At 42.5% G+C, this 144,179-nt stretch overlaps 1 protein-coding gene and 1 pseudogene across 5 annotated transcripts; both read right to left on the bottom strand.

Annotated features, from left to right (window-relative positions):
- Positions 1 to 54,768: 54,768 nt before the first annotated feature.
- LOC147427408 (cysteine-rich receptor-like protein kinase 29) lies at positions 54,769 to 135,517 on the bottom strand. 5 transcript variants are annotated; one of them, XR_015185937.1, is made up of 8 exons: positions 134,679 to 135,517; positions 104,589 to 104,696; positions 104,351 to 104,502; positions 101,601 to 101,811; positions 101,277 to 101,514; positions 101,069 to 101,198; positions 99,333 to 99,459; positions 56,533 to 56,650 (listed from the first exon to the last, which is right to left on the bottom strand). XR_015185937.1 is itself a non-coding variant. In XM_086496384.1 (7 exons), exons 1-7 carry the CDS (start codon positions 135,490 to 135,492, stop codon positions 55,076 to 55,078), a joined length of 1,737 nt encoding a protein of 578 aa, XP_086352510.1. In that variant the 5' UTR covers positions 135,493 to 135,517; the 3' UTR covers positions 54,769 to 55,075. The 5 variants fall into 5 exon arrangements, 4 of the variants coding, with proteins under 4 accessions (XP_086352510.1, XP_086352511.1, XP_086352509.1 ...); XM_086496384.1 differs by lacking the exons at positions 56,533 to 56,650; positions 99,333 to 99,459 and adding an exon at positions 54,769 to 55,159; XM_086496385.1 differs by lacking the exons at positions 56,533 to 56,650; positions 99,333 to 99,459 and adding an exon at positions 55,246 to 55,266.
- A 2,082-nt stretch (positions 135,518 to 137,599) lies between these two features.
- LOC147427407 (E3 ubiquitin-protein ligase UPL1 pseudogene) lies at positions 137,600 to 138,813 on the bottom strand (annotated as a pseudogene).
- Positions 138,814 to 144,179: the final 5,366 nt, after the last annotated feature.

Genomic DNA, 144,179 nt, shown 5'->3' with positions numbered 1-144,179 from the left:
ACATACCGTGACTGTCTTCTCCGCAGTTGTAGCAATGATACTCCCTGTTTTGTCGTCCTGCTCTTCCAGGGTCTTGATCTCTTTCTTGACTCCTCCCTTGTTGTATTAAGTGGACAAACAAATTCTGCAGTTGGTCAGTAGTATGGGCCAACATATCTTGTTGGTCATCTCTTACCCCAAGAGCCGGTGGTGGTGGTGGAATGGTGGTTGTCGTAGTTGTTGGTCGACGTGATGTTCCTGATTCTGTTGACTCGGTTTCTTTGGCTTTCATTCGCAGCTTCTTGTCTTTAAGGCGAGCAGTCTCAACGGCTAACTTGTACGTAGCCGGGAATCTACCTTTCACCTTCTCCTTGAGAAGCGGCCATAAGCCATGCGTGAACCGATCTTTTTTTAGGAAATCGGGTGCAGCTTCCCCCCTAGCCAGTGACTCAACCCACCGTTCCCACAAATCCACAAATTTGGACTCATAGGTGGCATATTCTAAAAGACCCTCCTGCTTCAAGTCTCTCAACTTGTCCCACAACTATTCTGAAGTGGTACCTCCCCCAAAGCGCCTCTTAAAAGCGGTTTTTAAGGGTTCCCAGTCATCCTTGGTTGCTTGTGGAAGTGCATTGTACCATGATCTAGCTTCTAGCTTCATGAGATGCTTAAAGATTCTAACCCGAGATTCATCCGTATCTTTGTTGCTCACTACACATGCTACTTCAAAGTCATCTAGGAAGTCTGTTACCAAATCCTCCCCCTTCTTTCCTTTAAATGTTGGAAATGCTACACTTGCCATGATTACTGAGAGAGAGCTAGAAAGACACACTGCTTAACTTGCAAAAGTTTTTTTCTTCTTTACAAGGAGGCGTGTATACCCTCTTATACTAGGACATAGATTAAAACTTCAAACAGTACATTGCCTTGTACCAAAGGTAAGACAAATGGTTGATCTGATTCCAGAACGTCCAAAAACCGCTCCCCACCCGGCATGGTGTCAATGACGTGCTGGTATTGAGCCTTCAAATCCAGTATTACCTTGATTGAGCGTACACGTGTTGGTATGTGTGATCTGTCTTGAGGTAGGTTGTACTGATTCATGTGAAGCTTAGAGGTTCTTAGTCACTGTCCAAGCTTGTGGGAGAGGGTGGTGTTCTTTCCTGAAACAAACTCAGTAGATCCCTAGTTTCTCTAGTGAGAGTGTGAGCCAATGCTTCCGTTATCTGTGCTGCAGCATCAGGTGCGACTTGAAAACTGACTGTGATAATTACTTCGGTGACTTGAGTTACCCGATTCTCAAAGTAGAATAGTGTTGATTCTCTATTGTATAGAGCTCCTTTCATTTTGTTGTTGTGGGTTGGTTGTAGGTTGCGGACATGGTTTCGACCTTCTCCTTCTTCTTCTTGGCACTTGGCCTATGTATATCCACTGGGTTTGGCGTGTTGGTTGCCTCTCCCACTGCAAATCGATTACCGTTACGCCTGGCACTAGAGCTTCGATGGAGATGCGGAGTTCGTCTAGTTGTGCTTGGAGCTCTTCTTCTTCTGTCGTCCAATTAGCAAATCCTGCTAGCCATTCATCCATTCACAATAGTTTAAGGGTTTCAGTCTTGTAAACTGAAGGGTTTCATGAAAATATCCTCCGTGGGGGCACCAAATGACGGGAGCAAAGCGAACCTCGAACCCCGACGGCCTCTAAAACATCGGGGACCGAATGGCGCGCCTCGAGCCTGTCATGGTAAAGCAAACAGGGGGCACCACCTAGCTTCAGCGGCTAGGACGTAAACAACACACCACCATAACAAAGTTTTCATCCAAGAGAGATGGATGCTTGGGAGTAATGATGAAAAGAAAAGGGAATGAGATCAAGTGAGAGAGAGAGAGAGAGAGAGAGAGAGAGAGAGAGAGTGAGGGAGGGGGTATAGCGGCTTAGTACTTAGGCATCACAAAAGGATGGCGAATCCGCACACCCTTCACATATACACAAGATCACTCCAAAACACAAGACTAGGTGGCGATTCCACACCCCTCACATGGGCAAAACATTGCAAGAAAACATACTCACAAAACCTCAAGCTTTATTTAGAGAATTAGGCGATGAAATGGGGAGCATAGGGTACCGGAATGAGAAGGGAGAGAGTGTCAGAGCACATGGCGGATAGGTGGGAGTTGATGGGGAAGAATCGCACGAGGATTATGGCCATCATCCTTCATTTAGTTTCCCTTCATCTTCCATAGCCAAGGGTGTAGAGGTCATGCTCAAAACAAGCATGGTGACTGCGGTGATGGTGATGGTGATGGTGTGGGTGTGTGTGTGTGCACTAGGCACACACAGTGCATAGTGTGTTCTTTGGTGATGTTGTGTGTCCTTAGTGTGATGGTGACCCCTCTTTATATAGGGGAGGAGGGGGGAGAAATTCTAGAATTTAGAAATGAAGAAATCATTATCTACATAGGCCATGTGACTGTGGGCCCCACTTGTCTGGCTGTGTGTATATGTGCCAGAACAGCAGTCTCATGAGAGAGAGACTAAGAGAGAGAGATGGGTTGATGAAAAAAAGTGAGAGGTGACATTGAGAATAAGTTAATCACAAGAGGGGAGAGAGAGGAGTGTGTTCAGAGGTGAATTTGTGTGCAGATGTGTGTGAACACAGGAAAAATCAGGTAACCACCGGGTGGGGATGGGTCTGTGGGCACCTTTTTTAGTGAAACTGAGTGTGTGTGAGTGTGGGGGAGGTTATTTAGCTACAAGACAAGAGACATGGCGCCCTTTAGAGAGAGGGGGGGGTATTTGGGTCATGGGATATGATAGGAGAGAGAAAGGGGGGTGGGGTATACTATTTTGGAAGATAGGGTAAGTTGCATGTGAGTTAGGGTGCATTATTGGTGAGAGGTGGGGTAGCTTGAGGGGAGAGAGAAAGGAGAAAGGACAAGGGGAAGAAAGAGGGGGTTGACCTTTTGAGTGGAGGAGAGGAAAAGGGACACACGACGGGGCAACAGTGAAGAAAAAGGAGGCAAGGTGGGGATGGGCTGCCCCGCAGGCATGAGGTGGCCTATTTTACCTTTCTCATATATTTACATAATCATACTTTATTTTTTTCTTACTTTTTCCAATGTCTTTTATCACTCCCTCCCTAAGAGGGGGTTTTCATGGGGTGGGGACGAGAGAAGAGGGGTATGGGAGCTTGGCTTGTGAAAAGCCCCCATCAGAGCATCAAAATGAAGGAATCTAAAAAAACTTAAAGAAGTAATATTTTTCCTCGTATTGAGGACTACAATTCCTACATACAAAACTTTTTCAAATTTTGACCTTAGCATCCTCAAAACTAGCTCCCAACAGGTGTCCCGGGTCAAAATTTGAAACTTCACGAAAACGATTAGAATAAAGTCCTAGACTGTGGAAAATGGTGAAATGAATGATAAATAATATATAACATTACTATACTCTTTATTATGTACAATATATGTATAATCACAATATATGTATATAATATATACTCTATATACTATATAGTTTATTTACTATATACTTTTTATTGTAAGTATAACATTATATACTATATAACGTACTGTAGTGCTACTGGACTGGACTGGACTGGATTGGTATTGGACTGAACTTATCCTCGACAAGACTGGACTAGTACTGGACTGAACTTATCCTGGATTGGGATTGGTACTGGACTGGATTATGTTGGACTGGACTTATCCTGTACTGGTACTAGTACTAGTAATGGATTAGAACTGGAGCTAGTACTGGTATTGTACTAGACTAGACTTGACTGATACTGGACTCGACTAGTACTGGATTGGACTGATGAATTAAATTTTGAACAGTTTTCAATGAACGCAGCAATAACTTTTTGCAGCTGCATGCTTTTACACTTTCTTTGTACCTTATGCACATTCTCTTCCTTCTCTTTTCGTTAATTTTTTTACCTCAAGTATTATTCCTCCCTGTCTGTCTCAAACATGACAGCTACAACTACAGCAATGCTTTCATGGACGATTAATGGTGCTCATATGGATTATAGAGTGTCATTAAGAAATGGAGAGCTTCTACTTAGTGAATATTTTCTTCAAAGCCTATTGCCTCCTTCTATTCAGTTTGAAGGCTTGCAAGCAGTCGTTCAGATAGGGAGTTCTGAGTCTAAGGTCAATGTGTTGCCTAGATGGGATCATGAAGATCAAAAGCATTACCTTCTTTACCATTCTCTGTCCTCAGCTTACCACATTCTTAAATCAGATGGCTATGTTTATGTGGCTGACAGTTTAGAAACAAATGAAGAAGTAGGTGATTCTTCTATGTTCGCTACACCATGTAACAAAAGCTCGACTCCATCACATTTAAATGTTGATATTGATGAAGGTACAGACACAGTTTTTTGGGGGACAGTGGAACTAACCAGGTCACCAGGACCCTTTCAAGACACACAAGATGGGGTGGAGCATACAATGCAGGAGTATTCAAGGATATATCCATCATTTCATGGATGAAAGACAAAGGTAAATCATGCAGGTTGTCTAAACTTTTAGAGATTTGTGGAACTCCCAAAAAGGTTGACGAGCTCCCAAATTTTTATAATGGCAATGTTTGTTTCGAGCTTCCTCCAATTCACAACAATAAAAGGATGCTTGGTATGGAGCAGAAGTACAACGGTCACCTTTGGTCTCGCCCAGACCAACATGGCCATAGATTGCACTGTGCGTTTGAGTTATTGTCTTGGAAGCCTTCAATGTTGTAGAGTGACATGCCCTTTTTACCTTAGTGAAAGGAAATACAATGATGCCTTCTTTCATGGACATCTGGACAGAAAAAGAATATGAGCGGGATGGAAACACACACAATGCCTCTATAATGACCCGATACACACACACTATGGGGCACCACTCGGCTTACACAACCCACCTGGCCGAGACAGGGAACACACCGATGGAGTGAGAGGAGAGAGACTACCCATTTACCCACTCCACACAGAGAGATACACACACACACACACACCCAAAAAACTCACATCAAAAGAGAAAAATTTCTGATGTGTAGATACAATTGAGCTTGGGCCAACACCAATGGGGCAAATAGCTCACACAATATGGGTAAAATATGCCAGATACAATCACAAATTGGAGCAGAGGTTTCGCTCATAGGAGAAACTTACACAGCCAAAACAACAAAAAAACGATGAGAAATTTGGCAAAATGGACAGTGCCAGCGCGTCCAAAACGGTCCAAAATCCCAGTCTACAATGTCAAAGTGCTCAAATCCGACCTCGGATGAGCAGTTTATGGCGAAAACAGGCTCCAAAAACAGTAGAAACTCAGTTGTGGCTGTTCCTCATCTTCTCTCCACGTTTTTTCTGGTCTTCTCTCAGGTTTTTCAGTTCCGACACATAGCTTTATTACTTGGTCACCCTTGGCCTTTTAGTTGACCTCGAACGGACCCCGAACAGGCCAAAAATTGGCCTCGCAGTGCATAGTTGTCACCCTGCTGCATCCATCCGCACACCTGGCACTCAACTTTTTCCAATAATGTATCCCGCAACCACGTGAAGTGGCCCCCAAATACAGTTCTCATGATGACCTTTTTGCATAATTATCACAAGGAAACACTCACATTGTGTCCGTACTTATCCACGTGCAAGTCTTGACCCCATTCGACCTCTTGACGCCACTAGATGCCATCTGATGCACGTGCTTACCTCATGTCGTCGGCCTGCGGATAGCTTCCTCGAGAAGTTTTACATGCTACCAACCTCATTATTATAGAAAAAACACACTGGTACTGGTGATAGTGAAAATCGATGCACTATGTACATGTTGTCCTACTTGTACACATGTGGGCCCCACGTAACCACCTGGCTCTGGAAAATGGGCAATCCTTTATTCGATGCACCATGCATGGGTATGTACATATGTGCAATCCCTTGCTCCAAAAAACTCCTAACAACGGCTTCTATGCCAAATGTATGTTCTTACCATCAAACAATGTGTTGGCATTTGAAGAAGCTTTCTACACTGGATTCTTCACCTGGTAAACGAAGATATTTGCACCGGTGATGAGCAATTTCACATCCAGATTTGTAGGCTACTCAACGGTGGAGCTGAAGAATAAAGTGACCATGCAATTTGTGCAAGTGCCAAACAAAGAAAGAAAAATCAGATACCAGAAGGCACTAGATGAGCTTAAAGACCACCTCGCCAGCCGTCAACGCGAAGACTATTTCAGCCCATAAAGCTGTGTCAAGGGACGACACAGGCAAGGAGGGGGGGAATGTTAGCATCAAGCTAACACGGACACCATTTTTTGGAGTTCTCTTTGTGATAAATCGAATAAATTGGAAATATTGTATCTCCTATTTTCTCGGATAAACTCTGTAATTAATGAGCCGGAGCTACAAGCTTCCAGATTGTATCAACCAATCATTATCCAGATTTGGTAGAACTCCAAATTATTAATTTTGACCACCCAAAAACCTTGGCCAATTTTTGTAAGTTTTTTATAAGTTTTGGATAAGAAATACACAGCGTGAGCTAACGATGCTCACTCCTCTCCTTCTCGCGCTTCCTACTCCCTCCCCGGTTGTCACATTGCGATTGTGTTTATTGCATTGCAATCGCAGGTAAGAGGTCTACGCTTTGACGTAAGCAGTTCATAGTATTTCGTAGCTTTTGGTGTCGCTGACCCACGGTCTAATTTCATCATAACTAGGAATTTACATTTTTAAATAAAAAACTAAGCATAGGCGGGGTAATGGGGCATCATTGCTAAGCATTTAGATGCATTCTGGGCCGAAAACGACTAGGTCAAAAATCCACTGTTGTTAATAATCACGATTTTGGAACTTGACCTAAAGTGTGGTTGAGACCATAAGCATGTGAGCTTAGGTTTTATACACTTTTCGTAGAAGTTTCATTACATTTGGATGTCATTTGATGCTGTAACGGATGTGATTTGTTTGTCGATGAGTGATTGGCTTTTGGTGATTTCAGTCACTTGAGTGTAGCTTGAGTTCATACTTGATTTTTGGCATGTAATAGGTGTGTACACATGATAGGTGAGGTGAGGTGACAATTTTCAAGCAAAACTGATACAAAAGTAAATAATCATGATTATTTACAACAGTGACAAATTCTTTGCAAAATTCACAAATTTTGACCTAGACATATTCCATACACCTAATACAAGTCCTAAATTGAATTTGGTCAAGTTTGGTCATGCCGGTGTCACTTTGTGCTTTGTCGACTCTCAAATCACCGTTTTTTGTACTCGTAGGTGATGGAAGAAGAATAATAGACTTAACCTTGTCTGGATCAGCCTCAATGACATTTTTTGACACCATATGGTCCAATAACTTCACCCTTGGCTGTACTAGATGACATTTTTTTGGATTTAGTTGTCCTCCACATTTATCATATCGATCCAATACCATCTGCAGCTTCTCATGGTGTTCAGCCCTACTGCTGTAGACACGGAAGTCATCCATAAAAGCTTTAACACAACTACCAATGAATGGTGCTAATACCCAATTTTCTCTCTCTTGATAGAAAAGATGGTCCATTTGATAACCCAAATGGAAATACCATGTAGCAATAACAACCCCATGGCGTAATGAAAGTTGTCTTTGTTCGGTCTTTAAGAGCAATCTTCAATTGAAAATATCCTGAAAAACCATCAGACACACTGTACCTCTCATAACCTCCACTGAATCCAAGATCTGATCGATGAATCGAAGAGGGTATGGGTTCTTCTTAGTGGCTACGTTTAAGGGTTTTAAATCTACACAAATCCTCCACTTCCCATCCTTCTTTGGACTAACTACTACCGGACTCACCCATTCTGGGGTTTCCACTAGGACTATGAAACCTGCCTTCAATAACTTGTCCACCTCTTCCCGCAAGGCTTCCATTTTCTCTTGACCCATCCTTCTTAGCCTTTTCCACACTGGCTTGGCACCTTCTTTCAGCTCTATATGCATCTCTTCTCCTTTGAACCCTCTAATCTCTTCATATGAAGTAATGAACAAATCAGGAAAACTAGCCAGCATGTGCAAATATATCTCCTTCTCCATAGCTGAGAGATCTCCACTGATCATTTGTGTCATCAATTCTTGTTTCTTTCACAATTCAACCTTGGTTTGCATCATCCCTTCAATCACTTCATAAGGCCCTTCACTTTCATCTTCGACCTCATTTGCAAATGAGACTAACCCAGACTCATGGATTTCTTTGTCCATCAAAAGAAAAGCAACATCAACATCCTCATCACTACTGGTAGTAATATCACTGTCCTCGTCAGACATTGTGGAATATTCTTCGTCACTAGATTCATCCTCATCTTCATAAAGTTCCTCCAATCGTTTCCTTGTGTCCATATTATATAGCTTCTTGGCACCTGTCTTTCCATAGAGGCTAATTGTACCACGTCTCCAATCTTGAAAAGCTCCCACTGCACGTAACCATGGTCTACCCAGTATAATAGGATATGCTCCCAACCCCATTGGCATCACATGAAAATCAACCACTACCTTTGCATCATACGCCTCACTTCTAAGCTCTTTACAACACCCAAACATTTTACTTTTTGATGGTTTGCCAATCTGATCCGAAAGCCTGACACACCAGTCACTGTAAGACCCATCTTTTCAACACATGAGTGTGTTATGACATATATTTGGGCTCCACCATTCACATAACCTTGTCCTAGATTTTTTCTTTTGCGCCACACATCTACTATTGGACAAATCTCTGGTAGCTCATCCATTGCCAACACCTTTACTGAACCTCTCTCTAGCTCTTTCTCCATTGGGTTAACCATCCTCTTCTACTGTCATTTTAGATTAGGCACCATCTGTATAAGCTTCCCAAAAGTAACATCTGTCTTCCTGTTTGTCAGATCCTCCTTCAAGTCATAGCTTAATTGCCCATCCCCTAGTGGAAAATCTGAAACATGAAACTTGCGATGAGCCCTCCTTTTCCTCTTGGCCTTGACATCCTCGCCTTCATGGCTCTTTCCATTCTTCTTACTAGGAGCTGGGGCACTTCTTCCTTCCTTGTCCACTATGGTCCTCTTCCCAATAGGCATCACTAATGTATCCTCTAGCTTTGATTCCTTCTCCAAGGTGACCACACTTATCACTTTTGTCTTTCCCTTTTCCTCTTGGGTTAATCCATTGGTTCCTTCTTCTCCCTTAATTTCAATGCCATAATCATTTGACCTAGTTAGCACCTGTCTTGGCAATGGATACATGTCTCCCCCCATCCTTGGTGGCTTATCACATTGCAGGCTGATATGTCCCAACTCTCCACAATTATAACAGGTGGACGTCTGCCTCCAAAATCTACCATTGCTTTGTCCAACTCCATCATGGTGTTTTGTGTGTGGTCATGCTGGTAGGTAGCAATGCTCCAGAGAGCAGTCATGGCTTGAGAAGTGATGCTATTTAGTAGGCCTCGTGATTTTATCACTTGTTTTATTGGCAAATGAGACTCCTCTTTCCATCTCTCTACATGTTTGACTTTTCATACCTTTAAACAACTTTTCATCTTTCATCTCATCCACACACTTGACCTTAGCCACATACTTAAGTCCATTCAATTTTTGTACCAAATCTCACATTTCTTACTAAGGTTTCTAATCTTTTGTAATCCACTTTCAAAACAAGCTTGAATAAGATGAATTGAGAGCACCCACTACCTAGTCCCTATCACAAATTATCGTCCTGCTGCATAACTTTTAAGGCACCACAAATAGCTTTAGGTGAGTGTCAAAACTCTTAGGAGTATGTTGTGGACCATTGGATTAAAAATAATTGATTAGTGCCATGTAGTAAAGTTAATGATGTTTAACTTGAGGTGCATTGAGTACTAGGTAGTAATCCAAAACATTATCTCCCATGGGGTCTGAAATGGACCTTGGGAGGTGAAATGAAGGTGGGCAAGAAATCACACATATCTGGAGGCAAATGGACGGTCCATAGATAATCGTTAGTGTTAACCTCTTCTCGTACATCTTGGGTTTGAACCCGTGAACCCCCTTCTCCCCCTCTTGGATGCCCTAAGCATGCACCCATGTAGGTTTCCTTTCCCTCCTTGCAACTTCCCTTATCCATAAAGTGATCGACTCTAGGAAAAAGTAAATTTGGACCAAAAAAAGTGAACTTTGACCCATCTTACGGATCAACAGCATTGTGGTAGTCGTGCATGACTTGAGAGCCATAGATCCACCACTTGGGGTTCATTCAAGACCCCCTGGTAAATAGTATCATTTACCATCGAGGGGGGACATGGAAGAATTGCTAATGCTAAAGTCTTTTTTCATTTTTCTAGTTTGAGGGGAAGCAACTAGAAGGTAGCACTTGCTTTCATTATTATATATAGGCCATTGTGAGTTTCTCCTTTGTCTTTTGTTAACAAAGCAATTAAGAAACTTTACAGGCTAAAACTCCACATCAAAACATACCCTACACTTTATTGAAGTGCACCTCATTCCCAAGGGGTCTACCTCAAAATTTGTAAGTGTAGCACGTTTTTTTAAATTCCAAAGACTTATAGAATTACATGTACAAGTTCAGTTTAAAAATGAAAATTTGAAAAACATTATAGTTTTATGAAGAAGAAAGGGTCATTTTATTCATGGTGAAGTATGTGCATAGAGGAATTTTGTAAATATCTCTTGAATGCACATCCTATAGGTATCAGTACAAGTTGAACCCCCTCAAACCTCATTTTGCATTCAAGGAGCTTTTGCTTGCTACAGACAGGGGTGCGGAGGGCCTGCAAAATATAGAAAAGAACATGCTATAAGCCATAAACAATATATCTCCATATATGATGAACCATACCTACAAAAAATAAAAAATAGTGAACAATCTGAGAGAGATAAGAGGAAGAAAGAGAGGGTAGAAAAGAGCATGTGCAAGTGCACCTTCTAGAGCGGAGTGCTACACAGGCACGAAGAGAGGAGAGATGGGAGAAGAGAAGATGAACATAGACATTGGGTGCAATCCCCCCCCCCCCCCCCCCCCCCCCCCCCCCGTGCAAGAGTGAGCATATTCCTCTTGTACGTATTAATTTATAGATTTTGTGAATGCTCAAAATGAAACAAACTATCCACTCGGACATAATAATGACCATAGCTTGTAAAGAGCACTTAGATAATGAAATGTCCATAAATGTGCTATCCTTTTGCATAGTGCATAGTTCACTTATGCTTTTGCCATGTATCAATTGCAATAAATAAATATTTATCAATTTCCATTACATACCTCTCCATTAGGAAGCAATTGTCCTTAGTTGCTAAGTTAATGATCTACAAATCATACTTGTCAAAAAGAATGGTTGAAATTATGTGTTTGAAATATCATGGATTAATATAAAAACTCATAAATTAAACAAACTATATTTTGTTATGCCTATTGTCATCAACATACTACATATTCTAGTGTCCCATACCTATTGTCATCAACATACTACATATTCTAGTGTCCCATACCACAAGAATAAATAGTATATGTCATATCCTAATGTATCAGGATATCATTGATCACACTCATCATTCAATAAACAAATTCTAATAAATTTCAAGTCCACTTTCATAAATGATGTTGGTAGAAAATCAGCATAGACCAAATCCAAATCCAAATCCAAATCTAAGCCCATATCCAAATAACTTCCACTATATACCCAGGTTAACAAAATCATACTAGTGGCAATGGTGGCCAGCCATTACAACATAATTTTGTGATCGGTGTTTCTTAAATTGGAGATTGACACCAATGGGACATGCTGCCTAAATCAGCAAATATGTACTTGTGCTATCTAAACTGGAACATCTACACTTAACATTGCTTAAAGTAGTGAATTTTTTGTTTATTGGTATGCTATCTAAATTGATGAATCTGCATAGTTAATTGGTGTTTCCTAAATTGGAAAATCTACACCAAAATGAGCATTTACATGCTGCCTAAATGGGTGAGTCTATGTGCATGTGACTAGGCAAGGCATAAAAGCCCAAAACATTAACTACCTGTTTTGACACAGATTGGTGTAGGTGCGTGCATACAAAGTGTTGTTGATCATCCCAAATCACATGAGCTCGTGTGAGTAGCTCTATAGCTTAATGATTAATGATTAATCATGTAAAGAGTAATTTTAGTCAGTGCAAGTACAAGCCATGGTGCTAGAGATGGTTGATTTCACAGCTCATAAGAAAATGCAAGTAAAATTGTCGTGTCTTCTAAAAATGTATGGTAGTATTCTACGTTGTTGCAAAATTTCTTGAGTGTATCCTCTTAGATATATCTGTGAAGAAAGTAACTTATTACAAGAAATTAAAGAAAGTGAGCATTTATCAAGCTAGTATATTAAACTAGGGGATTTTCGTATAAGATCTAACTCAACAGTGATAATTTAAATGTTCTTGTTAGCTGTATATTATTAGAATGCATCGAGAAATTACATACTTGGAGGTTCTCTGAAGAAATAGATAGCAGTCAAATTGATAATCAAGTCATCTAAGTTTAGTATGCATACCTCTCCGGTTCTCTTTTAATACGTTCAATAAATGCATTTATGAGTTTTACAAGACCCTGTACGAGAGAGCCAATATGTTGAACAACTTCAGTACTGTAAATTACATATTAGTATGGATATTTGACTTATATAACTAGCAAAGAAGATATCCAAAAATGTGATATCATGTTGTTAGTGTATTATGACTTGAGTTTTCTAAACGAACTTACAAACATAAGTGAAATTAAAACAAGGAGAAAACTTACCTGACGGCTTTTTGTAATTCATTAGATTCTAAACAAGTTAGATAAAATGCAGATATTCATCAAAAATATCTTGTAAAGTTAAGTCAATTGTATTGAGCATTTTGTAAACAAAATAAAGATATTAATGTTAACCATTGTTTTAAAATGTCATTATCACCTCAAAAGAATATATCAATGAGTCATTTCAACAAGACAAAAGGAAGAAAAGTGGAAGAAAATATGTAAGTGCCACAAATCGTAAAGCGTATAGAGTACCTGGTTGATGTACTACATGTACCCAACATTATAAAGAACTTAGTTTCTGTTGGGAAAACGGTTGAGCAGGGTTTGCAGGTCAAGTTTAACTCCAATGGTCTCTTTGTCAAAGAGTATAAAAAGAATGAGAGGCTAGTTGTGCAAGGAAAGAACGTGGGCAGAATGTTTACTTTGGATGTAAATGTGCCCGAGGTGAATGTTGCCATGTTTGCACGAGGTGCGGGTGTTGTTCCAAACATTGAGATTTGGCACAAGCAAATTGGTCAAGTAAATTTGCAAAGGTTGAAGATAATGCAAACTAAAGAGATGGTTACAAGTTCACCTACATCTAGAGTTGCTAAAATGCAGAAAGTTTGGGAAGCTTGTCAATTTGGAAAGCAAGAAATCGCATCCTTTCCTCACGAGATAAGCATGTAAGCATAAATGCATTGCATTTAGTGCATGTAGATATATGGAGACCGGTGAAGACTCCATCGATGGGTGGATATAGATACTATGTGAAAAGTAAGGTGTTTATGGACTTTCAGATGTTCAAAGTTATGGTTGAAAAACAAATTGGGAAACATGTAAAGTATCTTAGGTCAGATAGAGGGGGAGAATACTTCTCCAATGAATTCAATGCTTTTCTAAAAAATCGTGGAATTCAGAGGAAATTTTCATGCAGGTATACTCTGCAACAAAATGGTGTTGCTGAGCAGAAGAATAGGCACATTGCAGAAGTTACTAGAGCATCAATGAATGAGAACAACATGCGTGATTGTTATTGGGTTAATGATATTGCTACAGGTGTGTACATTATGAAGAAGACCCTTACTGGTAAAGTACATAATATGACATTTGAAAAAAAGTTCAGTGAAGAAAAACCGGATGTGTCAGATTTTAGAGTGTTCGGATATATTGCTTATGTGCATGTTCTAGATGAGCTAAGAAGTAAGCTTGATCCAAAAACAGAAAAATCTATGTTCATTGGCTATTCCCTTGAGCAGAAAGGGTACAAGTGTTACAATCCTATCGCAGGTAAAGTGAGGGTGAGCAAGGATGTTGTTTTTTATGAATTGGCAAGTTGGTATGTTGATGTAAAAGATGATTTGGGGACTGATGTAAGAGAAAATGAGGCTGCAAAAAAATACAAGTGCAGGAAAAATTTGATGATGTCCCTAAGTTGCCAAATTTGAGCGCTAGTCATGATGATGATGATAGTAGTGGATCTTAGCAGAGTTTGGATGAGGAGTTTGGCATACCCTCTGTGAAAACTTCGGTGCAAGAAGGACGCAAGCAAGGGACAACTCACCTAGAAGTGATCATGGACCAAGTCAGAAAGAGTAGGAAATTCTATGCAGAGATTGACTTATGGCAGTTACGTGGCTCTTCATTGTGTATATATGGTGAAGATTATAGAGAAGATAGAACCCACATGTTTTGAGGATGTTTTCAAAGATGAAAAATGGAGGAAAGCTATGAATGAAGAGATAGATGCACTTGATGCAAATAGAACATGGGAATTGGTATTGTTACCAAAAGGTAAAAGACGATTGGATGTAAGTGGGTTTACAAAATAAAACATAATGCCGATGGTAGTGTGATCAGGTACAAGGTAATGCTTGTAGCCAAAGGTTATGCACAGACTTATGGGATTGATTATGAGGAGACATTCGGCCCTGTATAGCCAAGATGGCTACCATTCGTGTGTTTATTGTAGTGGCTGCCACGTTAAAATGGGTGTTGAAGAAAATGGATGTAAAGAATGCATTTATGAATGGAAAGTTATGTATATGGAGTAGCCACAAGGTTATGCAAATATGAGGCTATGTGACCTTGTATGCAGGTTAAAGAAAGTGTTGTATGGGCTAAAGCAAGCACCTAGAGCTTGGTATGAGAGGATTGTGGCATTCCTCATTTCATTGGGCTTTGAGATGTCTGATGTAGATCATTCGTTGTATGTGTGAAAGAATGAGGTAGGAATTGTGGTGATATGCATATATGTGGATAACTTAATTGTTGGAGGTGATAATGTAGCTGAAGTAGAGGGTGTATATGCTCTATTTATGTAGGAATTTTAGATGAAAGACTTGGGAGACTTGCGGTATTTTTTGGGTATTAAAATTATTTGCATACTAAGAGGGTGTATGGCTGTCACAAAGACAATATGATTTGGATATGTTGAAAAGGTATGGTATGGCTGATTGTAAGCCAATTGCAATGCCCTCAAATTTGAAGTTGGGAAATGATGCAAGTCGTCAAGTGCTTGAGAATGCTGCCATGTACGGGAAGATTGTGGCAGCTTGATCTACTTGATTATCTCACATCGAGACTTAAGCTACAAAATTGGATTGGTGAGTCAGTTTATACAATCTCCTAAGAAACCACATTTGGATGCGGTGAGGTGCACCTTTTGCTATGTGAGTGCTACTTTGGATTATGCACTCTTTTATAGGGTTGATGTGGAGTTGAAGCTCTATGGCTACACAAATGCAGATTGGGCTTGTAGTACATACGTTCGTAGGTCTACCAGCGGCTTCATGTTTTCATTGTTCACCAGGATACCATGCTAGGTTTGATTCTTGTTGAAATAGTTATCGACCTACATGGTAGGGTTCTATTTGGCACATGTTGTCGCATGGGACACAACATGGTCTACGAACTCAAGGAGTTCTGTTTAGCCAGTGTGGAGCGTGGATAATGAGGGTCTCTCTCACGCACATCGCATGTGTGTTTACAGTTACCTCCACACCCAAGTACATATTGTACTTGCAGGATGTTTAGACATCCTTACATGAGACATATTCCATATGTGGAGAATATGAGTCTCTCGGATTGACACTAGCGCCGCTACGTCAATTATGTGTCGCAACGATGTCTTTTGGTGCTAATCAAATCCGTTTTCTAGAACACTTTTTGCACATCGTATGTCGGGTACTTAGAATGACTTGTTAAGGTTACAAGTGTTACTCAACTACATTAACGGATGGTTGTTTAGGTATAAAGCAAGGCTATGTGTTGTTTATGAAACAGTTTCATTGTTTGTAACTAGAAGTGATTAATGTTTCACCTTCTATTATGGCTCAAACATTTTAGCATGGCTTGCAAATGATTGTAGTAGAAAGTATTTAATTTCTTTTCTGAACTATTTACATTCCTTTTCAATGTGTGCTCGGAGCATCGCATTCGCCATCAGTATTGGCAAGGATGATCATGGATACAGGTTTGGATTTGGTTTTGCTAAATGCATGCACACTAGGTGTTATGGGTCCTAGTGTTTAGCAAAGGCTGATTTGGAACAACGTGCATATTCATCACATTAGTTGCTTATGAAGCATTTTGCACTCTATGTGCAGTATCTCTATGAGATTACTTTTGATGTCTACCAATCACCAATAGAGATCATGGCTCTGTTTGGGTGCTTGTGGATCTTTCACGTTAACCAAGATGGTTCTTCAGGACATTGTTGACTCCTCCGCAATGTGGTACGATATTGTGACTCCCATTTACTAGTCATATGTGAAGATTGTTTGTAAACCGTGGGGACACACACCTCAATACTGTCAGTTATCCAAGGGGATAGGCAGATTACAAAGTGTAATCTGGTGCTAAAGGATATGCAAAGTGCGTACATTAGCACCAAGAAATCCAATTAGTAAGCATTTATTGCTCTACTTGGAGTTTGCTTACCATAAGTTAAAGCATGTTTACAACTAGGTTTAGTCTCTTCATGTTGAGGGCGAGCTTTTTGAAATGGGGCCTCTAAACCCAAACCAATGGGCCTACCCTCACAAAATATTCGTAAAGAGGTACACACGCTACTTGGGGCACCACCTTATTTTGGGAGTGGAGAAGGAAACCAATCAAAATAACATTTGCACCCACCCACTCAAGAAACACACTTTGAGAACCCTTACTCTATGTACACTTTGGACACTTGACACCATCAACGATTATGCAACCCAATGCCGTGCATCAAATGTAAATATGCAATTTGTGGAATAGCATTCACCTTCTCCCCATAAGAATACCCATGATACATCCAAACTCCTCTTCTCTCAAGGACTCATCAAAAAATCATGCACACAAGACCTGCCTCTCAAAAAACACACAAGAGAATCACCTACATCGAACTAACACACTTTGCATAGAGAGATCATCTCCATCTATGCAATGCCGTGACAAATAAAACCACCATGAGAGGTAGCCACATGCATATGTAATGAAGCAAAAGAGAGTTGGAGTGAGAATTTTCTTTAGACCAATTGAATAAGTGTGGAGAAACAAACCAATGGTAGATTGAGAATAGAACACTTACTTGATTTCTCGCACACCTTTTAAGGGGAGGACAGACGCTGGCTAACCATCACGAATTGCGACACTTGAAAGTTTTGAAGATGATTTAATGATCATTAACATAACCATGAGAGAGATCATGATGTATTTACAAGTTATTGAGGGGCTACAAATGATTTATTGGGTTGATGGAGTAAGAGATTGTAGAACAGAAAGAGTGGAGGATAGAGTTGCACTTCCTCCAAAGAGGAGGGTTAGGAGGGAGGATGTGAAAGAGGGAGAGTTGGGGTTTTCTCTACTATTGATCAAGAAACAACATGAAGTTGAAAATATAGGTGTGTGTCCTTGAGTCTCTCCAAGGGGGGGCTATTTATAGTTGTGTAGGAGTGGGATTATGCTACACTTAATTAGGGTAGTTGATTAGCCCTAATTAAGTGTCCTTTGACCACTCATTGAATATTGGACATAAAAGGGACTATTTATTCACCAAAAATATCATTTTAGACCGTGAAGGCTCCATCGGGGTGCATAATGTAGGTGGACCCCACCATGAGGCCCTACGGGTGGCTCTTGCGGGGTATCTCAACTTGTCTGTCTTGGCATTTAGAAAGCATCTTTAGGTTGGTCCCATCACATGCAAGTGACCTTGAACACTCATTGCTCTTCTAGAAGATGAGTAGGGGAAAAATAAGATCTCACCCTCTTGATTTACTTGATTTACAGTTTCCTTTTGCTGCGAATCTGACAGATTTACACTATTTTGACCATAACGTTTTACCTGTAGCTCGGAATGACATGCTTCAAAAGGCAAATTTGACCTTCTCAACATGTTTGATATGAATTTGGACTATTATTCACGCCCATGCACCAATGAATTCGGTTTGGAAGGTCCACACTAAGCTAGGGAACCTTTTGCTTCCAAGTCTTCTTGGATGGGCCCTTTGCTTGTATGCATCCAAGGGGAATCATGCTTTTTCAAAAGGCTATGATGCTTAAACAAATAGAGGAGGGCCCAATATTATTTGCTTGTGAAAAGAATATACAATTGGAGTCTTTTTGAAAGGAGAAAAACTATATGTATATTCTTAAGAGATATTGGGCCACCTATGTAGGGGGCATAGAAGACTTGTAGAGATGGACCATAAACTTTGGTAAAGACAAGTGGAGAGCTGATTTTCATGGTAATTTATCTATATGGGATGGAAGATGGATATATTATTTTTCTACTACTAATTCACAAGAGGTAAAAAGTTTGGGGGTAGATAGTTGGTTATTGTATGCTTACTTTTATTTACAAAGCAAAAAAGAAAAAGGTGGTAATATAAATATATGACTAAGGTGAAATTTTTGGGAAGAGTACAATGTATGTGTCGCCACAAAGGTTAAACGAAGAGGGGGGATTTACTCTAGATAACTTAATAGCATAGAAAAATATATACACATATGAGGAAGAGGACGTTGAGTAGGCTGAAAAATGCTGCAAAAAGATGGTTACCATTTTATGCCACTCATATTCGCCCTCCCCCAAGCCTAGAGATATTCATATCTTTAGGAGGACGGTGTTGCTTCTTTTTCTTTCTTTTTTTTCTCTTTTTTTTTTCATTTTTCCTTTTCTACTTTTTTTTTTCAATAGGAGGAGTATCATGCACTCTTTTACTACATTAGACCTGCTTTTCATTACTTCAATCCCATAAATCGTTGATGGGAGGGTTGCCTTGGGTATGTTCAGATTCCAAGGTTGGTTCTTCTTTGCACATCAAAGCTTTAAAAATAGGTGGAGCATTTGCCAAGCCGAAGGGAGCCATGCCAATTTGGAGCTTAGACGATGTAGGCAGATGACTTCCTATCAACGGATTGATACGTTGAAAGTAGGGCTTTAATCTCCATCCATTGACTCTGGTCTTGTGGAGTTTTCCTGATAAATCTGCTAATCTGTAACTACCATTCCCAAACTTTGTTTTTATCATGAAAGGTCCCTCCCATATTTGCAAAAAAAATTGTCAAGTCGAGTATCAAGTCGGTTATCATAGCGAAGAACCAACATACCTTCCTTCAATCCTTTCCCCTTGAGCTTCTTGTTGATTTTGTCCCTTTGGCTTGTCGCTTTGGTGATATAGTGATCAATGGACTCTTCTCTATCTAGCTCAAGTCATTGGAGATCTAAGATCCTTTCATGTAGAACCTCTTTTGGTTTTTTTTCCACTCTTGCAAGAACGCGCAAGCTTGAGAGCTCTACCTCAATGGGGAGAAGTGCCTCCTGTCCATAAACTAGATGAAAAGGGGTGAATTGGGTAGATACCTTGAAAGATGTCCTATACGCCCAAAGAGCAGCCGTCAAATGGCGATCCCAATCATTAGGCCAGTCCACAACCTGCTTAGAAATGATCTTACATATCATTCCATTTACTTTTTCCACCAATCCATTGCATTGAGGATTGTAGGGTGTGGAATGCAGGTGTTTCACTTTTAACCTTCTCAAGAGATCATTCAGAAGGTCGGCCCTAAAACCCGGGCCTCGATCTGATAAGATTTCTAGGGGTGTTCCAAACCTACTACAAATATGATCAAAAATAAACTTTGATACCTCTTCAGCTATGATTCGGGTTGTGCTTGTTGCTTCTGCCCATCGTGTCATGTAGTCAACACCCATGATGATGAAAACCTTCCCTGTAGAAGTACGAGGTATGGGACCTATTGCATCCACACCCCACTTTTCAAAAGGGCCATAAGATATTATTGGGACTCGAGGCTCATATGTTAGTCGTCTATCCCCAGCAATTTGGCATGGCTTACATGCCTTACACCAATATTGGACATCACGATGTAAGCTCGGCCAAATAAACCCTGCTTGTAAAATCTTCCTACTTGTAATATCTTGAGAAAAGTGACCACCACAAACATCATCATGACATGAAATAAGATTTTTCTCTATCTCTTGCACACCTGGTACTCTCCTCAAGACCAAATCTTTCCCTTTGTGATATAAATCATCCCCAATCAACTGGTAAGGTGTGGCCTTCTTAACTAGTCTATGTCTTTGCACCTTGTCTAAGTGTTTGGGACACTCACCTACTTGTAGAAAGAAGATAATGTCTTTTAGCTCCTCATGACCTTGATATTTGGGTTCATATAGTTTCACACCTCCTACCGCCATTTGAAGCTTTTCATTTGCGAGTAAGTCTGCTTCCTTGTTATGAGTTCTCACAATGTGTTGTACCTGTGTTGCTTTAAAACCCTTCATCAAAGCTCTTACACTACTAAGCCACTCAAATAATGTATGATTCTTGCACCTCCAAGTCCCTTGGATTTGCCTGACCACTAGCAAAGAATCACCTTTTATAATAAGTCTTTGTATGCCTAATTCTTTGCATTCTTCTAACCCAAGGGTTAGAGCAGCATACTCAGCCTCATTGTTACAGTGAACATTGTTTTGAGTGATACCTTTTCTAACCATTACCTCCTTTTGTGGGTTCAAAATGATGATCCCCCCTGCTGCTTTTTCTTGTTGGTGTTGATAATCTCCGTCAAAGCATAAAGTATGGGCATTATCAATCTCCTTCACTTTGAACTGTTTTGAGCCTTCCTCTCTTTGTAGTCGTGATCCTTCCCTTTCTCTCACTTTCTAGGTGAGAATGTCTGCAAGTCCTACTCTTGTGCTATCTTCTACAAGGAAAGTGTATTCAAATTCTTGAAGTTCAAGCACCCACTTTGCTATTCTAGATGAGAGGCTCATGTGTGGTACTACATATGGTAGATTGTGCTCTAAGGTGAGAAAAACAAATGGCACAAGGAGAAGATACGATCAAAACTTCCTTGCCGCAAACAAGATTGCAAAGACCACTTTCTCCATTTCAGTGTATCCCTTCTCGGCCAGAGTCGTCACCTTGCTTGCAAAATAGATCGGCCTCATGTATGATGTTTTAGGATCTTTTTGCATCAAAACAACACCAATTGCTTCGAAACCTACACTTGGAGTGACATAGTAGGTCTCCTTTGGATCTGGTGGCATTAGGATTGGGAGAGAGCTAAGAATGCCCTTCACTTCCTTAAAACATTTTGCATGTTCCCTCCCCCATTCAAATGTAGATTGGCTTGCCAACCTATGCAAAGGGGCGATGGCTTCTTCTAGGAGATGGATGATGCGAGACATGTACCTCACTTTGTGGTTGAAGGTCATTAGCTCCTTAGTTGTTGTTGGTGGAGATAATGACAAAAGGGCCTCTACTTTAGAGGGATCCACTTGAATTCCTTGTGAAGAAACCACATGGCCTAGAAAAACCACCTGAGATTCACCAATATGACACTTCTCTGGGTTGAGTTGTCCCCCAAATTGATGGAGCCTCTTAAGCCCCTCTTCAACCTTTTGGCAGTGAAATGATCTACAACTATAAATACAGAAATCATCCATAAAGACTCTTATAGATTTTCCAAAGAATGGTTGAAATACAAATATTGTGAATCTCATGAAGGTGCTAAGAGCATTGGTGAGCCCAAAAGGCATTACTCTGAATGCAAAACATCCCCAAGGTGTGATGAAGGTGGTTTTTGGTTGGTCCTCTTCTGCTATTCTAATTTGAAAATATCCTGAATACCCATCACACACAGTGTAGCATTTGTGACCTGCTACTTCATTCAAAATTTCATCTTGAAAAGGGAGAGGGAAATGGTCCCTCTTTGTCGCAACGTTGAGGGGTTTGTAATCCACGCAGACCCTCCACTTACCATTCTTCTTGGGAGTGACTACAATACGTGATACCCATTCGGAGTTGGATACTGGATAGATGAAGCCAGCCTTCAAGAGTCGATTCACTTCTTGTAGGAGAGCCTTTTGTTGCACAGATCCTAGTCGCCTTAACTTTTGAGCCACGGGTTTGGTCCCTGGTTTCAATTCAATTTGATGCTCTATTACATCTACACCTCTTATTTGTGAGTAGTCAGTGATAAACAAATTGGGATACCTCCTTAACATATTGATGTAGGACCTCTTCTCCTCACAAGTAAGATCTTTTGCAAGCATCTTCTCAAATCCTTCTTCAACGTGGTGGTATCTTTAATCCCCTCATGTGTGATTGTCTGTTGGCTTTTCTTTTACAAAAACATCTTGGGTGTTGGGGTTGAATACAATTCCCATTACCTCCAAAGAAGACTCCTCTTCACTGGTTGATGCTTCCTCATCACTTGAGTAAGGACTCTCCTCCTCGCTCTCTTCATCTGCCATGGTTTCATAGTTGATATCTAGTTGCTTTCCTTCTCGCCAATCATACACCACCGGTTGACCCTTCTTAAGAATCAAACGACCACTTCCCCATTTTTGATCTGCATTCACAGCAATGAGCCAAGGCCTCCCTAGGATGATGGGATAGCCCTCCCCCTTAGCAGGCATGACATACATATCCACTCGTGCATCTATGTTACATACAGAGACTTTTACATTTTCAATGATCCCCAAACACTTCACACTTGAGTTGTAGGCTAGCCTAGCCTGACAATTAGAGGACTTTGTAATTTCAAGCCCTAACCTGTTCATTGATTTTTCCGTGTTCACACACATTTGAGCTCCACCATCAACATATACATTAGACACCTTTTTACCCCTTATGTAAGCATCCACAATGGGTTCCACATCTTTTTGTAGCTTTGAGGCCACAACCTTAATGGAAATATTTGCTTTCTTTTTTGGAATTCTTGTACTTACCAACTTTGGCCATTGCCTTCTTACTTTGTCTGATAGGTGTAGAAGTTGAGGCCATGAAATGTTTGGCTTTTGGGTTTGTAAATCCTCCAGGATGTTGTAGGGCTCTAGCTCCTTTCCCAATGGGAAGTCGTTGATACCAATTTCCCTTTGCCTTGATCTTTTCTTCCTGCTACTTTCAGCTTCTTCCATCTTTGACTTCTTCTTCTTGTCCCTTCTGGCTGAATTTGTTCCTTCACTTCTCATGTCTTCATCCTTATCATGTGCTCTTGTGCGTTTTTCTGCCGGCATAACATCAAAGTTTAGAGTATGCTCATCTATTACCTCTTCTAGCTTGATGATGTTGAGTCCTCTTTCTTCCTCCTCATGTGGGATGGGAGGTATATTTGCTGGTGGTGGTGGTGGTCGACAAAGGATTTGTGGGCCTTGAGCTAGTTCTTGTTGCACAGTGAGAGGAGGCGGTCTGGGGGGATATATGTCTCTCGAAAGTCGCCTTGGATGTGGACAATTGTACATGCCATGGCCCATTTCATTGCAATTCCAACATCGCAACTCTTGAGCTTGTCTTCGTTGATTGCGATTCCCTTCTCTTGGTTGTCGTTGTTGAGGTAGGCCCTGTACTAGATTCAGAGTGAGGTTCTCAAGCTGTTGAGTTAGCCTTTGTAAAACCTCTTGTTGAGAGTTATCTCCTATTTGTGAAGATTGTGCAAGAGGGGCCCTAATTGGTGCTTCCATGGTTTGTGAAGACTCCCTCTCACTCACTTCATTCAAACCCCTTGCTCTATGTGCTTGGAAGTGTAGTTTTCTAAACTTGATGATGGCTACCTCACGTGCTTCTTCGAAGGTGGATAGGAATTTTAACTCTACTTTAGCCTTTAAAAGTGGATACAAGCCAACCATGAATCTCTCTTTTTTTAGAAAGTTAGGTGCACCACCATGATTTTCTAATGTAGCCTCCCACCTACCCCATAGATTGACAAAGGTTGCTTCATAAGAGGGATAGTCTTCAAGTGATACCTGCTTATGTCCAATAAGACATTTCCATAGTCTTTCGAAGTATCACCTTGCCCGAACTTGGAGAGGAAGCTTGCTCGCAGTCTCTCCCAGTTGGACTTGATTTGGGGTTGCAAGGTCTCATACCATGCTTTAGCTTCTGCTTTTAGAACCAACGGGAAGGCTGGTAGCTTTACTTCCCTTCATCTCTCCCAGATATGAGATGTGCCATCTCCAAGTTGTCAAGAAACTCTTGCGCATCTTCCCCACTTCTTGCATAGAACGTGGGAAAAGAACTGGACATTTTGTTTAGACTTTTTGAAATTTCTTTTTTTAAAAGAAACTTTTCTCTTACGGGCCGCACAAGATTGTTGACACTATAAATCTGATTACATTAAAATGAAGATGTACACATCCATTGTTAATTCGTACTTTATCATAGGTAGAATAAATAGATTAATTGAAGCATTGATTTCATTGAGGCGAGTGGATCCAAATATCCTCCTTATGATAGATTGAAACCTAAACTTAGTTGCAATGATTATATAAATGGATTTCCGACCAATAGGCCTAAAAGGTTCATTGTTTTGATCGTGATTCATGTGCTACTCCTCGTTGTTGGTTTGAAGACCTCGTTCCTTCATATGGCCCTTGAGCACCCCTTCACCACTCCTTGTTCTTGCCTTTAAAACAAAATGAAAATGTGAACATCAAAAGAAGTTTTATAATTGATGATTGGAAGTATAATTGGATTGGGTGATGCCAGTATTTCTCTAAGTCTTTCTGCACCAAACATAAAAACAATGCGTTGCTGGAAAAAGACTTTTCTATCTATGTGAACATTTACTCTAATGGGTTGTGCAAAATGAAATGGATAGATGGGAACTCCATTGTTCATCACTAAAAAATTTGAAGGTAACTTGGAAATATGTTCCTCCGTGGGGGCACCACTTTATGAGGGCGAGCTTTTTGAAATGGGGCCTCTAAACCCAAACCAGTGGGCCTACCCTCACAAAATGTTCGTAAAGAGGTACACACACTACTTGGGGCACCACCTTCTTTTGGGAGTGGAGAAGGAAACCAATCAAAATAACATTTACACTCACCCACTCAAGCAACACACTTTGAGAACGCTTACTCTATGTACACTTTCGACACTTGACACCATCAACGATTATGCAACCCAATGCCGTGCATCAAATGAAAATATGCAATTTGTGGAATAGCATTCACCTTCTCCCCATAAGAATACCCATGATACATCCAAACTCCTCTTCTCTCAAGGACTCATCAAAAAATCATGCACACAAGACCTGCCTCTCAAAAAACACACAAGAGAATCACCTACATCGAACTAACACACTTTGCATAGAGAGCTCATCTCCATCTATGCAATGCCGTGACAAATAAAATTACCATGAGAGCTAGCCACATGCATATGTAATGAAGCAAAAGAGAGTTGGAGTGAGAATTTTCTTTAAACCAATTGAATAAGTGTGGAGAAACAAACCAATGTTAAATTGAGAATAGAACACTTACTTGATTTCTCGCACACCTTTTAAGGGGAGGACAGACGCTGGCTAACCATCACGAATTGCGACACTTGAAAGTTTTGAAGATGATTTAATGATCATTAACATAACCATGAGAGAGATCATGATGTATTTACAAGTTATTGAGGGGCTACAAATGATTTATTGGGTTGATGGAGTAAGAGATTGTAGAACAGAAAGAGTGGAGGATAGAGTTGCACTTCCTCCAAAGAGGAGGGTTAGGAGGGAGGATGTGAAAGAGGGAGAGTTGGGGTTTTCTCTACTATTGATCAAGAAACAACATGAAGTTGAAAATATAGGTGTGTGTCCTTGAGTCTCTCCAAGGGGGGGCTATTTATAGTTGTGTAGAAGTGGGATTATGCTACACTTAATTAGGGTAGTTGATTAGCCCTAATTAAGTGTCCTTTGACCACTCATTGAATATTGGACATAAAAGGGACTATTTATTCACCAAAAATATCATTTTAGACCGTGAAGGCTCCATAGCGGTGCATAATGTAGGTGGGCCCCACCATGAGGCCCTACGGGTGGCTCCTGCGGGGTATCTCAACTTGTCTGTCTTGGCATTTAGAAAGCATCTTTAGGTTGGTCCCATCACATGCAAGTGACCTTGAACACTCATTGCTCTTCTAGAAGATGAGTAGGGGAAAAATAAGATCTCACCCTCTTGATTTACTTGATTTACAGTTTCCTTTTGCTGCGAATCTGACAGATTTACACTATTTTGACCATAACGTTTTACCTGTAGCTCGGAATGACATGCTTCAAAAGGCAAATTTGACCTTCTCAACATGTTTGATATGAATTTGGACTATTATTCACGCCCATGCACCAATGAATTCGGTTTGGAAGGTCCACACTAGGCTAGGGAACCTTTTGCTTCCAAGTCTTCTTGGATGGGCCCTTTGCTTGTATGCATCCAAGGGGAATCATGCTTTTTCAAAAGGCTATGATGCTTAAACAAATAGAGGAGGGCCCAATATTATTTGCTTGTGAAAAGAATATACAATTGGAGTCTTTTTGAAAGGAGAAAAACTATATGTATATTCTTAAGAGATATTGGGCCACCTATGTAGGGGGCATAGAAGACTTGTAGAGATGGACCATAAACTTTAGTAAAGACAAGTGGAGAGCTGATTTCCATGGTAATTTATCTATATGGGATGGAAGATGGATATATTATTTTTCTACTACTAACTCACAAGAGGTAAGAAAGTTTGGGGGTAGATAGTTGGTTATTGTATGCTTACTTTTATTTACAAAGCAAAAAAGAAAAGGGTGGTAATATAAATATATGAATAAGGTGACATTTTTGGGAAGAGTACAATGTATGTGTCACCACAAAGGTTAAACAAAGAGGGGGAATTTACTCCAGATAACTTAATAGCGTAGAAAAATATATACGCTGACGGGAGCAAAGCGAACGCTGAACCCCGACGGCCTCTAAAACACCGGGGACCAAATGGCGCGCCTCGAGCCTCTCATGGTAAAGCAAACAGGGGGCACCACCTAGCTTCAGCGGCTAGGACGCAAACAACACACCACCATAACAAAGTTTTCATTCAAGAGAGATGGATGCTTGGGAGTAATGATGAAGAGGAAAGGGAATGAGATCAAGTGAGAGAGAGAGAGAGAGAGAGAGAGAGAGAGAGAGTGAGGGAGGGGGTATAGCGGCTTAGTACTTAGGCACCAGAAAAGGATGGCAAATCTGCACACCCTTCACACATACACAAGCTCACTCCAAAACACAAGACTAGGTGGCAATTCCGCACACCTCACATGGGCAAAACATTGCAAGAAAACATACTCACAAAACCTCAAGCTTTATTTAGAGAATAAGGCGATGAAATGGGGAGCATAGGGTAGGGGAATGAGAAGGGAGAGAGTGGTAGAGCACATGGCGGATAGGTGGGAGTTGATGGCGAAAACTCACACGAGGATTATGGCCATCATCCTTCATTTAGTTGCCCTTCATCTTCCATAGCCAAGGGTGTAGAGGTCATGCTCAAGACAAGCATGGTGATTGCGGTGATGGTGATGGTGTGTGTGTGTGTGTGTGTGCACTAGGCACACACAGTGCATAGTGTGTTCTTTGGTGATGTTGTGTGTCCTTAGTGTGATGGTGACCCCTCTTTATATAGGGGAGGAGGGGGGGAGAAATTCTAGAATTTAGAAATGAAGAAATCATTATCTACATAGGCCATGTGACTGTGGGTCCCACTTGTCTGGCTATGTGTATATGTGCCAGAACAGCAGTCTCATGAGAGAGAGACTAAGAGAGAGAGAGATAAGTTGATGAGAAAAAAGTGAGAGGTGACATGGAGAATAAGGTAATTACAAGAGGGGAGAGAGGGGAGTGTGCTCAGAGGTGAATCTGTGTGCAGAGGTGTGTGAACACAAGAAAAATCAGGTAACCACCGGGTGGGGATGGGTCTGTGGGCACCTTTTTCAGTGAAACTGAAAAAGGTAACCACCGGGTGGGGATGGGTCTGTGGGCACCTTTTTCAGTGAAACTGAGTGTGTGTGAGTAAGGGGGAGGTTATTTAGCTACAACCCAAGAGACATGGTGCACTTTAGAGAGAGAGGGGGGTATTTGGGTCATGGGATATGATAGGAGAGAGAAAGAGGGGGTGGGGTATACTATTTTGGAAGATAGGGTAAGTTGCATGTGAGTTAGGGTGCATTATTGGTGAGAGGTGGGGTAGCTTGAGGGGAGAAAGAAAGGAGAAAGGACAAGGGGAAGAAAGAGGGGGTTGACCTTTTGAGTGGAGGAGAGGAAAAGGGACACACGACGGGGCAACAGTCAAGAAAAAGGAGGCAAGGTGGGGATGGGCTGCCCCGCCGGCATGAGGTGGCCTATTTTACCTTTCTCATATATTTACATAATCATACTTTATTTTTTTCTTACTTTTTCCAATGTCTTTTATCACTCCCTCCCTAAGAGGGGGTTTTCATGGGGTGGGGACGAGAGAAGAGGGGTATGGGAGCTTGGCTTGTGAAAAGCCCCCATCATTAGCCCTCCCCTTTTGGCTAGAGGCATTCATGTCTCTAGCTCATCTGTTTGATCATTATCATCGGAGGTGGCGGCTGATGGTGTTTCCTCATCTGGAATGTCAATTGGTGGAGCTTGGTCAAATAGAAGAAAATAAGGTTTAAGTCGCCAACCATTTACCCTGGTATTATGAAGTTTTCCATCAGCCTCCATAAGCTGGTAGCTTCCATTGGCATACTTTTTCCTGATGATGAAAGGGCCTTCCCATCGGAGCAGGAGTTTCTTATCCTTGCGCGTGTCGAAGCGATTGTCGTAGCGGAGCACCAACATTCCTTTCTTCAATTCTTTTTTCCGAAGATGCTCGTTAAAGCTAAGCCGTCTATGCTCTGCTTGTGCTGCATAATAATTTATTGCTTCTTCTCTGTCCAGCTGCAGTATTTCCAAGTTGATGATGTGATCTCTCAAATGCATGTTGGGCTGTTGAAGTTGGCTTGCCATTACTCTGAGACTTTGTAGTTGCACTTCAATGGGCAAGATTGCTTCCTTACCAAATACTAGATGATACAGTGTGAATCCCAAGGATGTACGAAATGAAGTTCTGTAGGCCCATAAAGCTGGTAGTAGATACTTATCCCAGTCTCCGGGATGATTGTTTACCTACTTGGTAATAATTTTAGAAACCATTCCATTTACCTTTTCAACTAGGCCATTACATTGAGGGTAATATGGTGAAGAGTGTCTCCTTGTAATGCCCAGTTTTTGCATTAATTCTCCTACCAAGTCTGCTCTGAAACCTGGCCCTCTATCAGAGATGATCTCCAAAGGTGTGCCAAACCTACAACATATGTGCTCGTAGATAAATTTAGCTACCTCTACTGCTGTGATTCTAGTGGTGGCTGTAGCCTCTGCCCATCTAGTCATGTAGTCGACCCCCATGATAATGTAGAACTTTCTGAGTTGGCCCTAGGTAATGGCCCAATGGCATCGATACCCCATTTTTCAAATGGGACATATGAGAGAATAGGTGTCTGTGGTTCAGGCATAAGTGACCTAGTGCCGGCCTTTTGACACAACTTACATGTTTTGCACCAGTGGTGTACATCACGGTTGAGGCTAGGCCATATGAAGCCTGCTTGCAAAATTTTCCTACTTGTTATGTCTAGGGCAAAGTGACCACCACAAACCCCGTCATGACAGCTAGCAATTACTCCCGTGATTTCCTGAGAGAGAGGGACCTTCCTGAGTATTTGGTCCTTACCCTTACAGTACAAACCGTCATTGATGAGTCGATACCTTGTGGCCTTCCGGGTCAGCCATTGCTTCTGTCCCTTTGTTAAATCTGATGGGCATTCCCCTGTTTCCAAAAAATGCATGATGTCAGGCAAGGCATCACTTCCTTGAAATAGAGGGAGCTTTAGTTTTATTGCTCCAACCACCACTTCTTGTAGTCTTTCACTTGCTAGGGCATCTGCTTCTTGGTTTTGAGCCCTTGGGATATGGTGTATTTGAACTTCTTCAAACTTACCCAACAAGGTTTTTACACCACTTAAGTGAGTCCTTAAACTAGGATTCTTGCATGTCCATGCTCCATTTACTTGCCTTACCAGAAGTAGAGCATCCCCAAATACATTAAGGCGTTGTACACCTTGCGAGACGCACCATTGTAGACCCTTGGTTAGTGCTGCATACTCAGCTTCATTGTTAGAATGTGAATCTAACAATTGGCCCAACGAAAATACCTTTGTCCCTATGTCATCAAAGACCACTATGCCTGCAGCTGCTTTGTCGGACGCTCGCTTGTAGGCTCCATCAAAGTAGAGAGAGTATGCTCCTTCTACCATAGGTGGTACTGGAGGTAATCGGACTTCTCCTTCCTTAGATTGCTTCTCCTTCCTTTCAGAGACTTGGTAGGTCATGAGTCCCCCCAAACTTTCCCTTGTCGTGCTTTCTACCTGTACCGTGTAGTCAAACTCTTGCAGACGAACTAGCCATTTAGTAATTCTAGCAGACACATCCATGTGTTGCACAACATAGGGAAATATTTCATCCGTGGTTAGAATCACAAATTGCTTAGGCAGCAAATATGACCTAAACTTTGTAGTTGCAAATCTAAGAGCTAGGACTAAGTGTTCCACATGGGTGAAACCTTTCTCTCCTGCTGTCATCATTCGACTAGAGAAGTAGATTGGCCTCATGAAAGATGTCGTCGTATCCTTTTGGATTAGCACAGCCCCCAATGAGTCATCACCAACACTTGAGGTGACATAGAATTTTTCATCCCACTTAGGTGGTGAGATAGTTGGCAGAGTGGCTAAGACCTCCTTTACCTTGTTGTAGTGATGTTCGCTTTCCTCGTCCCAAGTGAAAGTTGATCTTTGAGTGAGTTGTTGCAGTGGTAGAACAAGTTGTGATAGTAGATGTATGAATCTACTTAAGTACCTCACCTTCTGTAGAAAAGAGACCAGTTGACGTGCGGTCGTTGGTGAAGGTAGGGCTATGAGTGCGGACACCTTACTTGGGTCAGCGTTGATACCTTTTGCTGAAATTTCATGGCCTAGTAGAATGACTTTACTCTCCCCAATGTGGCATTTGCCACATTTAATTGCCCACCTAGGCTCTGCAACCTGGCCAAACCTTCAGTTACCTTTTCTAAATGTGAAATACGGGAGCTATATATACAAAAATCATCAATGAACACTCTTATGGATGTTCCAAAGAACGGTTGAAAAACATATGTGACATATCTTTGGAATGTGGCAGGTGCATTTGTCAGACCAAATGGCATAACCCTGTATGCAAAACAACCCCATGGTGTGATAAAAGTGGTTTTTAGCTAATCTTCCAAGGCTATGCGTATTTGTAAGTATCCAGAATAACCATCACAGACGGTATAGCATTCAAAACCCGCTACTTCATCCAGAATAACCATCACAGACGGTATAGCATTCAAAACCCGCTACTTCATTTAGAATTTCATCCAAGAAATGGAGAGGAAAGTGGTCTCTCTTTGTAGCTGCATTTAGTGGTTTGTAGTCAACACAGACCCTCCACTTACCATTCTTTTTAGGCGTCACCACTATGGGTGACACCCATTCTGAGTTTTCTACAGGATAGATGAATCCCGCCTCCAGCAGTTTCCTTACCTCGGCCAAGAGTGCCTTTTCTTGTATGACCCCCAGTCGTCGTAGCTTTTGCACAACTGGTTTTACCCCTTCCTTCAGCTTAATATGATGTTCCACCACTGTAATGCCTGTGATTCTTTCATAGTTGTCAATGAACAGGTTAGGAAATCCCATCAACATTTGCAAAAAACTATCTTTCTCCTCAAGTGTTAATTCCGTAGACAACATACCCTTCAACCTACTTCCTCCTAGGCCAGGTGATTTTCTCTCCTCTTCATTGGGTTTCCCTTTTGGTGATGGATTACCAGTTGTGCTTACCCTTTGTGGATCCTTCATAATGATACCCATCACATCAATGGAACTGTCACTTTCCTCGGTGGATGTGGTCTCCTCCTCATAACTGGAAGATTCGCTAGTGGTTTCATCTGCCGATGTTTCCAGATTCATTTCCTTCTGCTTGCCAATCCTCATGTCGTAGTAGATTGTCTCCCCTTTCTTACCGGTCATGCGTAGAAGGCCAGTACCCCAGTCCTGGTTTGCCTTCATGGCCATCAACCATGGCCTTCCCAAAATTAGTGGATAGCCCTCCCGCTTAGTAGGCATTACAAAAACATCTACCTCTACCTCAGTGTTGAAAGCTTTGATTTTCACGTCACTTACCACACCCACACACTTTACTTTTGCGTTGTTTTCCATCTTTGCCTTGCATGGAGAAGGCCTGTCAACCTCGAGCCCTAATCGAAGCATCATAGCTTCCCTCATTACACAGATTTGTGCACCTCCATCAATGTAGGTGTTTTCAACCCTCTTTCCTTTTATGTTTACGTCGACAATTGGAAGGATGTCATCCATGTTGCATCCCGAAATTGCTCCGGCTACCTTTGTTTTGGAGCGTCTTGTACTTACCATTTTAGACCATTGTCGCCTTACTTTTGGTGCAAGATGTAGCATCTGTGGCCATGTAATCTTCGGTCCTTGCTCTGCCACATCCAATGTTAGATCATAGGGCTTAGAACTTTCCCCTAGCTGGAAGTCGGTGATGCCCAATTTCCGTCGTGGCCTGGATGGCCTCTTGCTAGTTTCTCCTCTCATGCTTCTCTCATCATCTGATTGTGTAGCTTTCTCCCTCCTAGCTCTTTTCACAGTCATGGCTTCAAGTGGTTCTAAAAAGGTTACCTTCTCCTTACCCTTGTCCCTCTCCTTTGCTCTGGGTGGATCCACTACTATGGCTTTTCCTTTCTCTTCTAGCCTTATGATGTTTACAGGGCGATCAGGTGGTGGGGCTGGTGGAAGAGGTGGGATGGATGCTTGTAGTGGTGTCTGGGGTGGACGTAGAATTTGTGTTGGTGGGGGTGGTGCTCGGGGTGGGGGCGTTCTTTCTCTAGGGGATGACAATTGGTTCCTCCTACCTCCTCTATTATAGTTTTGTCGTGGTTTGGGACAGTAGTACATACCGTGACTGTCTTCTCCGCAGTTGTAGCAATGATACTCCCTGTTTTGTCGTCCTGCTCTTCCAGGGTCTTGATCTCTTTCTTGACTCCTCCCTTGTTGTATTAAGTGGACAAACAAATTCTGCAGTTGGTCAGTAGTATGGGCCAACATATCTTGTTGGTCATCTCTTACCCCAAGAGCCGGTGGTGGTGGTGGAATGGTGGTTGTCGTAGTTGTTGGTCGACGTGATGTTCCTGATTCTGTTGATTCGGTTTCTTTGGCTTTCATTCGCAGCTTCTTGTCTTTAAGGCGAGCAATCTCAACGGCTAACTTGTACGTAGCCGGGAATCTACCTTTCACCTTCTCCTTGAGAAGCGGCCATAAGCCATGCGTGAACCGATCTTTTTTTAGGAAATCGGGTGCAGCTTCCCCCCTAGCCAGTGACTCAACCCACCGTTCCCACAAATCCACAAATTTGGACTCATAGGTGGCATATTCTAAAAGACCCTCCTGCTTCAAGTCTCTCAACTTGTCCCACAACTTTTCTGAAGTGGTACCTCCCCCAAAGCGCCTCTTAAAAGCGGTTTTTAAGGGTTCCCAGTCATCCTTGGTTGCTTGTGGAAGTGCATTGTACCATGATCTAGCTTCTAGCTTCATGAGATGCTTAAAGATTCTAACCCGGGATTCATCCGTATCTTTGTTGCTCACTACACATGCTACTTCAAAGTCATCTAGGAAGTCTGTTACCAAATCCTCCCCCTTCTTTCCTTTAAATGTTGGAAATGCTACACTTGCCATGATTACTGAGAGAGAGCTAGAAAGACACACTGCTTAACTTGCAAAAGTTTTTTTCTTCTTTACAAGGAGGCGTGTATACCCTCTTATACTAGGACATAGATTAAAACTTCAAACAGTAAATTGCCTTGTACCAAAGGTAAGACAAATGGTTGATCTGATTCCAGAACGTCCAAAAACCGCTCCCCACCCGGCATGGTGTCAATGACGTGCTGGTAGTGAGCCTTCAAATCCAGTATTACCGTGATTGAGCGTACACGTGTTGGTATGTGTGATCTGTCTTGAGGTAGGTTGTACTGATTCATGTGAAGCTTAGAGGTTCTTAGTCACTGTCCAAGCTTGTGGGAGAGGGTGGTGTTCTTTCCTGAAACAAACTCAGTAGATCCCTAGTTTCTCTAGTGAGAGTGTGAGCCAATGCTTCCGTTATCTGTGCTGCAGCATCAGGTGCGACTTGAAAACTGACTGTGATAATTACCTCGGTGACTTGAGTTACCCGATTCTCAAAGTAGAATAGTGTTGATTCTCTATTGTATAGAGCTCCTTTCATTTTGTTGTTGTGGGTTGGTTGTAGGTTGCGCACATGGTTTCGACCTTCTCCTTCTTCTTCTTGGCACTTGGCCTATGTATATCCACTGGGTTTGGCGTGTTGGTTGCCTCTCCCACTGCAAATCGATTATCGTTACGCCTGGCACTAGAGCTTCGATGGAGATGCGGAGTTCGTCTAGTTGTGCTTGGAGCTCTTCTTCTTCTGTCGTCCAATTAGCAAATCCTGCTAGCCATTCATCCATTCACAATAGTTTAAGGGTTTCAGTCTTGTAAACTGAAGGGTTTCATGAAAAGATCCTCCGTGGGGGCACCAAATGACGGGAGCAAAGCGAACCCCAAACCCCGACGGCCTCTAAAACATCGGGAACCGAATGGCGCGCCTCGAGCCTGTCATGGTAAAGCAAACATGGGGCACCACCTAGCTTCAGCGGCTAGGACGCAAACAACACACCACCGTAACAAAGTTTTCATCCAAGAGGGATGGATGCTTTGGAGTAATGATGAAGAGGAAAGGGAATGAGATCAAGTGAGAGAGAGAGAGAGAGAGAGAGAGAGAGTGAGGGAGGGGGTATAGCGGCTTAGTACTTAGGCACCACAAAAGGATGGCGAATCCGCACACCCTTCACACATACACAAGCTCACTCCAAAACACAAGACTAAGTGGCGATTCCGCACACCTCACATGGGCAAAACATTGCAAGAAAACATACTCACAAAACCTCAAACTTTATTTAGAGAATAAGGCGATGAAATGGGGAGCATAGGGTAGGGGAATGAGAAGGGAGAGAGTGGTAGAGCACATGGCGGATAGGTGGGAGTTGATGGCGAAGACTTGCACGAGGATTATGGCCATCATCCTTCATTTATTTGCCCTTCATCTTCCATAGCCAAGGGTGTAGAGGTCATGCTCAAGACAAGCATGGTGATTGCGGTGATGGTGTGTGTGTGTGTGTGTGTGTGTGTGTGTGTGTGTGTGTGTGTGTGTGTGTGTGTGTGTGTGTGTGTGTGCACTAGGCACACACAGTGCATAGTGTGTTCTTTGGTGATGTTGTGTTTCCTTAGTGTGATGGTGACCCCTCTTTATATAGGGGAGGAGGGGGGGAGAAATTCTAGAATTTAGAAATGAAGAAATCATTATCTACATAGGCCATGTGACTGTGGGCCCCACTTGTCTGGCTGTGTGTATATGTGTCAGAACAGCAGTCTCATGAGAGAGAGACTAAGAGAGAGAGATGGGTTGATGAAAAAAAGTGAGAGGTGACATGGAGAATAAGGTAATTACAAGAGGGGAGAGAGGGGAGTGTGCTCAGAGGTGAATCTGTGTGCAGATGTGTGTGAACACAAGAAAAATCAGGTAACCACCGGGTGGGGATGGGTCTGTGGGCACCTTTTTCAGTGAAACTAAGTGTGTGTGAGTGTGGGGGAGGTTATTTAGCTACAAGACAAGAGACATGGCGCCCTTTAGAGAGAGAGGGGGGTATTTGGGTCATGGGATATGATAGGAGAGAGAAAGAGGGGGTGGGGTATACTATTTTGGAAGATAGGGTAAGTTGCATGTGAGTTAGGGTGCATTATTGGTGAGTTATAATGCATTATTGGTGAGAGGTGGGGTAGCTTGAGGGGAGAGAGAAAGGAGAAAGGACAAAGGGAAGAGAGAGGGGGTTGACCTTTTGAGTGGAGGAGAGGAAAAGGGACACCCGGCGGGGCAACAGTGAAGAAAAAGGAGGCAAGGTGGGGATGGGCTACCCCGCAGGCATGCGGTGGCCTATTTTACCTTTCTTATATATTTACATAATCATACTTTATTTTTTTCTTACTTTTTCCAATGCCTTTTATCACTCCCTCCATAAGAGGGGGTTTTCATGGGGTGGGGACGAGAGAAGAGGGGTATGGGAGCTTGGCTTGTGAAAAGCCCCCATCAACGCATATGAGGAAGAGGACGTTGAGTAGGCTGAAAAATGTTGCAAAAAGATGGTTACCATATTATGCCACTCAATGTATAAGTCAGATTCTCAAACTTAAACACTAGTTATGGTGGGGTTGTTTTAGTGATGAAATTTGAGAACAAGTCAAGGAATTAAACTTGGCTGATGAGTTATGTCAGCAAGTTAGTTTCACGAAAATTGACAAGAGGTACTCTCTTTGGTACATTTTTGTTGTGATAAACTCGTTTAGCATGCTCATGTGCGTTATAAATGGAGTCTACACACTATGCTTGGATAGGAACCGGTACCATCAAATGGTTACAAATGGACAACAATGTAGAAAGTCAAGATTTTACTCTTGATTTCATTAAACCTCCTACTGAACCAAGTTCCGCTCAAATGAACCGTTGGATCCATGAGCAATGCCACGGTGGAAAACATTAGTGTTCTTATGAAGATACCATCACTTTTGTTTTTGAAGATGAATAAAAACGCTTCTCCAAGGGGGAGTAATGTTAGGCCAATGATAGGACCGGCCAATAGGCCAAGGGCCAGGCACTGAATGGCTCAGTATGGCTAGGAGCCGAGGGCCAGGCATGCATTAAGGGGACCTACTTGCAAGGGCCAAGGGCTATAAGTACGGAGGTTGGGAGGAGAACCACATGCCAGTCTACCCTTCGGTCTTTCAAAGAAGGTAAGACTCTTCCTACAACCAACGGGCAAAGAAATTGAAGAAAATTTAGAGCTTCTCTCAAAATACAAAGATATAGAGCAAGGTTTGAAGATGAGGTGGAATGATGTACAAGATGCAGTCCCTATTGGCAAAAAGGTAGCACAGAAGAGACAAGATGGTGGTGAACAACGGTACTCATTTTTTGCTATTTTTGAAAGACATCCAAAATATGCTATCGCAGCTTCTAAGGATGGTGGGTCTATGCTTGAAGAACTTGTGAAGGGCATACATGAGCTGAAATTAAAGCTAGTAAGGCTTGAAGGAAAAGGGAAAACATCTAGACAATCATCAATTCAAAGACCTCAAAACAGAGACGGGTTTTGTGAATAGTTGCATATGATGTGATAGCCCAGAACATACTAGAAGGGACTGTGAAAGCTTCAAAGATGCTTTGGGCAAAGATCTTGTTTTCTTCAAAGAGGGGAAGCTACATCTTAGTGAAACAAGGGATCCCTTGGTGACCAAATTCGGTAAAGGAGGGATGAAAAAGCTAGTTGAGAACATAGCAACCAGTCATGCCATCTCAATAGTTAAAGTAACAACATTTGGCTTGAAAGTTGGTCAAGTCATGCTCAAAGGTCAAAATTTATTGAAGATGTGAATGCGGATGGTGAATATGTCTAGCCAATTGTGATGGAGTTAGATACAAAGGGTAAGTTAACTAGCAAAATCTTGCATGAAGCTGGAGATTGTATTCGTCTTGAGACTAGGTGGAATGAAGCTGTAGATGCCTTGTCAGTGCATGCCTATATTGCAAAGTTTCAAGCGAACAAGGCACTTATTGAAGAAAAATCCAAGACAAAAAATGGGAATCAAGGTCCCTCAAAGAGGGCTACCAGAGGTGGAGGAAGAAAGGATCCGTGTCCCTCTCAAGAGACCGTGTTAAGGGAGCCTCCATCACAAGAAGTACCAATGAGGAATGATGCACCAAAGGAAAGCAAGGTAAAGAAAAGATCACAAGAAAAAGTCCATCATACAAGCTATAATCAGTTATTGAAGCTGCCACATATTTAAAGAAAATTTTAGAGGAAAGAATCTTAAATAGCAAGGTGGAGTTTACATTGGGAGAAGTCCTTGGCATTGCAAAGAGAGAGTTCCATGAGGAAATCATTGACATCATAAGAAGAAAACAACAAGCTTTAATGGAGTCTATCCAATCAGAGGCTAAAGATGCATGTGATACAAGTACAACAAGAGGATGAAGATGAGAATGTTGTAAGCTGCTACCAATCTTTGAGTGGCAGAAATAGGCATGTTAAGTTTGAAAATGAAGATGAAGAGGAAGCGATTTATAAAAGCCACTATTCTAGAAACTATTGGCCAAGGGATACAATAGAAACCTTGGTTAAGGTGGGAGATCTCAAGGAGCCTTATGTAGCCTTGATAGACCATGGTTTGGAGATTACCCTCATGTCCAAGAGTCTCTATATGAAGGGTAAGTGGCCAATTGATATTGACCACGGGTGGACGATTAGGGTTGCAAACAACTCATTCAAGAATCTCTATGGTGCTTGTCAAAATGTTAATGTAACTATAGGGAATGTGAAAGATGAGAAAAATTTCTTTGTTCAAGATATATCAAGCTATCCTCTAATCCTTGGACAACCATACAACATTGTAGTGCGAATGGAGACAAAAATACTGGATGATGGCTATGCTTATGTCGGGGTCAAAAGCAAAGATGGAAAATGAGATGTTCAATTGTTAGCAGTTTGTGTTGACCATGAGAGTAATTACCAAAACCAAGCAAGGAGTTTTGAGATCAAAGGGAGATCAAGGGTTTTTGCCGAGTACCATTGTAAAGCGGGAGTGCAGTGGAATAGGAAGAAAAAGGTTCTTGCCTGACGCAATGCAAGAAGAAACTTTTTCTACAAGTTCTCATGGATTAACAGAGCATGGGTCAGTATGTTTTATAAAGCTTGAGGATATGAAAAGAAGTGCACGACAATATGTATATAATGTACAAAAATACATGAAGGAAAATGGTTTCATAGAGGATAGTGAATGCATTTTAGGTTTCCTTGAACAAATTTCTCATGTAGATACTATGCTTGAGCTTGCGGCTATAATGGATTCTAGTATGCAAGATGGAACCCTCATTGTGGAAGTATGCTCTATGGAAATGTATGATGTGATTGAGGCTTTTGACGGTCAAAAAGATTTCGATGCTAATGAAGGTCTGAAAGTGCGTGCGGATACCAAGTACAAAATGGTGGCAAAGAAAGTGAGACCAATGGCCTTACCCTTAACATCAGATTGTAGGAAAAAGCCAGAGCAAGCTTCTTTGCATCCAAATCTCAGGGATCCAAAAGAATTGGACACAAGTTCACAATGGAATCCCTAAAAGAGATAAAGGTTGGTTGTGAGGAGTTTTTAACAGAAGAAGAGAAGAAGTGTTTTAAAGAAATGCTTTCAAGACATGGTAAGGCTTTTGGTTTCTAACTGCATGAGATAGGGTGTGTTGATCGTAGTGTTGTTGCACCTATGGTGATCTTCACTATCTCTCATTTACCTTGGAATCTACGTCATATCCCAATTCCGAAAGCACCCTTGCTAAAGTTAATAGAACTGCTCAATGAAAAGATTATTTGTAGCCTTCTTGTGTGCCATATTCAAATAGGTAGTTCACTATGTCTAAGAAGAATGGAGCCTCATACAAGACATGCAACCTGTAAAAAAAGGTTACCAGCAAGAATGTGTGTATAGGACCAATAATGGATGAATTTACAGAGACGTTTGCAAAAAGGTCAATTTACTCAATGGGAGATCTTTATTTAGGATATGATCAATTTCAGCTAGATGTTAAGAGTAGAGATCTAACAACCATGAAAACACCTTTGGGACTGGTAAGGATGTGTACCTTACCTCAAGGAGCAGTGAATCCAGTTGTGCATATGATGAATGGGATGAATAAGGTCCTACATGAATTCATACGTGAAATCAGAATGCCATTTCTTGATTATGTGCCCACCATCAAAGGATGTGAAGACAAAGACAAAGATGAAGCTATGGATTCGAGGGGGTGCTGTAAGTTTGTTGCAAACCATATCAAAGATTGTGAGAATATTTTGTCAAGGTTGGAAATTAATCTTACCCTGTCAAGACAAAAATCTGTAATTGCAGTTAATGAAGTGTTAATTGGGGGGCATATCTGTGGTCCTTATGGTAGAAGGCCTTGTCCAAAAAAGATGGATGCAATCAAAAACATGAAAGAAACATGTACAACTATAACTGAAGTTCGGAGATTTCTTGGTGCTTGCGTCTTCTATCTTATTTGGATACCACATTATGCACATATAGCAAATCCTCTTTATAAGTTGTTGAGAAAGAATCAAAAGTTTCAATGGGAAGAAGAGCACACAAAAGCCATGAGGAAGCTAAAGGATCTACTTCTTTCATCACCAATCTTGAGAAAGGTAGACTATGCATGTGAAAGACCTATCACTGTTACAGTGGACATGAGTCCTACAGAGATAGGATGGGCAATAGGACAAGATGATGATGAAGAAAAAAGGTATATGGTGAGGTTTGGGGCCGAGGTTCTGAGTTCTCACCAATGAGATTATGTGCATATAAAAAGGGAATTATGGGGAGTGGTCACTGCATTGAGATGTGACAAGGTAGTACTTGATAGAGGCATCAGTGGTTGTGGAAACTCATTGTTTGCCTCTTCTTGGGATTATTAAAATTTTTTTGACTCTTGATATTGCAATGCTCCGATGAATAGCCTGCATAAAGTTTTTGAATCCTGAGTTCAAGCATATTGCAGGGAAGAACAGTCCAATGGCAGATATGTTGTCTAGGGCAAGGTATGAAGATGAGCAAGACATGATTATTGAGGGAGATGATGTAGGCACAAAGTTTTACACTATTGCTCATGCAAAGAGTAATCATGCATGTTTTGTATCTTCACTGTAATCCTTTTTAGAGGAGCTATATGAGGGTGAATGGCTCTCAATAGGTGAGTACTTAAGTACCTTGCAAAAACAAGATGATTGGACTGAGCAAGAATTTAAGAGGATAAGAAGAAAGGCATACGGATACTTCTTGAAGGATGGCTACTTATGGAAGCATCCTAAACAAAACTGTTGCGGTAGTGTGCGATAAGGCTACTCAACAAAAGATTGTCAAGGAGCTCCATGAAAGTTTATGGGCAGGACATCGAGGTGTATGGGCAGCATATGCCAAAGTAAAAGAAAGGTATTGGTGGAAAGGGATGTATAAGGATTTGGTTGAGTTTTTAGAGTCTTGTGTCACATGCCAAATGTATTCTAATGTATGCCATCATGAAGGATTGCATCCTACCTAACCATTAGCCATGCACTATAAATGGGTTGCTGATCTAGTCACAATGCCTTTAGGACTTTGGCAAATGAGATATTTGGTACTTAGGACAAAAACTACAGAAGTTGGCTGTAAATTTTTTCTTGAAAAAGTAATCTTCCGCATTGGCTGTGTGGGAAAGATAGTTGCTGATAAAGGTGAGTTAGATCCAGATGAAGCAAGGGAGTTCTTCACAAGAATTGGCATCAAGATAGCCTTGACTTGTGCTTATAATCTAGAGGGAAATGGAAAAGAAAGAGGACATTCTCCTATCGTCAAGGATTTGGCTAAGGCATGCAAAGATCAAATGCGTGAATGGCCAAGGTTGCTACCATATGCTTTATGGGCCGACCGTACAAATCATAGCTTAGTGACTGGTTACATGCCTACTGAATCGATGTATGGTCAGAAGCCAATCATACCAATTGAGGATGTCGTTCCTACTTGGAACGTGTTATCTTGGGAAGATGGAATGAGTAGAGAAGACCTCGCATTGCACATGCGGCAATTGAAAAGAAGGCCTTATGACATTGAGCTTGCAAAAGCTCGGCTGAAGGATGCAAGACTAAAGAATAAAGATAGGTTTGATAAAAGACATAGGCTTCGACCAATGCCTATTGAAGAGGGTGATTGGTTCATTATGTATGATAGTAGCCTTGACAACCAACACACCACATAAAAAAAGTTTGCAAAAAGGTGGTTTGGGCCATATGTTGTCAAGCACGTGCAAGGAAATGCTACATAATACCTTGAGCGAGCTCGATGGAACAGACTAAGAATTCCCATGGCAGGCAAAATAATCAAGATGTTCAAGAGGAGACATGATAATGATCCTTTTGATTCACAACAAAATGAAGATGAAGAACCTAATGAAATTTCCATGGATGAGGATGAATAAGTAGAGGATGATCTCCCAGGCTTTACAAAAGATGAAGATGACATCCAAATATTTGTGGATCTTAATGAAGATTAAACATACAAAACTAAAATGTTGGTACATGCCGGAGGATGTGCATGTTTAGAGGGGTGGATGTTGTGCCATGGCACGTCCATGATGTAAAATTATTTGTGTGATCTTATTTGGCATGGATTTAGATGCATGGGACCAAGTGCCATAGAGTATCTGACGTACATATGCTTCTACACGATAGTCGTTACATGAACAAATCTTACTGGGGAGTTGGAGCCCTGGGAGCGGTGTCGTTTATGCTAAATGCTTCTAGAATATGCATAATATGGGTTTAGAATATGGCGAGTGTGTTTGGACCATTGCATTATATATACATCACCTACAAGCTCTATGCAGGCAAGAACTACCAAAAATAGTAGTTGACGGACAACGTTGTCAAATTGCATGGAAAGTGACCCAAAATGGAATATTGATGAAAAGTGATGCATATCTATGCTTTTAATGTTTATGGGAGTGATCCCACAAATTTAGGGATTTTTTTGACTTTGTTTGGGATTTTTCACATTAAAAATGGTCTTTTGGGTAAAAAATGAAATGAAAATCATCTAGTTTTGGTTCAAAGTGGAAAAATGGTCCAAAACTTGACACATCAGCTGATATTTCCATGGGGAAGAGAGAGAGGGGGGGGGCTGTTTTTGAGTGAAAAAAACTGTAATTTTCCACTACTAATCAATTCCCTTAATGGTTGCTCAATCTATGTGTAGTGCAGTCCCGCATCTTCGCAATCTTGTATTTGAGCTTGTGAGGGAGTGAATAAGGATTTCCCTTTATCAAAACGGTGTGTGGGATTCAATTTAGAAGCTCTTAATTCTTGCAAAATTAGAAAATGGTCGTCATGAAGGTGGAAGCTCGTGTATTATTTGTATTAGGTAGTCCTACTACAAAATCCATAGAGATACTCTCCCACTTACCTTGTGGAATCTCTAAAGGATGTAAACGGCCACCTACCTTGAGGCACTCTGTCTTATTAACTTGGCTTTGTTGGCAATTTTGTATGTACTCTTGAACATCATGATGTAAGCCTGGCCAATAAGAGATTCTTTAGAGATTCCACTTACCTTGTGGAATCTCTAAAGGATGTAAAAGTCCACCTACCTTGAGGCACTCTGTCTTATTAACTTGGCTTTGTTGGCAATTTTGTATGTACTCTTGAACATCATGATGTAAGCCTGGCCAATAAAATTGTCGTCGAACTGAGGCATACGTCTTACGAATACCTAGATGACCAGCACTTGGACTATCGTGACACTCAAATAATATTTGGCGCCTAATGTGTGAGTCCTTTGGCACACTAACTCTTCGCTTGTGGAGTAAGTAGCCATCATCAATGGAAAATCTCTTCCATTTCTTAAGCTCTTCCTAAGTAGGCGTTGAGCTCTGTGTGTTGGAGTTTTTATATGCGCATGCAAAAACATGTTGATCTGGTTGTGCAGAGACATGTGAGTGTGAGGGATCCCTTCTTAAAACTGCACTCCACACTTTAGCATATGATTGATCTTGTGCACACTTGCCACGTAATGACTCCAAAAATTCACTCTTTATTTCCGTGAAAGCAAGTGAATTAATTTGATGCATCCGGCTTAGTGCATCTGTACTACATTATATCGCCCCTTGCCATACCGTAGCTTACAATCATAATCTTGAAGGACCTCTGCCCATCTAGCTTTACGACCCTTCAAGTCTCTTTGAATAGTAAACCATTTTATACTCTCATGGTCAGAAACTACTTCAAACTCACAACCATATAAATAGTGTTGCCACTTTTGTAAAGCGTAAACTATAGCATAGAGCTCCCTCTTATAGACAGAATAATTTTGTTGAGCTCTATCCAAATTTTTACTTACAAAGGCTACAGGTCTTCCCTCCTAGAAAAGTACCGCAACAATTGCTTTGTCACTAGCATCAGTCTCTACCACAAACGGCTTAAGTGGGTCAACGATTTCTAGGATGGGAGCAGTGGGTACAACGACCTTGAGCTATTCAAAACTGCATTGTTGGGCTTCTTCCCAAGAAAAACTCTTACCTTTTTCTTTAAGTTGATCCGTCATAGGAATAGTGATTTTGGCATAATCACAAATATATTGTTGATAAAAGCCACCCATGCCTAAGAAGATTTGAAGCTCCTCAACTGTGTTGGGATATGGCCATTGAAGAATGGCAGTGACCTTGTCAGTGTCCATCTTGATGCCAGAATAAGAGATCACATGACCAAGGTAATGTGTCTCTGTTTTAGAGAAATCACACTTGCTTGGCTCAGCATGCACGGCATGAGTTCGTAGCGTAACAATAATCATAAGTGTTCTATGTGTTCATATTCAATACTACTGTAAATGAGAATGTCATCAAGGAAAACCATAGCAAATTTTCCAAGATAGGGACGTAAGACACTATCCATGAGTGTCAGCATTGGTTAAGCCAAAAGGCATAACCAAAAATTCAAAATGCTCGAACCGTATTTCGAAGGCAATTTTAGAGATATCATTCAAAAGGATACGCACCTGGTGGTATCGTGAACAAAGATCTATCTTTGTATAGTACCTTGCCCCATGAAGTTGACCAAACAACTCATCCGCTCGAGGTAGAGGATACTTGTTCTTGATGGTTATGGCATTTAATCCGCGATAGTCTACGTACATGCGCATAGTGCCATTTTCTTTTTTACCAATAGAATTTGTGATGCCCAAGGCGAAGTGCTAGGTCTAATGAAACCGCGGGCAAGATAGTCAGCCAGCTGGCGCTCAACCTCCTTGGCCTCACGAGCACTCATACGATAAGATGGTTTACTCACCGGTTTAGTGCCCGACAGGACATCTGTACCATGTTTCACATCACGTGTAGGAGGTAAACGCGGTGGCACATCACGTGAGAATACATCACTATACTCCGTGAGTAAGTGAGACAGCTTTTGCCGTGCAAAAGGAGAAATTAACTAGAGTTATGCTGGGATGGAGAATCTTGTAATTCCTTTAATGTTTGTTTTACAATAGTTGCACATTGCTCAATATAGTTAGAATTGAGAGCACTTTGCTCTTTAGAATTGTTAGCACTTTACTTTTCATTAAAATTCATTGCACTTTGCATACCATAACTAGAATCCATAGCACTTTGCTCTTAAGAATTCACAAGACTTGGAGACAAGCAATAACACAGAAAGACTTCATCTATTAAATTTTCTTCTTGTAAAATAGAAAGCTCGGGTGTACATATAAGAGGTGCAGATGGTATATTGTTCTCACCAAGCAAAAGCACATGTTTACCATTGGCCATAAAGGATAAGGAATTGTGTTCATAACTAGTGTGCAATGTGTTTCCTAAACCATGTAGCCACTCCCGTCCTAAAACTACATCAGCACGGTCCATGTTCATAACTTCAAAGTCAAGGGTCATCGTATGATCTTAAACAATAAGCTCACCCCCTTGAACTACCGTGTCCCATACTTCTTTATCATTTCCATACATCTGTTCGACCACATACTTGTGGGAGCATGGAGTCTGTGTAAGCTTCAATTTGCTGATTAGCTTAAAGTTCAGGAAGTTATGAGTTGCACCACCATCCACTAAAATACGAACACGTTGTTCGTTAATAGTGCCATGCAAGCAAATCAACTCATGGGGGCCAAAGTGTTAAAGTTTTGGAACCTCAAGTGAGCTGCCCAATGTGATCCCATTATTTAGTTTTGCTTGTAGGTATTTATTTTACTTATTTGTCAAAGTCTTGACAGGTTCAGGAGACTCTCTCTCTCTCTCTCTCTCTCTCTCTCTCTCTCTCTCTCTCTCTCTCTCTCTCTCTCTCTCTCTCTCTCTCTCTCTCTCTCTCTCTCTCTCTCTCTCTCTCTCTCTCTCTCTCTCTCTCTCTCTCTCTCCCCCCCCCCCCCCCCCCTTGGTCTCTACGCTTTTGCATCGTCAACTTTGACATGGTATCAGAGCAACTCGGTGTACCTCGGTGATTCTTGAAGCCCTTGGCGTGGAGGAGCGATTCTGAGCAAAGAGGAGAACCTCGTCGGCAACTCTCTATCCTCCTCTGCTCCCAGCGTTTTAAAACGTTGTTGTGTGCGGCATTGGATTCCCTCCCTAAGCTCCTGCAGTGACATCGGATTCCCTCCCAACTCCTGCAAGCATTCTAAAACGCTAGGCGTTATTGTCCCTGTTGGCGTCGGTCTCCCCCACACTGATCCTGCTTACGAGCGTTTCAAAACGCTGTAAACAGCGATAGGCCCTGGCAGTGCCTAGCCCTTGAGTTTACATTTTGAGATGCCACAGGCAACGGCGCTCTGCTCCCTCCTGTCTGCGTCTTAAAATGCCCACCATCTTCTGGCCTTGCAGCATTGAAGCCCACGGCATCTTGAAACGCCTACTGTGACGGTGCTACTGTGTAACCCTCCTAGGCGACCATTGGGTGGCCCTCTTTGACGTCGACAGTCTCCTCACTACTATGCTGCGTTTTGAAATGTTGTAAGCCAGCTGCAAGGGCAGCCTTTGACTGCCAAGAAGGAAAAAATTGACAAAGAATGGAGCCGCAAAAATTTGGGAATCGCTAAGGAGGGGAACAAATTGGAGATTGCAAAGCGGCTTATGCAGTGGCTTGGGAGCAAAGTTTTGGAGGGTCGGCCTTGTGAAAAAGTTGTTAAAGGAGTGGCTTGGGAGACGAAGAGGCGGATATTCGTGTTGCTTGGGAATTGCAGAGGAGTGGATCTTCTTGGGAGTCAAAGAGTTGTGGAGCGGTTTGAAAAGGGACGAGGAGAGTGGAAATTAAGAGAGGGTTTTGTACCCAATCTTTGGAGCGGGTTGGGAATGCTATGGAGCGGATTGACATCGGCTTGGACAGAACTCTTAGCCCTTGCTATGCACAGTTTATTGTGGAGCTTTGGATTTGTTCGAGGCCTACCACAGGGCAAACGTGCGAAGCGGCTATCAGTGATAGAGTTTCGGATTCAGAGAGGGATAGCAGATTGTGCGGAGACCATTGCGTGTGGAGATTGTGTGGAGACCATTGCGTGTGGAGCTTCCTTTGCGGTGGAATTGAATTGGCTTGGATCTTTTACGGGTTGGCTTATACAATCATTTTTTGGAGTGTGAGAAGGCACTCAATTACCAGATCTTGCAACTTCAAAATGGCCTCCCCTTGCTTGAGCCCCGTGACGACAACAACCAAAAGCAACAAGTGGCTATGGATAACGAATCATCAACCATCCATTTAGCGCCCTATGCAAACGGCACAGTTCTCAAGGAACCCAACAAATTGTTTGACTTGAGTTCGTGAAGTCAAAAGCAAATGGAGGAGTTTGCTAGAGGATAGCGGTAAAGGTCAGTTGGACAAGGATGGAACTACCAGTACTCAATTAGTTGCCTTGGTACTCGAGAGGTATGACCACAGTCATGATTGTGATTCGAAGCTTTGTTTGGCTCGAGAGTTTGAAGCCAAACGCAAAAGCACGAACTCATAGGAAGACAAGGATAAAGGCAAGCTAGACAGTGATTATGGTAATAAATATTTGACAGAGGAGATTGAAATGGCACTCGTGGCGGTGGCCACAGTGGCCTCGACGTCAGATTTCTAATCAAATAAGAGGTGTCACCACTAGCTTTAGCCAGAGAGAGGCTTGTGAGTGGCAGAGAGGGGCAAGCAATGCTCCCTATAATTAATTTGGACCCTTGTGTTGGAGTTCATGTTATTGGTGTTTGGACCCATAGGGCGGAGTTCAATACACATGCACCTGTCAGGGAACCAATTAGACGTCTAAAACACATGGATGGGTGCGCCAATTCATTGTTGTCGGTCAGATCATGGACAGGATGTGTTCCAATAGTTCATTATCTTGGAGTTTTATATTTTGGACGTGATGTGTTCATAGTTCACGAATGGAGATTATTGGACATAGTATGGTCTACAATTCAAAGTTTCTACAAAGGCAACCGATGCTAAAGATGGCATTACTTTCACATACAAAGTTGAGGAGAGCAACACTGCGGTGTATCCAGTATCCCGACCGGTGCTGGGATATCCATGGTAGCTTCTTCATCGACTTGGTCTCACTATTGATGTCCACTATGAGCTGCAGAGAGGGTGTTAAAGTTTTGGCATCTCAAGTGAATTGCCCAATGTGATCCCATTATTTAGTTTGGCTTGTAGGTATTTATTTTACTTATTTATCAAAGTCTTGGATAGGGCAATTTACTGGGATTTCTATATAAGCAACCCCTTGCCTCCATTGTATACACATTCATTTATTCATTGCCAAGGTTGATTGGTTCAGGAGACTCTCTCTCTCTCTCTCTCTCTCTCTCTCTCTCTCTCTCTCTCTCTCTCTCTCTCTCTCTCTCTCTCTCTCTTTTTCTCTGTCTCTCTCTCTCTCTCTCTTTCTCTCTCTCGTGCTCACTCCCCTTGGTCTCTACGCTTCCGCATCATTGACTTTGACACAAAGGTGGGTTGCCACATTGAAGCCGGCACACAACACTTGTGCTTTTCTTCCTTGTGAAGAACCTCTACAACACAACATTTAGGAGATGAATCTAATGTGAGGCGTTGCCTTTTCTTTGCCTTGCAAAAGAGGTCAATCCTTCTTGTTATATTGGTCCAAAAGACGTCTGAAACAGAAATTGTGTTTCTTTGCATGCTCAAAATCGGCAATGCTGAGAGTATCTTGTGATTGCTTAGGCTTCTTATCCTCCTGTGGGCGCAGAGAGGTAGATTGTCTCTTGTTTCTCTTGGGATGTGTGGGAAACCTCGACATTGGATCTTAGCCAAATTTCTCTTAGCAAAAGTATTCTTAAAGTAGGGAACATTTCCCTTCCTCTCCATGAGTGATGGCTTCTTCCAAATTTTTTGGATGTTAGGTCTTGACATAAAGATGATAGTCTTTGTCAAGATCCCTATTAAAACCTCATATCTTTTGGAATTCATCTAGACCTTCTAGTTTTAATATGATTTTTTGATACTTAGAAAGATACCGCGTGAGAGAGAGGCCAGGCATGCGGCATGCATCCCATGCTAGCCAATTCTTATCTTCTTCATTGGAGTCCAAAAACTCTTTGAAGAATGAAGCTTGAAACGCAGCCCAAAACTGAGAACGAGCATAGATTGGAAATTTCATCCACCACTTATAGGCCTTGCCTTTAAGAGATAGACTTGTTTCCACAGCTGTCTTAATATATGGGGTGTGTCTCAACCTATGAATATCACTCCATTTGTGTAAGAACGTATTGACCGCATCTTTGTTGCGATCACGCTCTTCACCGTGAAACTCAGGAGTGGTGATATTCTTGAGTAATGCATTGCTACATTCTGGGTCTTTTGAAGCACTTGCCTCATGGACTCGTTAAGCTTGGGTTCCTTGAACCATGCCAGCTGGGGTTCCTTGAGCCGTCTGTGAATTCATAAATTTCACAAGTAGCTCAGTAAGGTTTGTAACATTTGCATTTAGTGCAGAGAGGTTGCGCTTTGGTATTTTTTAAAGTCTTGAAAGCAGCCATGTCTATAAGGCCATGATCTCCTAGATCATTATCATCATGTATATTAATGTCGGTAGCACCCGTGGTGATCGGATTTTGACGTGAGTGCTCAAAATCAAAAGTGTGTGTAGGTGGGTTATCCTCACCAGTGATGGTAAACACAGGCTAATGTAGAGAGAGAAAAAATGTCAACTTGTACCTTGTAAAGCTTGAAGTCTTTGTGTTTTTTATGCCCGACGACTTTTGTGTTGCATGCGATCCTCGCCTTGCAGAAATTGTAGGGCTTCATGTCTTGTTCTTCGTAAGAATGCCTTCGTTGATTCTTCACAAAAACTCATCGTTTTTTTGAAAGCTTTTGTTCACTTGTGAAGTTTCCTCCTTGACGAAAAAGGAATGTTGGAAGAAAACTTGCCTTTCTCTAAGGAGTGAAAACTAAGGGTGAAACTCAAGTATGCTATCTTTCCTTGTTATATACAACAAGGTTCAATAGCTTGGATAGTAGGGTGTTGGCCTCTTATCCTCATAGGGTGGGTTCAACCCTCCTTCATGTAAGGGTTTAGAGGGCCTTCTTACGTGTGCAACCAACGGTCCCAACGAAGCATCGGTGCCACAGATTTGTTGTTCGCGTTTGCCTTGCTCGCCCGTTGTGGAGAGTATACGTGGGGCGGTTGTTGTTTGTTGTCTGTCTTTCCATGCTACGCACATAACTCTGTGTCTGCCTTCTTTCTTGCTGCAATGTGGAGGGCATGCGCCTACCCCACCTGTTTCATGCGGATCGTGAGAGAGGAGATGCGCGTTGCATGCACATGCAACCCGCTTTTCCCCTTTCTCGAAATAGCTCGGATACCAGTGAAAGGACGAGAGTAATGTCGTGTGCTAGTCTCCACCCAACCATGCTATCTTATAACCTCCCCTTAGCATACACACTGTCCGGCCATGCTGGTGGCCTTGCTCGTAGGACCCATGTCCTTACAATTGTCATGAAGGTCTAGCAGAGACTGTATGCTTTGACGCCTTGCCCCACACTTAGTGGGATGAGAATGATGATTTTCCCACAACCCTAACCAAGCTCAACAAGGCTATCAAACCCGTCAATTTTGGCATTCCCACCATCAAATTTGTAGATCGGAATCCTCGCACCAACCAAGCGAGCCTTGTTTTCAAGACCAAACAGGACTGCATGGCACTCTTAAAGCAAACACATCTTCTCAAGCGCATGACCATATGGATTAGGAAGTCTCTAAGCCTCGTCCAACCCAAGATAAAGACGTAAGAGATGCACAGTCTGCAGGTATGTACGTCGTCTATCGTGGTGGTAAATCCATGATTGAGGAGTTTTGAACACAAAAAACCAACCAGCATCCCCCTCCTCCCTTAGTCACCCTTATCCCATAAATGACATTTGTTGCAATATTGTTGTATCAACCCTCCCTCCCCCCCCCCCCCCCCCCCACACACACACACAAATATATGTTGCATTGCAGACATTGTACCCTCTTAGATAGAGGAGCCTCTATTTGTACAAGTTTTCTTTGTCCCATACGTCATATTGGTCTTTCTAAATGGCCAATGGTTGGCTCACATGGCCCTTTACAAATATCATGATAGAATTATAACTTACAAGACAGATTTGTCACTCTAGAATCTGGATTTACACACAGTATAGCTACACTACCTCGGAAAAATAATAGAGTACAAATATATTAGAAATGTGGTGTTTGGATAGGTGGATGCCCGTATGCTGAATTGGACAAACAATGAAGCTTCACTGAGATTTAAACAATACCTTGAGAGATGCCCATCGTGGGAGGTACCACAACAGGACCGATTGGTAGTGCTTTTCATTAAAGATTTAAAGAATGACATGCTAAAAAAGGATCTCCAATTAAAGGGTTTTTCATCCTTAGAAGGAGTCACAAAGGAAACTTTGTACCTTGTGGAAAATTGCAAAGTCTACGACAAGATTTCAAAGAATACAGATGCCTCAACAAATGATGAAGGCTCCACACTAGTGAAACTACCACTCGAAAGACTAACTCAGCCCAATCAATAGCTAATGTTAAACAACTAGCTAAAGAGGTAGTCAAAAAGATGAACCAAGCCTACAGACAAGTACAAAATGTTTAAACGACCTCAAATGAGTAAGTGGGATAACTTTTGTACGGTGAACTCTTAGGTGTCCATGGGACTAAGCCTAGATATCTTTTTTTAGTATTCCTAGGTTAGAATTCATTTATTAATAGAAGTGGGATAACCTTTTGTACGGTAAACTCTTTGTATGGTGAAGTAGTGTAGTGAGAAGAGCCATGTTATAATTATCATATCTTGTAATATCGTAATTCAAATCAAGTTCCATCAAGTGCATTGTATATTCTTCTCTTACTAGTAGATTCACTATCACTTTGGTAAAGTATCATGTTTAGTTTCTATAGGAGGCTAATCTTAAGCTTAACAAGAAGTTGTTAAACTATTTTTGTGCATCTTTTGATGACCTATAGAATGAAGGATTGTGATCTTTATTACCCTCAAACTTAGGTTTTGATGGTCTAGGTTTGATCTGACAGCCCAAACTTAGCATCTCCTTGAGTTTTAAAGAATTTCGATCTCATATGATTGATAAAACATGAAGTGATTAATTGGTGTGAGGAATGACTGTATGCATGACGATTGATTGTAAATTGATGATTCATGATTGCTCTATTGCATGGTCCTTCGCAAGTTCACATTGTGATTGACACTCCAAAGTGTCTCCGTGCCCCATCACATTACCTCCAAATCTTTGAAGCATGCTTTGTGATAGGATATATTGAGATTGACTCATCAATCTTGGGAAGTGCAAGCTAGGCACAATGCCTACCAAAACACTTTCAGAGAAGTCCACTACGGAAGATAACCAACAAGGCAGAGATAGAGGTCATGGCATCAAAGTTAAATAGAGCTCTTAAGACCCTCGACAAGCAACTAAGGCATTGACAAGGATGTGCATTATCTAGGAGGGGAAAATAGATACCCATTCTAGCCAATTTTTCATTGAAATCTTCGTTTTTAGTCTTATTTTGATTACACGGATTGTAAATATAGATGGAGCTCACCCACTTACTTTTGATGTAATTATATATTACCCATGGGAACAACCTAGATGTAATTTTGATGTAACTATTACCCATGGGAAGAAAGCTTAGATATCTTTTTTTAGTATCCCTATGGTGTAGTGAACTCGGCAGATCTATTTTGTAATCATCATATCTTGTAATTTGGCAATCCGAAGAATGCTTTGTGATGGGATATATTGAGATCGAGTCATCACTGATCTTCAACCCACTCACATGAGAATTACAAGCTACGCGTATTTCCTATCATAACACTTCAAGAGAAAATCCAATGTGGTAGATAACCTACAAGGCAGAGATAAAGGCGGGGGAATCAAAGTTCATTAGAGCTCTTGAGACCCTTGATGAACATTTTTTTTGCAATTAAATCGATGACAGGGATGTGCATCATATAGAAGGGGGAAATGTTTGCAATGCCTGTGATTGATACCCTTCTAACCAAAGTTTAGTTGAAGTCCTCATTTTGTTTTGATTACACAGATTGTAAATATAGATGGAGCTCACCAGCTTAATTTTTACGTAATTATATATTACCCATGGGAACTACTATAATTAATTCTGATGGATTTTAATTACATACATTGTAAATATAGATGAAGCTCACCCGCACAATTTTGATGATATAAATCTATATTACCCCATGGGAACTAATCATAGATGCATTGTAAATGTATATGGATCTCGCCTACTCAATTTGATGTAACTCTATATTACCCATGGGAACTAAGCCTAGATGCATTGTAAATATAGATGAAGCTCACCCGCTTAATTCCCATAGCTAATTATATATTACCCATGGGAAAAAAACATAGATATCTTCTTTTAGTATCCCCAGGTATAAAATCCAATTATTAGCATAAGTGGGATAACCTTTTGTAGGGTGCTCTTTGTATGGTGAATCAATAAAGTGAGCATAGCTATTTCATAATCACCATATTGTAATCTGGTTATCCAAATCAAGCTCTATCAAGTGCATTGTGTTTCTCTTCTCTTGCTAAGACATTCATTGTCACTTTGGTGAAGTTTCATATTTATGCTTTGTAAACTTTAATCTGATGTTTTGGTGATATATTCAAGGTTAAATGTTAATCTTTTTATAGGAGGTTGATCCTAAGCCTAAGAAGGAGCAGTTAAACTGTTTTTGTGCATCTTTTGATAACCCATAGAATGAAGGATTGCAATTTGTGTTATCCTCAAAATTAGGTTTCAATGGTTCGATTTTGATATAACATCCCGAACTTAGCATCTCCTTGAGTTTTAAAGCATTTCGAGCTCATATGACTGAGAAAACATCAAGTGATTAATTCCTGTGAGAAATGATTGTAGCCTAACCGATGATTGGTAGTTTAAGATTCATGATTCCTCTAGTGTATCTTCTTCCGTAAGTACACTCCATTGTGATTGACACTACGATGTGTCTCTATGCCCCACCAGAACATATTGCCTACCAGAACACTTTAAGAGAAAATCCACTATGGCAGATAATCTACAATGTAGAGATACAAGCCAGGGCATCAAAGTTCAACAGAGCTCTTGAGATCCTCGATAAGCATTTTTTTCCACGACTAAGGCAATGACGAGAACATGTGTCGTCTAGGAGGGGAAAATGTTTACAGATGCCGATGATCGATACCTTTTCTAGCCATCTTATTTTGGTTACACGGACTGTAAATATGGATGGAACTCATCCGCTTAATTTTAATGTAATTATATATTACCCATTGTGTTTCTCTTCTCTTGCTAGGAGACTCACTCTCACTTTGGTGAAGGATCATGTTTATGTTGTGCAAACCTTAATTTGCTGCTTTGGTGATTTATTCAAGGTCAGATGCTAATCTTTTGATAGGAGACTGATCTTTTTTCCAAAAAGGTTGAAAAAAGAAACTTTGTAGCAAAGATATGTGCGCTTGTCATATTAACAACATGAAACAAAAAGAAGAGGTGTGAGTGCGAGCAAGAGCAAGGCAAGGCGGGTTGGAAAGGGAGAGGAAATAGCAAGACCCTCCTATTTAACTTCAACAGCCATGGCAACAACCTCATGCCACCACCTCATGGCTAACCAAAGATAGGGCTTTTATGAATTTCCCATTGCTTTTGCCCCCCCCACTTGTGTTGATAGCCTTGAATGTTGGGATGACGCGAACTCTATTGCATCTCTTATGGGCCTCCTGATCTCCATGTCATGTGTAAGCCAGCTAGTAGACAATATACACGTGTGGTATCTCTTATGTTGAAGGTGAGCTGCAAAGTACAATCAACCCAATGATGTGTAAGGCTTTGTCGAATGAGCCACCAACACCAAATATGCTCACATCTCTGACATCTAGGCTACAATATCCTTTTTAGCCCTACAAAAGAGCACATGGTGTTTTAGTTTTATGCATAATTATCAACCATGTTTTTGCAACCATGTATCATTTTGTGCATTGGGCCTTTAGTAAATTCTTCTTCAGCTTTATTCTAGTATGATTAAGCTATACGTGGATCGTTGGTCTATCCACCCTAATCCATATCATTCATTTAGGCATTCTTCATCATCACCTTACTAACTCCACAACTCATTATTTGAGATAATTCTAGAAATCCATGTAAAATTAATGTTGTGTTGTCCATTTTCATGTTTGGTTTTGTTGACAGACAAAACCCCTCTTTTTTAGAGGACAAAGAGTGTGGGAAGCTGTTGTGGAGGAGCTTTTGACTCAACAAGGAATGCTACACGCTACACAAGTAGGCTATCCCCCAACCAACACACACAAGCACACTAAGGCCATTCATGGAGAATGATGTATCATTTGTTTGGGGATTTGGTTATTTACTCTTGTAAGATGATGCAGGTGAGCCTCCAGCCGCCATGAGAGCTTTACTCCATGTATCTCCTTACGGCACCTTTGTTGCAAAATGCTCAGCTTGGTGAACCATTTATGTTGTTGATGCAATTGAAATTGTTTCTTTGATTTGATGGCTACATGAAAAAGATGAGTGCGCAATGATGGAACGTTTAAACACCACACATCTGTACTTCAAAAGGAGTGGAAAGAAGTGAAGGATTTGCAAAGCATCATCCTTTTGCACAGCAGGCTCCTTGATTATCTCCCTTGCAAGGGGTAGCCAGCTCATTGTTTCTGAAGCGCATGGTCTTAAAAGAATGAAGAATAGTGTGGAATGTCATGCTCTTACATAGCTAATTTCTTGAAATTTCTGTTGTATGAAATAGCATCACTAGAGTTCATTGTTGGTAAGCTTAAAGAACATATAGTACTGCATTTAAGGTAAATGCACCAAGTAAACTAGCTCTAAAATCAAAGATAGATGCACAGGGGCCAAGGCTCACCATTTGATCACCTTGGTTATACACAAATGCCCCCCTCACCTTGGGGTCACGCTCTCATTTGATTGCACTCCACCCGATAGATGAGCAAGCTGCACCCTAGAAACGTGGATGGAGTGAGAAGAAATAGATGCTGTAGAAGTAAACTCATGGTTGGATTCACCCTCGGCTGAACCTGAATCATTGTAATCAAGAAATGTTGGCTTAACTGGCATTTCAAGTATGTCGGACATTCCAGAAAGCCATAAAGTCACCATGGACATTGCTGGTCTTTGCTTGGGATTCTCCTGTGTGCATAGCAATGCGATATGCACCAAGCGAACAACTTGTTCTGGAAAGAAGACATTACCCAACTTCTCATCCACCAAGTCTAGAGTTCTTTCATGTGAGTACTTTTCCCAAACCTGAACACACATCAAGATGGTTCTCTCTCTCTCTCTCTCTCTCTCTCTCTCTCTCTCTCAACAACCATCGCCCAAGTGAAGACTTGTGTAACAAAGGAGCTCTGCGAACACAAATTTCAAGAAGATAATGGCCTCAAAGTCCACATCGGTGGGCACTGTTGAGGACACCCTTGAAGAGGCAATCACCAAACTCAACAACATTGTTGAGCCAGTCAACATCAAGCCAGAGACCGTCGCTTGGATCAATGATACACATCGACATGTGCGTCCGAGCATTGTGTCCTTACTTTCAAGAACAAAGAGGAGCGGGTGAAGCTTTTATCTCAATCCCGCCTCCTCAAAGGAACCAAGCTTTGGATTACTGAGGAGCTGACCATGAATCAACTTAAAATTAAAAAGGACGAGCTCAAGAAGATGTCTGAAACCCGCAAACAAGGTAAATGGGCAGTGTATCAAGGCGGTAAAACTATCATCCAGGACTTTCGAACTTCAAAAGGGGCTCTTCCCCCAACTGCTCCCCCTTAGGTTTTTGTTCCTTTCTTTTATCCTCCCAATGGACCCTCAGTCCTTAACTGATTGTATCTCATGTCTTTACGTATAAGCATGCTACTGTAAAGTTTTGTATCTGGTCCCATGGGTCATATTTGACCTCCGTGGACGATAATACAATCTATCTATCTATCTCTCTCAATGTCACAAGGCTATGGCAACCACTAACCTTAGTTGTTGGTTTCTTTCGTTTAATTTTTATTTGATTTTTAGGACCCTCTTTTTGAAGTCACAAATGGCCGGGCATTGTGTGGTAAACGGCCGATGGCCGAGAGTTTGCCACGAGATGGTCGGGCAAGTCGACACTGAAATCCGAGGAGTAAAAGGGTGTCTAGGCTCAGTTCAAAGTCACTTAGGCCCCTCGCTCATCCGATTCGGAGGGCAAGAAGCCCTACAGGTACGGAGAACGAGGGCTTGCTACGAATGCCACCAACACACAAAACGGAGCCCAAAACAGTAAAATACAACCTGTTGTGTATTTGTTAAGGTTTAGGGTTTTGACCCTAATTGATCCCTAATACCCCCAAGCGGAGATGGGATCGTTGTACGATGTGATTTGGTGCATTTTCGGGGCGAAAAACAGAGAATTCAGAGTGCTGCAGATTCTCACCAGGTTTGGGAAAGTGCTCGTATGCGCCGGGGGAGTCACCTTTTGCATGGGAACTTTATTTGTGAAGCTTCCTACCGCGGTTATGCTGCCGAAATCGGGCTAGAGTATGCCATTTTTCAGCCCAGTAAAAGTGGGACAGCTCGTAGGAACTCATAGGTTTTCTCCCAATTTTTATAAGAATAAAGAAATACAAAAAGGGGCACCGGTCTTTAGGGCCTACAAGGTGTCATTGTCTGCTTGGTAGCACTCTAGCTGCTAGGCCGTGGCTTGATTGAAGTGTTAATTCCTATCACAGGTTTAATCGTGAAGTTCCTCTGCGTCGTAAAGTTCAAGTAAAGTTTATCAAGTAGAAATTCGGGTGGAAGCTATATACACCGTCCCACGGGCCAATTTCATGGTTCCGTCGCCGCAACAGAATCACTTTTTCCTTAAAGAGTGAGCCTTGGTTCGTTTGTGGCGAAGACATGGAGCAAAGGAACATAGAATTACACTATGGCTGACAGGACAAACAACGCCAGGGAAGAGGGTTCCTCTTCACAGGACAGATAGGCTATTCCACGCTCGAGTGTTCGAGCGTGGTGAGAGTTCACGGCCACCCCTATTTGTACCTTTTGTTGATTTGAATGCTCCACAAGATCAAGGGTATATGACTGGGCAACTAGACGAGGATACGTTCGAGACACACTTAGTTGCCACTGTGAATGTCTTTTCTCGGTTGGTGCTGAATCCTAGGTTTATGGAATTTCTGCAAGTGCCACGAGTGTCACAGCAGACAAGGCAACTCTCTCTTGCAGTAGAGCTTGTTGCGTCCCAGAAGGGCAAGGAGCACTCACATGTTGCGGAGTCAGTTGGGGCTCCAAGACAAATTCCATTTGTCCATGAACAGGTGGTTTTACCAATTCTACCAACCACCTTTCAGAGTCCAAATGTTGCATTAAATGGACAGGGAACCAGTTTCCAAGCTATGCAACAGGTCTTTCCACCACCCACGGTACATTCTAAGTATTTCGGGGGTGGATCTGTGTTTCAGAGCATGGCTGGTTATGCGATTGGAAACCAATAATATATGCCAGGAATAGTCTTTGGTAATAATGGCATGCAACAAGGGTTTCAGTGCAACCAGGGCCAGCTTGGGGTGCCACATGGCAATTTTGGCATGGCTGGTTTTTCCGACGAGCACGCACATACGGCACCAGTTATTCAGAAAGTCAATGGCCAAGGGGCACCGATGATCCCTATTACAATTCCCATGTTGCTGACAATTCCCTACGACAATTTGGGAGCACTGCAAAAGCCAAAAGCATACAAAAAAGGTGGTGCAACTATGAAGTTTGATACTTTCCGCGGCTTTGAGGATAAGCAAAGGCTCTTACTTTCCTCCCACAGTTTGATACAGCTTATGCAAGGGGGAATTTTACAGAGACCTCTAAGGTCAAGAAAGTTGCCACTTTCTTGAAAGCCAATGCGCTTACATGGTGGACGATACTATTTATGCGAGGACAAGCACCCGCCACATAGGTATACTTCAAGAAAATGTTAGCATTTGCATGACTGTCAAATAAATTTGGAGCCGATGTCATGACGGATTGGCACCATTCACTGCGGCTACTTGCAAGAGCCTACAGGAGGACAATTGCAAGTTCTGTAAAGCGTTGCTCTAAGTAACCTCCCACAAGTTTGTGCCACTGACAAGCAGATTGAGAAGTATTGTTGTGGGCTGCCTAAAGGTCTTCGAGATTACTATACAAAGAACAAAGCGGCTACCCTCACTCAGCTTATGGAAGTTGCCAACAATGGTCTTGCCTTGTTGAAGGGAGAGGACAGTGGGTTTCAGGGCAACGTGAAAGGGGGTCAGCAAAAGAAAAATTCAACAAAGAAGCCCGTTGTGAAAGTGGCTCTTGAAGCGTCCCAGGGGTCAAAAGAGGCAAACAAAGGCAAGGACTCAGCCGAGACGTTTGAAGGACACGCTAAGAAAAAGAAAAGAAAGTCTTTTGTGCACAAGTCGTTCGAGGTAAAGAAGGTTTTAATGCATAGTCACATGGAGACGGGTCTCGGGGACGTGATGAGTCCCGAGGACGTGGACGTGGCAAAACAGGGGACGAGGGACGCACTAGGGGACGCGCATTTAAAAACACTTGTTCTTTGCACATTAAATGCTTGACATATACTAGACAACACTAAGAGCACAAGATTGCAAAGAAAAAGTGGGTTTTGTACTCATATTACATAATATCAAAATATAACATGCAGTAAGGACGTGCGACACCGCGCACATTGATTTGGTGATCAATCATGCTCCTCGAAGGGCAAAAAATAATGTTGTACAAGTGAAGAGTGGATAAGTTATCACAAGACGGGCACCACGTGCCAATAGAAAAGAACAGACTGAACTGACTTTTAGAACTTCAATAACAACTGAACTGAAAAAGAGAGAGAGAGCACACGCGACACGGAGTGGCGGAATTCCACCCCAGAGAGTATTGGCCCCAAACCTTGACGCCCCTTCTGGTATTTCTTTATATTGCTTCAACTGAGTACAATGTCGGTACTCCAATCCTTGCACCTTCAACTTAAGCATGCCAGACAATGAGCCCTCTGCACATATTTAAAGGCCCTTTGCCTTGAAAAGCAATCAAACTCGAAAGCAATTGGTCCCAAAAGCACTAGCACCAAAAGCTATCAGCACGCTTTGCGAAAATCCGTACAGCTCTGCCACGTCACCAATCAGCGTAAAACGTGGAAATCCATACAGGCTGCCACGTCATCAGTGCAAAATCCGAAAATCCGTACAGGTCTGCCACGTCATCACTTGCTACGCAAATAGAGTGCAAGTGTGTGTGGTCCTGCTTTATTTAATCCCTTTAGGTCACTTGGGCCCAATGGGATCCCCTAAGTTGGCGGGAACTCCTCTTTAAAAATAGGCCACTTGGCAAGACTTTGTAAGTTGGTAAAACTTCTTCTGTTGCTTCTCCTTCTTCATTTAGGGTTTAGGCCTCTCGGTCGGGATCTGTAGGTTGGCTCCGTTCTTCAGTGGCTTGACACGTCAGTAGTTTGTGACATCCCCCCTTCTTGAAAGAAAGTGATCGTTCGCGATTACAACATACCTACAAAACAACTGAAGTTAGCTCAAAAATTTCCCGAGGGACAATTGGTTTTCTCATTCCAAATCGGATCTCTTGATTTCTTGGGTCGCTGGCTTCCCAGAAGAATCTCATCCAATAAGGAGTCTCATTCCAAATCGGAACTCTTGATATTTTGGGTCGTTGACTTCCCATAAGTACCTCATCCAATAAGGAATATTCAATGGTTGGCACATCACAATGCAACACAAATGCTCACATATGTATGTTACAAGATACAACGAACAACGCCGCTGAGCACTCCCTCGAGACAGACGGTCTGCGGTATGAAGCTACTCAATGACTACCTCGGCACTCCCCTCACAAATAACCTAAAAAGGTCCAGACCATGAGTTCACGGGACTGGTACAAGCAAACGCTCCCCAGATCGCAGCCTACGTCACTTGGAGGTTGAAGCATACAACCAAACACTCTCTCGTCTGCGTCATTCGGAGGTTTTCCAGCAAAACGCTCCCCACACATCTCGTTGTGTCATACCGAGGTTCACACAATACCAAAACAACATTTCTCTCTACTCCCAGGAGTAAATCACCAATAATGAAACCAACCCTTCGGGCTACACGCTCAGCTTGGACCTGGGTTGGACAGTCACTCCTATCTTGCTTGTCTAGAGGTCGTTCGGATGCGGTTACTCCCCATCCAAACCGGCCTCAAAGATAGCGAGGTTGGCTGTTGTGGGAGCAGTTGTTTTCTCTCACCGACTCCATTAGGATCATCTCATGGAATGTGGAGGGATTAGGAGGGCCCCAGTTTTAGTGTCAGAGGGGTCGGCTGCGTCAGGAGCTTCAAAGACGCCTTATGGGTGGTGAGATTGACATTCTTATGCTACAGGAGCATCATCTTTGTGAGAGCCGCGTTCGACGATGTGGTCAGATTTTGCGCGGTCGCTATGAGACGTTTTGGTCAGCTGCATTTGGACCTGGAGGCATCCAGGGAAAGGTATGTATGACTATTGCGATCTCTTTGCAACACGCCATAGTGGGCAGAGGGATTATTGTGCCAGGCAAGGATCACTATGCAGGTTCAAGGTTGCCTCATGGGCTTCCTGAACATCTATGCGCCCAATGTGGCGAGTGCACGTGCAGAGTTTTGATCTCATTGTTGAGTCTCTGCCGAAGGCAAAGCAATGGTGCATTGGGGGTGACTTCAACATGTTGGAGGACCCCTCTCACAAGATTGGAGGTAGCCATACTATTGTGCATGGAGTTGAGTTGGCAGCTTGGGAGAGGTTTTGTACGACTGCGGGTTTCAGATGTGTGGCAGCATTCTAGCTTTGTAAGGCCCCCTGACAGTTTGTCCTTCTCTCGTTCGGACCGCAGAGTGGGAGGAGTGAATCTATCTTGGATAGATCGCTTCTACACTAGTGACCACTTCTGTGAATAAGGTGGGACAGTCTGCATTCTGGCTGGTACTTCTTTTTCAGACCATGCACCAATGATCCTCATAGAGAGAGATAGACAGAGGAGGGATGGCACGATGCTTCGTATTCTTGAGAGGGTTTTGCTGGACTCTACGCTCAGAGAGAGAGTGGTGGCTCTTTGGACAGAGGGCTTAGCCGTGCAGGACTCTCCTGCTCACAGGGTGGCCTCTGGAATTACTCAGCTCAGTCGGCTTTTCTTCAGGAGTCCATGGCCCGCCTGGCTGCAACGAGAGAGGGGGCGTTGCTTCCTTGCAGAGGATGCAAGAGCAAGAGCAGCATCCAGACACGAGCAGCATTCCGACGGGGCGTTGCTTCCTTGCAGAGGATGCAGGAGCAGCATCCAGACAGTCCTTGGTTGGAGGAGCGGTTGCAACAAGCTCGTCAGTAGCTTGCTAGCACGGAGGAGAGGCGCCATGAGTTTGCTTTCCATCGACAGGCATCTCAGTGGACCCAGGTGGGTGACCGAGTGACAGGGGCTTTCTTTGAGGCTGTGGGACCCCGGCATACGCATGCGAGGGTTAGCTAGTTGAGGAGGCTTGACGGGTCAATTGCTTCAGAGCCTGAGGACACGCGAGCAATTGCTACCAACTTTTATCGTGACCTGCTTTCAGTAGAGCCTCAATCAGAGCGCCAAGATGCTTGCAAAGAGCAGGTTTGGACACAAATGCCGTGTCTTGTGACTGAGGAGATGCGCCAAGGGCTTGAGCAGTCTCTTCAGCTAGAGGAGCTCCATGTGGCCCTCAGAGCACTTCCCCGTGGTAGCTGCCCAAGTGAGGATGGATTGACTCCCACTTTTTTCTTAGAGTACTGGGACTTGCTTGGCTCAGATCTCTACAACGCTTTTCAGTATATCCTGCACACAAGAGAGATGCCTAACAGCATGAGTGAGGGTCTCATTTACCTCATTCCCAAGGAGGGTGGCTCCTTGGATGAGATTCGACAATGGCGACCCATCACCATCCTGAACTCAACCTACAAAATTCTTGCCAAGGCTTTGAGTTTGAGGATTCAACCACTTCTAGAGAGCATTATACATGGGACACAAACAGGTTTTGTCAAGGAGCGTAGTATCCTTGACAACATCTTTACGTTTTTGGAGGCTTCTACCCTCGCTCGCCTCCTTGGTGAGGATCTGGTGATACTCCTTCTCGACTTTAAAAAGGCCTATGATAGAGTTGACCGGGACTTCGTGGAGGGCACTCTACGCAGGATGGGCTTCTCAGATGCTTGGATCAGAGGTGTGTCAGCTCTCTCCAGACGGGCACACAGTCAGGTATTGTTGGCAGGTGGCATAGGAGATCGCTTCATGCTCACACATTCGGTCAGACAGGGCTGCCCTCTTGCCCCCTTTCTCTTTTTGTTCTATGCTGAGGCGATGAGCAGATTTTTGGTTTCACAGCAGGTTGGTTACGTGGCTTAACGCTCCTATTCGGGGCGATGAGTTGTAACAAACTACTGACGTGTCAAAGCCTAAAGAATGAAGCCAACTTACAGATGTGGCCGAGGGGCCTAAACTGTCACAAACTGATGACGTAGCTTCCCGAGAGCAAAAACCCTAACCCTAATTTCTGCCAGAAATCCTGACTGCTGAAACCCTAATTTTGGCAATCCTAACCCTAAAACCTACAAGCCCTAATTCTAGAAACCCTAACCCTAAAACCTGCAAACCCTAATTCTGCTGCCAAAAACCCTAAAATTGCAAAAACCCTAACCCTAACCCTAACCTAAGAGCAACAAGGAGATTTTCGAAAATTGCGCTGGCTGATGACGTGGCAGGCTGTACGGATTTCCGTGATTTACGCTGGCAGCTTTATGGCTTTGCTTTTGGACTAGAATTTTTGAGTTTTAAAGGCTTTTTACTGTAACTGCTTTTTAGGCCAAGGGCCTTTAAATACGAGGCTAGGGCTCATTCTCTCGCATGCTTCCTGGCGAAGGTGCAGAGTTTGGAGTACCGGCTTGTACTGAGTTGATGCAATATAAAGAAATACCCAAAGGGGCGCCAAGGTTTGGGGCCAATACTCTCTGGGGTGGAATTCCGCCACTCTGTGTCGCGTGTCGCCTCTCTTTCAATTCAGTTGTTATTGAAGTGTTCTTTTCTATTGGCACGTGGTGCCTGTCTTGTGACACGAGTTGTTGGATACTGAGTTTGCAGACGACTCAGCTTTGTAATTGGAGGGCCAAGAGGCCAACCTTCACAGGTGTGAGCAGGCTCTTGAGGCCTTTTGTTGTGCATCAGGCGCACGGATCAACTGGAAAAAGACTGTGGCTTTATCGGTTGGTAGTGCTCCTACGCCAGATTGGCTGCTAGGTGAGGGTTTCAGATGGATTTCCCCTCGGACTGCAGTTCAATACTTGGGCTGTCAGGTTGGTTTGGGCTTGTCCCCTGAGTAGTAAATTGCTCCCCTCCTCCTGTCCATCAGGAGGAAGCTGTTACATCGGAGTTCCACACGTCTTTCCTTGGCAGACAGAGTTGTAGAGGCCAACCAGGTGTTGTTGGCTACTATGTAGTACATCACTTCCTGTTCGATCTTTTCGAGTTCATGCATCAGTCAGGTAGAGAGACTGATCAAGAACTTCCATTGGTCAGGGCGTGACACTCAGATAGCCCGGGCCAAAGTGGCCTGGCAGGTCATCACTCTTCCTTGTTCTCAGGGAGGGTTGGGGATCACAGACCCAGCACAGCAAAGCAGAGCCCTTCTAGGGAAGTTTGTTGTCAGAGGATTGCTTCCAAGGGAGGAGCCCAGGAACAAGTTTTTGCTTCAGCAGCTTAGTGCTAGGGTGGCCCAGGCTGGAGGCCCCTGGCGACCTTCGACCAGATGGATCTTCACAGAGATACACAAAGTTGGCTTGAGCAAGAGACTGGAGGACCATTTTGCTATGACTCTTCTCCGCTCCTGGGAGCAGCCACAGAGAGGCCTGGAGCAGCATCAGCCTACTTGCACGGAGGAGCGCCAGAGGCAGCCCCTTATTTGGAACCCCATGGTTAGCACTCAAAGAGGCCACTTGGTTGGTAGTAGGCTTCATGTTTCTTGTCCCATGGCAGAGGATCCAGCACGCGCTGTAGGTGACTAGTTATAGTTCTCAGGCTTGTCAGAGGAGCTTCAGAGCATCCAGCTACAAGGCATGAGAGTGCAGAGCATGTGTCAAGACATCAAAGAGGCATTACCAGCTGTGTGGCTCACACCTCTTGAGTCAACAGCGCCCAGATGGATGGGGGCCTTCACGCGATTGGAGGTTCTCAACGTAGTTCGAGCTAGCTCAAAGACTGTACCCTCCCTGGTATTTGAGCTACAGGGTGAGGGTCGTTTACATAGAGTTTCAGTAGAGGCCCCACAAGTGGCAGAGTGCTGTTTTCAGAGGATCCGAGTTGTGGGCATCTGTGGGAGGACTTGTGTCATAGATCCTGACCCACCAGCTCTTGAGATTGGCCACTCGAGGCTGTGGGCCTGGGAGAGTTGTCCCTAGGCACGTGTGCAGTGGGATCCTGGAGAGTGGTTTTGAAGGGACCCCTTCTCCTCAGCCGACCAACCAGGTATTCTTTTCTTTCAGTACACTGTTCATCTAGGACGTCACATAATGGCAGCGCGGAGAGAGGCTCATCCTGCTCTGCAGCACCTCACTGGCAGGAGGAGGGTCTCACAGCTGAGTTCTTGCCAACTTTTTGGGCGAGGTTGTGGGACATCAAATGTACATACGAATTCAATGCAATAGAAGTGTGCATCGCTCTTCAAGTGTTAAAAGGTATTATGCTCACTTCTATCATAGATGGAGATGACAAAAGTATGAAGGTCTCAATAAGTCATTTGTATCTATGTGTTATGACCTTGCAGGTACATGCGATGATAAAAGCGTGCTAACAACACAAGATCATCAATGGCATGTATATATGGCATGCAATCGAGGAAGTTTGCGACTTCAAGAGGGAGGCATGTCACGAGGACGTGGCAACTGCTAATCTTAATTGTTGGTTTATTTCCAATGATTTTTTTATTTTATTTTTGGGGACCTCTTTTTGAAGTCACAAATGGCCGGACATTGTGTGGCCAGTGTGTAATGGCCAATGGCCGAAAGTTTTATCCGTAGACGAAAAGGCCTTGTCATTATGACTTGGTCAAGCCAACCGGCACTGAAATCCGAGCAGTAAAAGAGTGTCTAGGCTCAATTCAAAGTCATTTAGGCCCCCTCGTGTAACCATGTCAGACTTTGTAAATAATTTATTTATTTACGAGAAAATAATTATCGAATTAGTTGTGTGCACATCAGAATAGAACTAGCAATTCTAGGGCCTCAAGTACGCCCAAGTATTGGCCAGAGCACCTCAGGGAGACCCTAGCAGAAAATACCTTGAAGCCCTAGTGATTGGGAAATTGGGTCTTCAATGAAATGGTAGATAGTAGCCTCAGATTTCAGGCTCAGAAAATTACGCGCGTCAGTGCGAGCACAAGAATGAGATGGGGTCCTTAGAACAGTAACCCTAAGGCCTCAATTATTTTTATGGCTTTAAGATAAGTCAGTTAAACAAATTTAAACTGTTTGTGCCGGACCAAATGGCCGGACAAGTGCGAACAGGTAATGTTGAGGAGCAGCTAACATTTCATTAGTTGCGTCCATGTGTACAATCGTGAGTCAATTTGCACATTTCATTAATAGCTTAGGAATTTTTACATGTGAAAGTTGAATGGTATTATAGTTATTAAGTAAGTGCACCACTTGGCACACTTGCCAATGCAAAGTGACTCTCTCACTCACTCACCCTCTCTCTTCTTCTAGTACCCCCTTCTTGCTGGAGTCTATAAGAGAGCAGCCTCTCCCCCTCTTCTCAGTGTTGGCAGTGCTCCTACCCCCCCTATTGAGAGTGTGCTCTACGCATTGGAGCCCTCCATGGAAACTTGAGAGCAGCCCCTTGCGACATATGTGGTGGCCTCGTGCTCCCATTGTCTAGAACAAGGGTTCTCATAGCCATAGCCAGCTTTTGGTGAAGATTCATCGCGAGAAGTTGCAGCAGGCACCTCCGTGGAGTGTGGTGGCTGTAAATTCTCTGTTTTCAGCCCTAATCATCTATTTTAGGGTGAAATTCAGCAAAGTACTCATAGAATCTAGTTCTTCTCTACCTACACTACGCGTACACAAAGTTTGGTGCGATTCCATCGCGAAAAAGGTCTCTATTTCGGCATTGGAACGTGCTCAGGTAACATGTTTAGGTTATGTGCAGAAAATTACAGCAAGCATGTGTGCGTGCATTTTGCGTGTTTCTCCCTTGTTTTAATTGCACGAATGATTATGCATAAAGGGACACAGTTAGTGGAAGGTAGACTCTCATTTTCAAGAGCTTCCATTGAGTTTTGTGGAAGATAGACTCTCACTTCCGAGAGCTTCCCAAAATCTCACAGCAAAGGGAAAATCCTCTCAGTATTCAAGAGTAGTTTTCTCACTCTCTCAGTCAGAAGCAAAAAAGAAAGAATAGAAGACAAGCTTTTGCCCCGTTCCTGTGCTTGTAAAGATTCTCCCTTAGTAATAAAGATAATCTCTTTATGGGGGGGGAACCAACCCATCTTCTGGTCCCAATGAAGTGTCAAGTTTTCTCTCTCGCTCTCCAATTCTCTTGACTATTTGAAGTACAATTAAAAGTTAGCTTACGCTTCCGTATTTTTGTGACAATGGTATCAAAGCACGGTCATCTCTCTCTTTCTTAAGGGATTGACGACTCTTTGGCAGACTGATAGAGTTCTCTATCCTTTAACAGCATGTGGCAGAGTTGCAAAAAACTCTCCCATCCATCAGTCCAAAAATTTCTCCATACCCTTGAGAAAGGGAAGGGCCAATGGGGTCGGGAGAAATCCCGCAGAACCCAAAGACGCAAGAATCAAAGAAAGATCCTTTAATTGGAACCTCCCGCATGCACGAGAGAAAGAGGAAACCTCCAGAACGTCATGTGCGGTTTAATCCAAAGGTTCAAGGGTAGGATCCTCCTGATTCTTCTCAGTTTTCTTGCATGAAGGATCTCGATGACATAGTCGCTCCAAAAGACATGTTTCTTACGATCAAGGGAAAGGAAGTACATTCAAGGGAAAGGACTCCTGTTCATCGAGAGTCTAAGCATAGAAAGAAGGAGCACCATAAGAGAAGGCTCCGAAAGCAGAAAACATTCAAGTCAGGTGACAAAGATGTAAAATTCAACACCTACAATGGACGGCGTGATAATGACAAAGCTTTGGCTTTCATCCGCCAATTTCAAGATGCATTTGCAGAAGGGAACTTTAAAGAAAGATCCAAGCTTCGCCATGTCGGTATGTACCTGAAAGGCAACGCCAGCAGTTGATGGTTAACCCTAATCCTAGAAAAACGCAAACCCCAAGATTGGACTGCTTTCAAGGAGTTCTATGCACAATTCCTTCCTCCAGACTATTGAGGAAGAAGTAAAGAAAGAATGGGATCGACTCCCACAGTCAAAGAACGAAACTGTTCCATGCTATGTGGATAGGTTTTGGTACGTTACGTCTGGAGATGATCAAGCGGATATCGAAGATACCATGTACTGCAGCTGTCACCAGCGTGTGACTACTATCTATCCTTGTTGTTGATTTCTTTCTTATTATCTATTTACTTTCACTTTTTGGAAACACCCCTCGGGAAATCTAACTGCCCTGCATTGCATAGCTAGTGTGGAACTGTCCAGAGGGAGTCCAGGCCTGAGGGCAAGAGAGCACTAAGGTTGGACAAGGACTATGGTTAGCCAAGTGGGGTCATTGACTAGCCAAAGTGGAATCCTTTGCTACAGAGGCTACATTTCAGTTCTGGATGTGGCCGCAGTGTACAAAGAGGGTCGGATGACCTAGAAAGATACAATGGCAACATCTCCTAAAATTTAGGGAACTGCTATTTTGGGACCTGAAAATGTGTTGGCGTCATTACCTCCGGAATGACAAGGGGAACATTTTCTTACTCTGCCGTGAAGTCAACTGGGCAACCGGTTGGGAGATTTTTAGGCGGCAACCCCGAAACGGGAAAATGCTTGTAAATGTGCCAAGTGGCACATTCTGGTGCAGTTTCTAATGCAAGAGAGAGTTGGCGCTGAATTTGAAGAGAGGAGGGGCTGTTTTGCAGAAATTGTCACAGGTTAAGAGCTATGGAGTGCTTGCTTTCCCTCTTATGCACAGTGCGGTGCCAGGAGTGATGCCCTGCACGCTACAAACTGCCCTCTCTCTCCCCTTTGGCAGTATGTTATGCCCCACTAGTGGGCTCTTCATTTGACCAATGTACAGTTGTGTGGGTTCATGCGCGATTGCCGATGAACCCGCGATTGCCGAGGCAACAGCTTCTTGTACAGGTACTGGATTAGCTAGCGGCTAATCCCCCCGCAGGTACAGGTGAATTCGGAGAGGTTTCACGTCAGAAATCTCGTCCGATTCAAAGGGCAAGTAGCCCTACAGGTGCGGGAGCTCGAGGACTTGCTACGGATGCGACCGGCACGCAAAACGGAGCCCGAAACAATGAATTACAGCCTGCTGTGTATTTTTGCAGGTTTAGGGTTTTGGCCCTAAACGGACCCTAATACCCCCAGGAGGTTCGGGGACGCAAGGGGACCGCTGTACAGGTGTTCTGGAGCATTTTCAGGGCTGAAAACAGAGAATTCAGCGTGCTGCAGATTCTCGCCAGGATTTGCAAAGTGCCCGTATGCGTCGGGAAAATCATTTAATGCGTGGGAATACTGACCGTGAAGGGTTCTAGTACAGTTATGCTGCCGAAATCAGGCCAGAACAGTCAAAATTCAGCCAAGGTTGTGCGGGGCAGCTTGTAGGGATCCACAGCATTTATTCCCTCTTTTGAACAATAAAGAAATACCGAAAGGGGCGCCTAAGTTAGGGGCCAATCTGGTGTCGGTCTTCTCATACAGGTGCATTCTAGCATCTGTACTTCTCAAGGAACCTCTCAGAATTCTCAGACCACGCAGAATGGTAAGAACGGTAAGAATGGTAAGAATGGTAATTCTTCTAACCCTTCTTCCTCTAATTCCTCGGAAAAGAACTCTAACAATGAATCTAAGGGTAAAGCTAAAGCACCTGCAAAACCTAAGCTAACCCCAGATGAAAAAGCTACACAAAGAATTGTAGGAGGATACATCACGGCTGAAGAACAAGTGATTTATGCTAAGGAAGGTAGATGTTTTCAATGTCACGTCAAGGGTCACATTAAGAAGGCTTGTCCTAAAACAGCCCCACCTAAAGAACAAAAGGCACCCACAACAACCACAAGCACTATAACACACCACCCTGAATCTTCTCATGACTCTGACACACACATTGATGAGTCTCTCATGAAGTGTTATGGTCATGTAAAGGGTCAGCATTTTATCATATTGTTTGATCCAAGCAGTATGCATGATGTGATTAGTCCCTCTCTTGTTGAGAGAGCCCGCCTAGAGGTTAGTCAGAAATCTCCTCTCGAGGTTTATGGCTTCGCTCCTGGTATGGACTCTCTCATCACGAAGGAGTGCCTTGATGTGATGTTTACCGTTCAACACGCTTCTTTCAGTAGGAAATTTCTTGTGTCTCCTCTCTCAGGATGTGATATGATTTTGGGCATAAGATGGTTTCGTGAACTCAACCCTCTCATTGATTGGGAGGCTAACACTCTCACTTTACATGCCAAAACTAAATCCCCCCTCATCATTCGTGTTGAGGAGGGCTTGCATTCTTTGCTTCTTATCTCTCATGTGCAGGTAAAGCGTGAATTACGACGAGGAGCACAAGCAGCATTCATCTATGCTGCTCCAGTTTCCCCGAGCATTTAGCCTCCAGATAAGTATTCAGATTTGTTTACGAAGTTTAAACATCTCTTTTTGCAAGATGATCTTCCACCTTGTCTCCCACCCGAGCGGCCGGAAGACCATCGCATCGAGCTTATGGAGAGAGCACAACCTGTCAGTAAGGCTCCCTATCGTTTGAACAAGACACAGGAGGAAGAGTTAGAGCGACAACTCACGGAGTTGGTGGCTAGAGGATTCATATGCCCTAGTGTAAGTCCTTTTGCTGCTCCTATTTTGTTTGTTCGCAAGAAGGATGGTTCGTCTCGTTTGTGTGTTGATTACAGGGCATTAAACAAGATGACCGTCAAGAACAAGTTTTCGATGCCTCGCATTGAGTATATCCTCGATAGGCTCAATGGGGCAAAGGTTTTCAACAAGGTCGATCTCAAAAGTGGAGACCATCAGGTACGGGTTTTCAAAGGCGACATTTTCAAGACCGCTTTTCGCACCGAGCGAGTGCAATGGGAGTATATTGTTATGCCTTTTGGATTGACAGGTGCCGTGGATACATTTAATCGTCTCATGGTAGGTCGTTTCGGCGATATGGTCGGTGTATGTGTGTTCATCTTTTTAGATGATATTCTCTTTTTTTTTGCATCGTGGGAACAACATGAAAAAGATGTCAAAAGGGTACTAACTCGTTTGGATGAGTGTCAGGTGTACATTGCAGCTAAGAAGTTTGAATTTTTTCATACTGAAGTCGCTTATCTGGGTTATATCATTTCTGCAGAAGGCGTCGAGCTAGATCCCACGAAGGTAAACCAGGTTCGTAATTGGGATTTGCCCAAAACTGCATATGATGTGCGTTCTTTTCTTGGTTTATATCAAGCAATAGCTCGCACATAGAGAATTTTGCACGCATTGCTGCACCTATGACTGATGTTTTGAAAGGGGTAAAGACTCGCCGTCAGCGGATAGACTTGCCCGAAGCAGCCATTGAGGCTTTCGCAGCTCTCAAGGTTGCGGTGACAGAGGCACCGTGTCTTATCCTTGCCTCTTGGGATGATCCCTTTGAGGAATGGACGGATGCGAGCAATGTCGCAATAGGCACTGTGCTTCAACAACATGGTCATCCGGTAGCTTCCCTTAGCCGGAAGCTCAATAGTGCGGAAAAGAATTATTCAGTTTATGATAAAGAACTTTTGTCTGTCATTCACTCTCTTAAGCATTGGAAGCATTTTCTTTATGGTAGAGAGTTCACAATTCGCACAGATCATCAAGCCCTCAAGTGGCTATAGTCTATGCCTAGTGCACATTGGAGTGATCGCCAAGCACAGTGGTCACAATTTTTTGAGCAATTTGGAGATTTGATTGAGTATGTACCTGGAAAATCTAACCCTGTTGCAGATGCGTTGAGTCGCAAAGCACAGATATTGGCTCTTGAGTCAAGATCCACATTTTCTATTCAGGGTGAGTCTTTTGACAGCATGAAGAATCAGTATGCGGATTCCGAGTTTGGTAAGCATTGGTTGCAGGCTCTTGCTTCCCAAGGGCCAAGCAACTATCTCATTCGTGATGGTTTGTTGTATTTTCGTCAACGTTTATGTGTGTTGCCCTCTCTCACGCCAACCATATTGCATGATGCACATGATTCTCTCACGGGTAGGCACAACGGAATGAACACCACTTTGGAAAAAATTGAAAGATTCTTTTATTGGCCTAAAATGCGATGTGTTTCGTTATCACACAGTGCACTATATGTCAAAAAGTAAAAGCTCCTAGGGGTAAGCAGCAAGGCCTCTTGCTTCCGCTGCCTATTTCCGATGGACCTTTTCAGAATATTTCTATGGATTTTGTGACTAACCTACCACCAAGTTTGCATTCAAGGAACACTCAATGTTTGACAAGTGTTGATCGTTTCAGCAAGTTTTGCATGTTGATTCCTTGTAAAGCCACAGTTATTGCACAAGATGTAGCACGGTTGTTCATTAAGCATTGGTACCCCCTCTGTGGTTTGCCAAAATCAATTGTTTTAGATAAGGATGTTAAGTTCACGTCCAATTTTTGGCGCGCACTCTTTGAAAATTTTGGCACTAAGTTTTTTTTCATCGGCTTTTCATCCACAATCAGATGGTCAAACAGAAATTTACAATCAATTGGCTTTTGATGTTTTAAAGTCGTATGTGCATGATCAGCAGTCTCAGTGGGAGCTCTATCTCCCATTGGTACGGGCTATTTTGAATGACTCTTTTTCTTCCGCTATTGATCGAACTCCGTATGAGGCAGCTTTTGGCCATCCGTTCCAATCACTTTTGACTCGCTCAGTCAGTCAAATGCCTGATGCCAATGCTGAAAGTCAGTCATTGGATGAGATTTTTGAAAGTGTGAAGCTTCGGCTAAGTAAGGCTCAGGAATCTTATTCACGGCAAACTAATAAGCATCGTCAAGATGTTTTGATCAAGGAAGGAGATTGGGTGTATTTAAGAATCATGAAGCAACGTCTTAAGCAAGTTGGAAAGAAGTGTCCAAAGTTGTCTTTTCGTATCTATGGTCCATTTCCAGTCATTAAAAAGATAAATGAGGTTTCAATGAAATTGCAGTTGCCTAACTCATGGTCAATGCACAACGTTTTCCATGTTTCTTGGTTGAAAGTGTTTCAGGGAACACCTCCAAAGGACATTTCGAAGGAAGAAGAACCGGATATCATTGATGAAGCTGAATTCATGGAGCCGGAGCAAGTATTGTTGCATCGGTTTCGACATGGTTCCAAGAAGCAAGTGAGACAATACTTTTTGAAGTTCAAGGATCAAAGAACCCACGAAGCGGTGTGGATCGACGAAGAGTTTTTGAAGGATTATCCAGAGTTGTTGGCAGACTACAAGGAAGCCATGCAGCTCGGTACCAATACCTCACTTTAAAAAGGAGGGGATGTCACGTGACACATCCAACCCTATGTGTCCATGGACAAGCTACAGCATAACAGGGTTCCGTCAATCCAATCAGTCTAGATTAGAAGTGATTTGGCACTTTTGTGAGTCTATTCGTAGACCGTGCATGCCCAGTCACTTAGTGTAGATGCATATCCTCTGGTTGCACACAGCATGATCATAAGCATTTCCATCAGAATCCTTCAAGGGAATTTTCCAGTGCATTTAGCCTATTTTACCTATTTTTGACATTTTTCACTTAATAATTTAAGTGACTTTTGTTGAAAAGTAGGTACGGCAAATTGGGTAAGAAAATATATAAGCAAACCAAGGTTAGCACTAAATGGCAGATGAGCAAGGAGAACAGCAGGCTTCGGCGATAGGTTCCCTCTCTCTCAGCAAGACTCCCCAAGCACCCTTGGCGATTTCCCTCACACAGGCCCTAGCATTTTTCCTCATCGCCACCCACCTTTTCCCTTGGCGTTTTTCAGCAACACCAGATCGCCTTGCCTCCTTGCACCTAGCGTTTTTCATCATCACCAGCAGCAAGACTTTTCTCTTGGCGTTTTCAGCACCTACCCGTAGCAGAAGGGCAACGTTTTCAGCACCAAAATGCAGCAGTCACATCAGCGTTTTTAACAGACAAATCAGCGTTTTTTCACACAGCATAAGATCAGCCCAGAATTCAGCGTTTCATTTGCAGCAGATTTCAGCCTTGAGCGTTTTTGGACAACAGGTAAAGACATTCAGTTTTTAGCCCTATTGTCCGCCTCGCCATCCCCGTCGTCATCATCGACATAGTCTAGACTTGCATCAGTTCCATGCACCATCATTGTACCAGTTTGTGCAATCAATCGTAGACCACTTTCGCCAACAAGAGTGGGGCCTTCGAAGGAGGGTTTTACAACAGTCTCTGGTGTCGTATTCTCTTCCCTCTCTATCTCTCGGTCTCATATACTTGCACGCACAGTATCCACTCAACTTTGTTCGTTATCATAGCACTCTCTCATTAAGAACGGAAGGCTCTCCCTTCCATAAGAACAAAAAGGAACCTTGAGCACATTATGGAGCACTCATCTTGAGAAAGAACAACATTCATTCTGCTGCACCTTACACCTAGTGTGTGCTAGGGTGGATTAGCGTTGGTTATGTTCATGGGTGTTGACCATAGTGTATGTTAATCCCAACTTAATAGTGAGCAGACTCAATGTGCAAAAGTAAGTAAACAATGCATTAGATTCAAACGAATGAATAATGTACATGGTGCTTTTATAGCCCCAAGCTAAGCTGCTAAAGGATAGAGATCATGGACCTTCTTGAATGTTAGGTGCAGCGGAATGAATGTTTGCGCTTTGCTCAAGATGAGTGCTCCGATCTGTGCTCAAGGTTCCTTTTAGTTCTTATGGAAGGGAGAGCCTTCCGTTCTTAGTGGAAAGTGCTCACGAACAAAGTGAATGGACAATGTGCGTGCAAGTGTATGAGACTGAGAGATAGAGAGAGAAGAGAGATACGACACCAGAGACGTTGTAAAACCCTCCTCCGAAGGCCCCACTCTCGTCGGCGAGAGCGGTCTACTTATGATTGCACAAAGTGGTACAATGCGTATGCAATGGACTGATGCAACTTGGACTATGCCGATGACGACGGTGATGACGACGACGACTTTAGGGCTGAAATCTGTGGTCTTCTAACTGCTGAATTTCGGGGCTGTTTCGGTAGCTGAAAATGACTGTTTGGCTGAGTTTTTATGGCTGAAATTCGGGGAACTTTTGCAACCACTTAGGGATGAATCTGCTAACTTCTGTATATGCTGAAAACCCTGACTACTCGGCTACAGAGCAGGCAGAAAACAAAACGCTGATGTTGCTCTGTCGCTTAGCCAAAAATGCTAGCTAGATCTGGACCGGAAATCCAAAAATGCCAATGATGGCTGCAATTGGAAAACGCTAGGGCTGATGATGATGGGGCGATCATGCAATGGGTGAAATCGCTGGGGATCTGCTGCTGCCGGCGGTGACTACAAGGAAAAACGTTGGCTGATGTGTGTATCCAAAAACGCTAGGGGATCTGATGGTATGGCGAGGCTGGGAGTCCAAAAACTCCAAGGTGCTGTGGGGGTATTGTTGAGAAGTTGCCTGTTGAGCAGGAAGCTCCTGCTGCCTCTTCTGCCAGAAAGTGCTAACTTGGGTTTCCTTATATATGAACTTAGCAAAATTGCCCTACCTACTTTTGTTGGAAAGTCACTTAAAAATAATAAGTGAAAATAACCAAAAATAGGGAAAATAGGCTAAATGCACTGGAAAATTCCCCTGACTGAATCTGATGGATTCTGAAGGGAATACTGATGATCATGTTGTGTGCAACCAGAGGATATGCATCTACACTCAGTGACTGGGCATGCACGGTCTACGAATAGACTCACAAACGTGCCAGATCACTGCTAATCTAGACTTGACTGGACGGACTGAACCCTGATCATGCTGTAGCTTGTCCACGGACACATAGGGTTCGATGTGTCACGTGACATCCCCTCCTTTTCAAAGTGAATCGCCAATAGTATCCGGAATCCTGGAAGGGACTCTTCGCCGGCCCACTCTGATGTGTGGATCGTGCGGTACTTGAACTTCATAAAGGTCTGCAACCCTTGCTTCTTTGGGCCGCGCCGAAAGCAACACAAAGTCTTTTGTGGCGCCTTCGATGCTTCAACTTCGTATAGAGTCGTGCTTCTTCCATCTTCAAGAATCTCCATGGCTAAAAATTCCCGAAACCATTTCTAACACAAAACCGTGAATATACCCATTCCATGTAAAGTGAAGGAAAAAAATCTTGTCTTCCTCAAAGACTGTGCATGCAATGTAGATGAACAAAGAGACAGATTGCCAAACCGTTCACCACACACACGCAAACAATGAGATCGAATCTTTCTCTTATGATCTAGAGCAATCAACTGTGGTAATTCACAACAGAATTGCCCATGCTTGGTGCTCATACGTTCATGTGTTCGTTCGGAAACTGTGTCATGCCAAGGATGAGACATGGAATGTGACTTCCTTACATACATAGTTTTTTTCATGAAAAATCCGCATACATTCGTGCTCATCCATGAGAGAAACGTGTTCAACATACAATATGTCATGCCTAGGAAAAGGGATCACATAACGATGTTGACTAAAATACAAGAAACCGTCACGAATGAAACACTCGAACAATGCGTGCGTATCAATCATGCAAACACATAATACTTCCTGTGATGGTTCTTTGAACCTAGGCTCGAGAGCCAAGATCGATCCTTCGTGATTGATCGAATCTGCAACGAGGTTAGCTTCGCTAGAAAAAGCATCCACTAACACCTCATCCTGGTGAACAATCACATCTTCTTCATGCATCTTATGATGCTTTTCATTGGCATCCAAATCATCATGCAAATCATTATCCTTCAAATCATCATGCTTCTCATAATCATGCAAATCCTATGTGTCATGCTGTGGAGAAAAAGAGTGTAACAGACTTGGACACTCCAAGTCAAGAATCAACCACGACATCACCAAATAACCACTTCAAAACAATTCACAGATCACAATAGATTTGCATTGGCCCGGCGGAGTTCCGTGCCTAGAGATATTGGCCCCAAAGACTGGCGCCCCTTTCGGTATTTCTTTTTATATTAATCAGTTCAAAGTACAAGAGAGTGGGTCGGGATTCACTCTCAGACTCTGCGTCCAAATGCTCTGAGAAGTGAAGCCCTCATCACTTATTTAAAGATATAAGGGATGCCCAAAAGCAAAGTCCCAAAAGCTTTTAAAATAAAAAGCATCGGTTCTCACTCTCTCTTAGAGTCTTTTCTCTTTTTTTTTTTTTTTAAAGCAAAATTCGCGTCGCTCGTCATTATTATTAAAAAAAAAAAAAAAAAAACCTCCGCGATTTTCGGAAATTAGGTTTGCTGGAATTTTAGGGTTTCTGGCAGAAATTAGGGTTTCTGTTGTCCGCCACGTCATCACTTTGTGACATACCCCCCTCTTGAAAGCATTGTAATCCGCGATTACGCCTGCAAAACCGACAAAAGCCATAAACCGTCTTAGCAGACACTGACTGTTAGTACCTACGTACTAGGAACACACATCTAGCACATGTACAAAATCGACAGTCACATCACACGACATCACAGGACATCACATGACATTCAACATTCATTCGGATCTTAGACCGTGATTTATCGGCAATGTAGCTAGCAATCACATTTAGGTCCAATCGGGACCTCATCGATGTCCGATTGACTAACCCCTATTGCAACCATGTCTATTCGAGATTAATCAGACCAAAATGCTGCAATCATTTCAGCTATCAGTTCCTGCACTCAAAAGAAGTCAAGAACAAATCAGTATCATTATCAGGAATTCCATTTCATAAAGTCATCCAGCAGAACACTGTCAGCTCTCAGTATCCCTGAAGCTCAAAGAGACATCAGTGACTTTAGTATCAAAATCGAGGCATCTGTTGACAAGGGAGCGGAGTGACTCCCCTCTTGTGCATCCCACTGCACCATATCTCCGGCCAAGCTGAATTCAAGGTTTCGTTTGGAGTAGACAATGCTAAACCAAAACATCGAGGTAAAGTTTCACAATCCGAGGAGTATCTGCTAGGTCCTCCTCCTCCATCCACTTCGCATCAAATGCAGGAAAGTTCTTGAACTTAACCAAGAACCGCCTTCGGACTTTACCTTTCTTCGTATCGTTATGTGCCAAAATCTCTTCAGGAACAAGGATCTCCTCGTTTTCTTCCACTTCGGGTTGCTCATCAGGCTCCCCATCATCAGGCACATCTCCCTTAACAGGTTTCAAGAGACTCACATGCAATGCATCGTGAATCCTCCAAGTATCTGGCAGTTTCAATCGGAAGGAGACATCATTTATCTTTTCAGTTATCTGGAAAGGTCCGTAGTATCGCATACTAAGCTTTGAAAAAAGCCTCTCCTTTCCCTTTTTCTTTCGTAGGCGTGCCTTCTCAAAACGTAAGAGCACCCAATCATCCTCCTTCAATTTCAAGTCGCGACGATGGCGATCCGCTGCCTTTTTCTGTCGTTCTTGAGACTCCTGCAAAGTCTCGCGAACCTTGGCAAAAGCCGTATCCAAATCTCGCGAATATTCATCCGCTTCCAATATCTAATCTTTCGTGCTCAGGAAGGATGGAACCTTCGCAGCACTTTCAACAATCTCACATGGTGTCTTCTCCGTCGAAGAGTGTATCGTGTTATTGTAGGCAAATTCCACCAAAGGTAAGTTCTTTTCCCATTGAGTCTTCTGATCCGAGATACAAGACTTCAATAAATCTAAAATCACTGAATTGGCAATCTTAAATTGCCCGTCAATCTGCAAGTGGAACAATGACGAGAACTGCAACTGCATGCCAATGTTCTCCCAAATTGCCTTCCAAAACCAACTCATAAATCTGGGGTCTCTGTCGGAGATAGTCGTCTCAGACGTGCCATGTAATCGGAAAATCATCGTGATCATTCTCTGTTCTCGGGAGATCAAAAATGAAATCCATTTTAATACTTTCCCAGGGGCGGGTGGGTATGGATAAAGGGTGTAACAATCCCTGTGCCTTATGCCTGTCAAACTTGACCTTCTGGCATACTGCGCACAACTCTTCCACGTCCTTTTTGAGTCACGGCCAAAAGAAGTATCTCTCTACCCCTTTCATGGTGGTAGCAATGCCGCGGTGACCCGTAAAAGGTGGACAATGGCATTCAGTCATAACCTTTTCCCTCAACGGCTGTGTAACGCACAACATAGTCTTTTTTATCAAGTAGCCTTCCCGAAGGGAGTATCCAGCTACTCTCTCCCCATCCCGTATCCGTGTGAAAATATCTGCAAAATCTGTATCTCTGGCATACTAATCGACCATATCCTCAAAGCTCCTATGATGTATCGCGGAAACAGCCAGAACCAACGGTTTCCGAAACAAAGCATCTGCTACCACATTCTTCTGTCCCTGCACATAGACAATCTGGAAGTGGAACTATGACAAGATGTTCGCCCACCGCATCTGCTTTTCCGAAAGCTGCTTCTGTGACAAGAAGTAGCGCAAACTCTGATGGTCTGTAAAGACAGTAAAATCCGCTCCGAGTAGGTAATGCCGCCACTGAGTAAGAGCATGGATAACCGCCAAAAGCTCTTTCTCATAAATCTGTGTTGTCATCTCCGGCCTAGAGAACAAACGGCTCTTGTAAGCTTGACATGGCCTTCTTGCATCAAGACCGTACCCAGACTACGACCACAAGCATCACAATATACTTCAAATGACTTTTGCAACTCCGGCAAAGTCAAAATAGGTCCCGTAGTCAATTTCTCTTTCAATGTCTGAAAGGCAGTCACCTCTATGGGTCCCCATGAAAAAGGTACTCCTTTCTATGTCAAGGTATACAAAGGGGAAGCAACCTCTCCAAACTTTCGTATGAACCGCCTGTAGTACGAACACGGTCCCAAGAAGCTTCTAACTTCATGGACATCGGGCCAATCACGGATACTCTCTATCTTGGCCGGGTCCATTTGCACTCCTGCTGCTGACACAATGTGTCCCAAAAAGTGTATCTCTGGTAGGAAAAATTCACTTTTCTTTGCATTAATCACTAACGTGTGATCTCGTAATGCCCGAAAGACTTGAAGCACATGATCTCTGTGTTCTGCCTCATTCTTGGAGAAAACAATGACGTCGTCAAAGAAAGTGCCAACAATTAGCCTGTACTCTCGAAAAATCCTATCCATCATCCGGTTAAATGTCGTAGGAGCATTGGTTAAGCCAAAAGGCATCACCAAAAACTCCAATAACCCAAAAGTCGTCCAAAAAGCTGTCTTGTAGATGTCTCCCGGCGTTATCCTGATCTGATGATATCCACTCTTCAAGTCAATCCTGCTAAAGCACGAGGATCCGTGTCACCTGTCGAGTATATCATCGATCCTAGGAATCGGAAATCTGTTCTTGATGGGGATTTTGTTGAGAGCGCTATAATCGATGCACATTCCCCAAGATCCGCAAAACCAACAACACTGGAGAGCAATACGGTGAAGTACTAGGGTGGACAAGACCCTTTTCCAAGAGGTCTTTCACTGGGTTCATAATCTTTTCATTCTGTACTCGGCTCACATGGTAAGGTGGCCGATTCGGTGGCGTGCTTCCAGGTATCAGATCAATGGTTTGATCTTCAGGCCCTCTGAAAAGCAATCGGCATGAGTGTGGAGAAAAATCTTGGCGTTCTTTTGATCAGGTCAAAACATATTCAACCTTTATCCATCGTTCAGTTCTCTCCCAAAAGAATGAGTAAGAAATTGAAGTTCATCAAGTACAACCTCTAAGCCCTTCATTTATCAAAGTCGCTTTCTCAGCCCGGTAGTCAACCACAGCGTAGTTCTTGTGGTACCAAGGGATCCTGAGTAGAACGTCACTCGCATGCCCTGAACACCCCTGTCATTGCAAACGAAGTTTGCCAATGCTCGGTGTAATGGCAACATCCCATCCGGGTGCCAGTCGAACTACCTTCGCCTGTGGCATCAGTCTGTCGGGCGTAATTTCCAAATCGAGCCGCCAATTCCAAGTGAAAAGAAGTTGGCCTTGGCTCCTTCAAAAGAGCTTGATCCTTCACTTTGCCCCAAAAGCAGCAAAGTTTGTACTTTCATTCATTAGATTCGGTGCAGGTTCCACGACATGTGGTATCAGTTCTATTTTTCTATCTGCCTTTTCTGCCACATTCCTCAGCTGCTCTCGAACTCTCAGGCCTGTCGTCATCTTTATCATTCTGTTCTTTCTGTGCCTTTTTAGGTAACTTCGCGGAGATATGTCCATGTTCCCCGTATCCAAAGCACTTCCCCTCTCTAATGAAGCGAGCTTTCTCCTGAGGAGTAAGCTTGGGTCGTGCATCCTTCTTCTCTGGGTTGCTCTTTTTCTTTCTACTTTCATTCCCAGAAGTCTGTTCAGCTCGTTGTGTCATGGCCTCATCTGTGGGGTAGGTCAGACTGCCAGAGTGAATGGCAAAGCCCCGCTTCGCGTGACTCAGCAACTCCTGAATAGAAGCTGACTTCTGTTCCAAGCAATGATCTCGGATCTCTGTAGGTAGACCCAAGGTAAACCGCTCAATCTGTTCTCTGAATGAGATCTTCTTGAATGAAGAGGCGGGTAGAAAAGAGCTCCAGAATCTTTCACAATAAGCATTGATTGTATCTTTCTTGGTCATCCGAAGATGGTTCCAAGCTGCTCGTATATCTCGTTCATATTCCTGCGTCAACCAAGAAGAAATAAAAAGCTTCTTAAATTTCAGCCATTTAACTGGCGCAGTCTTGTTTAAAAAGAAGAGTGGACCACCAAGTACGAGCATTCCCCTTAAAGTAAGAGGTAGCTCTCCGAATCTTGGAGTGCTCTGAATAGCGTTCTCCCGCGAAAGCGATGTCAAACTGCTGTATAAAAGACAAAGCCTTCGAAGCATCCGAGTATCCTAAAAAAGTATCAAACTTGATCAAGTGGCCACCTTCCGTAAACTCTCGGACTTTCTTGCTTTTATCTTCGAGAAAGTCATACTGGTTAGCTTTGTAAAAAAAATTCTTCTTGTTCGCATAAAAGTTTCCGTCATTGGAATCTGAGCTGTCTGTAGACAAGTCCTCAGTAGAACTGTCAGTCTCTGGGCGAGATGTAGCCTTCTTTGCCTTTTTCTTACCCTTTCCGAAGCTTTGTTTCTTGCTTCGCTTTTTACCTTTTCTGTCTTCTTCGCTCGAATCCGAGGAGCTAGAAAAACTGTCAGAAGAAGAAGAAGAAGAACTGGCTACTCCTATAAATCGAACAAGCTTCTTCTGTTTCTTTGCCTTGTCAAAAGTCGACTGACGACCCAAATAACCTGGAAAGTCGGTGCTTTTCTTCTGCTCTTTGCCGTGCTTTTTGGCTTTCTTTTGCGCGTCAAAAAGCTGAGCAATCCGTGCATCAACCACGTTCTCCAGTTCCTTCTCCGTATATTTTCTTTGAGGCAGAAGGTTTCTTGAGAGCGGGTTTCGAGAGTGGTGTTGTGGTTCTCTGCCACTCCATCTGTACCTCTTCCAAAGAGGTCTGGTTCATATATTTTGGCATCTTCAGGTCCTTGGCAAAATTGAGCATCATCTTTGTTGCATCGCCGATCAACTGGCGACGCTCCATCTCTCGCCGCTCCGCCTAAGTAGGCCAAGGCGGGCCATACTCTCTGTCGGAATCTTCGTTGTGATCCCTGCCCGCATCTCCAGATGCAGAGGGAGTCGACTGATCATTGCTTGAAGCCATAGGTGCCGCGGAAAAAAAACTCGGGGATCGGATTTCTCGTAGAAGAGAAATCAGCCGTGTTATGATACCACTGTAACAGACTTGGACACTCCAAGTCAAGAATCAACCGCGACAGCACCAAATAACCACTTCAAAACAATTCACAAATCACAATAGATTTGCATTGGCCTGGCGGAGTTCCGTGCCTAGAGATATTGGCCCCAAAGACTGGCGCCCCTTTCGGTATTTCTTTTTATATTAATCAGTTCAAAGTACAAGAGAGTGGGTCGGGATTCACTCTCAGACTCTGCGTCCAGATGCTCTGAGAAGTGAAGCCCTCACCACTTATTTAAAGATACAAGGGATGCCCAAAAGCAGAGCCCCAAAAGCTTTTAAAATAAAAAGCATCAGTTCTCACTCTCTCTTAGAGAGTCTTTTCTCTTTTTTTTATTAAAAAAAGAAAAATTCGCGTCACTCGTATTTTATTTTATTTTTTCAACCTCCGCGATCTTCGGAAATTAGGGTTTCTGTTGTCCGCCACGTCATCACTTTGTGACAAAGAGACTGAGAGAGTCTCCTTCTCCTAAATCCTTTCAATCTTGTCCTGCATATTAGCAATGAGAGATGGAGAATGAGCAATGTCCTCTCCATGAAAGACAGTAGGAGAATCACTTTTGGCATTGAGAGTTAAAAGTGTTAGCCTCAAAATCAATGAGAGCGTTAGTCTCACGAAACCATCAAATGCCCAATATCATATCACGTCCTGAGAGAGGAGAAACAACAAATCTTCTAGTGAAGGCAGTCTATTGAATTGCAAACAACACATCAAGGCACTCCTCCGTGATGAGAGCGTCCATACCAGGACGAAAGCCAGAGACCTCGATAGGAGATCTCGGACTAACTTCGAGGCGGGCTCTCTCAACAAGAGAGGAACTAATCACATCATGCATACTACCTGAGTCAAACAATATGACAAAACGGTGCCCCGACGTACGACCATAACATTTAATGAGAGATTCATCAATGGGAGGGTCCTGAGAAACTTGGGACACACTCGTGTTATCATTCATTGCATTGACAGAGGCAGTGGGTGCTGTGGGTTCTTTAGATTCATTCGATTCAAGCTTAGGACATCTTCTTTTTATGTGACCCTTAATGTGACAATGAAAACAACGACCTTCCTTAGAATACGTGCTTTGCTCTTCCGACGTGATGTATCCTCCTACAATTCCTTGTGCTACCTTTTCATCGGGAGTACGCTTGAGTTTAGCAATTGTGTTAGCCTTACCCTTAGATTCATTGGAAAAATTCTTTGATGAGAGACTGTTGGAAGTGTAACTATGTCAGACTTTGTAAATAATTAATTTATTTACAAGAAAAGAATTATCTAATTAGTTGTGTGCACATCAGAATAGATCTAGCAATTTCTGGGGCCTCAGGTGTGGGCCAGTGCACCTCAGGGAGACCCTAGCAGAAAATATCCTGAAGCCCTAGCGATTGGGAAGTCGGGTCTTCAATGAAGGGGTAGATAGTAGCCTCAGATTTCAGGCTCAGAAAATTACGCGCGCTAGTGCAACCACAGGAATGAGATGGGGTCCTTAGAATAATAACCCTAAGGCCTGATTATTTTACGGCCTTAGGATAAGTTAGTTAAAAGTATTCTTAAATGATTTTGCACTGGACCAAATGGCCGGACAAGTGCGAACAAGTAATGCCAGAGCATTGCTGGTACGGCAATGCGCTAGGGACAGATAAAGTTTTCATTTGTTGCATCTATGTGTGCAGTTGTGCACTTAATTGCACATTTCATTAACTAGCATAGGATTTTTAAAGTCAAAAGTTGAATGGTTTTTAAATTTTAAAGTAAGTGTGCCACTTGGCACACTTTCCCATGCAATCTCTCTCTCTCTCTCTCTCTCTCTCTCTCTCTCTCTCTCTCTCTCTCTCTCTTCATGCTAGCGCCCCCTCTTCTTGGAGGCTATAAGAGAGCAGCCCCTCCTCCTCTTGCCAGGTTGGCAGTGCACTACCCCCCCCCCCCCCCCCCCCCCCCCCCCCCCCCACCAAGTTGACCATCCTCTACGCAGTGAAGCTCTCCATTGAAGCTTGAGAGCAGCACCTTGTGGTGTATGTGGAGCCTCTGAGCACCCATCACCTAGAACAAGGCCTCTCATGGTTGCTTGCAACTTTGGGAGAAGTTTCATCGCGTAAAGTAGTAGAAAACTCTCTTTCTCCCTTGTCTAGCTGCTGCAAATTCCCTGTTTTCAGCCCCTAATCACTTGTATTAGGGTGAATTTCAGCAAATTCTTAATAGAATCTCATTCCCCACTACCTACTCTACACATACACCAAGTTTGGAGCATTTCTATCGCGAAAAGGACCTCCAATTTGGTATTGGAACACGCTCGGGTAACAATTTCTGGTTATGTGCAGAAAATTACAGCAAGCGTGTGTGTGTGTGTGTTTTGCATGTTTCTGTGGTTGGTTAATTGCAGGAATGATTACGTCCAAAGTGGCATAGTTAGCGGAAGATAGACCCTCATTCGTGAGAGCTTCCGATGAGTTTTGTGGAAGGTAGACTCTCCCCTACGAGAGCTTCCCAAAATCTCACAGAAGAGGATAGATCCTCTCAGTAGTCAGAGAGTAGTTCTACTCTCTCAGTCAGAAGCAGAAAAAGGCCAAGAAAGAATAGAGGACGGGCTTTCGCCCCGTTCCTGTGCTTGTAAAGATTCTCTCTTAGTAATAAAGATATTCTCTTTACGGGGGGGGGACCAGCCCATCTTCTGGTCCCCAATGAAGTGTCAAGCTTTCTCTCTCTCTAATTCTCTTGAGTATTTGAAGTGCAATTAAACGTCAGTTTACGCTTTCGTATTTTTGTGACAGTGGTATGAGAGCAAGGTCATCTCTCTCTCCCTTAAGGGATTGACGACTCTTGACAGACTGCAGAAATGGGAGGACGCGAGATAGAGTTCTCTCTCCTTCAACAGCAGGTGGAAGAGTTGCAAAAAGCTCTCTCCCATCCAGAAGTCCAAAAGATTCTCCATACTCTTGAGAAAGGGAAGGAGAAAATGCCGATGGGATCGGGAGAAATTCCGCAGAACCCAAAGGCGCCAGAACCAAGGAAAGATCCTTTGATTGGAACCTCCCGCATGCACGAGAGACACAGGAAACCTCCAGAACGTCATGTGTTGTTTAACCCAAAGGTTCAAGAGCAAGATCCCCCTGATTCCCCTCAGTTCTCTTTCATGAAGGATCTGGATGACATCGTTGCTCCGGAAGACATGTTTCTTGACGATCCGTCGCAGCAAGAAGTGCATTCAAGGGAAAAGACTCCTGTCCATAAGGAGCCTAAGCATAGAAAGAAGGAGCACCATAAGAGGAAGCACCACAGGCAGAAAACATTCAAGTCGGAAGACAAAGATGTGAAATTCGACACCTACAATGGGTGGCGTGATAATGACAAAGCTTTGGCTTTCATCCGCCAATTCGAAGTTGCATTTGCTGAAGGGAATTTTAAAGAAAGATCCAAGCTTCGCCATGTTAGTATGTACCTGAAAGGCACCGCCAGCAGTTGGTGGTTAACCCTTATCCTGGAAGATCGTAAACCCAAGATTGGACTGCTTTCAAGAATGAGTTCTACGCACAGTTCCTTCCTCCAGACTATGAGGAAGAGGTAAAGAAAGAATGGGATCGACTTTCACAGTCGGAGAACGAAACTGCTCCACGCTATGTGGATAGGTTTTGGGACGTTCTCTTGAAAGTCACTCCATTCAAGAAGATTGACGATTCGGAAAAGATGCGCAAGTTTGAAGCAGGTTTGCATGAAGCCTTGCAAAAGGCTATGAAGCTTTACCCTCGAGGTAACTTGCAGATACTTATGGAATCAGACCGCATAGCTAATGGAATACATGACAAGGGTACTCCCAGGAAGATGGAGCAAAGCACTTACCATGCCAAGCAGAAGGCTCTCCATGAGCAGCCTACCTCTACTTCTTCTTCTCAAAAGAAGAAAAGAACCGCCTCCGAAGCAGAAGCAAAGCCAAATCAGCCCAAGAAAGGGAGATATCTCTCTCCTGCTGAGTTGCGAACTTATATTAGTGAAGGAAGATGCTTCAAGTGTGGACAAGTTGGTCATATGAAGGGTGACTGTCCTACCAAACCTCCACAACCACCCTCTTCCAATGCAGTCCCAGATGTACAAGGAAATACAACCAAGGATGGAAAAGAAAGAGCTCTTCTTAAAGCATGGGGTAGCATCAACAACCAACGGACTCTCATTTTGTTTGTGTTAGGTGCAGCGGAATGAATGTTGTTTTTTCTCAAGATTAGTGATCTTTACTACTCAAGGTTCCTTTTAGTTCTTAGGGAAAGAGAGAGCTTTCCGTCTTGTGGAGAGTGCTATGATCACGAACAAAGTGAGTGGATATTGTGTGTGCAAGTGAATGAGACTGAGAGAAGGAGAGAGAAGAGATACGACATCCGAGAGGTTGTAAAACCCTCCTCCGAAGGCCCCACTCTCGTCGGCGAGAGTGGTCTATTCTTTGATTGCACAAAGGTGTACAATGCGTATGCAATGGACTATGCAACTTGGTCTATGCCGATGATGATGACGACGACGACGATGGTTGAAATCTGAGATCTTCTAATCGCTGAATTTCGGGACTGTTTCGGTGGCTGAAAATGACTGTTTTGGCAGCGTTTTCTTGGCTGAAAATGAGGGATCATCTGCAACCAATCTAGGGGCTGATTTGCAACTGTGTATCTGCTGAAAACTGTGTGTATCTGTGGCGGTTAGAGGCTGAAACTGAAAACGCTGCTGTGCCTTTGCTGCTAGCCAAAAACGCTAGGGCTGTTCTGGGACCAAAAGAAAAAACGCTACTGCTTGATGAGGCTTTCAAAAACGCCAATGCTGATCTGGGAAAAACGCTAGCAAAGCCAGACTCTGATGGCGATCCTGAGAACCTGCTGTCGCTAGGAGGCTGAGAGGTGATGGCGATGGCCTGATGTGGAAAACGCCACGGATGGAAACTTGCCCGCGATGATGGAGGTCCAAAACCACTGGGGGTGCTGAGGGGGGTACTGCTGAGAAGTTGCCTGTTGAGCGAGAAGCTCCTGCTGCCTCTTCTGCCAGAAAGTGTGAACTTTGGTTTGCTTATATATTAACTTAGCAAAATTGCCCTACCTACTTTTGTAGGAAAGTCACTTAAAAATAATAAGTGAAAATCCCAATAAATAGAAAAATAGGCTAAATGCACTGGAAAATTCCCCTACCTGATGCTAATGGATTCTGATGGGAATTCCGATGATCAAATGTGTGCAACCGGAGGATATGCATCTATGCTAAGTGACTCGACATGCACGGTCTACGAATAGACTCACAAAAGTGCCAGATCACTGCTAATCTAGACTTTACTGAATCCTACTGTGGTGTAGCTTGTCCACGGACACATAGGGTTGGGATGTGTCACGTGACATCCCCTCCTTTTCAAAGTGAGGTACTAGTACCGAACTGTATGGCGTCGAGGGAGATCGCCAACTACATCCGGAATCCCGGAAGGGACTCTTCGCCGGCCCACACTATAGTAGACAGATTCAGTAAGCAAGCACATTTTCTTCCAGTAAAGAAGACGATCAAAGCTGATCACATGGCTAGAATATTTCTAGCTCAGATTTTTAAACAACATGGATTGCCAAAGACTATTGTCAACGATAGAGATCCCCGCATGACTAGTGTTGGGATTATTTTGGCAGTTGGCTGATCCTTATTTTGTATGTGGATGACATGTTGATTGCTGGAAAACACTTGAAAGAAATTTCAGCTTTGAAGTCAAAGATGGCAAAATCGTTTGACATGACAGACATGGGTGAGGCAAGTCATATACTTGGTATGCGCATTGAGAGAGACAGATCAAAGAAGTTGATTTGGTTATCTCAAACAGAGTATATTGACAAGGTTTTGCAACGTTTCAATATGGAGAAGGGAAAGGCATTGAGTGTTCCATTGCCACCATATGTGAAACTTAGCAAACAAGATTGTCCTGTGTCTGAGGAAGAAAAGGCTGAAATGGATAAGATTCCATATGCGTCTGCAGTGGGTAGTTTGATGTATGCAATGATTGCTACACGTCCGGATATTGCATTTGCAGTGGGAGTGGTTAGCAGATATATGTCAAATCTCGGCAAGAAACATTGGGAGGCAGTGAAAGGTATCATGAGATACTTAAAACATACAAAGAGTATGCGCATATGCTATGGTAGTCAGGATTTGAGTGTCAGAGGATACACTGACTCAGATTATGCAGGAGACTTGGATAAGAGGAGATCTACATCAGGCTATGTCTTTACATTGGCTGGAGGTGCCATATCATGGCGATCTCGATTACAAAATTGTGTTACGCAATCTACTACAGAAGCTGAGTATGTTACAGCAAATGAGGCATGCAAAGAAGCTATTTGGCTTGGTAGATTGGTTGCAGACTTGGGAATCAAAGTAGATATGCCAGAGTTATATTGTGATAGTCAAAGTGCTATACAATTGGCAAAGAATCCAGTGTTCCATTCGAAGACTAAGCATATTGATGTCAAATATCACTTCATTAGGGAAGTACTTGAAGACAAGCAGATACAACTGCTGAAGATCCACACCAAGGACAATCCAGCTGATCTACTCACAAAGGGACTTCCAGGAGAGGGCTTTGTGCATTGTCGTGAGTTATTGGGCATTGGATAGATGGCAGCCATGTAAATCTTTGTACATTTATGTTCATAGATTTACAGTTACTTAAAGTGCCACATTGGACTTTAAGTGGGAGGTTGTTGGGATTAAAGCCCAAGTGGCCTCTTATGCGGATATGGCTGGCCGCCCGCCTAACTCACTTCCCTCTAACTCTTTGTATATACTAACTTATACTTTGTGAATACTAAGGTATTGGGAGATAACCCTTCTAACAGTTCTCTGCGTACTGTACTGTGTAAGCTCACTGTGTGTGTGTGTGAGAGAGTCGACCCACGCTCCGCTCCGCAACTTCAACTAGTCTATTTTGGCAGGCATTGTTTAAAAACTTGGGAACTAAGCTTGACTTTTCATCAGCTTATCATCCTCAAACAGATGGTCAAAGCGAAATCGCTAATGCCACTGTTTTAGATCTCCTCAAGTGCTATGTTTCGGAACGACAATCCGAATGGGAACAGTACTTACCAATAGTTGAGTTTGCGTATAATAATACCATACATTCCTCAACTGGTAAAGCTCCCTTTGAAATTATTTATGGGAAGTCACTCTTACTTCCTATTATGGTGACCAAAGAAAACATCTTCGCCGCAGATGAATTTGTGCGCAATATTGATATTGCCCATCAACAAGTAAAGCAAGCGATTCTTCGTACTCAAGAGCAACAGAAGAGAAAAGCAGACAAGCACAGAAGGAATCTCAATCTTGAAAAAGGACAACATGTCCTGCTTCGGTTTGAGAAAGCTAGATTGAAAAAGCGGGTCGGCAAAGGGAAAGTTGTCAAACTTTCCCATAGATTTTACGGCCCTTTCAAAATTATAGATAAAGTCAATGACGTGACTTTCAGATTGGATTTGTCTTCTAACTGGCGCATCCATAATGCTTTTCATGTCAGTCTCCTCCGACCATATGTTGGACCTCCTCCAGTGGCGCCAGTACAAGAAGATCCTTCAGAAGTCGAAGAGACTGAGGAAATCCTTCAACCTGAACAGATAATCCACCACTCGGAGAGACAACTCAAGTCGGGGAGTCTACATCGAAAGTATTTAGTCAAGTTCAAGAATTACACTCCTTTAGATGCAAAGTGGATGACTGAGTCCGATCTTAAGGACTACCCAGACATCATGCACAGTTATGTTGACGCTCTACAGTTGAGGTCAACTGTTTAGAACCATGAGGGATGTAACTATGTCAGACTTTGTAAATAATTAATTTATTTACGAGAAAAGAATTATCTAATTAGTTGTGTGCACATCAGAATAGATCTAGCAGTTTCAAGGGCCTCAGGTGCGCCCAAGTTTGGGCCAGTGCACCTCAGGGAGACCCTAGCAGAAAATACCTTGAAGCCCTAGCGATTGGGAAATCGGGTCTTCAATGAAGGGGTAGATAGTAGCCTCAGATTTCAGGCTCAGAAAATTACGCGCGCTAGTGCAACCACAGGAATGAGATGGGGTCCTTAGAATAATAACCCTAAGGCCTGATTATTTTACGGCCTTAGGATAAGTTAGTTAAAAGAATTCTTAAATGATTTTGCACTGGACCAAATGGCCGGACAAGTGCGAACAAGTAATGCCAGAGCATTGTTGGTACGGCAATGCGCTAGGGACAGATAAAGTTTTCATTTGTTGCATCTATGTGTGCAGTTGTGCACTTAATTGCACATTTCATTAACTAGCATAGGATTTTTAAAGTCAAAAGTTGAATGGTTTTTATATTTTAAAGTAAGTGTGCCACTTGGCACACTTTCCCATGCAATCTCTCTCTCTCTCTCTCTCTCTCTCTCTCTCTCTCTCTCTCTCTCTCTCTCTCTCTCTCTCTCTCTCTCATGCTAGCGCCTCCTCTTCTTGGAGGCTATAAGAGAGCAACCCCTCCCCCTCTTGCCAGGTTGGCAGTGCACTACCCCCCCCCCCCCAAGTTGACCATCCTCTACGCAGTGAAGCTCTCCATTGAAGCTTGAGAGCAGCACCTTGTGGTGTATGTGGAGCCTCTGAGCACCCATCACCTAGAACAAGGCCTCTCATGGTTACTTGCAGCTTTGGGAGAAGTTTCATCGCGTAAAGTAGTAGAAAACTCTCTTTCTCCCTTGTCTAGCTGCTGCAAATTCCCTGTTTTCAGCCCCTAATCACTTGTATTAGGGTGAATTTCAGCAAAGTCTTAATAGAATCTCGTTCCCCACTACCTACTCTACACATACATCAAGTTTGGAGCATTTCTATCGCGAAAAGGACCTCCAATTTGGTATTGGAACACGCTCAGGTAACAATTTCTGGTTATGTGCAGAAAATTACAGCAAGTGTGTGTGTGTGTGTGTTTTGCATGTTTCTGTGGTTGGTTAATTGCAGGAATGATTACGTCCAAAGTGGCACAGTTAGCGGAAGATAGACCCTCATTCGTGAGAGCTTCCGATGAGTTTTCTGGAAGGTAGAATCTCCCCTACGAGAGCTTCCCAAAATCTCGCAGAAGAGGATAGATCCTCTCAGTAGTCAGAGAGCAGTTCTACTCTCTCAGTCAGAAGCAGAAAAAGGCCAAGAAAGAATAGAGGACGGGCTTTCGCCCCGTTCCTGTGCTTGTAAAGATTCTCCCTTAGTAATAAAGATATTCTCTTTATGGGGGGGGACCAGCCCATCTTCTGGTGGTCCCCAATGAAGTGTCAAGCTTTCTCTCTCTCTCTAATTCTCTTGAGTATTTGAAGTGCAATTAAACGTCAGTTTACGCTTCCGTATTTTTGTGACAGGAAGATTGGTTAGAAGAGTTATCATTCTTATCGTTCTTACCGTTCTGAGGGTTCTGAGAAGTCTGCGAGGTACTTGTGGAAGTCTTGTTCTCCTTAGGCTTCCCCTTGATGTGCTTCATCTCTTGTGCAAGAGCAATTGCTACCGCCTTGTTGAGATCGATTGGATCGAGCACCTCCACATCGTACTTGATATACTCGTCCAATCCAAAGAGAAAAGCCTCTTTGCGCTCATCATCCGATTTTCGTAATTGAGTGCCTAGCTGCAAAACACGGTTAGAAAAAGACATAACCGGCATACCATTTTGCTTGAGAGAGCGCCAATCGTCTTTCAATCGTGCGAGGTACTCAGGTGGCATAAACCGCGCCTTGAGGTTGTCTTGGAAATCAGCCCAATCGAAGGAAAGGGGCGTGAATCCGTCGGTTGCCTCTAGGTGCGCGGTTAGTTGTGCCTCTTGCCAGGCGTGGTACCAATTGATGGCATCACCGGCAAGGTACATAACTGCCGTCAAAACTTTGTTATTTCTTGTCTTCTTAGTTGTCGCAAAATAAGCATTAAATTGATGCAACCAAGAATGAATAACCGTAGCGTCCATCTTACCGTCATACTTACTGAAAGTCAACTTCTCTGTGACTGGATGGTTGGAATCTGCATCATGGCTTGCGCCACTTGATGAACTCCCACGATCTCTGGGTGGTTCGGTCTTCAAGGCTAGGACTTGGGCAAGCAATTCTTGAGTGCGTAGCTCCCTTCGAGCTTCACGCTCGGCCTCCAAGGCCGCGGCTCGTGCTGCCACTTCCTCCTTCCTTAGTTCTTTTCTTTATTTTCTTGCGTAGCGCTCGCGTTCTAAAGCAATGCGATTTTCTTCTTGTTGTGCGGCAAATCTTGCGTTTCTTTCATCGCACTCGCGGTCCTTGGCTTCTTGTTCACTGTCCTTTGCTTCTTGTTGTTCTGCTTTGCTTGCGAGTTGTGCCAAGGCAACTCGATTCGTTTCTTGTTGTTGTGCCATCATGTCCAACATCGACTTGACCATCATCTCCATAGGAGTGAGTGCAGCTCGTGGCGTAGATGGCGAAGGGGGAGGGTCGAAAAAGTCTCCTGGTGGAGAAACATCTTCGCCGCCTCTCTCATGCTCATCACCTGTATGCGAAGTATCCATTCCGCTTCAGGTGACGACCATGCACTATGATCTTTGGTTCTTAGTTTACGAGGAACTTGGGTTCTTGAGGGTCTTGGTGCTTGGGTTCTTGGGTTCTTGAGGTTCTTGAGGTTTTCTTTCGCTTGCAAATCGCGTTGGAGAAGGATCTTCTCTTCACCCAAGTTCTACTCCTTTCTACGGGCGCACCCCTTGGCGGCCTTGCGCTCACACCAAGGTTGCTTTTTCCCACCTCACGTCAATTGGCCGGCCGCTAAGTGCACGGTCCACTCTCAATGAGTGAAAAGAGACACAAGGGGAGGCTGAACAAGCCCTTCTTTCTTGGGATTCCTGTCACTCTTCAACAAAACACGATTAGGAATCGACACGCCCAAGTAACTTGGGATCGTGCAACCTCAACAAGCCAAAAAAAAACCTTGTGGTTCTTTCCTTGAGTGATACAGAACACTGCCAAAGCTCTGATACCAATGTTAGGTGCAGCGGAATGAATGTTTGCGCTTTGCTCAAGATGAGTGCTCCGATCTATGCTCAAGGTTCCTTTTAGTTCTTATGGAAGGGAGAGCCTTCTGTTCTTAGTGGGAAAGTGCTATGATCACGAACAAAGTGAATGGACAATGTGTGTGCAAGTGTATGAGACTGAGAGATAGAGAGAGAAGAGAGATACGACACCAGAGACGTTGTAAAACCCTCCTCCGAAGGCCCCACTCTCGTCGGCGAGAGCGGTCTACTTATGATTGCACAAAGTGGTACAATGCGTATGCAATGGACTGATGCAACTTGGACTATGCCGATGATGACGACGGTGATGACGACGACGACTTTAGGGCTGAAATCTGTGGTCTTCTAACTGCTGAATTTCGGGGCTGTTTCGGTGGCTGAAAATGACTGTTTGGCTGCGTTTTTATGGCTGAAATTCGGGGAACTTCTGCAACCACTTAGGGATGAATCTGCTAACTTCTGTATATGCTGAAAACGCTGAGTACTTGACTCTCGAGCAGGCTGAAAACAAAACACTGATGTTGCTCTGTCGCTTAGCCAAAAACGCTAGCTAGATCTGGGTTGGAAATCCAAAAACGCCAATGATGGCTGCAATTGGAAAACGCTAGGGCTGCCTGATGATGGGCCGATCATGCAATGGGTGAAATCGTTGGGGATCTGCTGCTGCCCGCGGTGACTACAAGGAAAAACGCTGGCTGATGTGTATCCAAAAACGCTACGGGATCTGATGGTATGGCGAGGTTGGGAGTCCAAAAACGCCAAGGTGCTGTGGGGGTACTGCTAAGAAGTCGCCTCTTGAGCAGGAAGCTCCTATTGCCTCTTCTGCCAGAAAGTGCTAACTTGGGTTTGCTTATATATTAATTAAGCAAAATTGCCCTACCTACTTTTGTTGGAAAGTCACTTAAAAATAATAAGTGAAAATAACCAAAAATAGGAAAAATAGGCTTAATGCGCTCAAAAATTCCCCTGACTGAATCTGATGGATTCTGAAGGGAATACTGATGATCATGCTGTGTTCAAGCAGAGGATATGCATCTACACTCAGTGACTGGGCATGCACGGTCTACGAATAGACTCACAAAAGTGCCATATCACTGCTAATCTAGACTTGACTAGACGGACTGAACCCTGCTCATGTTGTAGCTTGTCCACGAACACATAGGGTTGGATGTGTCACATGACATTGAATGCACTCTTTTTGAGGACTTCATTAATGAAGTCTTCATAGGTCATGCATGTATGCTTCATAAAAGTGTATGGCCATCATGTCATTGAGAGAGATGGTGTTCCCATAGCACTCCATGGCTACGGCAATCCCAACAAACTCCCCTTGAATTAGTCATGGATACTATAAGTTGATTCATTTAGGGTTTGTGATGGCACATTGATACATCATACGTGGTTCAATTTGATTCATCGCTCTATGGTTCACAAGGTGGCCATTTAGTCACAGCTAGGTTCAATTATAGAGTACATCACAATCTTAAGGGGTAAAGATCAAGTGTCGTAGTTGTGTTCTTCATGCTTGATTCCTATTCATGTACTTCTCATGTCGCACATGCTCTTCATCTTCTTCTTGTCTTCGCATCGTTCGTGCTTGTGACCATGTTCGAATTCGAGTGCATGAATATTCATGTTATCGCCATATTGGAGTGCAAAGAGCTTCGTGCTCATTTTTATTTGATACAAGACCTAAGTAGAATGCTTAATGCAAGCTTGGGGGTCTTACCAATAGAGGGACTCCCTTTTGTGGCAATGTCTAACCCAAAAACAATATGATAAAATGAAAAACGCAAGATAAATCGCCCCCTTGAGCGAAGGTAGTCTCAATGTGTGTCCTTGAAGATAACTTCTTACTGCAGTTTGCCTTCTGCTGCAAGAGAATACTTGCTTAGGAAAGCAGGTAGAGAAAAGACCCTTAAGTAGATTTCAAACACATGGTATGGAGTAGGCCATGCAGTGAGGAGGGGCAAGTTGAAGATAGATTTTTTTTAAAAAATTCTTCTAAAAATAAGACTTTCAAACCAAACCATTGACTTTCAAGTCTGATGACAAGAAATGATGTGAGGGTTGATGGCGCCGTCAGGATTGCAACAGGCAAGTCATCGACGAGGGTGACATCACCACCTCCGCACCCTGATGTTCCGTGAGTGTTGCAACAAAGAGGCATTGACAAAGCTTATCGTGCAGCCGTCGCCAAGGCACCACGAGATTCACGGTGAGGGTCTGCAGCACGAGGGCAAGGATTGGTGTGTTGAAGCTGCGAGGCTGAAGTGGGACACGTTTAAGGATGAGGGTTGCACGCTTATAATGAGCTAATGTGATCCATTGTTGCACGCTGCAGGTCTACCAAAGTAGCTCTAAATTGCTTCGTAGATGAAGCTGCGGGTAAGTAAGAGTAACAACTTAGCGGGATAGTTTTGTTTGTTTTGCAATGGGAGAAGCAAGGACAATCAACACACACAGAGATTAATACACCATAAAATGAACAAATTAAGAATTTACATGCGAGAGCTATCAGCCGATGAGTTGGGGAATAGCAATGTTGAATAGTGTTGTAGAGGCTCCAAAGTAGCAGGCTCCACTTGATAGCGAGTGTAGGCGGTGAGGGTCAAGCTGCTACAGGCAGAGAGTTTCAATCGACGAGGGTCTCACTAGAACCAGGTTAAACGGGCAACCAAGGCAAGCATTAGATTGAGTAGCAGGATAGAGAGCTGAGAGGGGCCGATTAAACGTTTGGACCTTGGCAAGCTACCCCTTGAAGCCCTGTGCGCCGCTGTCGGGGGATTTGTGTTCGAAAGGTGAGCCGGGAAGGCACGGGACCTCTGGCTGTGAGAGGTGCGAGGAAGAGAGTTGCGGCAGACACAATTAATGGAGACAAAGCCTAGAACAGACACCTTGAACCAAATACTGAAGCTTGATAACCCAAAACGGACAATAAACAATACCACTGCTTAAATTAAATATTAATTGCGGAGTTTTAAGCTCCTTACATCGGCTTCGCCTGCCTTAATTGGCCTTAATCTGCAGCTTCGAGGTCGAGAGATAGAGAGATTGATCTTCTCTTCGGTTATGGCTATGGGAGCTTGGATTTGAGTAAGCTTAGCAGGCTTTGAATCAAGTTGGCTAGAAGAAGCTTAGCTTAGGCTATGGAGTTTTTGCTTAGGAGCGGTCTTTGGAAATTTGGTATAGATTTCAAATTAGAATGGCTTATGTCGGCTTATCTTAGGGCTAGAATGGCCATAGAGGCTTGGATTCCGATTACAATGGCCATGGTGATTTAGCATAGGATTAGACTAAAGCGACTTAGGAGTTTAGCTTAGGATTATGAAAGAAGCTTAGGATTAGGAGTATGATGGGTAAAGGAAGGCTTTGGATTAGTATTAAAGCTCGCTTAAGAGTAGGATTAGGTGGATTATGATGGGCGAAGAAAGGTTTAGATTAGCCTCCGCTTAAGAAGTTTAGGATTTAGAATTGGTATCAAAAGCTTAGCTTGCATGGGCTATGGAAGGTTTGGATTAAAGAGCTTAAGACCTCTGGATTTTTTCCCACTGGGAGAGAAGAGAAGAAAAGAATGTAGCCTCCTTATCCTTTTTATATGAGAGTCGACCACCGGAGCTCATTTTGTTTGCATGAGTAAGCAAGCCCTTACTATTTTTGGCCAACCCATTAGCGATATCGCTAATGGGCACGGACTCGATGACATGGCAAGCTGAAAATTCGTCCAGCGCGAAAACAGTCGGGAGCGGCTCCAAACAGGAGCGCCATGGCAAGCCGAACCTTTTTCGTTTCTTCGGCAACCTCATCCAGTGCCCGAGCTGGCCAACGAGAGCAAATCTTCTCCCTCTACGCTGCCGCCCGTCCTACTCGCTGGTCTCCTCTTTTTTTTTTCTCCCTTTTGCTTCACACCCTATTAAAATTAGGGTAGCCCTTTGCCATGTGGGCGACCACACTACTTAGGGTGGCCCTTTTGACTTAGCAGGTAGTCATACTTAGGTCATGCTTGGTATATGGGTGCAGTAGCACTAGAGCTGAGCTGCAAGACGTATAAGGCTAGAAAAGCTCTTAATGTGCATTCAATTACACACCATTCGGTTTACATGTTGGTCATGGCGTTATATAAAAAAGAGTGCTTCGTAATGGCCCACATTTGGCATACATATCCACTAAAGCATTTCCTGGCAATGGCTTCCATAAAATCACCACATTTGGTGTAAATATCGGTCAAAGCATTGCCAAGTTTTGACATACATCCTGGCCAACTTAAAAGAGCCATATCTCCGCACTCCGGATCCCGATTGACATGCTGTCAACTCCTGTTGACTCCATTCTTCACACATCTCTCATAAGAACATTGATAAGCACCCAAAAATCTCTGATGGCACATCTTCCAATCTGACCATTCCGCCCAAAACCTAGCTGAAGCTCAAAAATTACCAGATGAACTTGACTAACCAAGGCGACCAACGCGGTACAGAACTGGCCCCCAATGAAACTTCAATTGGCCATATCTTGACAATCGGAACTCCGATTGACGAACTGAAAAGACCGACACGCTCCTCAAAGTGAGCACTTTAGGCCCATACATTCATATCATCTTTGACACTTTATCAGCAGCAACTGCCCAATCCGTATAGATTTGCTACTGATTCAACTTCAAACTGACATAACTTCCTATCTGTAGCTCCAATTGACAAGCCATAAAGACAAGCCTGTAGAGCACTTCAAGTACTACAACTTTGATGAATAAAATCCCAGCTATGACCACTTCAAGCATATTCACTGTCAGCATTACCAAGACATCTTTTGGCCCTTAGAGCTGCATCTGGCATACTTTTAACTTAAAATTGGCTTGTTAGCAAGCCCTTATTACTGTTGAATAATCATGTAGGATTCAAATAAACCTGATTTGCATCCCTTTGCTCATTTTCTTGGCATGGAAGCGGAGCTGCACAACACCGCGGCCCGCGAGTGGTTGAAGTCGGCGTGCAATGTGTTGTCCTTATTCCAGAAGCCTTGAATGCACCTTCACTTTTTGGATTGATACGATTCAATACTCTAGCTTTTCACTAAAAGGGCTTAGAGCCATTAAAGAAAAATACCCTTTGAGAATTTTTTTCTTTTTTTAAAATGAAAAAGAAAACCATGCCCTATTTTAAATGCACATGCACAACAATGATAATTCCAATGAAATGATGGGGAAGAGAAGAGGGGATCAATTGATCTAACAGAGGAAAGTGCCTACCTACATAGGTCTATCAAACGCTCTGATACCACATGATAGGACCTAGTGTGTGCTAGGGTGCATTAGCGTTGGTTGTGTTCATGGGCATTGTGCACAGTGTATGCTAGTCCCAACTTAATTAATGAGTAGACTCAATGTGCAAAAGTAAGTAAACAATGCATTAAATTCAAAAGAATGAATAATGTATATGGTGCTTTTACAACCCAAAGCTAAGCTGCTAAAGGATAGAGATCATGGACCTTTAATGCAGTCTTTGTGGACTTCATTTAACAGAGTCTTCATGGGTCATGAATATATGCTTCATGAAAGTGTATGGCCATCATGTCATTGAGAGAGATGGTGTTCCCATAGCACTCCATGGCTAGGGCAATCCCAACAAGAACAAGAAGCCAAGGCTTCCGAGTACCATGGAGTCTGATCTATAACGAGCACGGTAATACGTTCGGTTCAAGTACTTGTATAAACACTTCTCCCACGTAATCAAGATACTCTAGGACCAACCCATCTTTTGGTCGCCAATATAATGTCAATCTTCTTACTCTCGCTCTCCTTCTCTTTATATCAATTGGCTTTAGTATTAAGTTAAAAATTCTATTTATCCAATTTATTTGATATTGTTATGTGCTCCCGCTTGTGGCACCAAGACATCTGTGCCATCTATAAAGGTGGCTACCACCCCTTCCATAGCCTTTCTAGATACCATCACTTTTGAGTGGAAAGGGGTGTTATACTGGAGAGGTTGTGGTTATGGGCAGACCAAACCAGTGCCTTAGATGTCATGAGATAGGGTATCTGTTAAGGGATGTCCTAGAGGGCGACAGCAAAGAAAGACTCGTCGTAGGAAGAGACGACCCTCACAACCACTGAAGACAATCACAGTTCCGCACAATAACAGGGGCCTACACGGCAACATGATAGAAATTAGAGGGGTTAGAGTCACTAGCATCACATTGTTCATCGACAAAGAGACAGGCAGGCAGACAAGTACAGTTACAACCTATTCCTTGTTTACAGACGAGTAGTGAGACAGAGGTTAGAAGAAGCAAAGCAACCCCCAGACAGACCTCTTGAGGAGAGGTTACTAGACGAGGATCGAAAGGAGGTCCCACAACAGGATCGAGAGGAGGTACTAGAGCAACTAGACAGAGGGACAAAGCATGAGGACCAACGACAGTATATATATGTATGTATGTATGTATGTGTACATGAATAGTATTACTAAAACTTTAAAGAACATAATATATGCTCCCCACTCGATATTGCATGATTCTAATATGCATATGATGTTCATGGAAGCACGTATGATCATACACATGTGCACAAGCATGCGTACATACAAGTGTGTGTGCACGCGCGCATTGGGGGGGGGGGGGGGGGGGGGGGGGAGAGAGATACCCATGTCAAGAGGCTACTACGAAAATTTTGCTTTCCAGTGAGAATCTCAAGGGACACCAAGCCAAAGCTGAATACATCAACCTTTTCACTCAAATCTCCACGCATAGCATACTCTGGGGCAAGATATCCTCTTCATGAGGAGAAAAACAGGGTTAAAATTTTAAAATTTCCTGAGCATATATGACACTCAAATCTGTAAAGCACTCACACTGTTCCTGCCACTCTTGTGTTGATATGCGTCGCATTATTGTGTACAAGCCTAGCAAGACCAAAGTCTGCAATGACTGGGTTCAATTGGTCATCTAAAAGAATGTTGCTTGGTTTGATATCCCTGTGGATGATTCGAACATGGGACTCCTCGTGGAGATAAGCCAATCCCTTGGACACACCAACCACAATACCATAACGAGTGGACCAATTTAATGTCCGCCTGTCCCGTGCTTCTCCTACATAGGATTACACCAATCAAAATTATCTCAACAGGCTGCTATTTCCTGTACAGAAGGGGAATATGTAAGCAGGAGAAACTTACCAAATAAGAAGGTATCTAAACTTTTATTATGTAAATACTCATACACCAAAATTCTCTCAGAATTTTCCACACAGCATCCCAACAATCTTATGAGGTTCTTGTGTTGCACACTTGTTATAAGGTTGACTTCATTGAGAAACTCTTGCTTTCCTTGTTGACTTCCAATGGACAGCTTTTTAATCGCCACTTGTTCTCCGTCCAATAGCGTCCCCTAGTAATGTACACATAAAGGGACAAGAAATGAGAGAAGCTTGCTTGATTGAAACTGTGAAAAAGACCTCAGCTTCAAAGTCTTTGACAACAGCAAAAAGACAGCACACTCATTTCCTAGATTTCCAACCCATAAAAGAGCATAGACAAGTATAATCCAACATCCTAACATACACCATAGACTGAAAGAGGAGGCTAGACTTGGTGCCAAACCATCTTGGTGAAAACGACTTGGGTTGTCCTTCGTGGAAAAATAGTAGTACTCCCACAGGTTGAACATACCATATAGTGCTCACCTCAAACTGCTTGGTTCCAAAATGGAATGCTAGATTCCTTGCCATGAATATACAACTCTGGTTATCACACCAAAGTAGTCTTCAAAACAAAATTGCCTCACAAGTAGTGGAGCAAGGTGCAGGATATTCTGCCTATATACATGAAAGTGTAACAGGTTTAAGAGTTAGTGTTTTTGCATTAATGTCAACGATGCAACTGATCACTGTATCTCTTTTGACAGTTGTCACAAGTACTCTTCTCTCTAGAGAGGTGGTCCAGTCCTAACTCTTGGCGAGACTCTTGGTCAAAGTCAGAATTCTCCCTCGCCGCACAGAAACTTTTTCTCTCAAGATTCTCTCTCCTCTCTCTACAGAATGCTGACCTCCATTGTTTAACCTGAATTTCTCTCTAGCCAAAATTTCTCTTTCTAACCTTATCTCCAATCTCTCTCTAAAAACTGTTTTTCTCTCCCTATATAAAGAGTGAGACTTAAATCTATCTTGACAATTTTTTTGAATAAAAAGCCATAAGCCCAACTATAAATGTCCTCAATTTGGGAACACAGAAAGAGGGAAGTGGGGGTGGGGGAGGAGAAGAAGGGGACACATAATTGGTGGACATAATATTGAGGGGAGTTAAGAGTTGAAGTAGCATAATTCGTGGGCGTTGTGAGACTTCAATCACCTTCCTTCGGTGCCTCCTTAGCTTCAAGTGAGCAGTGACTTGATCACTAGGCTCACTCACTAGCCAAGGCTGTACTAGAGCTACACTTGGCACACTCGTTCTTCATGTGTCCTTAAGTATGATAATAAAAACATCCACCATCCTTTGTGTTCTGTTCTACTTCATCTTTGGTGAGTTTACCTCCTGGGATGCCTAGTGGAATCTTCTGATCCCGAGTGAGCCTATGCCCATCCAAACCAAATCCACTGCTCTTTTCCTTGTTCTTACCCTTATCCTTAGTTGTTGATGCTTCTACTGTGCAAATGAAGATCTCGCTTACCTTACCATTACCTTTGGTCATGGATGAAGCGGTAGAGAATTACTCCTTGGACGTCTTCAGATCACCATTATCGATCTTCACCTCCTGGGGTTGAGCCAGCCAGAAAGCCTCTAACAATGTCTTTGAGTCACTTGCCTTTGTATCAAACTTGATTGATCCATCTAACCCTTCAAGAAAAGTCTCGAGTCTCTTCTTTAACTTCCACATGAGCTGCACCTCCAGCTGTGTCACCTTGATAGAATAAACCATATCAGGTAAACCATCTTTTCTAAGGTAGCAAAATCCTTCATTCAATCTATCAAGGTACGGTGGAGGCAAGAAGCCGGTCCTGGAACTTATCCACTTATAAGTGCGAGTAGGACAGCCACCTTCTCCGCTGTCGGAAGTTCACTCTTGATACCATATGCCACCCCCAGCTGGTGCATAGAACCGCAGAAAAACTACTAGTTTCGCTGTTAGTTGTGATGTCAACATAAAGAGTGAATCGATGCAACCAATACGCTATGGTCTGGCCACGAGAAGCCTTCTTGCCAACATTGGTGGGTAGGAGCGTTTGCTCAGCTCCTTCATTGGTTGGGGCCAGTCCTGCTGTCCTGGCCTTGCTTATAGAAATATTATGGCCCTAAGTCTCACATTTCGAAATCGATTCAACCTTCAAAAACATGCTCATGGTGCACATAACATGCTACAATATCCAATCAACATAAGACTGGAAACATGGCACCTACATGATAGCCTCACGGTTCCCCTACCACAACGTTTGATAACAAACAGCTGCAGTCATTACAATCATTGCTTGCAAGGAGGGTTGTGCAATGAGCATACTACTCTAATGAACTGATCTGCTCCAGCATATCGTTCCTTCAAAAAGGTCCTGGATATGATCTCCTAAACTTCTCAAATTCCCACACACACAGCAGATAGAGCCACAAGACACTCAATTTGTAAGTAATTGGATACTATCACCACCAACCAAGTAACATGCTTAAGCCCTTGAGCTGTGTGTCACTGCTTTTTACATACCTTCAAAGGTGAAGAAGCTTTGCCCCTCATAAAGATTAATTAGAGAGTGCACAACAGTCAATACACGAGGCATTGGCCTCCAAAATAACATGCAAAAGGACATGAACTGACACACAGAATCTACTACTATTACAAGTTAATATATGCTTTCAGCATAGCAGAACATTCAGTCAAGCACAGTAATTGTTTGAAACAGAGGTGACTGCAACATCATATATTAGGGTAATGTAAAGTGTACCTTGTAAACGATGCCAAAGCCACCCTCTCCAAGCTTATTGGAGGGATGGAATTGAGCAGTTGCTTTCTTGAGCTCCTCTAATGAGAAGACCCGAGCCTTAGTTTGCAGAAGTGGTCGTGGCACGATTGCTGCCTTCTCCTCCAGTTTGTCACCTAGCTCCCCTCTCATATGATTGTGAGAAACAAGAGATTTATGCATGCATATTAGCCACATTAGAAGGAAAGAGTGTTTGGCTTACCCTTGATTTTGCTTGCTTTGTACCGCCACACCAGTGTGGCACACAGAGCTCCTACAACAACGACTATTCCAGCCACCACACCTCCAACGACAATGGGAGTCTTGGTGCCTACAGAACCCACCACACCACCACACAGACATCGATCAGCATCAACACCTTACTACGTTTCACGTGCATTTTTTACCAGACGCTTACATCTTTTTGGCATGCTCCAAAGGGGGGAGGCCTTAGTGATGGTTTCTAATGAAAAAGAGAAGTTTTTTTTAAAATATAACGTTTTATTTTTAGATGTTTTGAAAAACACTATATGTCATGATTATGTGTTCCTTTTTTGCTTAGTGAAAAAGGGAAAAAAAATGCAAAGTTTTTGAAGTTTTTTATTGGTTGGAGGATATAGAAAAATCGCCACTGAATCATGAAAAGGGGAGGACGTATTCTTGCGCGCATGGAAAGAAGAGGAAGTGGCAAAGCATGGTTTGCATATCTTGTCAATTATTTAAAAAATAACTATATTCTTTGTTTGGCAAAGATCGAAGGGCAACAACCTTTCACATCAAGTTGGTTATACTATCGGTCTCAGGAATTGCAAAGCGGCAATTCCGTTTCCTTTTTTTTTTGGATACAAGCCAATAGCACCAAAAACAGGCTCAAGATGGTAAACCTTGGATTTTTATGGTTTTTCATGTATTCTCGAGCTTTCTTTTGTAGAGAATAAATATGGACTTCAAGAAGAACTCCATTAGAAAGGGAAGATTTTCAACAAAAGGCCACGTTTTTTCTCAATATTTTTTTTGAGATATCCTTCAAACACAGCTTGATTTCTCATCCTAAGACACAAAAATTATATATAATTGTAAGCCACCGGCTTTTACATTCTCAAATTGACAAGTTTTGCTTGTCCACAATTCATCTTCCGACGTGACATCTACAAGGATGATTATTTGCATGGGAGCCATTCTTCCAAGAATCTTGTCCAAAAATGTTAGGTCGTTATCATTTTGCAAGATATGCATAAATTTGGAAGTGCCAAGGTGTCGTACTCAGAGGCTGTCAAATCTCCTAATTTATCTCGTTTGTTCATTAATGTACAAGGTTTACCAAACCACAAGGTGGTGTTCTACAAGTGCGAGGTTTTGTTGGGTTAGCACAGTTGTAGCAAACAACCACCCACTAACATTACTTCATTAGCTTTCACTTTTGTAGGTGCAAGTTGTTCAAAGGAGATATCATTTTTCTCATTGCATCCTGTACTATCTTGTTTGTGAGCCTAGTGTTTTGCATCTCCCGTATGACTAGGGTGAGTACGACTCACAAGAATGAAACCTGCTTGTTCCATTGTATATTTTCTTCCGATAAAGATGCATAGATTCATAAAATATTGCTTTAAATTTTTTTTCCTGTTGAAACACAAGTTCCACAAAGGTCTAACTTCTTATCTACTTCGGATTATTGGTTCTTATAGCAAAGGGATTGCCAATTTTTGCCACAACTTGTAGTAAAGTATTCGCCATGATTTTTGCAAGATTTTGTCGCAAAATGCTACTACAAGCATGATTTTTTAGCCAAAATTTGTTCATGTAGCAAAGTGTTTATTGAAATTTTCTTTTCAAATCTAGAGACCCTGATGCTGGGTGTAGTTTTCATGGTCTTTACTATGTTATCCTAAGTTCATTTTTACTAAGGTAGTCTACATTGTTCCAATCATTATGCAATTTTGGCAACAAGAGTTGCCAAGTGCAACTACGATGCATCCTACTTGTTTATTATTATTCTTTCATAAGTTCTATTATAGATTTTCTATGTACCTCTATGAGGTGGTATCGCCTAACTTATGAGTGTAATGCCTTGGTGTAAATTTTAATCAAGATCCATTCTTACTACGTCCAGACGTTAGAGTGATGTTAGCCTTGATCTTATGTAGGGTCACCTTTGGCTACTCACTTAGAGGGTTTGTGGAGCCAATTGGGCAAAGAATTTTTGAAGCATAAAAATGTTGCTTTGGATGTTGGCATAGAGAACCATCCATGACAATGTGGATTCAGTAGTTGAGGGGTCCAGTTAAGTTCATTTCAAAAACTCCACATGTAGCTTTTCTTACTTTCAAAAGAGAACAACATCAATTTTGGGATTGACTCCGCATGTGGAGAGTAAATGTATCTGTAGAATTAAACACAAGGCGCCAAATTTTATTAATGTGTCACTGTTAAGTCCCACTACCAGTCATTCACTTGATTGCTTTGCACTAGTTCATAAGAATTCCAGTTTCTAGAAGAAATTTCTTCAATAGTGAGAGCAATAAGTTTTCTCAGTCAGCCTATCTACAATCATCCATACCAAGTCATGGACAAGAGAGTTAATCTTCGACATTCTAGTGAGAGCCTCAACAACAACATTATATTAGTCTTTATGATACCATATCCAACCATCATACTCTTGAAAAATCTCAATACACCTAACCTTCATCTCTTCAAATTTGTTCAATGTGTGAACCATAAAATACTTTCATGGTCAAACACAATGTCAAAGTGAGTTTCATACAAATAATGTCTCCACTTCTTTAAAGCGTACCTATAACATAGAGATTTGTTAGAGTTTAGACATCTCTCGCAATTCGTCTCCGGTTAGTCCCAGTTTCTCCTAGGGACAAGTGTTAGGGAGTGAGGGTTGTTTTGTGGCTGTGCCGGCCAGTGTGAGGTGGTTTTCACGTGTTGGGTTGTGTTTAGCCATGTTTAGCTCGGGTTTTGGTTCATTTCAAAGCTATCTAGACTCCTAGATAGCTGGGATATTCTTTCCCAGTTGACCTCTAGTCCCCCATTGCCTATTTGGACCCTTCATGCTTTTTTTTCCATTTTCCTAGGTCGTGGGCAGCTAGAGATCTGGCCATGACCAGCCCACTTGGAGGTATATATGTAGGGGGCACGCAGTTTGATAGGACCAAGTTGTCCACACAGACTGAGCTGTCCTCAAAGAGGACTCCAAAAAATGAGGCAGGGATTCATCAATATTTTGCTTGCAAGCTTTCACTGTCAGTGCTAAGTCACAGGAGGAGCATGTGTTAGTGTTTTTGCTGCTCTTCGCCATGAGCAGGGCAGCACCGATGGCACCTGACATGGGCATCAGGGGCCTACCCCTTGTGTTTTTCTTCTCGGAGAACCTAGATGGAGATGATCATCATCATGATGCAGAGCACCATATCCAGGGTGCAGGCAGCACAGTGGAGATGTCCTATGCTCTCTAGATGGAACCCTTGCCATGAGGCATGTCCCTCTCCCTCCAGATCAGTTCTCTTACTCTAGAAGATCACGTCAGATCCTCGCTTTCTCAAGAGGCTAGGGTAGCCCATGTGGAGACCGTGACAATGGTCTCATGTGCAAGAGTAATTGGCAGTGTCAATTGCAGCCAGAGTTGTGTACCTTGGGTCTATCCATGGGGCATGTCAAATCTATGCCATACCACTCTTGGTCACTTGTATGAGCACCTTTTTATTAGCATGGAGAGCATTTCCTCTCTCTCTCTCTCTCTCTCTCTCTCTCTCTCTCTCTCTCTCTCTCTCTCTCTCTCTCTCTCTCTCTCTCTCTCTCTCTTAGATGTCCTATCTCTATATCTCAATGATCTCTCTTCTCCACATGTGCCTTATTCATGTGTGTGGCATTGCAAGTGCTCTACATTGAAATCGAGGTGTCCACTTGATCACGAGCTAGTTTTTGTCCTCATTGCATCTTCCGCTACCACAAGCTATCGGTCATAAGAAGAGTAATTTTTGACTAGGCTCGATCGAGTTTCTTACTCGAAAGCCATTGGTTGTTACATGCACATATAACCCCCTATGTGTATGTGAACAAGTTGTAACTCCTACTTCTAGGGTTTAGAATAGACTAGGAAGCATGTAGGCACCTTTGTGAGCCTATAAGCAAGATGTGCATGTCCGAATACTTTAGAGTAGTTGCATACCCTCTAATTTCACATGAGCACAATCATCGTCTACTATGTGTAGGTAGTGGGGAGTATTCCCATATAATAGCATTATACTAGTAACCAAGTATCACATACGAAGCACCTCTTATTCAATAATTTCAATATTATTAATAAGTGACCAGCCAATAGAAGTTGTGGGGGGTTTTAATAGCCTTGCACGACCCAACATTAATAGCATATATAAGTGACCGTAGAGGTCACCCTTGGAGCATAAGAAGTCAATACCTCTAATACCCTATGGGCAACCAACCCATCAATACCCTCAGCCCACTTCCTCAACCTACCAACATGATCTCATCACAGCATTCACCCTCATGTAGCATATCCCTTACTGTTTTTGCCGAGTACCAACATATCCAACCAACGTTTTTGCATCAGCACCTTCAACATTTTCAGCCAAGTACTAGATCAGCCTAGCGACATTAGTTCTCAGCCCTAGCAACCCAGACGAGCTAGCGTTTTGCAAATTCAGCCCTAGATCTTCATTGGTTTCACATTTCAGCCATAGCCTTGTCTTCAGTTTTCATATCCACATTGGATAGCATAGCATTTTGCATTTTCAACCCTTAGCCTCTCAAATCGAAGCACCTACAACAAGATCCCATCAACATCTTAGCATCTAGGACTACTGTATCAACATTTGTGCAATCTAAAATAATTACCTCTCTAGCGATAGAGAGGGGCCCTTGGAGGGGGTTTTGGGACCCCATCCAGTGTTAGTCTTCTCTCTCTCTCTCTCTCTCTCTCTCTCTCTCTCTCTCTCTCTCTCTCTCTCTCTCTCTCTCTCTCTCTCTCTCTCTCTCTAGTCCATTGCACAATACCTCATGAACTAAAGGGGACCTTGAGTATGCACTGAGCACTTATCCTAGGTATCACCACCATAAATCACTTCCGCTACACATTACACTAGTCTACCATCTTGAAATAGAACCACATCCCCAACCTAGAACTAGCATCAATGTCTAGAACAAATGCGTGAAGTGGATCAACTTTAGCTAATATAGGTACTAATGCTAAAGCTAGGCTTGAGGTTTGCAAAACTATGCTATTGAACTTCTCCTCGAAAGAAAGTCCTACCTTTAAGTTTCATCTAGCCTGTCATTGGCACAACAAGTTTTACATAACCCTTAACAAACTTGTGATAAAGGCATGCCACTCCCAGAAAAAAAAGTGGAGCTCTTCCAAATGAGTAGGAGCCGACCATCTAAGGTTAGCTTCCACTTCGGAGGTATCCATGAAGATGCTAGGTCCAAAAATAGTGTACCCAAGAAGTTGAACTGCTATTTTAAGATATTCATATTTTCTCTCCTTGGCATAAAGCCTGTAGTCGCAAAGCATATCAAACACCTACCTGAGATGTTTCAGGTGCTCCTCTTAGGTAGCATTGTAGACGAGTACCATTTACAAAGACAACAATAAGCCTGCTTAAATATGGTATCAAGACGATATCCATGTGTCATAAAAGTAGCGAAGGCGTTGGTCAATCCAAAGGGCAAAACTAAAAACTCATAACCCTCCAATCATGTTTGAAAGGCAATCTAGGTATATCCGCAAGTGTATGTGACCTTGGTGATATCTCGAGTGCAAGTCTATTTTTGTAAAATAGTGTGCTCCATGTAACTAATCAACAATTCATCTACCAGTGGTAGCGGATACTTATTCTTGATACTTATCGAGTTTAATCCATGGTAATCCCCAAAAGTATGTGGCACCGTTTTTTTTTTCATCAATAGGATAGGAAGGTCCATGGTAAAGAAATGGGTTAGTTAAAACCCCACCTAACGTAGTCAGCAAGCTAGTACCAAAGATGCTTCATTATGATTAAGGTAATAAGGTGGCTTGCTTATAGATAGGGGTACCTTCTTGGAATTATACCTAGATTAACATCTATGATGTGTGCATAGCTTGTTCAGGTGATAACTCAGAAGGTAAATCACTAGGGAAAACATCTTTGTATTCCGAAAGCAACTCCTTGAGTTGTAAGTATAACATGTTGGATCCTTGTATGAATTCTTATTGGTTATATTTTATAAGCATGTAGCTTGGTTATTAAACTTGGAGCATTTTAATTAGGTGATTTGGTAGCAATAGTAGAGAGAGAACCATGTAGAGTTGAGGAAGATTCATGTACAAAAGGAACTTCATCACATAATTGCAAACTGGCATGAAGTACATAAAGCATGAGACAGTGAGTTACAAAGAAAAACCTATTCTATTACATTACTACAACAAAAGCTAGGAAAGCTTAGCTATACAAATAACCGGTGAGGGAGAGATGTTCTTTTCTCCTAACGAAAGCATGTGCAACCCATTGGCTTCAAACACTATCCATTGTGCTTGCAGTCATAATGTAATGTTAGATCCCAACAACCCATGCAACCACACGTCAAGGATAGCATTTTCTATATCCAAGTTCATGACTTGGAAACCCAAGTTTACATGGTGCCCTTACACTTTAGTGGAACATTGCCAACATGAATATACCGACCTTTGTATCATGGCCATTAATTATTGGCTAACTTGTAGCACTAGTAATTGGGGGATTCTGGCAGATGTAACTTCTTAACTAACTTATCATTAATGAAGCTATAAGAAGCACCATCATCAACCAAGATTTGCACCTCGTGCTTCTTCATAGTTCAATGCATTCTTACTAAGTCATGTAGTCCAAAAGTGGATTGCAACACAAAAGCGGTAAGACAACATTCATGAACTAGCTCCTTGTGTGCGAGACTTCCACATCGGCATACTTGGAAGGTGATTCAAGAGAAAGAAAGTTGCATTGTATATTGCTTTTTCCTTGCCCACTCCTGATGATTTCCCCTTGAGACAATCCTTTTAGCACAAGCAATTGAAACATAGGTTTTTTTACTTAGCTCAAAGATCCTCGAGGCCCCTTAGATACATGTGGAGTATGCATGATGCGTTGAGACCTACCCAATGGCTTAACAAGTGGCTTATCACTGTTAAGGTCATCATGAATGTGTGCTTGAATAATTACATGCTCTACAATCTTAGGATCTTGTGTTTTTCCTTGCTTCTTAAGCTCAAGATCTTGACCTTTAATGAAGCCACAAACTTTTATAAAAAACATCTTATTCATCAAGTTCAAAATAACATCCCAAAAATGAGGGATATATTGGTTCAATGATCGATGTTGTCACATCATGAAAAAATCCCAAGTTTACTAATTTCGATTCTTCTTATTGGTTGGAAAGAACCCTTTATGGAATACTTTCTCAAATGCAACCCATGTCTTAGACAAATTTGTGGCTTAGACATCATCCACCGTTCGTAAGCCTTGCGTTCAAGGGCAAAACTTGTTTGCAGTGCCTTGCAGACAACAAGAGTGCAGCATAGACGATGGATGTCTTCCCATCTATTGAGAAATGTATCCTTGGTCCACCGTATCCTTATTGCGATCTCTGTCCTCGCCACAAAAATTTGGGGGCTTCATGCTCTTGAGCAATTTTGCCACGCCTCACGTCTAAAGACAACAACAAATCGGCCTCATTACAACTATCAACCCCTTGGGCACGTTCTCTTCTGGGAGCGGTCGGTGGGGCTTGTTCTCTAGGCTGCATCCCTATTGTGACCTATTGATTCGTTAGATATTCAATTAAATCAATGAATTGTGTTGCGTTCTCATCAAGTGCAACAAATTAAGTTTCTAATGTCTTAGTTTGTAGCCTCTAATGAGTTGAAATCCTTAGCTTTGACGAAATCAAACTCCGCATTGTAATTAGTATTCTAATATATGTTGGCCATGTGGACATCAGATAGAGGATTAACACGCTTGGCCGTAGCCTTGGTTGAAGTCATTTCAGTGATGTGCAGATTGTAAGTTTGAATCCATGGCATTGTGGAAAGGAAAATAATTTTCTCTGTTCTTTCTCCTTTGAGCAGTCAAAAATGACCAAAAATTGGTTGTTGAAGCGAGCACCAAGAGTTTGTTACTTTCTCTCTTGCATAATTGTGGAGGAAAGAGAGCTTTTGAATGACTTACATCACATATATGCTTTGCATGTAGAGATTTTGCCATCATTTAAGTGAAAAAACTACCTTTGTGCTAGACATTGACCAATCTTACCATTGAAACATTTGCGAGAAGCCGCATGTGGAAATCTTCAAGTGATGAAGCACACCAGAGAAGAGGTATGACAATAGACCATTCGAATTCAATCAATCATCTAATTCAATATCAATGACAATCGCATGCCGGTCAAAAGGAGAGCTTCAAGCTATGCAAGCTCTGCACATGGTATACAACCCTTGTAATGACCTTAGGTCTCCAATTGGGGTGCCCAAGTTGTGAGAAAAGAAACTTCACATGGTGCAAGCAACATGTAGATGAAAAAGATGAAGCTTGTAGGTCTATGTAGGGCAAGAGAGAGGAATCACGCCTTGCTATAATATTATAAAGTGATGCTCTCTCCTTCGCACTCAAGATGAGCCCAACTCATGCATGGTTCATGCTCGTCAACCTTCGACCATGTGTGTGTGTGTGTGTGTGTGTGTGTGTAAGAGACCATGCACACACCCCCTACTCCCTCTCCCTTTTCTATGTTTAGCACTAATACCATTTGACACGAGGTACGAACATGTTGATCTCCTCCCATCCAGCTCTGTGAAGTAGAGCCCCGGGGATAAACTATCGGGACCCCTTGTTACATGTGCCATACGTGTAACTCTTAGCTGACCTTGCCCTTCTAGGACCCTTATCCTAGTAGCTACACAGTGAGATTAGGAAAAAGAGAAGAGCGTTTAGTCCTATGAAAGCTGAACTGTAGTGACCATAATCCTCAAGGGCTAAAAAAGCATGAAACCACACCGTCTATATATATAGGGCAAGTGAGTAGCAGTAGCAAAGAACCATTGTTAGCCATCCTAAACAAGCATAGTACACACACAAATGTCACGATTATGGACGGATTTGACAAAGTAACCGTGATTAAGTACACAAAATCACTCAAAAAAACAAAGATATGGATAGAAAATGAGTTGACACACCATTGCAATTCAAGAATGCACCAATAGAATTGGCTAAAGTGAAAGAAGCAAGAAAGATGGCAAGTGGGCAGTGTACAAAGGTGACAAAGCAATCATTGGATAACTCCCTACCCTACTCCCTAAGGAATGAACGACTTCCCTATTTAGATTAGATATTTTTAATTTTATGTATTGAAACCCCATTGTAGCCATATCTCTTGGGAGTCCTGAAAGGTTTTCCAAGAGCATTCTACTTTAACTTTCACTTTTATTTTATTTTTCTATATGTCTTTCTGTCATGGATGCCTGAAGATGTAACCATGATGTATTTGATCTATTCTATAGGTAGCGTAACCGCAAATCGCGTTTTGGTACAACTAAATTGTGGAGCACGTGAAACATCCAAAATGCTTTGACAATGGGTGAAACATTGTTGTAAATCAGGTCAAGAAAACCTATGAAAGTAGAAGAAATAGAATTAACACTATAATAGTATCATTTTTCTTTATGGAAACTTACAAGTTTTGATGTCAAATGATACACATTAACTCTTTTGAAATGCATTATGTGATTAATGTTTTAAGTGCAAATGCCTAAAATCAAGTTTGTTAGTATCTACTCTTAAGTTTATAGCCATTTTTCAACAATGCGTGTTATATGATGGATTGGTTACATGATGCACTGATGTTTATAAATTGGACCTTAGGGTTTAAACTTTCACTTGATACATCTCATGCTAAACATGACATGCAGGTTTCACCTTGGACAAAAACTTCACAAAGTGAAATCTGCAACCAGAACATTTCTCTAGATGAATCCAAGAAAGCCAAGATTCACCTATATGTAGGTTATAAAGTCATGAAAGTCAACCACTATACAATATAATTGTCAGCCTATCATTCATATTATTTGACACTAACAACTACGGCATCTCTCGTAAAGTAAAAGTACTCAACAGTGGGTGTAGAGTTGACATATTGTTACATTTAAAACCTACTTATGGAATCTCCATAATAGTTAAACACCCTTTCACTTTCTTGAACTTGGTTCTCCAATTACTTGAGACTAGAGGCCCAACCTTCTAAAATAGTGGGGACTATGTTATACAAGCTTTTCTTGTGTGTCCCAGCTATTTTCACATGTTTTCCCAAAACATAGGCTGAATGTTTTTTGCATGAGAATCCATGTCAAGCTTGAAACAAGGCATGAGGACATATGTCAACTTTGAAGCAAGGCCGGTGGCTAAGGGCAATCTAGCAAGTAGGCCCCTACAAGTGCGAATGCTTGTAGCTTACATGGTCTTGCAACCTCCCATTCGACTCATTAGAAAATTGGAAATGAAAAACCTCACTCAATCTTGCATTGAGCTGAGATGTTACCAAAGCACTTTAGTGATAACACGCCCACAAAAATAAGATGCTTCACACTTAAAGATATATGCATGAGCACATTTAAATATAAATAATAGAAGGTGTATAAGCACAATCTGCATGAGAACCTACAATAAACCTTAGTACAGTCTACTTTCATTGATGATGTAACACAATATCGGCTAAGAATTTCTCTCAACTTGTGAAGGGAATGTTTGGACACCATTCAAGGTATAAACAAAAAATTAAACTAAATCAAGTTTTACACAACCCCTCATCCTCCCCCAATAAAATGAGTCAAACTTGAACCACCATGTTGTCATGTGCATCACAAAATTGGAGTGAAGACTTGAAAAATTTGAAATAAACTTGACTAAGGACTGTTTAGGGTGAAGCTTTACTTTTGATCTAGTCCACCTTCATCTAAATTCCCCTCCTCAATCGTCTTGCAAAATCCCCTTTGTTTCACGTATGACTCACATGATAAAACCCTTAAGCCACATTACGTTGAGTAGCTCCTTACTAAAATTTTCCTTGTGATGAGATTCTATTGGATAAAAGTGCTTGTTTAAAGGACGTCTAGATGAAATATTCTCAATGTTTAGCTCATATTCGTGGTTTTGAGCTAATTTTGTTTAAGGGATAGCTCAATGCAAGTTTCTCATTGGTAACTTGAACCAAGAGGTATCGTGTAGTTTTTCTTTGAAATTGCTCACTTAATAGAAATGGATGTTACCATATATATGTGGCAATGATGTGTGTGAACAGACTTAGGACCGTCGGGGCATTTTTTCCCTCATTAGGAGGTTTTTCCCAGTGCATTGTATATATGCCCATCACTCTAGGGCTAGCTTATCTTTCCATTGTGCACCAAGCAATATAATCTTTGTGCCTTGAAATTCTTCATCTTCTCCAAGCTGTGTGTGTTTCCTTGCAACTCTATTTCCAACGGTTGCTATCAGAGTAGGTTGCGTCCTCTTGGGCATAGTCCCTAGCATCGCTAGCACACACCTGCTCACTTTCTCAGGTTTTGGGTGAGCTTTGGTGAGCGTTCAGTAGGTCAATAAATACTTTGGAAGGGCTCCTAGAGCTTCGCCTGCTTAGAATTTTCATTCGGGCTCATTTCGGTCTCTGTTTCCACTGTAGCTAGTAGTACGCATGCAATTTTGTCCTTTTTTGCAAATTTTTTATTAATGATTTTTTTTGCAGAACAATCCCTTGTAGTCTTCTTTGGGTTGTGCTACATAGCACGTATTTATCCTATTTCATTTTTCCTCTTTCCGGGCAGTTTTCACATCACAGGTGCAATCACTCGCCATGGCTGACAACAACACAGATGTTTTCAAGTTGTTCGTTGTTGTTGAGGATAAACTGGATGGGGATAATTACCCAATGTGGGCTTACATGATGCAACATGTTCTTGTGTCAAAGGGCGTTTGGAATGTTGTGCAAGGCATTGATGAGCATCCGCCTTCTGTGGATACAAACAAAGATCTATTGAGAATGTTGCAGGTTTTGGTGGCAGGACTGTTGTTGCTAGAGCTATTTTGCCTAGGGTTGAGCAAACTCCTTAGAATATTAGAGATTTACACGCTCATGCATTAATTGCATTATCTATGAAGCACACTACTAGTGCTAAATTAGCTAAAGAGTCTTGGGATATTCTGGTTGGTCTTTATGCAAGTACAATGAGGCTAAAATTGCATTGCTACGTAAAGAGCTGGAATCAAAGATTATGCACAAGGAAGATGACATGCGACACTTTCCTTGCTGGTATCAAGGATATTAATGAGCAACTCATTTCTACAGGCGAAGTCATTTCTGACAGTTCACTTGTGCAAACTGTTCTTGATGCATTGCCACATTCTTACCAGACTTTTGCTAGTAGTATTTGGAGACTTATGACCCAAGAAAATCCCGATGTTGTCAAGTTTGGTGCATTATGCACATTTTTGTTGCAAGAGTCACTATCAAGAAAGAACACGACAAAACAATGTGCAGTTGAACAAGATTTTGTTGCTACTCAAAGAAAAGGTGGTAACAGCAATGTAGCTACTTCTCATGGTTCTTCGGTGAGTAGCAAATCACATGTTCCTAATGCTTCTACTCGCAACACCTCGTTTGGGAATTCTGGTGAAAAAGGCAAGAAGAAGATACATTGCTATTATTGCAAGCTAATGATCACTTGATTAAGCAATGTCCTATATTGAAGGCAAAAGAGGCCAAGAAGAAAGAGGTTGGTTCCACTACAAGTGCATCTATTGTAGAATCTTCTGTGAAAGAAGATTGTGATGCTAATGTAGATGCAGAGTGGGCATTTAGTGCAAAATGCACTTATGATCCTTCTGTCCATGATGCATGTATATCACTTCCTGCAGATTCACATGTTTGGTACTTGTATAGTGGTACTACAAAGCACATTACCTCACATCGTGACTTGTTTATCTCTCTCGAGGCTACCCCTCATGGAAATACGGTCACTTGTGCCAATAATGCCTCTTATCCGATCAAGGGAGTTGGAAAAATTGTGTTGAATGCTGTGAATGGCAGTTCTTTCACTTCTTGATGCTCTTTATGTACCTAGGATTAAAGAAAACCTTTTGTCTGTATCAACACTTGCTAGACTTGGTCTTGTTGTGAAATTTGTGGATGACAAATGTACACTTCATGATCTCAGTTTTGGTGATGAAATTGTTGTATTTGGCATTTTGTGCCGTGTGTTGTATAAGGTCACTTTGTATGACAAGTGTGGGCAAAAATTTTCAAATGTGATTGTGGATTCAAAGGCTGCTTCAGATGTAAAACTTTGGCATGCACGTTTTGGGCATCTGAATTTTGCATGTTTGCTACGTTTTCAGCAATCTGATATGGTTGCTTCTTTGCCGCCTTTTGAAGCACCTTCAAAGCATGTTTGTGAAGGCTGCATTTTGGGTAAGATGCAACGCTCAAAGTTTCCAAAGGATGGTTTAGTAAGGGCTACATGCAGATTGCAACTTGTGCATAGTGATCTTTATTGGCCTATATACATTGCAAACTCCGTCCTTAGGTAATTAACTATATTTCGTGACTTTCATTGATGATTACTCTCGGCATGCATGGGTGTATCAGCTTAACGCTAAGTCCGAAGTGTTCATGTGCTTCAAGCAATTTTTGGTTATGGTTGAAACTCTCTAAATGTACTATGAGCACCCTTCGTTCAGATCGAGGAAGGGAGTATATGTCTCATGAGTTTAATGTATTTCTGGCTAGTCGTGGGACAAAACACCAATGTACAGTGCCGTATACACCTCAACAAAATGGTGTCACTGAAAGAAAAAATAGGTCGCTTACGGAAATGGCACGACGTATGGTCAAGAGTCAAGCTTTGCCACATTTGTTTTGGCTTCAGGCTATCGTATATGCTACTTATGTACTTAACAAGTGTCCTACAAAATCTTTGCAGTCTCCTTATGAAGCATGGCATGATAAGAAGCTATCTATTGATCACATGTACGCTTTTGGTTGTTTAGCTTATGCTTTGGTGTCACAAACACAACGCAAAAAATTGGATGATAAGGCTGTTAAGTGCATTTTTATTGGTTACAGTACTCAAAGCAAAGGTTACAGGTTATACCATCCACAAACGAAACATATCTTGGTTTCACAAGATGCTGTGTCTGTGGAAGATTCTGTTGTCTTTGTTGTCATTGACTAAACACAGTAATATAAGTTTAGAGGACATTTATGACAGTTTGTTGCCTCTTTTTAATGGTGGAAACTTAAATGTAAGTTCCAATGAGGCAAATGTACAGCCTATGTGGGTTTTTGAAAATACTACAGGTCAGCCTATTACTGATGCAGATGTACATGATGGACTTGATGTGGAAAGGAATGAGAATGAGCAGGCTAGAGGTATGCCAAAATGGTTGGTGCATACTTTTCATGACAATAAATTGAATGCACCTATGTCTAGTCGTAATTGTTCAGGTTCTCGCCATGCATCTTATGCATCAGATTGTTATGCTTTGGTTGTTTCTAGTTTATGTGATGTAGAGGAACCTCTATCTTTTGATGAAGCACATAATTCAAAAGATTGAAGGACTTCCATGCAATCAAAATATAATGCACTTATAGAAAATGAAACATGAAATTTATATGATTTGCCTCTTAGCGAAAAGACCATTGGTACAAAGTGGGTTTACAAGTTGAAACGCGGATGGTGAGATTGATCACTACAAGGCTCAGCTTGTTACAAAAGGTTATGCACGACAGAAAGGCATAGATTATAAAGAGACTTTTGCTCCCACTTGTCGTAATGACTACTGTTCGTTTTCTATGTGCATTCGCAAATCATTTTGGATGGGATTTACATCAATCAGATATTGTTATTGCTTTCTTGAATAGTGATATATTTGAGGAAGTTTATGTAATGCAGCCTCGCGGTTTTGTCATAAAAGGACAAGACGATAAAGTGTGCAAATGTAAGAAAGCTTTGTATGGGTTGAAGCAATCTCCTCGTGCTTGGTATGAGAAAGCTGACACTCATTTGGTTAAATGAGGCTTTTGTAACATTCCAATAGAAAGCACGTTGTATGTAAAGCATAAGGGTGATGTATTTCTCATTCTTGTTCTATATGTAGACGATTTGTGGATTACTGGTCCGAACGAGACAAACATTGTTGAATTCAAGGTTGATCTGAATGCTACTTTCAAGATGAAAGATTTGAAGATGTTGCCTCATTACTTGGATATGTAGTTTAAGCAGTGTGATGGTGGTATCGCCTTCTGTCAAACAAGCTACATAGAGACATTACTATGTAAATTTGGACTTGAGGATTGCAAACTTATTGCTACTCCACTGTAAACAAGTTTGAAGTTGAGTCTTTATGATACTGGCGATGTTGCGATGTCACTCTTTATCAAATGGATGACCTCATTTATGTATACAATACAGGGCCATATATTCAGTTGCAGTCTCATAGGTTAACGGATTTATACATAGCCAAGGGTCTAAGCATTGACAGACTGTCAAGAGGATTTTTCGCTACTTCGACATTTACATCTTGGCTTGTTTTATCCCAAGGGGGGATCATTGCCGTCAAATTACGTCATGCTTTTTTGGACTCAAATAGGGCTGGTTGTTATGACACGCTATGAGACAGAGGGGACTGGAGCCTTCAACTCTCCACCCAACCATGCTGTATAAAAGCCTTGCCTTCTTTAATAGGGCCACCTTGACTGCATGGCTTTGTCCTGTTGGCCCTTGGCCCACCCGGTCTTACTCTAGGACTGACATTACTCCCCCCTTGGAGAAGCATTTTCGTCCTCGAAAACAAAAGTGGTTATATCTTCATATGAACACTAATGTTTCCACAATGGCATCCTTCATGGATCCAACTATTCATTGGACAGGAACACGATTCACTAGAAGGTTCAATGAAACCAAGAATAACATCTTGATTTTCTCATTTTTTCCCTTTGCATCCGTATTGTATAACCCGCCTATATCCAACATAGTATGTAGACTCCATTTAGAACGCACATGAGCATGCTAAACGAGTTATCACAACAAAGATATACTCCAAAGAGTACCTCTTTTCACTTTCCATGAAAGTAACATGCTGATGTAACTCGTCAACCAATCTTAGGTCCTTGACTTGTTATCTTCTCGTATCAGTAAACAACCCCACCGTAACTAGTGTTCAAGGTTGAGAATCTAACTTATATATGAAGAAACTAAACATAGTCGCAAACATGCTTTTACCTTATGGTAAGCAAACCCCAACTAGTGCAATACATGATTTCTAATTGAATTCCCTCGTGCTAACGTACGCTCTTCGTATATCCTTTAGTACAAGATTACACTTGTAATCTGCCTATCCTCTTTGGATAAATGACAGTACTGAGATGTGTTTCCCTACCGTTTATAGACAGTCTTCCCAGATGATTGGTAAACAGGGATCATAGTTTCTTACAACATTGCTGAGAAATCAATAATGTTATGAATAACCATCTTGGTTAGCTTGAAAGATCCACAAGCACTCAAAACGAGCCATGATCTCTATTAGTGATTGTTACATCTATGTCATGAATGTGCATGCCGCTCCAAATCAGCCTTTGTTAAACACTAAGACCCATAAAAACTAGTGTGCATACATTTAGCAAAAACAGATCCGAACTTGCATATCCATGTCCGTTCCTGGCCCGTGGCCTGACATTGGACCATAATGGAATGTGAAAATCAATCACACCTACATACCAATGAAACATGTTGCTCAACAGAACAGAGCCTTGCTACATGTATAATAGCTATCCGTTAAAGTTGTTTAACAACACTTGTACCTTAACAAGTCTGACTAGGTATGCGACAATTTCCTTCATGGATCCAACTATTCATTGGACAGGAACACGATTCACTAGAAGGTTCAATGAAACCAAGAATAACATCTTGATTTTCTCATTTTTTCCCTTTGCATCCGTATTGTATAACCCGCCTATATCCAACATAGTATGTAGACTCCATTTAGAACGCACATGAGCATGCTAAACGAGTTATCACAACAAAGATATACTCCAAAGAGTACCTCTTTTCACTTTCCATGAAAGTAACATGCTGATGTAACTCGTAAACCAATCTTAGGTCCTTGACTTGTTATCTTCTCGTATCAGTAAACAACCCCACCGTAACTAGTGTTCAAGGTTGAGAATCTAACTTATATATGAAGAAACTAAACATAGTCGCAAACATGCTTTTACCTTATGGTAAGCAAACCCCAACTAGTGCAATACATGATTTCTAATTGAATCCCCTCGTGCTAACGTACGCTCTTCGTATATCCTTTAGTACAAGATTACACTTGTAATCTGCCTATCCTCTTTGGATAAATGACAGTACTGAGATGTGTTTCCCTACCGTTTATAGACAGTCTTCCCAGATGATTGGTAAACAGGGATCATAGTTTCTTACAACATTGCTGAGAAATCAATAATGTTATGAATAACCATCTTGGTTAGCTTGAAAGATCCACAAGCACTCAAAACGAGCCATGACCTCTATTAGTGATTGTTACATCTATGTCATGAATGTGCATGCCGCTCCAAATCAGCCTTTGTTAAACACTAAGACCCATAAAAACTAGTGTGCATACATTTAGCAAAAACAGATCCGAACTTGCATATCCATGTCCGTTCCTGGCCCGTGGCCTGACATTGGACCATAATGGAATGTGAAAATCAATCACACCTACATACCAATGAAACATGTTGCTCAACAGAACAGAGCCTTGCTACATGTATAATAGCTATCCGTTAAAGTTGTTTAACAACACTTGTACCTTAACAAGTCTGACTAGGTATGCGACAATTTTTGGCCCCTGAAATTGTTCTTGATACGACATGCATAAATGATCTTATAAACGGATTTGACTAGTACCTAGGGACTTTGTCACGACACATAATTGAAATAGAGGACACCAGTGTCAGTCCCAAAGGCTCATATTCTCCACATGTGGAATATGTCTCAAATAAGAATGTCTGGAAAAAGAACATCCTTCAAGTACGAGATGTACTTGTGTGTGGAGGTAATTGCAAACACGTTGCGACATGCATGAGAGAGACCCTCATTAACCTTGCTCCACACTAGCTAAACCGAACTCCTCGAGTTCCTAGACCATGTTGTATCCCATGTGACAACGTGTGCCAAATCAAACCCTTACTAGTCGATCCATAACTGGGTAATGCAGAAATGTATTTTGGACACTACGATCCAAAATTCTTGGCTCTTACATGACCTTGTCATCTCTCTGAAGAGCAAAAATGGATGAAAGCATTCAAGCTTATTCACCGGACTTGAAAAAGTCAAGCAAAGCATATTCCAAAATGGAAATAAACCAAATCATATGTGTACCTGGAAGTTGTACATAACATTCACTTACCCATAGTTACGCGCACTTTGCAAAACTTAAAACATACAACTGGGAAGATGCCTTACTATAAAACCAGCCTTGAAGATGTAGTTATATGTTACCTATTACACATTAAAGGAAAGATTAGTGAAAAATAAGCAATAAGAACTAGTAACCTTGGGTGTTGCCTTTGCAATCCAAACCCCTTGGTTAGATTCTGCAATGTCAAACCGCTTGGTTAGACTTTGCATGGACACTATTCAAACTAGCATCCAATAGTGACGAACATAGTCCACCATGGTTGAAAGTGTTTGAAATCAACTAAGAAAGTTGAATTTGTCCACTACCCCTTCGTAGATTGCAGACTTCTTTCCTTGAAAGTACCACTGTGCTAAGCTCAAATCATGACGCTCAACACCTATGTAGTAATTATGTATTAACGGGGCCATACCCTTGAAAATGCCACTCCTAGAGGCCTGAGTTGTGTTGCAACTAAGCAACAATTTCTCTTCAGTTGGAATCCTATTCACAACTAAGTCGTGACACAATCTTCTCCCTCCATGATAGAGGAGAAAGATGGAAAATACCCTCAAAGAAAATAGTCATACTAGATTTTTTCACGGGTTTACAGAAGAGACTACCTACATGGAGGCTCTCTTAATGTATTCATGTCTTCCCATAAATCAGTTGTTTCATAGCTAGGCCATGCCTATTTGCTACCCATAAAAACCGTCAATGGGATTGGTTGCACCTTGTGCATAGAGTAAATAATGTAAAGTACTCACTGATATATACATATACAACGATCGGAAGCCCATCCATCACTCTCAAATCTTTGTAGACAGAGTAGCTGATGATATTGCGGAAGCGTATACAAAGATGGGGTGGCTATGCTGCCATCATGTTCACATATCATGCAGGCATATTAGAAAAATGGATCGGTAAGCCCTTGGCTTCAATAACAGTCTCAACCTTGTGAGCTACTGCGGTACGTTCCTTGCACAATCACACTGGCCTGGATACATCACAGTGCGTCGTTGCCAGACTCAACTGTGAGCTTATATCCACTGAATGCAAAATATGTGTGCCATTATCCTTGATCTAAAAGGCAAGTGATAATTCCGCAGTACATAAGAGAAGCTTTGCTTCGCCTGAAGTCTGGCAAAGCACTTTGCTGTGCACAGAAGAAAAATATTTTTGAAATGGAAGGTTCAATTGCCAAAAAAACAAGCATACCTTGAAATCTACTAACTTGTCGGCCCTTTGAGACAAGTAGTCGCCGCTTGAAGCTGGCTCGTAGTCGTACATGCTAAGATTTTGAGAGCTATCGGATGTATCCCACATGCCAACGTCGCTCGGATCATACCGACCTCCAAGAGAAAATTGTAGACATGTAGTAGTGTTAGTGTGTATACGCGCTTCACCAAGGACACTTTTCTCCCACTGGGTTTTTCCCCCTGGACATCTGGTGTGAAAGGACACCTTATCTCTTAGGGATTCATATAAGCTTTGTAGCTCTGAGTTTATATAAACTATTATTCTAATACAGAGAGACAGACTACAAAGATCTCGTACGCAAGCTCTGTGTCTTCTCCTTATCCATCTTCTTCCTACTCTGAGTTGTTGTCTTCCTTCTGTTTTCTGTTTCATCATCTTCAACAATTGGTATAAGAGCGAGGTGATTTCCAGAGCCTCTACTTGCGTTTTCGCGTCCGCGCGCGCAATCGCAGTTTTCAGGCAGTTTTCGGAAAATTTGCTCGTGGGAGCATCCTCGACGTTCACGGAGTATTTTGGGTAGGTGACCTGAGGTTTTACCCCCCTTTCGAGGCCGTTCGAGCCCTCAGAATTTTGTTCTGAGCAGCGTAGCAAAAGTTACTTTTCGGAGGCTTTTAGATCAAGAGGGTGTGCTTTTTGATAGATTTTCTTCAGGTAAACAGTTCTTTTGGGAAGCAGCTTGTCTTAGCTTTGTGCTGAGATTTTGTGTAGAGTTTTGCTTGGATTGGAGAGGAGATTTGTGAATCTCTTGGAGGTTCTTTTGCTCTCTTGTGTGCATCCACAGTATGGCTCAATCTACGGACAAAGAGATTTTTGGTGCGTTTACATCCGAAGACAAATTGGATGGTACCAACTATTCTCTTTGGTCTTTTATGGCCAAAAATGTTTTGGTTGGTAAAGAATTGTGGGATTATGTATCTGGAGATGAAGTTCGTCCAAGTAGCATTGCATCTACCACGCCTGGTCGTGGTGCAACTGTTGGTGCAGGACCCTCACAAGTCACTCCAGAGCAAAAGAGATGGGATACTAAAGATGCACAAGATATGGCTGTGATTGCCTTAACCATAAAGAGGACAATCACACCACATATCAGATCTTGCAGAACTTCTGAGGATGCTTGGAACACTCTGCAAGCTATGTTTGGAGGAAGAAACGCTGCCAGAATAGAGTTTTTGAAGAAACAACTTAACAAAATACAGATGGACCAAGGTGACGATATCGTCGAGCATCTTACAAAAATCAGGGATCTTAAAGAGCAATTGCTTAGCATTGATGAAGTGATTCCAGAGAAGGACTTGGTTTCCAAAACACTCAATTCACTACCACCATCTTATCTGACTTTTCAGACTTCTTTGACTCTGTCTTTGCGAGCTAATCCTGAGCCTCTTCATTTTGAAGAGTTAGTGGCTTTGCTATTGCAAGAGGATCAATCACGTAAGAACAAGTCTTTACAGGTGGATGGTATGGATCATGCTCTTGTTGTACAAAACAAAAACAAGGGTAAAGAGAGTGCTCCTTACTCCAAGTCTAGTGCAGGACAATCTTCAGAGAAGTCTAAAGGTGATTCCGACAAGTCCAAGAAGAAAGGTAAATGTCACTACTACAAGAAACCTGGTCACTACATTAGTGAGTGTAAAAGCGAATTGCTAAAGAAAAGAAGAAAGAGTCAAGTTTGGTTGTTTCAGCTTCTGGTGATTCTTCTACAGCTAAAGAAGAGTCTCCAAACTTTGTGCAAGATTCTTATGCTTTCGTAGTATGTTCAGATTTTTCTGCTTACAGTGTTGACGAGACACAAATGATTTGGTACTTTGATAGTGGTGCATCCAGGCATATTACTTCAAGGAAGGATTTGTTTTGTTCATTGGATGCAGCTCCAACAGGAAAGAAGGTGACATGTGCAAATAATGCTTCTTATCCAATCAAAGGCGTTGGTAAGATTTTGATTACCATTTCAGATGGTTCAGATTTATGCTTGCCAGATGTCTTATATGTTCCAGGGATCAAGAAGAATTTGTTATCTGTATCCTCTCTTGCAAAAAATGGTCTTCGGGTCATTTTTGAGGATGACAGATGTGTTGTACGAGATCGAGAGAATGGTTATTCTCTTATCACTACAGGTACGCTGGAAAATTGACTATTTGTGCTAGATCGTTATGAAAAGCAGATTCAGGTATGTTTTGCAGAAACAAAGACTCAGGCCATGCAGGATGCTGAGTTGTGGCATGCTAGATTTGGGCATGTTAGTTTATGGCAGTTTGATGACTTTACAACGTCATAATATGGTGCATGATTCGTCTTTATTGGAGATGCCACCAAGACATGTATGTGAAGGTTGCGTTCTTGGAAAGATGCACAGATTTGCATTTTCGCAAGATGGTTCAGTTAGAGCGACACGAAAGTTGCAGCTTGTACACAATGATGTATGTGGTCCTATGAGGACGCCATCTATAGGAAACAAACTTTATTTTGTGACCTTCATTGATGACTTTTCCAGGTTTTGTTGGGTGTATCCACTCAAAGCAAAGTCAGATGTGTTTGCAGTTTTTCAACATTATGTCGCCATGGTTGAAAATGAAACAGGTTGCAAAGTACAGACTCTTCGTACCGATCGAGGAGGTGAATACATGTCAGGTGCATTTAAGGAATTTTTGGGAAAGAAAGGCATTAAACACCAATGCACTATGCCATACACACCACAATAGAATGGTGTTGCAGAAAGGAAGAACAGGTCTTTGATAGAGACGGCTAGATGTATGCTCAAGGCTAAGAGTTTGCCTCATAAGCTATGGATGGAGGCAGTTGCTTGTGCAGCACATGTTTTGAACAGGTGTCCTACTCGTGCCTTGAAGACCATTACTGCATATGAAGCTTGGTATCACAGAAAACCTTCAGTCAGTTATCTTCGTGTTTTTGGTTGTCTTGCTTATGCTCACATCCCTCAGCAGTTACGTGGGAAGCTTGATGATAAGGCAATCAAATGTATATTTGTGGGGTACAGTAGTGGAAGTAAAGGTTATAGAATTTACAATCCTGCTACAAACAAGATTTTTGAAAGTCGTGATGTAATTTTTGCAAAAACTACTGCTCAATCTATGGTTGCTTTTCATGTACCGCACATGCAGACACATGATGTATTTGAAGGTTTGCTTCCTTCTTTTGTGGAGAATCAAGAATCACAACAGGTTGATAATCTTGATCAATCTTTTGATCAGCATGTGACACCTCATGATGTAGAAGAAATTGTGCGTGAAGAGCAAGAAGTTCTCAGGGAAGAAAGAACCTTGCCTAAATGGGTTCAGAAAACTTTGCAGGATAGCAAGTTGGATGCATCGTTGCCACGAAAAACACGTGCTGGTACTACTTTTGGCAGAGAGCAAGTAGATTTGGCTTGCTTTAGCACTCTTTGTGATGCAGATGAGGCTGATTCATTTGAACAAGCTTTAGAGTGTGTTCAGTGGAAAGATGCTATGCAACAAGAAATTGATTCTATTCATAAGAATCATACATGGGATCTAGTGGACTTGCCTACAGGTAAAAAGCCTATTGGTACAAAGTGGGTTTTTAAGGTAAAAAGGAAACAAGATGGTACTGTTGACAGGTACAAAGCAAGGCTTGTGGCAAAAGGCTATGCGCAACAGAAAGGCATAGATTATGATGAAACCTTTGCTCCTACTTCTCGTGCGTCCACAGTTAGATCACTAGTTGCAATTGTTGCTCATCATGGTTGGAAAGTGCATCAGTTGGATATCAAAACTGCTTTTTTGAATGGTGATTTGCAGGAAGAAGTTTATGTAAGTCAACCAAGTGGTTTTATTGTAAAAGGTCAAGAGCAAAGGTATGTAGATTGCGTAAATCTTTGTATGGTCTCAAACAGGCTCCAAGAGCATGGTATGAGAAGATACATACTTATTTGATTGGCCAGGGATTTCAGAATAGTCCAACAGAAAGTACTTTGTATGTCAAAAAGAGAGATGGAGTTCTCATTATGCTAACACTTTACATGGATGATATGCTTCTTACAGGCAATAGTGCAGATGAAATTGAAGCGTTTAAAGATGCTTTGAGAAAAACCTTTGAGATGTCTGATCTTGGTTTGCTACATTATTACTTGGGTATTCAGTTTGTGCAATCAGAGGATGGCATATACATGCTGCAGGCAAAATATTTGCATAAAATTTTGGACAAGTTTGGTATGCAAATTGTAAACCAATCTCTACACCCGTAGAAACTGGATCAAAGTTGAGCATGCACGATGCTGGAGAACCTTTTGATGTACATACTTATGCAGCAGCGGTTGGTTGCTTGATATATTTGGCAGGCAACACTCGTCCAGACATTCAATTTGGGGTTTCACATGCAAACAGATTTATGCACAGCCCAGGTATGCATCATTGGCAGGCTGTGAAGCGCATACTTCGTTACCTTTCAGGTACCCCTAATCTTGCCATGTTCTTTCTAAGGGGAGATATGTATGGAAAGCACAGTTCTATGCAGCTTCTTGGTTACAGTGATTCAGATTGGGTTGGTGATTTTGACACACGACATTCAACAAGTGGCAATTGTTTTTTCTTGGGAAATGCATGTATATCTTGGCTAAGCAAGAAGCAACCCACAGTGGCTACATCAACTTGTGAAGCTGAGTACAGGGCAGCTTTCACGACAACAGTTGATTGTGTATGGATACACATGTTATTGGCAGATCTTTGTGAGTGTCAACAGGCACCCACTACCATTTTCACTGACAGTCAGAGTGCTATGGCAATTGCAAGGAATCCAGTATTTCATGCAAGAACAAAGCACATAGAGGTTCACTACCACTATGTCAGGGAAAGGCTACATGTAGGGGAGATCACACTAACTTACTGTCCTACACAGGATAACATTGCAGATCTATTTACGAAGGCATTATCACAAGAAAAGTTTGAAGCTTTCCGAAAAGCTTTGGGCTTACTCTCATACACATGATGATCTGCTACCTTGTACGGATTCACGCTATCACTACAGGGGGGATTTGTAGACATGTAGTAGTGTTAGTGTGTATACGCGCTTCACCAAGGGCACTTTTCTCCCACTGGGTTTTTCCCCCTGGACACCTGGTGTGAAAGGACACCTTATCTCTTAGGGTTTCATGTAAGCTTTGTAGCTCTGAGTTTATATAAACTATTATTCTAATACAAAGAGACAGACTACAGAGATCTCGTACGCAAGCTCTGTGTCTTCTCCTTCTCCATCTTCTTCCTACTCTGAGTTGCTGTCTTCCTTCTGTTTCCTGTTTCATCATCTTCAACAAAAATCAGCTAGACATTGTGCCAAGTTTCTCGCAGTATGTTACTAGCATATTCTAGCCATTGGAAAATTCTATGCAAGATGCACTGAAGTGAAGCCTTGCAGTTGCTTCGCATAAGTTCATAAAAAAATATGAGACAAAACGTATCCTAAGTGCTCATAGCTACCAGGTGTTCTTGTTAACATACATATGTCAAAGCAGAAAAGAATCGGCGTTGTCGAAATTTCATAGAGAATCGGCCTTGCCGAATCCTGTAGCTTATGAGATTGCCCATTATTGATAGAGATAGCATCTACAGCTTAGCTATCAAGTGTCATCTATTGCCAAACACTACTTGACCGAAGTAACATTTGCTTGATAAGTTGGCATTGTGAAAATTCTTGCAAAAGTGAATAAGTTCAAAAACGAAACTTAAAGTTACCATACTTACAGACTGGCCTTGGCATTGAATATCATAGCATCTTGTGGCTTGATGGTGCTTTCAATGTACTTCGCGTACATATGTTGCCTCTCCATTGGCAAGCTACAATAGCTTTGAAGTGATTCTGCATCCAATGAATGGAGCCGTGCTCTTGGAAGCCTTGCTTTTCTCCTCTTCTAGGTAGTAGAAGGAGGAGATATCAAAAATATAATGGCCCACGTAATACACAAATCAGTTTCTTGAGTGTTGGTATAAGGAGCCTTGCTCCCGTAATATATTTTATAACAATGTCAAATTAAACATAGTTAAAAGAAAATTAACCTCATCAATTATCGACCTTGTCGAATAATATACCATATTGGTAACATACCAATATCCACAATAACTGTAGAATCAAAGCATACCTGAGTTGCCCCATATTGCTTGTATGTAGCGGTTACTAGTGATCGTTCAAACCCATCGGATTTGGTTTGTTGTCAGGCGAGTAATATCTTTGCCTGCTCCTTGAATAACAAAGAGTCATGATACCAAACCTCTAGCACCTCTCATGAAGGGTAACAAAAGGCCTTGCCTTTGCATCATCACAACCTTGTTTTTTCTTTGGATAGTTCTGCAAAAAGTATTAAAACGCAGAAGTGAAATCGCTAGATCAAACGTACTTACCGATCCACCTTAAATGATACAAGACCTAGCCTCCTTGAGAGCTATGCTGATGTAAAATAGGCACTACAAACCCCTGTTGGAGAGCTGGCTCGCATTAAACGACCTTGTTCATCTAAATGGTCTACATAGTAGCTTAAACAATTGCCTTTATAGGCCATCAGAAACACGAAGCCTTGCTTGATTGCGATCTGCAAACCTAGCTTTCATCTTTGCTAACAATATATTTAGCAAAAACTTAGTGCTTATGGTAATTTCTACAAGCCATGCGTGTGCTCACAATATTGAAATTACACAACTATGGAAAAAAAACATCCATGACAGTACAAACACCTGTTGCATGCCATAGTTATCGAGCACATTCTCAATAAACGTGAAAACCAACTGCATAACTCATGACGTAGTCATACCGATTTACTTTGCAAACAAGTCGACTTTGCTTGGAAAATTGGCAAGCTTCATTCGGTTGTCATGCTAAAAATTTAGTGGCTTCTGATGCGGTACTTGATCGTACTATTTGAAAAATCGGCCACCTCGGCTTGCCGATCTTAGAGAGACAAGGCTTTGAGTGGTGTGTAATCGGAGTGGGTATGCACCCTTAAAGGCCAATTGGAAACATCTTCGACTTCATCGTCGAGAGGCTGCATAAATCCTACATATTGTTGTACGGTAGCTGCCAAAGAAGCGTCCTCCAGATTTGCTGAGATGTCGGGGGGGGGGGGGGGACCCTCCCTTGGCCATTCTTTATTGCCCAAGGCCAAAGGCCTTAGAGCGTCTGTGTGTGAAAAAGGGGCCCTGTTGTCGAGGTATGGCGAGACAACAGCTGCACGAGAGAGAGAGAGAGAGAGAGAGAGAGAGAGAGAGAGAGAGAGAGAGAGAGAGAGAGAGAGAGAGTTTGCGTCCACTGTGATCCTTGCCGAGTGGCGTTCAAGAAGCGTGAATGGCCTAGTATGGCAACACACATCCTCCAAGCCCTCCCCTACTCGATCCTGAGCAGGTCATCGCCCCCTCTTTCCCCCTTGTTAGGGTTCGTACCTGTGGCCCTCTATGGCTCTTTTCCTAGTGGTTCTCCACGACCTTCACAACCTGTCCGAGAGAGAGAGAGAGAGAGAGAGAGAGAGAGAGAGAGAGAGAGAGAGAGAGCGCAAAAACTTCTCCATAGATTTCTCCCTTCTTTCCCCTCCCCTGAGCTCTTATACCAATATGAGACAGAGGGGACTGGAGCCTGCAACTCTCCACCCAGCCATGCCCTATAAAGGCCTTGCCTTGTAGGGCCCCCTTGACCGCATGGCTCCGTCCTGGCCCTTGGCTTGCCCAGTCTTATCCTAGGCTTGACTGCGTCCTGGCCCTTGGCCCGCCCAGTCTTATCCTAGGCTTGGCACATGCGAGTGTCCACAAGTGGTTTTTGTTTCATGCTCAACAGTTCATGCATGTCATGGTTGAGCAAGAAGCAACCTATTGTGTCCTCTTCCAACTGTGAAGCTGAGTGCAGGGCATTCTTCGCAGCTATAATTGAGTATCTACACTAACAGTCAGAGCGCATTGGAAATTGCGAGGAACCCAGATTTTCATGCTCGCTTAGAGAACATCGAGGTGCATTATCACTGTGTCAGAGAGAGACTCTCAATGGGAGAGATCAACTTGACTTATGTGTCGACACATGACAACCTTGCAGATCTGTTCACAAAGGCATTGCCTCGTGAGAAGTTTGAAGCTTTCCGCAAAGCTTTGGGCTTACTCCCCTTTGTGGATTGATCATGTCCTCACGACATGGCACTTCCTTATACATTGTGTCAGCTCTCATTCACCGCTTCACTCCCAGGGGAGATTCGTTACCATATATATGTGGTAGTGATGTGTGTGAACACACTTAGGACCGTCGAGACATTTTTCGCCTCACTAGGAGGTTTTTTCTCCCGTGTATTGTATATATGTCCATCACTCTAGAGCTAACTTATCTTTCCATTGTGTACTAAGCAATATACTCTTTGTTGTGTGCCTTGAGCTTCTTCATCTTCTCCAAGCTGTGTGTGTTTCCCTGTAACCCTATTTCCAACAATGGCATCAAAAGAAGCGGTTGAAAGAGACTTTGATTATGAGTAGAATGCCAATACATCAATGACCACTATGGAACTTTCATATTTTGATGATGCATTAGGAAAGAATTGGACTTATTTTTGGGCCTTTTAGCTCTAGTGAGAGAATGCTCTTCAATCAATAAGAAGAAGGCAGGTAACGTTACGTAGAAAAAGCTTTTCTCCTTATTTTTGAAAATGTCCATGAAAACCATTTTGGTGAAATTGTCATTGTCACAAAAAAAGTGGCATCTTGCACAAGCACCGAGCGCCTTTTTATGATCCGTTGTTGCTATCCTTCAAAGTGAGGTACTTATAAGTGTGCATTTCACCTAAGCATCAATCGCCTTTTTATGAGCGACTCACAATTCGAATTCAAACGTAGTACTATTTAAAACTATGAAGGGGTCATAACCAAGCAAATAGAGGCCCATGAGGTGTCTCTTGGGCCTCTATTTGCTTGGTTTTGACCTCCTAAGGTCCTAGGCTTAAAAAAAGCTATATCTTGAGCTAGAAACGTTAGATTTGAGAGTTTCAAAGTGTTATCTTGAGGTTTTTGGACGTTTTAGATACATCCGTGGTATTCTTTTTGTATTTTGAAAACATATCTTATTTGTTTTCTCTCATCGCACATCACATCACCCATTATGATTCATGGACATGGACTTTTGTGCACACTTAAGTTGGGCTCTCGTAAATAATTTTGTACGAGCATGCATTTAAGTAATCGAGCAAACTTTTATGTATATACTATGAGAAATAATATTCCAAAAAATTACTTTCGTATTTTTCAGGATTACCTCTCTCTATGCCGAGTTGGCGTTTCTTATTGGGTCCAAAATTGAGTCTAAGTTTCTCCTAATGGCTCATTTGTTGTCATTCCGGATTGTGTCCTAAGTTATCGGTCGACTGTTTGCTCCTTGCACATAGGAAGCGAAAGTCTTGGAATGCAAAATGACATGCTTTCTATTAGAGTGCAAGATATATTTTGCTTTGTGTAGGATTTTCTAATTACTGTGTCAGCAAAAAACAAGGGAAAAAACTCATAATGGCCTACATATGACAATAAGAGGAACTGTGTGACCTCCTACTTATTGCCCCTCTGACTAGCAAATTGAAAAAGAGTTTTGCATCATAACTTTTCCATTGCGTCCCCTCCTCCCCCTCTCTCCCCAACACACACACACACACAATACCACAGGGTGTCGAATGAACCCTAAGTGGTGGGATCTACGGCTCTCAATTCAGATATTATTGCAACAACGCTCTTGATCCGTCTCGGATCAAGAGTTTACTTTTTTGATGAGGCGGTCCACTTTACGATGACAAGGAGGGCAAGGAAACCCACATGGGCACAAGGTTAGGGCCGGCAAACGAGGGGTCACGGGTCCGAACCCGGGAAGGGGGGGGGGGGGCTACTCTTTCAACGTTCTGCGGACCGTCTGTTTTCCTTAAGGTGTGTTTGCCTTAAGAAACAAGGGGAAAAAATCATAATGGCCTCCATATTGCCCCTCTGACTAGCAAAATGAAAAAAGAGTTTTGCATCATAACTTTTCCATTGCGCCCCCTCCTCCTCCTCTCTCCCCAACACACACACACACACACACACACACACACACACACACACACAATACCACAGGGTGTCGAATGAACCCTAAGTGGTGGGATCTACGGCTCTCAATTCAGGCATTATTGCAACAACGCTCTTGATCCGTCTTGGATGGGTGAGAGTTTACTTTTTTTGTCTGAGTTACTTTTTGATGAGGGAGTCCACTTTACGATGACAAGGAGGGCAAGGAAACCCACATGGGCACAAGGTTAGGGCTTGCAAGCGAGGGGTCACGAGTTCGAACCCGGGAGAGGGGGGGGAGTGGGGGGGGGGGGGGAGTGGGGGGGCTACTCTTTCACGGACCGTCTGTTTGCCTTAAGATGTGCACGGTTTCCTCTCCAGTGTCGATCCCACCTCTTGGGCCGCAAATAGTTTTCTAGATGGAGTCAATCCATTTCAAGTTAACCATCATTAATTTTTCCACGTGGCATTTATAAACATGGTAATGCCTTAAAAATTATGTAGGATCACAATAATTTGTAATAGGGACCAGGTAGCGAAGAAATGCGAAGTGTACGGGGAAAGCAAAGGGAAAGTGCTACTCACCGTGAGAGGAGCTGATCGCCCCAGGCGGAGCTGATGAAGGAGGAGCAGAGGTTGGTGCCGATGAGGTAGGAGGAGGAGGAGGAGGCGATGGCGCTTCGAAGAAACTATAAGGCTCGTAGCGGAAGTAGCAACTGGTGAGATGCAGCTGCTCGCCCAAGGTGGAATCGCAGATTGTGCGATAGGAGGAGGTGGACAGGCATTGCGAGCATTCCGACTCGTTAAGGTAGCCAAGGCATTGGGCGACGGCGTACTCGCCGCTGGCGCTGGCAGAGGCGAAGCCGCCCTGCTTGGGAGCGAGGGTGGTCACATTCTCCATTATAGCTGCGATGGCGGACAAGGCCACGGAGTCGGTGGTGGAGGCGTAGCAGTAGCCGATGACGAAGCTGGTGTCTAGCTCGAAGAAAGACTGGTTGTCGTAGCGCAAATAGCAGCCATCCAGCTGTATGCGCGCTCCTTTAGAGGTTGGGCACTCTTGTTGCGGCAAGCGGGCCGTGGCGTTCTGCATGCACTGCCAGCATAGCTGCAGGCTCTGATCGCCTCTACACTGGAACACGGCATACACCATCTCCTCCTGCCCTGCCGTGGTGATCGCATACTTGCTGCCTTGCGCCGCCAGACTGGTGAGGTTGCTCAGCGCTGTGTTCAAATCCCGCTTGAAGGTGCTGCTCAGCGAGATGCTACTGTTGCGCATGCAGGTGTGGTAGGCGACCCCCAAGTAGGGGCCTGCCCCTTCTGCTCCGTGCTCTTGCCATATCCACCAGAGGAGAAGAAGAAGGGCGATATATTGGAGCATCACTCTTCTCTTGGTATCCATAGCACCTGAGAGGCTCTCTTTGCATCTTTAAACGCGCGATGCGCTTTTATTTTAACGAGTCATCGGTCAACATGTCCTCTCTTTTCAACTCTGAGCTGGAGATGAAAACATCAACGGTGTTACGTCTACCACGCTTCCGAACATGCAAAATTCCTTTCCTCGATTTTGTCAATAGGAAATTTTTTAAAACTAGAGTGCATCGTTAGCTATGTTCCATTGAATTGAGATCGAACAAAATATTGGAAACCGAGAGAGAGAAGAGAGAGAGATTTCATGAAAGAGTGTTAGATTTTTTTATCTGAGAGTGTTTGGGATACCGATCGTCGTGGTTTAATCGTGTACCTCCGCATTAATTGGTTACCGATCGTAGTGCTTCAGAGGGGTACCTCGCCAAAAACCACAAGGAGTGTTAAGAGTTTTGTCAAGCTCAATGTTCATGATCATACAAGATGTCAATGTTATTACTTGTTTGTTGTTCCATTTTTATGTTTAAAAAAAAAAAAACATGCAAGTCTCCTTGCATGGGAGAGTTTGCACAATCCTCCCCAATTTTTATAATACGAGGGAACGTGCCATTCCCACGGCAGCGTGCAATTTTCAGTGTGTTCATTAACTGCATTCTGAGTTTCAAAAATCAGAAAATAATAATGCTTACTCACCGCATGATTGAATGTCTAGCGCGAATGGACTTCCTTGTATCAACGATGTTGGGCATCTCCTGCACTTAACCCGCTGCAAGAGACGACATCCCTGGGAGGATACCCTTCAAGAAGATTTTGTGCTATTGTGAGAACACCACATTTTGTATACATATCGATCAAACCACCACCAAGCATGAATCATACTCCCAACAAACGTTGACTAGTGATCATATCGTGAATTATAATATCTATGGCTGTGTAAGTCATTGCATTTGTTGATCCGCATGCATTCTAGATTCCTGTGTAGGCGTAGTTGATTGCATCTGGATAGAGACTCTACCTACAATCTGTTTTGCGCAACCTGTAAATCAATCCATTTCAAGAGGCGACATTCCAAAAACGAAACTCCTCAAGCACTTTTTCTGCCCATATCAGCTTCTTGCGTGGAGCTACATGCCTTCATGGATGTGTACGTGATTGCATTTGGAGAGAGGCCCTCGCTTCGCAACATAGTATCATGCCGTTTAGTAACATAGTATTTTGCGAACACGCATCGGTGACCTCAGCAACCAATTGTTCGCCATCAGTGGTTAGCAGGTTTTCCTTTGACTTATTTATCATGGGTGACAATTCTCTTGTGAAGTTTTACAAGCGCGTAACCTTTGACACTGAAACAGTTCAGAGCTTCCTTTCCAGGTCCATGCTGACAGTACTATGCAGTCAACGTGTTCCAATAGAGGACATCTCAAAGAGAATGCCCGCATGGTCTGTTTGTGCTTTTGTAAGGGTACAACTAGAGAGAGAGTCTTTATTGTCAAGATAGCCTTTAAGACTAAAGCATAGGTGATTTCATCCGGAGAGATGCCCTCACTTTGCATCAGCTTTTTGTGTATCCTTCACTTCAACCGATAGCATCAACAAAAGAATGTGCTGAACGGGCCAGCAAAGGCAATGAGTTTTGGTGATTCGACTACATATCAGACCAACTGATCATCGATTGAAATCTGATATCTTCTGCTTCAGTAGCATTAGTAGAACATACCTCTGCCATGGGTTGATCGCACGAAATATCTGAGCTTTGGGAGTGCTCATCACGTCGCCAAGCATCCAAAGTACTCTCCAGCTTGATGATCTGTGAAATATTACCAGGGTTTGAAAGATCTTCGACACTCCTTTCTGGTGCTATGGCTGTAACTTGCGAACTGCTTACTTCTGGAACCTGCGAACTACTTGTGGAGAAGATCTTTCAAACCCTGGAAATATTTTTTTATTTGCTTGGTGACAGCGTAGTTTTTTCTACTGTGGCTTTTCAACGCTGGGCTTTGGACGGCGTAGTTTTTTTTAGAGCTTCTAAGTGCTGGAGCCACGTGGAGTTATGACAAGCGAGGGGTTCTTGTTGTATCGTGTGCCCCGCCCAAAACCCTGTGTATATGATATAACAGAGCCAGGAATTTTCCCTCCTCACATCAGCCAAAGCCAAACCCTTCACTGCCTTCATGAATTGCAGGTAGCAATCGTTCTTGCAGCTGATCCTTTGAAGAGTACTCTGGAAGGTCAAGTTGATTTAAACATGTATGTGCCGATGGAAGCCTCTCACGAGCTCCATAAGCCTTGTGAATTTGGAACCATTGGGGTCCTGAGATGCCTTGCAATGCTTGAAAACCCTCAAGAGGAACCTTTGAAGTGCCAGTTATAAACTGCAGTAGGCGGGCCATGTCCTCCTTGTTAAATTGGTGCACGAACTCCTAGAACCATTGCACAACAGGAGATGCAGTCGTGCAACCAGTATATTCCATATTTGCCTTGAGGTCTTCCAAGTCTATCTCTGGAAGACCACTGATAAGGAGCTCAAGTTCCTTGTCGTTAAAATTTGAAATAAGCTCCCGAGACACAAGCTCGTTGAATCCCTCCAAGAAGGCATTGATTTGTGGTCGTATCGCGGTCGTTAACCTGTGTTTAGCAACTAGCTCAACATACTCATGTTTATTCTCCTCTGTGATCCTGATGTTCCTGCCACCAGGAATAAGTTCATGATCCATAACCTCAGTTCTTTCATAGAGAATATGCTTCTCTTCATCTGCATCGATACTAAAGGTGAGGCCAAGTGCATCATTTACAGTGTTCTCAAGAACCCATTTCAAGTTCTTGTAGAAGTTTGGATCTACAGCCTCAATATCATGATAAGTCACTTTCACTCCCAATATGTGCTTATAGAAAGATCAAGTAAAATACACATCACGAAGCTGCCCGTCACACAGAGCCTTGGCAATCACACGGCCTACAAACTTGAAGTAGGAAAGATGCTCCGTCTGATACACAGAATTGGGATTTGGCTGAAAAGAAGACTCGTTGCCAACGGTAGTGAAGAGAAATGCACCCTTGTCAAAAATTACTCTGGACAAAGTACCACTCTCTTGTTAGCCCACTAGCATCAATGCCTTCCTCTCCTTGAAATTGTACAGTCAAACGGCCCTTGAGTTCATCAGGTGTTCTCATTCTAAACTGATTATATGAATCTTCTAATACATAAGCTCGTCGGACTGATATCCTTAGAGGAGAATAGTGCTATTGCTCCCACCATGGAGGCCGTGCTAAGCTGGACAGAGTCCGCCTCGCCAAGAGCTTGAAGTTCATTAACAGCAGCCCCAGAAAGGTTTTTAGCAACATCAGCTAGTTCCATTATAAACAATCGCCGATGAGTTGGTGCCAACTCCACTATCTTGTTCAGAAGCTCAGTTACATGTGTGTAGGCCAGGTTTGACAAACCTTCACGTGCAAGGAGCTAAGAGAGTTGACCTGCACATCAGAATCGCTTGGTAACTTTGACGGCGCTGTTTACTTCGTTTTTTTAGAGCTTTTGAGCGAGACGCGCAGGCAAAGCCGCGATTTTAGCTTTTGAGCGAGATGCGCAGGCGTTTTTTTAGAGCTGCGCTGGAGCCACGTGGGCTGCTGAGGGGCCAAGGAGGGGAAATTTGCTTCTACGCTAACGAAGTAATTAGGTAACTTCTTCGCGTTTTTACACTATTTTTCTCTATTTTGGGGTGGAATTTCTCCCTTTCCCCGGGTATTTTTGAAATTGAAAACGACACGATATTAAGTTGAGACACGTTTTTCTCGAACATTGGTCATGAATGATATGGTTCTGCACTTGTGAATGGTCGTTCCATATTTCGGTGACAAACGTGGTTCAACCTAGTCAGCATCCAGAGAACGGGTGGTTGTTGCTACCTTCTTGTCCCCAAGGCTTCTTTTGTCCGGTTGTCTGAACCTGGCTTAACACTAGGGCTGTGTGAACATGAGCCACTTTTGTGGCTATAAGCAACTTTTTTGCAAATTCTTATTCTCATAGACCACAAAAAACCTCATGAAGACCTTTCAAGGATTTGTTCTCAATGCATGTATGGAGTTGAAAAAAAATAAAAATAAATAATTTCATATAAAATCGTTATTTTTTAAGAGCCATCTTTTAAGTACAACAAAATCGCTCAAATTTTTTGATATTCCTTGTAGACCCCTTAAAAACCTTCAAAGCACATTAAAACTTTTTTGAAAAATACATGGTTATGTAAACAATGAGAATCTATGCATATGCTATTTTTAGAAAAAAACAGTGATGTGTTTTAGGCCTCAAAAACATGTATGCTATTAAATTTAAAAGCCAATTTTGTGGCTTCTTACTATTTTTAGAAAACTGGAATTTTTAATTTTGCACTTTTTTGGGATAAACGGTATACTAGAATTTTCCTCTATGTCATAGGACCTCAATGATATCCTGTGATTAGGGTTTTTTGAAAAATAGACAATCTTAAAGCCAATTTTATAGAATGAGTGCCAAGCCACTATTGTGGCTCAAGCCACAAGCCACTTAAGTGGCTCAAACACAAACCTAGTGTTAACACTAGAACGGTAACCTAACAGGACATAAAAGTGTCCTTTCAGGGTTTTGGGAAAAAATTCCAAAACCATAGTAGATCCACTCATTTTTAAAAATCCTTTCATTAGCTTATAGTTCAATAACTACTACATATGGAAAAAATGAGAAACTTGTAATTTTTCTCATCCCTTGGTCACTACAAGCCTCCAAAGTTGATGTACCATTGCATTTTGCCCAAAACAACAATTTCTTACGGTTGATTGCATATAAATAAGAGTGGGGATTTTTGTAGGACATGAGATAAAATGCCCCGTTAACTTCAGTGGGTTGGTGCCCAAAACATGTGGTTGCTTTTACCTCACTATTTTTTTTTTGGGCAAAAAAATAGGTACAAAAAAGTGGCATTTTTGCCATTCTGCTGACCTATCATCAAAGTTTCTATAGTCATGCTCAATACAGATACTATATACATGTTTTCTTAGTTTCCTTTGGGCCTTTGGATTCAAAAGGAGCCATGGAGCATGTCAAAAGGATAATGGATCTCTTACAATTGGAACCTTAGGGGCAATGATAAAGTGCTAAATACAGCAAACATGAAAAAAATGGGTTTAACATTATGACCTCTAGAAACCCATAGAAACTACTCAATATCTAGCCAAGTTTGTAGTCTATGATTAGATATGGTTACTACCTACAAAAACACACAATTGGCCTAAGAAACTAGCGATATTGAGAAAGTTATACTTGCTACTCTAAAATGTATCGTATTCTTCAGTAATCAAAAAACTCAACCATCATCATATACTATGCTATATAGCATATTAGGTCCCCCAAAACTCAAGGAAGATTAGCTTTATGTTATACATTACACTTACACAATCAAAATTGAATTTGGATATCAAGAAAGCCACCTAAAAAATCATAAAAGTGCTAATTTTGGCCAAAAAACAGGATTATGCAATTCTTGTAAATTGGTCATAACTTTCAATTTTAACACTTAGCTCTCCCTACAAGCATCAAAACATGTTGAGAACTATGAAGGCCTAACCTCTAGCCATCTAAACCTCACAAACATGAAGTTTAGAGTGGTATTGGGACCAAAAATTGAAAAAAAGCCAAAAACAGGACCCGTTTTTTCACACTGTTTAGGTTCAAAAATGTTGTGCAAGAGTAAGGTTAATGGTGAGATCGATACTCAAAAAAAAATGCTAAGTTTTTTTCAGCTCATAAGGCAACTTTGTGGATATATAGCACCTAGAAATTCATTTTCATACTCTTCAAATATTTCAAGCAAAATGGTAACTTAACAAGACACAAAAGTGTCCAAGGACATAAAAATGTCCTGTTACCATTCTAGTGTTAAGGCTCGATTCAGACTGCACAAGCCGTGAGGAGTGCTTTTCCATTGACGAATGCACTATTGGTATGCTTGTCCAAGCTTCCCATTCACACTCCACGAGTGGGCTGTTGCACTTTTAGTTGTGTACGCAGTCTCTCTCACACATTGATTGACCGCGCAAAGACCATGTCACCCATGGGCGGGCTTCCAACCCCAAACAACTACGAACACAATTGGACGTGAGTCAACAAGCCAGCTTAGCTTGCCGGTGGGGCATCGATGCGTAGTCTAAATGGCTACGGGCACGCTGTTTCATTGGTCAAACTAAGAAAAAAAGGAGTGCACAATGGTAATTTAAACCCGGCCTAAGATTCGTATAGAGGCAGTCATGCACTAGCATAAAGGTAGGTTGAGCCTGAGCACTGTACCATTTTGCATTAGTGTATTGCACATTGGTCAAGTTGATGGGCATTTTTGCCAAGAAACCCAATCGACTTGCTTTTGCACCGATAGCTCTTTTTTCTTCTTGCTCACACATCACCACGTGCACATCACAACCCCGTTTCCCTGCAATCCCTTCTGCTTACAATGAGTCAAGTAGCCTCACCCCATCAGACCCCAGGATCTCCTCAATATGAGGATGCATCCTTGCATCTAGAGTTCACCTCAGCCCCCCAGCTACACTTGAGCACATGTTCCGTGCAGTCTTTGAATATTTTGATGCAAGTTACTCATACTAATCAATCACCAATACGCTATCTCTCCTCTACACATGCACGAAAACATCATGCTAATATCAAGCTCCATCCCCACTCTCTCTCTTGACTGCTTGCAGAAGCCGTGCTCAATTGGCTTGATCACTGGGAGAATGTGGCTGAGTATCATCAATGGGATGGCAATTGCAAGGCTTCTGAGTTGCAAAATTTATTGAAAGGTGTGGCCGCCACTTGGTTCTTACATTAGCCCGTGCAAGTAGAAGGTAATTGTTCACTTGTAAATCAACAATTAGTACAAAGCTTTGTCCATCAGAAAATTACGCAGTCTACAAGTCAACAATAAATGACCTTGGACAACAAGAGCTTGAGCCAGTTGCACAATCTGTTGTTAAAATGAATCAATTGTTGCTACTTATTGACTGCTACATGTCGAAGGACATGACATTGTACTTTCGTTGGCCATGACTCCCACATGACATTGCAAGATGTGTCAAAGATCAAGGCTCGCTTACTTTTGATGAGGGAGTTCAGATAGCACAGAGGATTGAAGGCAGTCCTTTACTCGACCCTCTACCAAGACTAATACACCCAAACCCTCCTCATCATGGGCGAGTCTATCATGACACACCAACTCCAATGGACATTGATTCAAGATGCCCATTATGCCTCTTGGAGGAGTTTTCCAAGAAAGGGATGCACAAGGTAGACCAAAATGCTTTTATTGTAATAAATATGGCCATGTTCGCAAACACTATAAGAAGTTGAAAGCTCACATTGCTTGTAATTGAATTCAATTACAAGCTCACATTGCTTGTAATTGAATTCAATATACAAGTTTAGCTAAGTGATGCAGCCACTTTAGCTGAGCTTTCAGAAAACATTTGAGTGAACGATTTGTGGAAGGCCCTTGGGAAGCACTAGTTCGGCATCTCACACTTCAAAAACAACTAGCCATCCCCATCTCAATTATTTTTGGCCCAGACCCTTTATAATTCTCGTTCTGTTGTAGCATTATCATTTGTCATAGGTCATTTGTAGTTAAATTATATATTTTATGTGTTAAGAGATAGAGAAGGAGAGAGCTTGAGCACTTGCAAGCATGCACACACACACACACACATAGACACAAAGATGGAGGCAAAAGACTGTACATCTTCTTCACTTACTCAAGATAAGAAGTCTACAAAACATAAGGGAAACTGTTAGTGAGTGAGGTGAGTAGAGAAGTTTGCCATCACTCCGATAGGTAGACCAACTCGCTGTAGTACAATTGTAGTATCACTGGCGAAGATATGCATATCCACCAAGGTGCACTAGTAATGATGACTGTCGGTGGTAGTCATCCAAGAGTCGTATATGTTGAGCTTGACATCTCAACACTCCCCCTCAACCTCAATGCCATCTCTCGTTGTCGAGAAGTGTGCGATCTTGTTGGGAAGGTGCAGGACATGGTTGTGAGAGTTTGTCATGAGAATCACAAACACTCTATTAAAAAGTGTTTATGGAAAATCACCAATCCTCTTCCTTAAGATGGTTTAAAGTCTAAGAGCATTCATGACAAAACAATCACGAACCCCCTCTCCTATTGTGCTTAGAATTTGCTTGTTTTTGAAAGCGAGTTCGTGAGGAAAGGATTGCCAATTCATATCGAATTTTACTTAAAAAGAGCAATTAAAAAACACTAAACTTTCAGCCATGAAACTACAACTCTCATATAAGCACAAATCCCATTCAAAACTCAAACCTCTTTCATTGAATCATGTAGCCTCGCCCCCAACTACATAGTCATAACTTCAAACAGTTGAAAGGAGTGGGTAAGTGTAGACCTTCTAACAAAGATGTGTCGATTCATTCCCACTAAGACTACGGTTAAGACATCGAAATTAGCATGGCTATTTATATAGCATATATATAGACTCTATGGTCTTCCAGCTAGTATCATTAGTAACAAAGATCGAAAGTTCGATAATCACTTCTGGAGAGCTGTGTTCCAAAATTTGAAAACTATACTTAATCTTAGGACGACTGATCATTCAGAAACAGATGGTCAAACAGAAAGGGTTAATCAAGTACTAGAGGATATGCTATGAGCGTATGTTAGCAAGAAGCAAACCAAT

The sequence above is a fragment of the Adiantum capillus-veneris genome, chromosome 23 (genome assembly GCF_014529385.1).
Source record: "Adiantum capillus-veneris isolate H3 chromosome 23, ASM1452938v2, whole genome shotgun sequence".
In the NCBI taxonomy this organism is placed as follows: domain Eukaryota; kingdom Viridiplantae; phylum Streptophyta; class Polypodiopsida; order Polypodiales; family Pteridaceae; genus Adiantum; species Adiantum capillus-veneris.
The sequence above is the reverse complement of the archived record's forward strand: the minus strand, read 5'-3'. Positions and strand labels throughout refer to the sequence as shown.

What these genes read in the sequence shown, in the direction of transcription:
- LOC147427408 (XM_086496382.1), bottom strand. Translation starts at nt 135,492, where the DNA reads ATGGATACCAAGAGAAGAGTGATGCTCCAATATATCGCCCTTCTTCTT. An exon ending in CAAAGCAAGCAAAATCAAGG is followed by an intron (nt 104,503 to 104,588) that starts GTAAGCCAAACA and finishes GAGGGGAGCTAG; the next exon opens with GTGACAAACTGGAGGAGAAG. An exon ending in GCTTTGGCATCGTTTACAAG is followed by an intron (nt 101,812 to 104,350) that starts GTACACTTTACA and finishes GTACATTACTAG; the next exon opens with GGGACGCTATTGGACGGAGA.